This window comes from Dama dama, chromosome 16 (assembly GCF_033118175.1).
Source record: "Dama dama isolate Ldn47 chromosome 16, ASM3311817v1, whole genome shotgun sequence".
Classification (NCBI taxonomy): Eukaryota; Metazoa; Chordata; class Mammalia; order Artiodactyla; family Cervidae; genus Dama; species Dama dama.
The window spans coordinates 28,255,034-28,399,212 of record NC_083696.1 but is presented as its reverse complement, the minus strand read 5'-3'; the positions used below and the strand labels follow the sequence as shown (position 1 = coordinate 28,399,212).

At 41.2% G+C, this 144,179-nt stretch overlaps 1 protein-coding gene, 1 non-coding gene and 1 pseudogene across 2 annotated transcripts; 1 reads left to right on the top strand and 2 right to left on the bottom strand.

The window, feature by feature from the left end:
* Window positions 1-77,906: 77,906 nt before the first annotated feature.
* HSD17B3 (hydroxysteroid 17-beta dehydrogenase 3) lies at window positions 77,907-139,921 on the bottom strand. Its single transcript, XM_061164014.1, has 11 exons — window positions 139,768-139,921; window positions 135,656-135,702; window positions 106,096-106,171; window positions 104,179-104,286; window positions 103,074-103,141; window positions 101,848-101,883; window positions 98,702-98,736; window positions 97,478-97,559; window positions 96,876-96,941; window positions 93,875-94,024; window positions 77,907-78,017 (listed from the first exon to the last, which is right to left on the bottom strand). Exons 1-11 carry the CDS (start codon window positions 139,919-139,921, stop codon window positions 77,907-77,909), a joined length of 933 nt encoding a protein of 310 aa, XP_061019997.1.
* LOC133071522 (U6 spliceosomal RNA) lies at window positions 107,892-107,998 on the bottom strand. The gene has a single exon (XR_009696465.1). It is a non-coding gene; the product is annotated as a U6 spliceosomal RNA (small nuclear RNA).
* Window positions 108,188-129,774, top strand: LOC133071003 (CDK5 and ABL1 enzyme substrate 2-like; annotated as a pseudogene).
* Window positions 139,922-144,179: the final 4,258 nt, after the last annotated feature.

Genomic DNA, 144,179 nt, shown 5'->3' with positions numbered 1-144,179 from the left:
CTTGCTGGCCATTTCCAGGGAAACAAAGATGACCAAGACATAGATCTTCATCTTCAAGGAAGTTACACGCTACCAGAGAAGAAAAATACATGCACAAATAATATCAAACACAGAAGTATTTTCTGTAAAATACTTAAAACACATAAATTTCCCTTAAAGAAAATACTTATGTGTTCAGAACCATCTTTTTAGTGTTCAGAAGATAACTTTTAGATGGAGAGCTCTGGGATAAAACATGGAGAAACTATCATTTAAGCTGGATTTTGAGGGGAGGAGGGCATTTAGAGAAAGAAACAATAACACAAAGCAATGGAGTTTATTGACTGAAACTAGAAATTACAAACTGGCAGCCCATGGCCAAATTTAGCCAGCAGATGTGGGTTTTATAATATTTTTTAGCCTGAGCAATGTCTTAAAAATTTTTTGCATCTGTTGCCAGTGTTTAAAAATTGAGATTTTACATAAAATTCTGGATTTTGCAGCTGCTCTTAAAGAAATCAGAAGATGTTAGCACTGGGTCTGCAGCCCACTAATACGAAGAGCTTGGTGGCAGTTGCTCACTTTAGCAAGGTCGCAAAGCCCACACTATGAGCCCCCTCAGCCAGCCTCATTCTTGGTGTGTCCCATAAGTACCCCGCAGGAGTTACATCATGACTCCCAATTTAAAGTGAGCACAGGTCAGACCAGCGCTAGATATGCTGGTAAATGTTTAACAGACTCTCTAAGGAAAAAAAAAAAAAAAACCAACAGTAGCATTTGGCAATTTCTGTGGTATAAATATTCTTACCATGGTCAATTTCAAACTACTAATTTTATGGCCCTGAAAGTGGAGTTGGGAAGAGATGCACCCAAAGGGTTCTCCCAGGTGGTGCAAACCAGCCCCAGCATGCTGCTGGGTAGAACAGATCTTAGGTGGCCTCCTGAGAAAGTTTCCTAACTCTTCCTGTGTTAACAAGGACAAACAACTGCCTGCCTTGAAGTGTCACTGTAGGTTTAAATGATTTCCCCAGGTCTGCCTCTCATTCATCAGCTCATGTCTAAGGTTAGCCTCCTGTTTAATCCTTATCCTTCTATGAATATTACAGTTTTTAATCTCATAATTTTCATTTGGTCCTTTTTATACATTTTTCTGTTATTTTAAAATGAAATCTCAGTTTTGCCTTATGCACGGTTGTTACTGCTGTCATCTTCCTAAGCAAGGGGCTCACGATGTCCTACTATTTGCAGTTCTAGGGTGTGAAATCTCTGTAAATTATTGCATTGAGAGCTTGTTTTCTACACAACTGGAAGTTTCTTGTGAGGGATCATCTTCAGGAAGAGTTTTGCAGGAGAATAATTGTTTCTGTAACAATATGATATATGATATATTTGTACAGATCTAGCCTACCATTTTACATTAACTTATGGGCTCAGGATTCCCACAGTGCATGCATAATGTGGACACCCAACCGCACATGGGCAGCCTGGGGTTTACATTTTTGCTGAAGGTGTTTTTTTATTCCCCCATGTTGAATGAGCAACACTTCCTTGTCTTAGCCCTGAGCCAAAGAGTGGAATTTTCCTCTAGTGGTGGAGGCACAGTGCTTAGAGATCCCTGGCTTTGTGTAGAGGGCACTTCTAGCTGCCCCACCCTGCGTGGACCTAAGGTCCCCTATGGGACATTCTAAGTTCCAGTCCTCTCATTGACTCTGGATTTAGCTCTTGCTCACCTCTCTGGCGTTGCTTCTAGCATCTGAGATTTCTCTTTCTGACTTTTGTGCTCACTATAAATGTTTTGTGTTACATTTGTTCCATTTTAGGCAGTAGAAAGGGCCTGACTGGTTGTCTGTGAGGAGTAAATGAAATCATGTAGGTGAGGTACCTAGGACAGCTCCCAGCACACACTAGGTGCTCCTTAACTAGGATTATCCTCATGGAGGCAGGACAGGCGGCAGGACAGCATGGTTTGCAGGGACACAGGGCCATAAAGGGAGGCCAAGGATAAGAGTGAAAGGTGGAGTTTCATCCAGATTGTGGGATGTTGGAGGTCGGAGGCCACGTTCAGGACTTCAGATGAGAGCCTCAGACAAGAGAGCTCATTGAAGAGTTTTGGAAAGGAAAAGGATTTGAGTTCTGCCTTTAGAATTTGATTCCACAAGCAGAATCAAAAAGGTTAATTAAGAGGCTCTTGACACAGTAAAAGGAAGAGGCCATGGGAATCTGAGTTGGGTACTCAGTGTGGGGCTGAAACTGAAGGATGGGATGCAGGATCAATACATTCCAAAGCCTGATTAGCTATGTGTTATTAACAGGAGTACATATATATAGGAGGATACATAAGTGAGGACCTTAAAATTGACTTAGACATATTTGGCTGAAGTTGGATCTTCTTTATTCTGGATAGAAGGAAAAAGGAGGGAACTGATGCTGCTGAGGAAGCTAATACCACATTGAGTTCACAGTGGACTTACAGATAGTAGGTGGCAGGGCTAACGGGCACGAGCCCTTCCATGTGGACCTCTAGGTCTGTTCACTACGCTCACCCAACCTGTTCTGTGCCCTGAAGTTGACCTATGGCAACCACAAGATTTCCTCACCTTTAGAGTTCCTGTTGGGTTTGGATAACAGGGAGCCCCAGAGGGACGTGAAGGAGGGGAGGAGAGTGAGCTGTGGCATTTATTCTCACCTTCTCCCCTTCAGTCCCAAGGAGCTTGCTTCAGGCTGTCTGCTCCCCACAAAGCAGTCTCCTGTCAGGAAGGGCCCCTCATGAGCACTCTCTAGTTTGTCATTGTGGATCCTGCCCCCAACCATTCAGGTCTCTGTCACCAGGCTCAGATCCTGCACTGTGCCTTGTGGTTTTCCTACAGCAGGTTCACATCTTTGTAAATAGTCCCCTGTAGGCTTTTCAAATAGAAAAGAGCCACAGACATAATCTGACTAGCTTCTGAGCTTTATCAAAGAGGAAACTTGAGCCAGTACAGTGACTCGCACAAAAAAAGGTTGATGGCACAGGTGTCCTGCATCTCCATTCAGAAGTCTCCATTCTGACCATGATCACTGGACTCCACAGTGGTGGCATCATTCTTCCAAAGCCATAGGTGAGGCCATTGTGTGTATGCACTTACAAACACATACACACACAAGACCATAGCCTTGACCATACGGACCTTTGTTGGAAAAGTGATGTCACTGCTTTTCAACACACTGTTTAGGTTTGTCATAGCTTTCCTGCCAAGAAGCAACTGTCTCCTGATTTCATGGTTGCAGTCTACCATCCTCAGTGATTTCCTACCGAAAGAGGCCTAATCCTTTAACATTCCAATTATTGAAAATCTTTTATTTCCTTTCAGGAATTCATGGCAGTATTCTGAAAAGAAATAAGTGAAATGAAAGAAATACTGTATCTATATATTTCTGACATAGATCTCAGAAAATATTCTCAAGTGAAGTGTCAGATTTTAGACAAAACCCCAATCACGCATAGGCTGTGATAGCTGGGGGATAGGATTGGCAGGAAATGTGCTCTTAGACACAGGTGCAAGTAGCTGGAGGTTCACCAGAATGCACTAAGTGTTTTCAGAACAATGGACATGACAGGGAGAGCATTTAGCACACAGAATACTAGCACATCAGGGGCTTCCCTGGTGGCCCAGACAGTAAAGAGACTGCCTGCAATGCAGGAGACCCGGGTTCAATCCCTGGGTTGGGAAGATCCCCTGGAGAAGGAAATGGCAATCCACTCCAGTGTTCTTGCCTGGAAAAATCCCGGGAAAGGAGGAGCCTGGTGGGCTACAGTCCATGGAGTTGCAAAGAGTCAGACACGACTGAGCAACTAACACACACACCAACCTCAGCACAGACAGCATTTATCTCCAAAGAGATGTCTTTAACTGGAAGTTATAAAAATCGGTTTTCCTGTAGTCTTCCTAATGGACATGAAAAAGGAAGGGACAAAGAGGGGGATAATATTGTTGAGACCAAATGGGAAGCTGGAGAAGACATGGAACAGAGGGGACCCACGGCAGAGCACTCATCCGGCACTCACTGCTCCTGAGGGAGCCCTGGCGCTGAGGGGAACTACTGACAGGAGCCCCCTTTTGTGTGAAAACTATTGTTCAGTGACATTTTCTGGCTTCATGACTTTTTAACAAGGGACATTCTCTTCAAGCTTTCTTTATAAACCAGGGAAGCTAAGTTCACTATTTCTCCCTTAGACTAAGCTCTGTTCTAAGAGGTTTTCTTATCATCTTTCATATTCTTGTGTGTGTGTGACTTATTTATACATATTTTTTATTGGAATGTAGTTGGTTTACAATGTTGTGTTAGCTTCAGTTGTGCAGCAAAGTAAATCAGATATACATATTTCCATCCTTTTTTAGATTCTTTTCCCATATTGGTCATTACAAGAGTATTGAGTAGAGTCTCCTGTACTATATAGTCACCTTTCATAGTCTAAAAAAAAAAGAATAAGAAATAATTGAGTTAATTTACTTGGAGAAAATTTTAGAGAGAGGGGAGAAAGAGAGTGAAATTGCATTTAAGGATTGGTATCTTCTCTGAGGTTGGTCTTCCCAAGACTAGTACCCCAGAAGCAGAGGCAACACAGCTCCCCACAGTGTGAGAGGGGCCTGGTAGCTTTTCCACGTCTCTAGCTGTGGGAGCTACTTATTATTTTTCCTCATTTAAGTTTTTCTGAGGAAATGATTTGAAAAACCAGTAATGTTGTCCTCAGAATTATATCAGGAAATTAAAGTCACTTCAGCAGTACAAAGCAAAAAACCAGGCTCACCAAAGCAATGCCATTTCAGGAGGTGACCATTTTGCAAATGACAGTCACTCTGACTTGGTGCTTCATTGAAATTCTGGACCAGAGACAGTCTATTAGCATTCACCTCCCTTGAGAATCTAGCCTGTCCATTGCATGGTTTGATGATAGAAGTCAAATTTTGTCTTAGATTTTTGGTTTCTATGTGATCAAAAGCAAGCCATGGCCTTTTCTCTGAGCTTCAGGTTCCTCCCTTGTCAATGAAGTCATGGTTCTGAGTCCATCTCAATACACTGTGAAAAGAGATAGGGAAGAAAAATGCGGAGTAAAACTCCTTACCCAGTAAGGAATTGACAGCTACTCATCCAGTGATGGTTTGCAGGCTCACTGGAGAATTACAGAATCACTCCAATGAGAATCCTTCTTTTAAATCTTACTTCTGATCACCACGTCTGTACGGTTATTGTGGGCTCACCAGCAACATGCAGATCATTGTGACAGGACTATAGGAAGTACAAAAAGAATAGAGACACAGTTGTGAAGTGAGGTTCCCACCCCACTTGGGTGGGAAACCTTTCCCACTCCTACCTACTCATTGTTCTCATGGTCCTTACCCTTCCATTTCCCACCTTCTCATACCAAAACCTGCTTTGCACGAGAAGGAAAAAGGAACCCAGTGCTCATTCACAAGATTCACAAGTACTAGGGTGCAGACGACTGACAGCAGCTTAAAACCCACTAGGGAGACTTAAAATTTTGGGGGGCATAATAATGAGGCTGCTAAGTGAGATTTCAGCCATCACAGTGAATGCAATGTGGGTAGGAAGTTCTATTCAACATCCAGGAGCCCTACTACAGAAGGCTCTGCCAAGACCAGCTCTGTCCAGTAGAAATACAATGGGAGTCACAGATATAATTTAACATTTTCTAGTAACTATATTTAAAAAATAAATAGCTGAAATTTATTTTAACAATAGATTTTATAACTTGGCTATAAACATAACCAAAGTATCACTTCAACATGTAATCCATATAAAAAGAAATAGAAATGATATTGTACATTCCTGTTTTCACACTCTTTGAAATCCAGTGTGTTATACAGTTGCACCATTTGCCAGTTGGCACCAGCCACGTTTCAGGGGCTCTGTAGCCACCTGTGGCCAGTGACCACTACACTAGACAGCAGAGTCTACTGAATGACTGTGAATAAGACACTCATAACTCTGAAAAACTTCATAATAAGTAGTTGGTGAAAACCATTTATCTCCCTCTCTTCCCCTGCATTCACCTACCCCGTGTCTTTTCATAACACCTGCCATTCAGTGAGTACCCACAATACATGGGATTTTAAGCCTCATAACTTCCCTGCAAGCCAGGTTCAGGTGAGGAAAGGAGGCAGAGAAAGTAAGAAACTAGCTAGCAGTTCCCTAGCTCAGAAGCGGGGGAGCTGGAAAAAGCGTGAAATGATCACAAAGGAAAGAGAGGAAAAAAGGACAGAAGCAATAGGCTGAGCTGGCTAGATCCATTTGAAGACAAATGTGTGGGTCCCAGGATGGCAGAGATGGACTTAGAAGTCTAGCATCACAAAGCCTGTCTCCCCCAACCACCACTCTGTTCTTCCCCAAAAAGTCAGGTCAAATGGGATCTCCAGCTTCACAGCCTGTATGGCTCTATCCCTGCAGCCCTCTGACTTGCCAGACAACAAGTACAGAATATAGAGAAATATAAGACACAAGCCTGCCTTCCAGGGTCTTATAATCTATTTGGGTAAATAATGAAAATGCCCTATATAACTCTTACAGTCAATATACAGACTCGAATTTAGAGCATTTAAGGAAGCCTTCATGGAGGAGAGAGTATGAGGCTAAGCTTTGGAGAATAGGAAAAAGCCCTGGGAGGCTATTCCAGGCAGAGGGAACTGTTTAAGTGACAGCTTGGAGATGAAGAAGGAGGTAGGCTGCCACTGACAGAAGGTGAACCCCTGGACACCACAGATGCCAACCAGCTGTAGGACTGTCACCAGTGCTAAGACTTCCATCACAGTAGAAAAAGGCCAGAGCTGTTCCTGACATCCAAGCTTCGTTCCCACCCACCCTGAGGAGGAGAGCTGTGTTCCAGGATTCCCAGAAAACATCTGGACATTCCTTCTGCTTTGGTCACATGCCCACCTCTCAGTAACAATTTCCACCCCAGGATCTGGGGCGACATTCAACCTTCGGAATCTCCTGGAGATCCAGATGAAGCTATCCCAAAGAGGGAGGAAAGAATGAATTCAACAATAACAGGAAAGTAACTGTAAATTGTCCCTGACATTGAGTCCCTTAGGTGTGCACACCTTGCCCAAGTTTTAAGGAAAAAGTATTGTGGTTTTGGTGTGGTTTCTGAAGAACTTTGCGCATAAAGGCACAGGCTGACATTGCAATTGGGTAACAATTTATGGGAGCTGTTTTATTTTCACCCCACCGTCTCCTCTCTTTCCAATTATTCACAACATAGTAAACCACATTAAACCTAAATGTCACAAAATAGAAGGAAGCATCTATGGCAGGATTTCTCAGTCTGGACCCTTGATGTTTTCAGTCAGATAATTCTTCATCACGGAGGCTCTCCTTTGAACTATGGATATTGAGTAGCCTCCCTGGCCAGTTGCTAGTTCCAGCCATCACAACTATCTCCAGACATTGCCAGATGTCCCCTGGGAGCAGTATCACTCCTCAGCCAGGATCATTAAGCTCAAGGGCCTTCCTAACCTGGAAGTCATGGATAGGAGCCCCAGGGTCAGCCAGACACCCGCTGGAGTTAGCAGCTGTGTGACCCTGGGCAAGTAGGTCTAGCTCCTTTTCTGTGTAGCATGGGGATATTGCAGTCCTTACCTCACGGAATGGTTGTAAAAACTGCAGAAGATGGTATTACGTAGCCCTCACCCAAAGGTAGTTATCAATACCATTAGAAAATATTCCTGGCAAGACAATGAAACAGGTTTCTTTTTTTTTTTAGATGGCCCATCTTGGCAGGGGCACAGGGAGTATTGGCTGGTTCGTTGCTTCTTTTTTTCTTAAATTGATCTCTGCTTTAGATGAGTAGCAAAGAAAACCTCTCTGGGGATAGTTTTTGTGGCTAGGCCTCCTTGAGTATCCCCTCTTCAAAAAGAGCCACTCCTTGTCACTTACAAAGAAGTGGTCAGTGGGGACAAAAGTCAAACAACCTGCAGGTTAGCTCAAGACTTGGGGAGGCTGTGTGTTGACAAAGCCAGGGGGCCACACGGCAGGGCCTGAGCCTCCCACACACACGCTCTGCGCTCTGGCGCTCCTCTGGGTTCAGAGGGCGGTCACCCCGCTGGCCAAGGGCTCTGCCCATGTGGTCCCGGCTGTGGGTTCTGGGGGCTGTCTGTGGCCTACATGGTCCTTATGCAAGAGAAGGGCCTTCAAGGTGGTGAATGTGCCTTAAATAACTAACGTTTCTTTCACAGAAGGCACAAGTTTGCTCCAAATGTCAACCTTGGCTTTGTTTCCTTGCCCCTATTTTTTTTTCTTAATTATGTTCAGTCACTCTCCACAGCCCCCAACTAAGACAGATGAAAATACCCAGTGGCACTGATCACAAACTTTTGGACTTCCCATATGACATGGAAATTTGGGAAACCGGATGTGGTGACCACCCTCTAATTTTATAACCCTATTTTATTGCCAGCACAGAGGCAATAAAGAGAAATAATAAACGAAACAACATGCGGAGCTCAGGAGACAGCAGGCTTGCCGAATCTACTCAAGACACTTAACCTTTCAGTGCAACAGTTTCCCCTGTCCAGAAAAGGAAATGCAGACCCTTCCTCAAAAGTGAGTTTTAGGTGGCTTCATAAAAAGATACGTCAAATACTGTATTTCTGGTAACTCAGTGTACAGGTCAGCAGCATTATGATGGAGCATCAGGAATGGGAAGACAAAAACAGTATGGATTCTCACAATTGTGAATCACAAGAAGATTAACAATTTAAGGTCTTGGTACATAAGAACAACTAGCATTCTGCCGATTTTTCTGTTTTTCAGTGTCCAGAACTATTCTTTTATTTTAACTCATATGTCCTGCCTACATTAAAACTATTTGTATCTACATGTTGACGATAACCTTGTAATTCTCTAAGGGAGCGTGGTAAGTATGGACTCAAGAAATTGGAAACCTATGTTATTAGTTTAAACTTTTTTAAATTCCATAGAGTCATCATTGTATGGATACTTGCTAACTATTAAATGAGATAATCCCAAGTTGGGATCAGTGAACAACAGAAAATTTAGATAAAACTAATAGGAATACATGCATATGTAGATACATGTGTATAAAATATGTTCCCCAAAGTATTCAACAGTGAGTAATGAAGTGCAAGAGAGATTAAAGGTAAAAAGAGCAAAAGTATAGTTAATGAATTCTGGAAAGTAGAAATCTGCATTCCCATTAGTAGTTTCTACCTGTTGGCACTACCTCATTCTTGACAGAGATCTGATGGAATGACCTGTGGAACTCAGGGTCTGAGACAGGCTGAATTACCTCCCGTGATTCTTAACCAGTTACCAGGGGAAGAACTGTGTGGACACTGTTCACCTCTGACTTTGAGTCAGCCATCGTGCCTTTGTCCTCAGGCTCCTCACCTTTAGAAATGAAGATATGGTTTCATGGCCAATAAGAGCCAGTTATAAAACATAAATTAAATAAAGGGAACCCAGTTTACGTTGTGACTAGAAATAGCCACAGGGAATCCTTATAAGAAGTTTGCCCCAGAGCAAAACAACTCCATTCCCACTATCATTTTGCCAAAGAAATTTTTCTCTTCTGTTTTTGGGATTTTTTCTTAAGCACTCATTTATAAATTCATTTTGTGGCACACAGGTGAAATGGGAGCGAGGTCCAAGAGGGAGGGGATAAATGTATACTTAGAGCTGTTTTAATTCATCATATAGCAGAAACTAATACAACAGTGTAAAGCAATTATACTCCACTTTAAAGAAAAAGAAGCCAACCCAGAGGTCATCCTACTAATCCAGAGACCCGGGACCAACACAGCTTTTTCTTTTCAGAAGCTTTCATTATGAAATAAGACTATGAATCTTGATTTATTTTATTTGGAAACAATGCCCATATTTTGTATCAGAATGGAATCAGTTCTCAAAACCAAGATGACACAGAAGAGAACTAACAGGTCTTGAAGCAGCTCTGGAGTTAATATTCTGCTGTTTTTTATTTCTGGCCAAAGGCATTATCTTCCAAAGGTACTTGAGGGTCTTTTAAACACACTGAACAGTTTTTTCATGGAAATTCTATGAGGAAATGATCCTAAGAAACATATACCTGAGATAACTGAGGTCCTTCTTACTCTGAGTAGCTACTGGCCATCGGGCCTGTTGCTGCCTTCCCCCCAGGGACTGGTAAAACCCTCACGTCAGCCACAGTTGAAGAACCCAGCCTTCTGCCGACAGAATGCCTGGCATCCCAAGGTCTAGAGTACTGGAGTCTACCCTGCAGGCCAATCTGTCCCTGTATGGCCATTCTTTCTTGTCCTCATATCATCCTTACTATTGCTCCTTAACAAAGTATCCCAAGTCTTCAGTTCAACTCAGTCTTCCAGCCCAGCATTTTTCATGATGTACTCTGCATATAAGTTAAATAAGCAGGGTGATAATATAAAACCTTGTTGTACTCCTTTCCCGATTTGGAACCAGTCTGTTCCAACTGGTTCTAACTGTTGCTTGTTGACCTGCATACAGATTTCTCAGGAGGCAGGTCAGGTGGTGTGATATTCCCATCTCTTTAAGAATTTTCCACAGTTTGTTGTGATCCACACAGTCAAACGCTTTGGCATAGTCAATAAAGCAGAAGTAGATGTTTTTCTGGAACTCTCTTGCTCTTTTGATAATCCAGTGGATGTTGGCAATTTGATCTCTGGTTCCTCTAGCTTTTCTAAATCCAGCTTGAATATCTGGAAGTTCAAGTTTCTTGTAGTGTTTAAACCTGGCTTAGAGAATTTTGAGAATTACTTTGCTAATGTGTGAGATGAGTGCAATTGTGCAGTAGTTTGAGCATTCTTTGGCATTGCCTTTCTTTGGGATTGGAATGAAACCTGACCTTTTTCAGTCCTGTGGCCACTGCTGAGTTTTCCAAATTTGCTGACATATTGAATGTAGCACTTTAATAGCATCATCTTTTAAGATTTGAAATAGCTCAACTGGAATTCCATCAGCCTCCATAGTGAGGCTACCTAAGGCCCACTTGACTTCGCATTCCAGGATGTCTGGTTCTAAGTGAGTGATCACACCATCATGGTTATCTAGGTCATGAAGATCTTTTTTGTATAGTTCTGTGTATTCTTCCCAAGTTTTAGTGGCTTGCAACAGCCATCATTTTATTGTATTGTGTGATTTTATGGTTAAGAAATTTTATAGGGTTCAGCATATCAATTCTTCAGTCTCATAAAGCAGCCATGAAGGTCACTCATTGGTATTCAGCTGACAGATGGATACCAAGCCCTTTACTGTCAAGCCCTGTACCCTGGCAGAGATGGTTGGAAGACTGGGCTCATCTGGAATTGTACCCATATGGCCTCTGTGGCCTAGCACTGGACTCCCTACATGGCAGCTCCGGCCTCCAAGAGCAATTTTTACGCATTGGTTTTTTTGATTCAGCCCCAGAAGTCCCCCAGCAGCACTCCACCACATTCTATTGGCCAAAACAGCCACAAATACGCTGAGATTCAAGGGGTGCGGGAACAGACCCCACCCCTCTATGTGAGGCATGCCCCAAACTAACAGGAGGCCTCATCCACTATTCCCAAGAGCTGCTCCCTCTGGTTTCCAGGCACTGAGAAGAATCCAGGACAACCTACCCTCTGCCTCACCTTAGGGGGCTTCTCATGGGAGAGTGCTCACCCACCCAACCATTAGCTGTAACAGCAGGTATATGTCACCAATGACTCTTCCTCAAAGGGCAATTTGACAAAATTTGTTCAAACCTCTCCAGAGACATGTTAATAAAATGAGTCTTCTTTATTAAATCCAATGACTTCTCCTCACACTGAGAACAAAATTTAAACTCCTTACTAAAACTCTAAAGGCCCTAGCTAGCCTGACCCTGCCACCTCTCCAATCCTTTATGTCTCATCGCCCTTCCTGTTCTGTCCTCTCCAGTCACACTGGCCTTTCTTTTTTCCACCTCATCAGACTCACTCTCACTCAGGGTCTTTGTATTTCTGTTGCCTATGCTGAGAATGCAGTACCTCCTATTCTTCACATGGCCTCCCCTTTGAATCTTTTGGGTCCATCATACATGTCATGAATTCAGGCCTCCCACTACCACCTATTTTCCTCCTTATTATATCACTCTATTCTGTTGACCTCACACAAACATCTAAAATTATCTCATTAATTAATGTTAACCTACATGAGACTGGATTGCCCATATTCCATATACCCAGATCAGTTCCTAACGCATAGATGACGCTTTAATATTGGTTGAATGAATGAAGGAAAAAATAAATGAATGTTATTCCCCTGACTGACTTCTCAACTCCAATGGCAGGACACAGGCTCCTTTAGGCTCAATGTGAGATTCTGAACAACTGGATCAGAGCCCAAAAATCACTTGGAGGGAGCTATCCCATCTCAACCCTTCATGCCATGTCTCCATCAGGCATTAGGCACTGAGCGATTTGGTAATGCCTTTCTGTGGTCCCACAGGAACAAGATGCAAATGCAGTTCCAGGAAAAGTCTGAGCTTCCAATAGCACTCCGAGGTGAATATGCAGCATAAGCTAATAGTGAACCTGGCCTTCACTGAGAACCAGGCACCAAATTTGTAAATAGGTCCCTGTTGCCAAGAGGACTGGTTAAACTGCTCAACAGTAACAAGAGGCAGTAAAGCAGAACTGCAGTAAAGCAGTTCCTACCTGCTCCTCAATCTTACTCCAACCAGTTCCCAGTTTTCCAGTTTTCCCAGCTATACATTAGTGTTGACTATAACAATATAATATGAGAATTAAAACATCTGTAAAAGTCTTAGAACATTGCATCACACCTGGGGAGTGATCATTAAGGATCAACTGATTGTCAGCCTGATTTTCAAAGCCTTTCATATCCCAGCCCCTATCATACACTGATGATAATCCTCTCTCATTCATTCAGTTTAGCTGATCCTCTGTCTAAGCTAGACTGGTCTTCTCACTGCCTGAGAAAGCCCCATATGGGTTCCAACATCTATGCTTTAATCCCCTGCTGGGAATATGCCTCATGCATATCTAGACTGCAGTCCATGTTTCCAAATCCCACCTTGATTTTCTCCCTGAATCAGTTCAAACTCCAACCCCTCAGAACTGGAAAAAGTTCTGTCCTTCTTCCAAAGCAAGATATGTACAAGTCATTGATTGATTAATCATGTGGCACCCATTGGTTTCAAGTTATTTGAATCTTTTATCATCCTTCCAATTTTCATATATTGAGGTCCTATCTTCTTGGAGAGACTAAGTCTCCTTGAAAACATTGCTGATGGGCCTTCTCACAGTGGGCACTTAGATTATCATCCTGAAATTGCCGTGATTGTTACCTGGGATGAGCCCAGTAGGTTTTAGACACAACTGGACAAACAGCTTTAGTAAAATTTAAGGTGCATTAAAACTTTCAAGTTCAATCAGAAGAGATTGTCTGTTGTTGAGACAGCTCCTTGTTGAAGCTCCAAAGCTCCTTGTTGAGACAGCTCAACAGCTCCTTGTTGAGCTCCAAAGACCCTCAACATCTATCTTTAAATAGCCAGCCTCCCAGAATTGATCTTCAGGGTACAGAAGGGGGGAATGTATTATATTCACAATCGATTTCTTAACTTGAGGACTTGCACTCAGCTGATTTAAAAATTAAAACGAAAAGGGTTCATCTGATTTGGTGAAGCAAAATGTTTATACCACCCAACAATCTGAGCCTATAAAAAGAAATACTAATGATATGCAAGTGGAAGGTTCAACAACTGGAGAGCCAGCTGCCAACTAAGAAAGAAGTGTCAATTGAGGAATCCCTGGAGGATCACAGTCCTGCTGAGGCTGCTCTGTTAGAGAGTATCCCTCTCTTGAGGACACAGAAGCTTAATAGGTATCAGGAGCGTGGTTAGAACATTCTGAGGCAAAATATGGCTGGTGAAATTGGACAATTGCCTTAGCATATAATTGGTTATGTTTGTTTGGGGTTTTTTTTAAGTGTTTTTAAGATGTTAGAACTGCTGCTAAAGTTAGTGCCCTCTCCCTTTGAGCATCACTTTCCCAGCAGCACAGCAACTTACTTACTCCAAGACAGAAAACTTTTTGAAGGTTGTTTTTGTCTGTGCTCATTAGTACTTTTGGATTGAAGGAAAATGTGTGGGGTGTCTATTTCAACAGAGCCCCCAGCTTGTGATTCACATAGTCGGATTCTGACCATGGATTAATTTTGAGAGGAGCAAGAACTGGGAGGTTCTTGGAGGTTTCCTTTTAAAGTCTTTTACATAACTTTTAGACAATGGCTGTCCTGTATCCAACACCACAGAAAATACAGAGGCCCTGTAAATCTCTGCTAGAAAAGGCTGAATAGCCTAGACTTTCATCCCCACCAACAAGATGCCCAGATGTCCAACATTGTCACCAGGATGGTGTCAGAGAAGGCCAAGAGGCAAGCCCAAACTTTCAACCTACTGAGAGATTGAAAACCCTTCCCCTACATGCTCATACCATCTACCATGTCCGTGGGAAACCATGTAGGGAGCCTGGACTTCCACCTCTGGAACCTGCCTGCAGTAACCCTCCTCACTAGGACAGTATTTTGAGGCCCATTGGAGAGTCAGGGCCTTCACCACCACTCAGCAGTTACAAGATCACAGCCCCAAGGGTCAGTGGAGGCAACATGGGGAACAATATCAAGGCAACACTCCCCATCCCAGCTAGGATGGTATCAGTGGAAGCCTAGCGGGGAGCCTACCTTTTGAAATTTAAATATAGACTCCATGGCCTCTCCGTGAGCACATAGGCCTGATGATGGGAAAGGGTAGATGATATCCTTACCACTAGGCTACTAGAACTATTTTCTCAGTATGAGCCTGTCCCACTGTCTTACAAGACCTCATTCCTGTGGCCAGAACAGCCTTAAACTATACCCACAACTTCAAAAATAATTCCAGTTATAACCTGGGTTTTACGACCTGTCTGCTTTGGGAAGGTGATTATCAGGGTCTTGGCCCCCACACTTCTCCTGCTAAGTTATCAGTTTACCAAATCCAAAATCAATGCCTATCCATGCCCGTGGTGTTGGGATTTTATTTTGTGTGATGGAACTAGAGGGTTTTAAGTGGAGGCTGATAAATATGATTATGATTTTTAAACTTCTCTTTTTTGAGAGCACTGTGAATAATGGATTTGGCGGGGTGGTGAGAGATAAGCAAGAGCAATAATCAGGTGATAATTGAAGGAGGCTTGAACAAGGCCACAAAAACAGTGGGAAGGGATCAGATGTGAGGCACGTTTTTATGATAGAGCTAGAAGGACTTGCTGTTAGATTGAATGAAGGGTGTGAGTGAGTGTAAGGAACCAAATGTTTCTCATCAAAGCAGCTGGGTGGATGGTGAAAAATTAACTAAGGTAGGGAAGGCATTGGAGATGAGGAAGGAGTTGTGTTTATTAGGGCTGAAATGTCTATTAAACATGCATCCTTTCACAGAAGTTAAACAACATGAGTCAGGCGTGCCCTTGTCTTCCCACCATGTAATCTAGAATTCAGAAGCACCTGTGCACATCTCTCTGTTACTTCCCATGACCATGGAGGGAGCTCCAGATGTCAAAGACAAGTCCCTCCATTTCTTCTTTCCCTTATCTCTTTTTACCTACTTGGGACTTGCCTTGAAAAAGTTCTCTGCGTCTCTCTTTGAAACACTACCCTCACCTGGTTTTACTCAACCCCCATAACCATCTTTCTCAATCCATTCTGTTGACCTCTACTGGTCAACCTTCTAAACCTTTGAGATCTTGATCTCATTGATCCCTCCAAACCCTATTCAAACTGTGATACTATCTAGTTTTGTAATTTTAAATGTCACTTATACTTTGATGACTCTCAAATTTTTACCTCTATCCCCAGCTTCTCCCTGGAACTTCAAACTCATATATCCAGCTGCTGGTTTGACATCTCTTCTCTGATGACTTGAGGAAGAAGAAAGTGGAAGAGATTTGAGGCAAAGGGGAAGGTTTGAAAGTGATGACTCTGGGAGGGGCAAGCTCACTGGAGCTTGGGAGAATGGTTAGATGTGGTGTCCCTTGGATGTTCAAAGTGAAACCAGTCATCCCTACTTTGTCATTTTCTCCAGTGGCTCAGGGATAGGAACACAGAAACCATATGACTGGGTTCAACCAAACTTAGGATTTTCAAGTAGAGTATTCCTGCTATGATTACTGGGTGAAAAATTGTCCAGAGTCCTAGTGGCTTAAAAGAACCGTGGTTTTTTTATATTTCACAGTCAGAAATTCAGGCAGAGCTCAGATGGATGACTCTTCTGCTCCTCAGGACATGCCAAACATCACTCAGTGGTACCCAGTTGGCAAATAGACTAGTCTGAGCATCTAAGACCACTTCACTAGCATGTCTGGCACCTTGGTGGGGTTATCTGGAGGCTGGGTTCACAAGGACTAATGATTCAAGACTCTATACATGGTCTTTTTAGCATGGACATTTCAGGGTAATTGGACTCCTTACTTGGTTGGCTGACTTCCTTAGAGTGATTATCCCAAAAGAACCAGGGGGCAGCTGGATGGCCATTTCTAAGCTACTTCTGGAATTTACTCATTGTTTCTACTGCATCCTTTTAGTTACAATAAGATTATGAGCCAGTCTAGATTCAAGGACAGGGAGTCTGACTTCATCTCTCAATTGACAGTGATAAGGTCACATTGCAGGAGAGCATGTGGAAGGGCTACATGGATTGGAAAATACAATCTGCCTTACAGAGCATTCCAAAAGAATGCTCTCACGAGCAAGGGGATGACTACACATATAACCATGGAATCTAAGCAGGTAGTGAGTTAAACAAAGCCTATGAGCAGACGTTAGGTAGAAAGTATAGCGTGTGACAGATTAGAACTCCCATAAAAAGAAGGTATTTTAGCAGTGAGAAGACTAAAACAATAGGGAGTGCTTGTCAGAGAATTGCATGTTTGAAAATGAGATTTGGATAAAACAGCTTCTGCAAAGGACAAGATCCAGGGTGTGACCTTGGGAGCAAATGGTTAAAGTGGAAGTAATGAAAGGCTAATTAGTAGTAAAGTGTCAAGGACAAGTAGCCAAGGTGCCATCTACATGGATATTGAAGTCCCTGAGAAAGAGCATGAGCTGGGGTTGGGGGGAAGATTATAGGCCCCCATCTGTTCCCAGGAGGAACCAGAAGACCAGCACCAGGAATCTCAGCATAACTGTAAGGAGGACTCAGAGGGGGCAGAGATCCATGTCTTGATCTTCAAAGAATCAGGGAACTTGGCAGGAGGAGGAACAGATACATGAGAGGCAGACAAACACGGGGAATAAGGAAGCCACAGACTCCACCTCTCGCCCTGAGGGCCCAGAGTATAGGAGAAAACCTGTACCCACACACAGCAAGCAAGACACACTGCATTCTATGGCAAGCCCCCTCATCCCCACCCCTGCAAAGGCCAGGTACCAAGACAACACTCAGAGGGGACTGGGGGTGCATGGAGCCCAGGTCATCTCAGACCAAGAGCCCCCCCAGAGTATAAGGAGAGAAGTCCTGGAGTCATGAAAGTTGACGATGACTGAGGAGGCCGTGCTGCCCTAGCTAAACAGAATATGAGGCCTGTCCCGGGTCCCAAAAGAGCATGAGAAAATCAAATTTGTGACCCAGAATGCTTTCCTCTAAGGAAGTCTGCTTTGGGGAAGGCTTTTGCCCAAGGCCATACTGGAGCGGTGGGTGCAGCGGGTGTGATGGGGCTGGGGTCACCCTCTTAGGCTTCACTCCTTTCAGGAAGGCAGAACTCCTGAGCTGTTCACATTCTCTGCTTATTCTCTCTTCTTCCCTGACAGCAGTCATCCCTCATTTCAGGGGAGGAAGTCCCAGGCCTTGAAGCCTCTCAGAGATGGCTCTAGGTAGGGGAGCAAGCCCAGGGGAACGACCAGCAGCTTCCACTCAGCTGCAGCTGGTTTGCTCCCAGAACATCCAAAAGCAAGCACGTCATGCTTCACCAAGTATTGATTTCATTCCTAAGATTCTCCTGTCTAATTCTGTGCTAAGAGATTCATGCTCCTTCAATTAATATGATGTTGGCCATATTTCTTACAGAACCATAAGCCTGGCATAATTTTGCTAAGGAAACATCCATGCTCTCCCTGTCCTGGTTATATCACAAAGTGTCCTCATATTAACTGTCTGTTCATTCATTCAATGGGCTTCCTAGGTGGCTCAGTGGTAAAGAATCTGCTTGTCAATGTAGGAGATGCAGGAGATGCTGTTTTGATCCCTGGGTTGGGAAGATCCCTTGAAGAAGGAAATGGCAACATACTCCAATATTCTTGCCTATAAAATTCCTTGAACAGGGGAACCTGGCAGGCCCCAGTCCATAGGGTCGCAAAGAGTTGGACACGCCTACGAAGAGTCGGACATGGGACACACCTGAGCAACTGAACACATAAATACGCATTCATTCAACAAATGCTTAATAAGTGCCTGCTATGTGAGGCCATGTTCTGAGAACTAGGAATGCTGCAGTGAATAAAATGAGAATTAAAAAGAAAAGAAAAGAAAAAAACAGACTAAAACAGTAACAACTTTGCCCTGTAGTTTATATTCTAATGAAGGAAGACGGGAAGTCCTATAAAATAAAACAGCAAGGAAAAGACCATGTTAGCTACCTCCTTAGCACTTTCTCCAAGTGCTAAGGAGAAAAAAAATGCTGAGTGGGTCAGGAATATCAGTGCGGGAAGCAGGGTGGTTGGGGATGGCTTTAATGAGGGGACCTTGGGCAAAGCCTGAAGCATGTGTCCAAACCACTTTTGTGGAACCCCTTTCTCTCCTGTCCACATCACTCTCTATCCGTGGGCCCATGACACAGCACTTGTAACTGATGTTTGAACGCAGGGTCGATTCAAGGACAGAGAAGGGAAATCCTTCCTCCTCAAGACCTAAAGGTGTGGTGCGTTGAGTCATCTCCATTTGCAGTGACCTCTGGCTTGTCGGACTTTCCGGCAGAGCTTCCTTCTATTACTAGCAGCCACTTTCTCATGGTTTTTCAGTGTCTGTCATCTTCCCTTCTTTTTGCTTCTCTGCCTATTTGGTTTTCCCTCCTCCCTGTCTCTCACAGACAACTGCTTGTTGTTGGCATAAGGGGGACAGAATGGTGATGATTACTGATCTCACTTAATCACTAACTTCCCTTCCAACATGCTGGGTAAGTCATCTCGACCTCCTTCCCTTCCACACAGCTGGAAAGCTGAAAGGATGAGCAATACTTCCCTACAGACCAGAAATAACATCAGTTCCAAGCAGAACCCTCTTGGACTAATACATTTTACCAAAAAGAAAGACCTTCCATTGCCAAAAAAAGAGCATCTTGTGTCAATCACTGACATGAAGGGCCTGCCTCATGCAAAGCTGGACTAAATCTTTAGGAAGAAGGAAAATCACCAGAAGGAAATGAGAACGTGTCAGAGGGAGCAAGAACAGCTCTCAGGGGGAGCAAGCTGAAATAAAGAGTATGCAAGAGACAAAAGAGGGAAAAGCAAAATAGCCATGGAAGCAAAAAGAAGGAAAAATGAGAGACATTGAACAAGACAAGAAAATGGAAGGTAATAATAGAAGGAAGCTGAAGAAGAAAAGCTAAAAGAAAATTGGAAAATAGGTGCATAACAGTTCTTTGCCTTCAGCAGCTGAAATACATAACAAGCAGAGCAATCCACCCCCATTACTTGCTGCTACTAGTAACATAGTTCACAGAAGAGAGTTTCCTAGTTGGGCTCATTTATTTAATGGTTTAATTTCAATCCCAAAGAATTCTGTTTAGGTAAATAATGAATGGTGCAGAACAGTGGCTATAATATGCCATCAGCTACATTCTTTAGCACATGTCTGAATATATGTATTCACATGCACACACATATGTCTCTGGAAAGAGATAAAAGTAACTGATAACAAAGGTTGGTTAGGGGACAGGGTTAGGAGGTAATTTACTGTTCATTATATATACTTTTAAATAGTGCATATTTTTTATATTATACATATTATCTATTAAATCACTTATAATTCAATTGAAAAAATAGAGATAGAAGAAAATATAGATAAAACATTTTAAGCCCCTGAAAAAACTCATGGATATTTTCTGAGCTTCATACCAAGATTAAAATGTGTGTGTGTGTATTGTGGGGGATGGTGAAATCTACAAAGTAAGTCTCATTCATCCCCCATGTTATCTCCGAATCTCAAAAGAATGAGCCACAAGATGAGAGAGTATGATACCTCAAATGGATCAGCCCCAGCCTCCTTCCTTTGATCTTCTTGAGGGCAAATCTTGGCTTGTATTATATAAAATAAAGTGATCTGCTCAATTGTGTATTTACTCAGGGTTTACCCGTCCTCTGGAATAATAAATCATTCACTGTCTACAAAAAGGTATCTGTAGGAAGTACCATTGTGCCTATTCCTTTCAAAGTATCTAATTGTGGTTTTTTTTCATGTCTTAAGCATTGGAAAAGACCCTGATGCTGGGAGGGACTGGGGGCAGGAGGAGAAGGGGACAACAGGGGATGAGATAGCTGGATGGCATCACCGACTCAGTGGACATAGGTTTGGGTAGACTCCGGGAGTTGGTGATGGACAGGAAGGCCTGGCGCGCTGCGATTCATGGGGTCGCAAAGAGTCAGACACGACTGAGCGACTGAACTGAACTGAACTGAAGCATCATAAAAGTTAAAATGCCCTAAACCCTCCATTTCTATAACCATTTAAGCACATTATGATCCAGACAGAGGCCAGAGACTCCTTATTTACCCCTATACTTCTGTTTTTTGTTAGAGGCTGCAGGTCTGTTCTTCAAAACTAGCATTTTCTTTTAATTCCACACTAAACATGGCTTTGCACATTCAAGTGTGAATGAAGAATTATAAATTAGTGAAACTCTCTCCTTAGTAGATTAATTCAAGCTATGGGAAAAAATAGGTAAGACTTTTGCCTCTTCACAAACCTGGAATAGCTTGTTACTCATCCAGATGCTAAACAAACCATGGACACAACGGGCAGCTGATGCACTGAGTTGGGACAAACCTTTTCAATGAGGAAAATCACTAAAAAAAAATTCAGTGTCAGTCAACTGTGTGGAAACAGACTTTAAATACATGGTGTGCAAAAGCACATGAAGGAGAGCTGGCTCTTGCTTTAGGTTTTCTTCCCACCATTACTATTTTTGGTAAGTAATGATTCATATCATTTCTGGGAGACTTTTAGTTGGCTGTGATGTAAAACAACTGGTCCCAGGAATATTTCGCCAGGTTGCCCCTGGAGAATAGTCTCCCTGAATTGCCCCGGTGGGTGCCCCCCAAAAGATCTGTGGGAATCTTACAGCTCTTCCTCTGGAGGAAGTTGGCTACTTTCTGCCCTTGAAGATTTCTTCAATTACACGTGCAAGACACCAGAGTTGCTTAACCTAAGTAATGGTGGTGGTGGTTTAGTCACTAAATCGTGTCTGACTCTTGCAATCCCATGGACTGTAGCCTGCCAGGCTCCTCTGTCTATGGGATTCCCAGGCAAGAATACTGGAGTAGGTTGCCATTTCCTTCTCGAGGGACTCTTCCCAACCCAGGGTTCGAATTTGTGTCTCCTGCATTGCAGACAGACTCCTGCATTACAGGCAGATTCTTTACAGCTGAGCCACCAGGGAAGCAATTTAATTTACTCCAAATCCTAGGCAAGACAGGCTGGGCAGCCAACCAGAATCATAGATGCAAAATGATCCCATAGAATCACATAAATTGGAAATACCAGCCACTCCTCCTAACCTTCCTGGGTTGGGCCGGGGGTGGGGGGTGGAGCGGGGAGAAAGGGTAGGATTGAGTGAGGGAATTAAAAAAAAAAAGCAACTGGTGCAAGAGTTTTCCTCTATTTCAGACACAGGTTTTCAGGTAATTTTGTGTCAGCAATCACAGATGGACCAATACCCACAACCTATTCCCTAATAGTCCTCTGTCACCTCCCTAGTCAGGCCCTTTTAAAACTCTTACCTGGATTATTGCATCACCTTCTAACTGGTCCACTGGCCTGAACTATATCTGCATCCAACCATGCCCCAGCAATACATTATAGGGCTGATTTAGACCACCACCCCCAGTATGCAACCTTCCTATAAATTCTTGCCTGACACTTAGCCTCCCATCACCCTTTCCAGAGTCACCTCCACATTTCCTTCAAGCTGCAAACTTTTTTAAAAAGTCGTTTCTGTCTTCTTTGACTTCTGACCATTTATTGTATGTGCCATTGATCTGGTATCTATGGGCTTCCCATGTGGCTCAGTGGGTAAAGAATCCACCTGCAATTCAGGAGATATGGATTCAATCCTGGTTCGGGAAGATCCCCCGGAGAAAGAAATGGTAACCCACTCTAGTATTCTTGCCTGGAGAACTCCATGGACAGAGGAGCCTGGTGGGCTACAGTCCATAGAGACACAAAGAGTTGGACATGACTAAAGTGACTGAGCATGCACTCAATCTAGTATTACCTTGTGCCAGCTTTTATACTTTTTATTAGCTATTTTTTAATTGAAGCATAGTTAATTTGCAATGTGTTGGTTTTAGGTGTTTAATAAAGTGATCCGTTTATACACATGTATGTTTATATCCTTTTTCAAATTATTTTCTATTATAGGTTATGACAAGATATTGAATTTAGTTCCCTATACTATACAGTATGTCCTTGTTGGTTATCTGTTTTGTATATAGTAGTGTGTATATGTTAATCCCAAATTCTTAACTTCTTATCTTCCCTCCCCCAACTATAAGTAGCCATACAGTTTGTTTGGTAACTATAAGTTTGCTTTCTATGTCTCTGAGTCTATTTCTGTTTTGTAAATAACTTCATTTCTCTTTTTTTTAGATTCCACATGTAAATAGTATCATATAGTATTTGTCTTTCTCTGTTGTTGCAAATGGCAATATTCCATTCTTTTTATGAATTATTATTATTCTGCATCACAGACTCGATGGACATGAGTTTGAGTAAACTCTGGGAGTTGGTGATGGACAGGGAGGCCTGGCGTGCTGCGATTCATGGGGTCACAAACTGTCCGACACGACTGAGCGACTGAACTGAACTGAACTGATTATTCTGCTGTAGATGTATATACCATATCTTCTTTATCCATTTGTCTATCAGTCGACATATAGGTTGCTTCCAGGTCTTGGCTACTGTAAATGACACTGCTATAAACATGGGGGTGCATGCATCTTTTTGAATTAGAGTTCTCTCCAGATATATGCCCCCAGGTTCTTTTTAAAGAACCCCCATGCTGTTCTCCATGGTGGTTGTACCAATCTACCCTCCCACCAACAGTGTTGGAGAGTTCCCTTTTCTCTACACCCTCTCCAAAGTCTTCTTTTTATAGACTTTTTACTGATGGCCATTCTGAAGGTGTTTGGTTTGCATTTCTCTAACAGTTAGTGATATTGATTATCTTTTCATTAGCCTGTGGGTCATTTTTATATCTTATTTGGAGAAATGTCTATTTAGGCCTTCTGCCCATTTTTTTAATTGGGTTCCTTGTTATTTTTTTTTTATATATTAAGCTGAAGAGTATATTTTGGAAATTAACCCCTTGTTGGTAGCATCATTTGCAAATATTTTCCCCAGCCTGTATGCTATCTTTTTGTTTTATGGTTTTCTTTGCTGTGTAAAAGTTTTTAAGTGTAATTAGGCCCCATTTCTCTATTTTTATTTCCATTAATCTAGGAGATGAATCCAAAAAAAAGTATTGCTATAATATGTCAAAAGTGTACTGCCTATGTTTTCCTCCAGGAGTTTTACAGTTTTCAATCTTGCACTAAAGTCTTTAATCCATTTTGAGTTTATTTTTGTATATACTGTTAGAAAATTTTTAATTTTATTCTTTTACATGTAGCTATCTACTTTTCCCAGCACCACTTATTGAAGAGACGTTTTTCCACTGTATATTCTTGCCTCCTTCATCATAGATTAATTGACCATAATTGCATGGATTTATTTCTGGGCTTTCTCTCCTATTACATTGATCTATGTGTCTGTTTTTGTGCCTGTACCATACTGCTTTAATCACTGTCGCTTTGTAACAAAGTCTGAAGTCAGCGTGATTTCTGTAGTTCCGTTCTTCTTTCTCAATATTGTTTTGGCTATTTTGGGTCTTTTGTATTTCCATACAAATTTTTAAATGTTTTGTCTAGTTCTGTGAAAATGCCATTTTCATTGAATCTGTAGGTTGTCTTGCATAATATGGTCATTTAAAAGATATTAATTCTTCTAGAATCAATACTGTGAAATCAATATTGTGAAAATGACTGTACTACCAGACACAACCTACAAATTCAATGCAATCCCTATCAAATTACCAATGGCATTTTTCACAGAACTAGAACAAAAAATTTCACAATCCATATGGAAACACAAAAGACCCCAAATAATCAAAGCAATCTTGAGAAAGAAGAATGGAGCTGGAGGAATCAACTTACCTGATTTCAGACTATACTATAAAGCTACAGTCATCAAGACAGTATGGTACTGGCACAAAAACAGAAGTATAGACCAATGGAACAAGATAGAAAACCCAGAGATAAATCCTCACACCTATGGGTACCTTATCTTTGGCAAAGAAGGCAAGAATATACAATGGGAAAAGATAGTCTCTTCAATAAGTGGTGCTGGAAGAACTGGACAGCCACATGCAAAAGAATGAAATTAGAACATTTCCTGACACCATACAAAAAGATAAACTCAAAAGGGATTAAAGATCTAAACGTAAGAACAGAAAATATAAAACTCTTAGAAGAAAACATAGGCAGAATGCTGTATGACATAAATCATAGCAAGACCCTTTATGATCCACATCCTAGGATGATGGAAATAAAAACAAAAATAAATAAATGGGACCTAATTAAACTTTAAAACTTCTACACAGCAAAGGGAACTATAAACAAGGTGAAAAGACAACCCTCAGTATGGGAGAAAATAATAGCAAAGGAAACAATTGAAAAAGATTCATTTCCAAAATACACAAGCAGCTCATACAACTTAATACCAGAAAAACAAACAACCCAATCAAAAAGTGGGGCAAAGACTTAAACAGGCATTTCTCCAAAGAAGATGTATGGATGGGTAATAAACACATGAACAGATGCTCAACATCACTCATTATTAGTGACATGCACATCAAAACTATAATGAGGTATCACCTCACACCAGTCAGAATGCCTGTACTTAAAAAAATCCACCAACAGCAAGTGCTGGAAAGGGTGTGGAGAAAAGGGAACCCTCTTGCACTGCTGGTGGGAACCTAAATTGATGCAGCCATTATGGAAGACAGTATGGCGATTCCTTTAAAAACTAGGAATAAAACAACCATATGACCCATAATACCTCTTCTAGGCATATACCCTAAAGAAATCAAAACTGAAAAAGACACATGTACCACCAATGTTCATTGCAGCACTAGTTACAATAACTAGGAAAAGGAAGCAACCTAGATGTCCATCAATAGATGAGAGGATAAAGAAGCTGTAGTACATACATACGATAGAATACTACTCAACCACAAAAAGGAACACATTTGAGTCAGTTCTGATGAGGTGGGTGAGCCTAGAGCCTGTTACACAGAGTGAAATAAGTCAGGAAGAGAAAAGCAAGTATCGTATATTAACACATATATATGGAATCTAGAAAGACGGCACTGATGAACCTATTCTCAGAGCAGCAGTAGAGATGCAGACATAGAGAACAGACTTATGGACAAGGGTAGGAGAAAAGAGAAACAGGGTGAGATGAATGGAGGGGGTAGAATGGAATCATACACTACTATATGTAAATAGATAGCCAATGGAAATTTGCCGTAAGACTCAGGGAACTCAAACTGGGGCTCTGTAATAACCTTAGAGGGGTGGGAAAGGGCAGGAGGTGGGAGAGAGATTCAAGAGGGAGGGAACATATGTACACCTATGGCTAATTCATGTTGATGTATGATAGAAATCAAACCAGTATTGTAAAGTAATCATCAATCAATTCAAAATAAATAAACATATTTAAAAATGGTAAGGGACTCCAGTCAATTAATGGAATGAAGAATGTGGTGTCAGAAACACATTTTTCAGTACTGAGAATAAAGTAGAAATAGAGAAGCTTCTTAACACTGCTGGACCTACACTTTAGCTATTTATTCAACTTGAGAAAATTTAGTCATCTGTGATGTCACCTTGAATTTATTAAAGTAAAATTTTAGAAATCTAAAAATATTGATTCTTCTAATCCAAGAACACATGTATCTTTCCATCTGTTCTTGTCATCTTCTATTTCTTTCATTAGCGTCTTATAGTTTTCAAAGGATAGGACTTCTGCCTCCTGAGGTAGGTTTAGTTCAAGGTATTTTATTCCTTTTGATGCAATGGTAATTGGGATTGTTTCCTTAATTTCTCTTTATAATATTGTGTTACTAGTGTATAGAAATGCAAGAGATTTCTGTGTATTAATTTTGTAACCAGCAACTTTACTGAATTCATTGATGAGATTTAGTAATTTTCTAGTAGTGTCTTTAGGATTTTCTGTGTATAGCATCATGTCATCTGCAAACAGTGACAATTTTACTTTTTCTTTTTCAGTTTGGGTTCATTTTATTTCTTTTTTTCTCTGATTGCTATGGCTAGGATTTTCAAAGTTATGTTGAATAAAAGTGGTGAGAGTGGGCATCCTTGTCTTATTCCTGATCTCAGAGAAAATGCTTCCACCATTTCTCCATTCAAGTGTTGTTATATATGGGTTTGTCATAATGGCCTTTATTATGTTGTGTTTCCTCTATGCTCACTTTCTGAAGATTTTTTAAATCATAAATGAATGTTGAATTCTATCAAAAACATTTTCTGCATCTGTTGAGATGATGATCATATAGTTTTTATTCTTCAATTTGTTAATGTGGTATATCACATTGATTTGCTGATATTTTTGTGACATCTTTGTCTGGTTTTGGTATCAAGATGATGGTGGGCCCATAGAATGAGTTACTCTGAACTTTTTGGAATAGTTACAAAAGAATAGGTATTAATTTTTTTCTAAATGTTGGTAGAATTCACCTGTGAAGCCATCTGGTTCTGGATGTTTTAAAATTACTGATTCAATTTCAGTACTGGTAATTGATCTGTTTATATTTTCTATTTCTTCCTAGTTCAATCTTGGGAGAGTATACCTTTCTAAGAATTTGTCCATTTCTTCTAGGTTGCTCATTTTATTGGCATATAGTTGCTCATAATAGTCCCTTAAGATCCTTTCTATTTCTTTAGTGTTGGTTGTAACTTCTTTTCATTGTCAAAGATTATTGATTCGGGCCCTCTCTCCTTTTTCTTGATGAGTCTGGTTAAAGGTTTAAGAATGTCATCTTTTCAAAGAGCAAGCTTTTAGTTTCATTGATCTTTTTGATTGTTTTCTTCATTTCTATTTCATTTATTTCTGCTCCGATCTTTATTACTTCTTTCCTTCTACTATGTTTGAGTTTTATTAGATTTTCTTTTTGATTTCCTCTTTGATTTCTTTGTGATCCATTGATTGTTTAGTAGAATGTTGTTTAGTCTCCACATGTCTATGGTTTTTGCAGGTTTGTTTCCTTGTAGTTGATTTCTAGTCTCATAGCACTGTGGTCAATAAAGCTGCTTGATATGGTTTCAGTTTCCTTAAATATCCTGGGGCTTGGTTTGTAGCCCAGCATGTGATCTAAACTGGAGAATGTTCCATGTGCACTTGAAAAGAATGTGTATTCTACTGCTTTCAGATGGAATTCTCTACAAATATCAATTAAGTCCATCTGGTCTAATGTGCTATTTAAAGCCTGTTTCCATATTGATTTTCTGTCTGGGTGATCTGTCCATTAATGTAAACAGGGTGTTAAATTCTCCCAGTATTATTGTGTTACTGTCCATTTCTCCTTTTATGTATATTAACATTTACTTGTATACTGAGGTGCACCGATGTTGGGCACATATACATTTACAATTTTTATATCTTCTTCTTGGATTGATCTTTTGATCATTAGGTAGGGTCCTTCTTTATCTCTTGTAACAGTCTTTATTTTAAAGTCTATTTTGTCTTCTGTAAGTATTGCTACTCTAGCTTTCTTTTGATTCCCATTTGCATGAGATAACTTTTTCCATCCCTTCATTTTCAGTCTGTATGTAAAATCTAAAGTGAGTCTCTTGCAGGCAGCATATATACAGATCCTCTTTTTGCATCCATTCAGCCAGTCCATGTCTTTTGGTTGGAGCATTAATCTATTTACATTTAAGGTAATTTTTAAAGTGTATGTTTCTATTGCCATTTTATTGATTGTTTTGTAGATCTTTCCCCCTCCCCTTCTTCTTTTGTTCCCTTCTGTTTAGTGTTATATTTGGATTCCTTTTTATCTTTTATGTATATATCTATTATAGATTTTTGGTTTACAGTTTCCATGAAGTTTTTGTATAACAATCTCTCTCTCTCTTTATATATATATATGCTGATCTCTTATTTCAAATGCATTTTAGATACCCTGCATTTGTACTCTCCTCCCCTCGTGATTACTGTTTGTCATGTTATATTTTACATGTAATTGTAAAATTTTACATCTAACTGTTTTGTATATCCTTTAACTGCTTATTTTGAATACAAATTATTTTACTACTGTTGTCTTTTAACCACCCTAGCTTAATGTGTGGATGATTTCCTACCTTTATTATATATTTGCCTTTACCGGTGAGCTTTTCCATTTTGTAATTTTCTTGTTTCTAGTAGTGACATTTTCTTTTCCACCTACAGAAATTCTTTAAGCATTTGTAGTAAAGCTGGTTTGGTGATGCTGAATTCTTTTGGCTTTTTTTTTCTTCTTGTCTGTAAAGCTTTTGATATCTCCTTAAAATCTGAATAAGAGCTGCACTGGGTAGAGAATGCTTGGTTGTATGTTTTTCTCTTTCATCACTTTAAATATATCTTTTCACTCCCTTCTGGCCTGCAGAGTTTCTGTTGAAAAATTAGGTGATGAAAAAAAAAAAAGAAAAATTAGGTGATGATCTTATGGGAGTTCTGTTGTATGCTATTTGTTACTTTTCTCTTTTTGCTTTTAATATTCTCTGTTTATCTCTAATTTTTTCAGTTTGATTGCAATGTGTCTTGCTGTGTTCCCTTGTAGGTTAATCTAATGTGGGACTCTGCACTTCCTGAACTTGGGTGACTATTTCCTTTCCCAGGTTAGGGAAATTTTAAGCTATGATCTCTTCAAATATTTTCTCAGGCCATTTCTTCTCTCTCTTCTCCTGTTGGTCCCCCTACAAGGTGAATATTAGTGTGCTTGATGTTGTCCCATAGGTCTCAAACTGTCCTCATTTCTTCTCGTTCTTTTTTCTTTTTTCTGTTCAACAGCCATGATTTCCACGATTTCCACTACTGTTTTCCAGCACACTGGTTTATTCTTCTGCCTCATTGAGGGTACTATTGATTTTGCAGTATAGTTTTCATTTCAGTTATTATATTCTTCAATTCCATTTATTCTTTATATTTGCTAATTCATTGTTAAAATTTTCTATTTTTCTCTCTCTGAGAATTCCTTCTCCTCCTGAGTTCTTTGACCATCTTTATGATCATTACTCTGAATTCTTTCTCAGGTAGATTGCCTATCTCCACATCTCTTAGTTCTTCTTCTAGGGTTTTCTCTTATTCCTTCATCTGAAACATATTCCTCTGTTGCCTCATTTTGTCTAAATTACTATTTGTATTTTTATGTATCTGGTAGTTTAGTTACATTTCTCAACCTTGGAGAAGTGACCTTTTGTAGGAGACATCCTATGTGTTCCAACAGTGCAGTCCCCTCTCATCAGCCAAGAATCAGGGGCCAGCTGTAGTGGGTGGTGTCTGGGTAGTGTCTGGGTCCCCAGAGGAGTGGGTCCCCAGGGGAGTGTCTGGCCTGAGTTTGCGGACTCAGTCTTCAGACTGCAAGGCTGAAGTTTTCTTTCTTCTGGTGTCTGCCTCCTGGAGAGACTGGTCTAGAGGGTGGTGCAAGCCTCCTGGTGAAAGGGGCCAGTGCCCGTCCCTCGGTGGGTGGAGCAGAGTCTTCTCTCTGTGGTGGGCAAGGCCATGTCTAGGGGCATGTCTAGAGGTGGCTGTAAACTCAGGAAATCTTTAGGCAGCCTGTCGGCTGATGGGTAGCTCTGTTTCCCTGCCCAATTTGTTGTTTGGCATCCCAGGACTGAAGCCTACAGGCTGTTGGATGGAGCAGGTCTTGATGTCAAGATGTCAGCCTCCAGGAGGGTTCACACAGATGAATACTTTCTGATATATAAATCACCAGTGGCTACGTCTCTAGGGTGAGCCACAGCAACCCCCTACCTGTCTAGGAAACCCTCCAAAACCAGTAGATACATCTGGCCCAGGCTCCTATAAATTATTGCTTTTGCCCTTGGTCCTGGTACATGTGAGATTTTGGTGTACAACCTTTAAAAGTGGAGTCTCTATTTTCCCCAGTCCTATGGAGCTCCTGTAATCAACTCCACTGGCCCTCAAAGCCAAATGTTATAGAGGCTTCTCCTCCTGATGCTTTACTCCTGACATGGGTCTTAGAACTCTCACTCCTGTGGGTGAATCTCTAATATATTTATCCTCCAATTTGTGGGTCACCCATTTAACTCACAAAGTATAAGATTTCATTATATTGTGAGTCTGCCCCTCCTACCAGTCTTATCATGGTTCCTTCTTCATGTCTTTAGGTATAAAAGATCTTTCCTGGCACAATCTTTTTTAACAATGATTGTTCTGCAGATTGTCCTGAGTTTGGTAGATTCCTTTTACTCTGCAATCTTGGCTGTCTCTCCCAAGCTACAAACTTTTAAGCTGAGACCTAAATGATGAAAGATGCTGATCAAGTGAAGAGCTAACGAGAACATTCTAGGCACTAGAGAAAGTATGTGCAAAGTCCCTGGGGCTAGACAGAGTTTGGGCAAGAGCAACAAACTCCAAGAAGCCAGTATTGTTGGAAAGTTGTAAAAATAAAAAGGGGAGTGCAGCAGCTCAACATGCAGTGAAGATGAGAGCCAGGGACCAGCTTGTGTGTGCCACAGAGAAGGGTTGCCCCTTCAGTCATTCTAAGAGCTCCTAGCCCAATGCTGAAATGACCTAGTTCATGTTGGAAGATCCCAATGGCTGCTGCATGGAAAACAGACCTGGACAGGGTGTGGGTGAGACAGGAGCAGAAGTGAGGGCTATTGTAATGGTCTGAGCAGAAGGAATGGAGGCTCACATGATGGGCAACCATGAAGACAAAGAGAAGTGGGCAGACTTAAGGTATACCTTGGAGGCAAATTGGAAAGGATTTGCTAGTGAAACAGGTGTGTAAAGAGCAAGGTAGGCTGAGGAGAGAGAAGGAAGAAATCAAGATTGACTCCCAGGTTTCTGCCTTGAGCAGATGAAGAAGGTGGCAAGTTTTACTGAGATGATGAAAACAGGTGGAGAAATGAGTTTCAAAATAAAAAAATCGTGACTTTGGTTTTCATGGTGGGAAGTTTGAGATGCTCATGAGACATCCACGTGGAGACACCCTGAAGGCAACTGTCCATGCAGGAGTGAAGCTGGAGTTCTGTGGAAGCGTCTGATGTGGAGATAGTTACTTAGAAGTTGTCAGTGCAGATGGGAATGAGCGGGAACAGCTTAGGGATTCAGACACGAGGACTGTATCAGATGCCCTGCCCACAACTGAGCTTGGCTCCTCTGCTGGCCTGCCAAACAAGCTCACAGAATTTCCCCTCTCCCACCCAGTCACTGAGAAGTTTTATAAGCTGTCTTTTCCAACATGCTCTAAGCTTCTTAAAGGGATGTGAAAAAAGATTGATTTTGAAATCCAAAGTACAAGAAAAGCCTGGTGATAATGGGAAGGGTTCGATCTTACAACCCCAAAATGGTTCCCAGTTGCTGGCATGATTTCCAGGCCCGTCTGCCCACACGGGAGCTGCTACAGTGGCCAACCAGCAGAGGACAAGCCAGATCCGGCCAGGGGAAAATCTGATTATCTATCTAACAGCATTTGATAGCAGCATCCAAACATCCTACCCCTCCTCCAAAAAATCTCTTCACACCCCCAAGCCCTCAGAAGAGACTCTGCATTACTACTTCAAGCTAGCTAGAAAGGAGCTTTGGCTGAAAGGATGTGCTGAAAGCCAGCAGAGAGAGATTGATGTGTGGAGCTGGGCTGCCCGAGGCATGTGTTCGCCATCTGTCAGGCGGAGGGAGCCCCGCCAGCCCTACATGGTAATTCAGTATTAAAAGAATATTCTTGAATTTGACTGACACCCTGGGCAGCCTCAGCCAAGACGGTTGGGCTCTGGGGTCCAGATGGGATGGAGGGGCTCTGCTGTCCTGAGGGAGATGCCTCCGGAGGGCTGGGCCACCCAGGGTATGCAGGCAGGCTCTCCAGGGCTGGGAGGAGAGTGTGGCTTGGCCCAGGCTGGGCAGGCCTAGGCTTGAGCTGGGACTTTTATGTGTGGCTCAGCTTCAAAGACAAGGGTGGAACTGAGAGAAAATGTTCTTCACACATTACCCCTGCTCCAAATGATCCTTCAGGGAACAGTAATGTCAGAGTTTCAGGGTGCCTCCTGCAATGGAATAATCAACTTTAGACTTTTCTTGAAAATGTGTATACATAGTTAAGCTTAGTCCAGTAATTTCAGGCCTGAGACCAAGAATGAACAGAAAGCCCCTTTTTAGTGCCAACTCCTGATGGCTCCATGGAGTATTCTGGTCCCCTTCCCCCGCCCAACACAGAATTCAGTTCAGTTCAGTCGCTCAGTCATGTCTGACTCTTTGCAACCCCATGAACCAACACTTTGTGACCCCAAGAACCGCAGCACAGAGACTCTCCTCCAAAAAGAGTTAGGTGTTCTCTTGGGTTTCCCTGATAGCTCAGTTGGTAAAGAATCTACCTGCAATACAGGAGACCAGAGTTTGATCCCTGGCTTGGGAAGATCCCCTGGAGAAGGGAACAGCTGCCCACTCCAGTATTCTGGCCTGGAAAATACCATGGACTGTATAGTCCATGGGGTAGCAAAGAGTTGGACACGACTGAGTGACTCTCACTCACTCACTCCCAAAGAACACAGGAATGGTTGAGTGATCTGTTTGGTCAATGAAATGCAAGCAGAAATGAAATGTGCCAGCTCCAGGCAGAAGCATTCAAAGCCAAATGTGATCAACTGCATCTTAACTGCATCTTTTCACCCTCTGTCACACCAGTGAGCTCGAGACAGAAGAGTTCCTGAAGCCTGAATCTCAGAACACAGCTAACGTGGAGCCAAGTGGCAGCCAACCCATAATAATATTATGTTGTGGGTGAGAAATAAGTCTTTTTTTAACCACTGAGAGTTGGGGTCTGACTGTGCAGCAAAACCCAGTATATCCTGACTGATACACTCTGCAGTCCACCTCACCACCATGCCCTCATATTCCTGAGAGGTATCAGTAGTTTCACTTGGCAGGAGGCAAAACTCCTTTGCAGCAACAAAATTTAGAGGGAAAATTGGAGGAGGAGATTTAAAGAAAGCCTGTCTCATATTATTGTCCTAAGTCATGTCCAACTCTGTGACCCCATGGACGGGTGACAGTCCATGGCTGGTGACACCAGGCTCCTTTGTCCTTCACCATCTCCCAGAGTTTACTCAAACTCCTGTCCATTGAGTTGGTGATGCCATCCAACCATTGTCCCCGTCTCCTCCTGCCCTCAATCTTTCCCAGCATCAGGGCCTTTTCCAGTGAGTTGGCTCTTTGTACCAGGTGGTTAAAGGATTGGAGCTTCAGCTTCAGCATCAGTCTTTCCAATGAATATTCAGAGTTAATTTCCTTTAGGATGGACTGGTTTGATCTCCTCACAGTCCAAGGGACTCTCAAGAGTCTTCTCCAGTACAACAACTCAAAAGCATCAGTACTCAGACTTCTCTATGGTTCAACTCTCACATTCACACATGACTCCTGGAAAAACCATAGCTTTGACTAGATGGATCTTTGTCAGCAAAGTGATGTCTCTGCTTTTTAATGTGCTGTCTAGGTTTGTCATAGCTTTTTTTCATCACAACTTAGAAAGGCACCAGGCCTGAAACGACAAGAGACTGTTTTAAAAGCATTACATTTTTGACAAAAATAACTAAAAGTAGGAGACCCAGACAAAAAGGTCTCAAGTCTCCTCACCAATGATCCTGTGGTGTGAAGGATACAAGATGGCAATTCGGACGAGAAGATGGGGATGGACAAAATGTACCTGTGGATTATTTATGCATCTTGCTTTACACATGTATGGGCTCTTTTTTTTTTTTTTCATCTGACTATAACTATAATACTTTCATCTTGGTGTGTGATCTAATCTATCTCGTCTAGTAGAAATCAAACTTTAACAGTAGTACCTATTTTGGTTAATGAAGAAAAAGAATTCTGCTCCTTTGAATCAGTTCCAAGTTTATTCAGTGAGTCTTTCTGGTGTGAGGATTACCTGCACATCTCAGAGCCCCAGCTGAGGACACTGACTTGCTTGCAGACAGAATGCTTCCCATTTGGTTACCAGGACATTTCCAGTTCAGCTGCTAAAAACCCAAACGTCTTTCTTGTGAGCTGTTCCGCTGAGATGCCCTAGTTGGTTCTCAGAACTGAACTTCACATTTTCCATTGTGCTGTCAGTTACCAAAAGGGTGGGCTTACCCCCATCTAAAAGAGGCTCTGAAAAACCTGCATCTGATTTAGTGTTCAGCTCACAACTCTGCACTTCCAACAGGTTGCAGTCATATGAATTGAGGGCACTCGTGCTGTTTACACGAACACATATGGTTACATGTGTCAAATGGCAACACTCCCTCTGCCACAAGGACAGGAATCTTCCAATGGGTTACAGATGCAAGCCAGTGTGTTTCAGGATACCTGGGATGTCTCCACCCCCAATGACAGCAATCAGCGGCAGAGGCAAGGACAGCCCCCATGAGTGGCAAGTTACTCTGGAATGGGGAGATGTTTGCCTTGCCACAAAACTGTCATCTGGCTGCACAATTTTTTTAATTTTGCCTTTCTTGTTTTTTTCTTTTCCCTCCTTCCCAGTACTGGTGCCTGAGACCACTGTGTGCCTTACCACTCCCATCCTCACCCCAGACAACCCCACACCCCCTCCAGCCTCCTCAACTTGGAACTGCCCTGTGGTCTTGTTATTTTACCCACGAATAAGCTTCAGTTTTATAGCAGAAAAAAGTATGCACTTTATCAAAATCTAATGCTGTCTTTGAAATGAGTTAACAGGCATTTAAAAAGAAATATATTGTAGAGAGGAAGTGTGTGCTATCACCACGCTGTGAAACACCTTAGACTGAAGCACGGATAAATGAAGGGACTGAGAAGGAAAGAACTCCTGAAAGACTCAGGGCTAGTACCTAAATAGAGGTAGATAGGTTTTAAAAAGTTGAAGCCTCCCACAAGTTTTGCTGTATGCCACCTTAAGATGCCACCGCTGGGGCCTCCTTTGTCTCAGGCCTTAATTTTTTCCTCTGCATTCTTGGTGGTGAAAGCAATGAGGCTTTGTAAGTTTAAAGCAAGAGTTATCATTCTGCCCCTCCCATAGGATCCCTACCCTCCCTCAGGACCCTCCATTGCTTTGCTGAGGGACAGAACCATGAGTGGGGGCCAGCAGAAGGCACCCCCAAGATGGGACCTGGTTTGAGGCATCACTTGGATTACATGCAACATGTGGCTTGTCTTGAAGTGATGCTAGGGAAACCTTTCCTTAAATCATCTAGACTTTTAAGTCTGACATTTCACCATGAAGAAGGGTTATTCTTTTGAGGCTTCTGCTTTTTTATTATGCTCTTAGCACCCTCACTACTAAAACCTGTGATGAGTCAAAGGTTAAATCAAAGATCACCCCCTCCCCCCTCCACCCTAAGACACAGCATAAGGACAGCAGTAGAGTCCAATAGTTAGGGCAGAAGATCCTAGAAACAGAAGGCTTAGCTGTGTGACCTTGGGCAAGTTACTTAATTTTCCCTCTCTTTTAAGGAAAATGAGCACAGAAGAACCAACCTCTTGGGCTTAGAATGACAGAAAAACAACACAAGCTATGTCACATACTCATCTGCAGTGCCTGGCCCCTAGAGAGGGTTGGGTGAGCTCTGAGTTTTATCCTTAGATGAGCAGATATAACTAACTAAGCCAGGAAAGGGAGCTTTCAACATCCTTCCCCATGGCTGGTGAGGTCAGATGGGTTTACCAGTAACCAGGAGGGGCCTTTACCCTCAGAGGGCTTCATATATTATCTCTATCCCTGGAGGTAGAGGAAATTTCACAATCGAATATCAAAGAGTGAGTGTTTTTTTCATTCATTCTACTGGTGCCTAGTGGATGCTTTCAGCCTAGAGCAACTAATTTCATTTAATTTCAATTAATTTTAATTTACTTAGCATTGGTGGTTAACAGCTCCCATGTTGGACAATGCAGCTCTAGAGATTCACGCATAAATTCTAACAAAATGTCTTTTTATTTTTTATTTCCTCTTTTTAAACTTCCATCTTTTCCTTCTTCATTGTTAGCACCCTTGATCGATCCTCTTAAGTTTCTTACATTTAATGTTCTTTTTTTCCACCTCTTATTTTTTTGTGCTTCCTTTTGAGACATTTATTTTCTAGTTTAACTTCTGATAATACTTTTGCTATTTTTTGGTTAAGTTTCAGAAGTTCTTATTTCTTAAGTTCTCATCTGATTGGCTTTTCTATTATTTCTTTTAAAAAGAGTCCTATACTTGTTTATGATACATTGTATTACTTTTTTCTTAGATTCTTTTTGTGTTTTTTTTTTCCCCTTGTTTTCCTGTGTTCTGTGCATTTCCTCCCTTTTTCCTATGTTCTTTTATTCTGCCTCTGTTATGTCAACAATATTCCTTAAATGATAAGGACTATCTCCTTATGTTTAAACTGAGGAGTTAAATTCTGACTGAAAGCTCACGGAGGGCCAGAGCGTCCCAGCTGGTGGAGCACCCTTTGGGTCTTTGGTTTCTGCGGCAATCCTGCATGTCGGTCTTGAGAGCTCTTTCCTCTGAGGTCGTTTGGTTTCCTAAGAGAAGGCTCCTTCAGTCCTTACCCGTGATTGGCCAGGGCCAGAGCCAGTAGTGTGTATCTGTTTTCTGATGTTCCCACAGCAAAAAAGGTTAAGAAATCTGGAGTTCCCACCTCTCCATACGACAACTTTCACCACACCCTCCCATTTTCAGCCCTGCGTCTGCCCCTTCTCTTCTCTGCTGTATCTGGTGTCCTCGACCCCAGAGCTGATCTGCCTCAAAGTCTCAACAAATAAACCTTCACAGTTTACAGGTGAATGGGCACCTTCAGCAAGAATTCTATCAGCCCTTAGCTTTTGGCTTCACCCGCCACGGTGCCTAATGTCTTTGAGAGCTGACAGGTTCTGAGTGACAAGGAGGCTCTCTTCTCACCTGTGTCCCTTCTGATGACAGTTAGGATGGACTTCATGGGTCCTGCCCTGCCCGTTACTACTTCTCTAGCAGGTCTCTGTCTTGCAAAGACTTCCCCAAATCTCTCTTCTACTCTTATGTTGGCGTTTGTAGGTTGTTCACTTGTATTTCCTTTTTTTGTCACCTTGGTTGAGTTTTTGGAGGGATAAGAGATAAAAACATATGACCCACTTTGTCATGTCTAATGAGAAACTTTTTTTTTTTTAATCAAATTCAAGTTCTCTGAGCAGATTTTATCCATCAACTGGCCCCACTTATGTACCCACTCTTGTTTCCCACTATTTATTCATACAGACTTTTAACTCAAAGCAAACGCCACAACCATTCCTAACTTCATTCTTTTGGTCACCCTGCTTTCTTCACTTGGTATCACTTTCATAGTTATTAAATTAATTTGACCTCAAATATCACTGTCCTCATGAAGCATTCATTGACTGATTCAGCTCATAATAGCATTTGTTCTCCAGTTCTTCTAACATCTACAGTTTGTACCATATTGTATTGCTTGTCATCCTGTACATGATACCAGTCTTGCTGTTCACACTCTCCACAGTGTTCGCTGAACCCAGGGTGGGCATGGCACTCACTAGCTAAGAGGCCAGAAGAAAATGCAAGGAGCCTCAGGAACTGCAGACACTTTTATTCTTTTCTGGCAACAGCATAATCTAACACAACACAATCTCTCTCCTGGCGGGCACGGCAGCCATAGCAGCAGACACACTATATTCTCTCCTCTCGTGGCTGACCCAATGGACACAGCCAGGATGCAGCAGTAAAGCATGGAGCCCCCACAGGCATACCACACAAAGTGACCAGGACCAAGCAAGTACCTCGTGACCACGTGAGTACCTCATGGCATGCACGTGCAGTGTTATAAGTGATCTCAGCTGTTATACAAACATTATTTGCAAAATGTGGGGCAAGAGAGCCTGAACACAGCATCTTGGCTAATTTGCTCTCCCCCACACACATATATCCTAACACTATTTATTTCTTTATTTGGGCAGTTATTCTTTAACTGGTTTCTAAAAAGTTTTTTAGGTCATTTATTAAGGGGAATAAAATATAATTAACTATTATTATATAACTAGGGCTTCCCTGGTGGCTCAGATGGTAAAGAATCTGCCTGCAGTGTGGGAGATCCAGGTTCAATTCCTGGATCAGGAAGATCCCCTGGAGAAGGGAATGGCTACCCACTCCAGTATTCTTGCCTGGAGAATCCCATGGACAGAGGAGTCTGGTGGGCTACAGTCTATGGAGTCGCAGAGTCGGACACAACTGAGTGATTAACACTCATATAACAAGTATTCTAACGCACATTACATAAGTATAGGAAAGAAAAGGGAAAGGCCAGAGTAGAGATATAAAGAGGAACCAATATAAAAGTATGTACTATTATGTATTATGTTCTATACTCTTGACAGCTGGACCTTAAATTGGCCTGAGGTTTCTAGTAGGTGATACAAACAGGGAAACCATATCATTTGTTCAAATATGTGCACCCAGCATGACAGAATCCAGCTTGAGAAAGTTAGAATCCAGCCTCGGCCCACCACCAGCAGAATAATGACCAGTCGTGTATTCAGTTTTCATGAAGGAGACCCTGTGTCATATAATGAACAGCACCTTCAACTATACCAACTAAGAAGACCGGAAGACGGACTCTGTGAGACTATGATGAAAGGGTCATTGAGCTTTTATGGCTAACACAGCAGAAGAAAACGATCACCTTCTTTCATGAAAGAATATTTGATGCTCTTGGAAGCAACACTAGACCACCAGGAGAACGTGTTCACTGAAGCATTGGCAGCCTCTCCTGGGCAGTGCTTCCTCTCTCTTAGTTTCCTCTGAATTTCAGTTTCCTTCCTTGTTAAATGGAGATACACATCCCTGCCCATCACACAGGGCTAATATGAGAATCAACTGAGTTAAAATCCAATATTAAAATTTTAAAATATTGAACAAATGCAATATACTACATTATCAATTATACTACAAATGCAATGTACTATATTATCTTCTTGTTGTCTATGATTTTTCCTGACGTCTAAATTACCATTGTAAGAAGCTGTACTATCAAAACCTCAGTAGTTTGAAGATGCTATACTCATGACATGGTACAAGGTCTTTATAGCACATTGGGCTGACCTGTGTTCTAAAATACAGAACCAGCTCTCACTTAGCTCTGAATGCCCTGAACCTAGAACAGAGAACCTAACACAGAAGATGCTCAGTACAGGCAGATAGTCAAAATGGCAACAGCATAGGGCAGAGAAGGTTAGAGTCCTTCTTCATACTCCATCTCGTTGTATCTACGACAGCCCAGAGAGGTGTGCGTTATTCCTCTCAATTTACAGAAAAATTAAATGAATCATTCAAAACTCAGTAAGTAATAGGGCACTTCTGAGTTCTAAATTTTTTTGAGATCTACCACAATCTAAAATATCTGTCCAGCGAGGGATTATGGCAAGAAACAGGAGGGACAGGGGAATTCTAAATCTTCCATTATCTATAACAGACCCACTTGTGCACACACACAGACACACAAAACATAAAGGACCCATCATCACTCAATGACTCCAGGAATAATTGTGATAGGCACAAAACAGTAATTACAAAATAAAACCCTCTTTCTGGAATGAACTGAGTAAATTCTTTAAATCTGGTCTAAAGCAAGATCGAGGGAAAGATGCTTTATGAAATCCATGTTTAAAACCTTGTAGTATAAATTCCTTTGTTTAGAATCTCTCTCATGCCCCAGGAAAAGAACATTTTCTTTCTTGACCTTTGTCTGAAATCCCTAGAGTGGAAGCCCCTTGGCTCTCAAACAAACCACTTGCAACATCTCAGGATTGGAGGTGGAAGGAAAAGAAAGCTGACACAGCCTGACACATTGGTTGCCCCAAAGTACTGAACTCTTAGGAATCACTCTGCTCATAGGTCACCATGAAAGGCAGTAAGATGTGAGGACAGATATCAAAATCCATTTGGGCAACATGATTTCGCTTCATAGCCACCTCCCGCACTGCTGATAGGGTGCAAGACCCGGGGGTAAAAGGTGAATAGTGTGAAGATCTCCAGGTGGAGTTGCTATGATTTCTGGTACTAGGCTGGCTAGTATTTAAACCATCCCTTCTCACAAGCACCCTGAAAGCATCCAAAAATGTTGATGATTGTTCTATCTTTTAAAAGCATCAAAGATTTGATCATTATCAGGCCAAATCTAAATGAAACCAGAAACACAAAGAGAGCTGTGATTTGAAGCTCTTGGCCTTGGGGGCATTTGCTGGCACATTTAAGCTCCAACTTTTACAGCTTCAGGAAGCTTTGGGGAAGAAGATGACACCTAGAGACCACCCAACATGGAAAGTCTAGTATAAAAGTGTGACCCATGAGGCTGCCCCCTTCCTCCCCAGGGGAACAACAAAGAAAGTTGCCTCTGAGATGAGTGAGTGGGGAGGGGTGGGGCAGGTGGGGAGCAGTACAATCATGGAGAAGTTGTACCAACAAGCCCACCCTCAGCAGTATTTGCAGCCAAAAAGAGAAAACATCAAGCTGTGAATTTAGTGGCTTCAGGTGGCAGAGAAAAGTACAGATCCTCTCTGAAGAAACTGCCTCATTCCAAACCTCAAAGAATTCTCACAAGTAACTTTCTTAGGGCAAGAAGTAACACAGTAAAAAAAAAAAAGCAAGCACACCAGAACAAAGGCATCATGAGTGAGAAGTGGCAGAAACAAAGAAAGTCAGGTTCCAGGCGTTCATTTAGAACCTCCAAGGCCTATTGCAGAAGAACCTGATAGACCACATCTCACCACACCAAGACATTTTGCCCCAAAAAAGAACAGACCATTAAAACAGAGAATTAGCTCCAACAACCAGATTCACATTGGTCGATCGACTGGTAACTTGGTTCCCTGAAATTTAAAATTGTTGGAAAATTAAAGGTGTGCTTTGGGTGGTTTTTCTGACCCAATCTTTGTTCCCCTGCCACTTTTCACTCCTACCTAAGTCATGAAAGAAACTTATATTTCCAACTGCCAGGGTCCTCTGCTGCTCCTCAAATGATCAACCCACCTCCTAAATTTCAGGAACCTGCCAGAGAGCCTGCTCTTCATGTCCAAAGACCTGAAGGACTGCCCACACTCAGGAAACCCTCAACATTAATTTGGCTGAAGTTCATTCCGTGGAAACTAATGAGTTTTCTGGTAATTGGAACAAGTTTGGCTAATGGTGATCTAAAATCATTTTTATCTACCTCAAGATCTTGACATTTTTTTCTGAATAACCATTCCTCTTCCGTAACACTGTCCAGGACCCCACGTGATCTGGCTTACAGTCCCCTCCTCTATTTTCTTGGCCCCCGACGACTTTCACAAGCACTCGAGTCAACCCCCCTCAGCACTGCCTTCCCTCTACCTCTCAGAACCAAGCAAGGCTCCCTGCTCTCTTCCAGCCATCCACCTCAGCTCAGCGCCCTCTACCTCGCTGCTGCTGAAGCGACTGTGTACTCCCTTATCCTGCCCCTTCATATCTCTTCATCTTTCTTCATTTCCCTACCCAGCCTGAGCTCCTGACCTGGCAATGCAGCACTTCCCCGCGGGGGGAATCTGTGCTGGGCGTGCTAACCTCCCAGCTGAGACGGGAATACTAAAATCTAAGGCAGGAGGACTCCAGAACAGTAAGCAGGTACAAAGGCCCTGAGGTAGGGATAAGCTTAGCTGGTCCAAGAAACATCAAGAAAGCCAGTGCCCTGGATAGAAGTGAGTGAAGGAGGTGTGGCAGGAGAACAAGATATAATACTAAATAGATGTAAACACGTGAATACACAGCTTGGGGATGGGCACCAGCATATGTTCAGCAAACTTGTATTTCCTTTCTTTCTGTATTCTGTGGTATCCAAGCACTTCCAAGTTTCTAGCATGGAAAACACATTCAAATGTGGCCAGATCATGTAGGGACAAAAGACTAAAGAAGACAAAGCCTTGGACTTCACCCCAATCTCATGGAAAGCTGGTAGAGGGTTCTGAGCAAGGAAATAGCTAGTCTGAAGCATATTTTTAAAAAATTATTTTGGGGGAATTCCCTGGTGGTTAGGATTCCCAGCTTTCACTGCCGGGAGCCTGTGTTCAATCCCTGGTCAGAAAACGAAGATCCTGCAAGCTGCATGGGATGGCCAAAAAATCATTTTGGTTACTGCGTAAAGAAAGATCCATGGGAGTGAGACACATTAAGAAGCTACTGCAGGGACAGAGCCTCAGTCTGGAAAAGTGGCCCTCGTGGCAATTGAAATAGAGAGGAATGAGTGAATAGGGATATACTTTGGACACAGAGCTCACTGGACTTGCTGGTAAACAATTTACAACTCTCTGTTCCGGTCACATCCCTAGGATCTTCAGCTTCCCATTGACAATGTCTACATCTCTGGCCTGAGCCTTTACTCCAGAACCTCAGAAGTCTCTCTGCTAGGTACCCACAGCAGGCAGGAAAGCCTGGGGAGCTAACGTACCCCTGCCACTCCCACTAAGACCCTAAGTCAAATACTCTTCTTTCTTTTTCCATTTTTATTTATATGTTTACTTTTGGCTGCACTCGGTCTTCATTGCTTCATGCAGGCTTTCTTTAGTTATGGAGAGCAGGAGTCACTCTAGTTGCAGTGGCTTCTCACTGTGGTAGCTTGTCCTCTTGCAGAGCACGGGCCTTAGGGCGCACAGGCTTCAGTAGTTGCAGCATGTGGGCTTAGCTGCCCCAAGGCATGTGGAATCCTCCTGTACCAGAGATTGAACCTATGTCTCCTGCATTGCAGGTGGATTCTTAACCACTGGATCACCAGGGAAGTCTATAAGTCAGTTACTCTTAAGTTTGACATGTCAATCCCTCAGCTCTCTTGTGCCTGGAGCTGGCTGATTCCAAGATGTGTTTCCCACATTTCCCCATGAAACTGTGCTCCGGTCTTCCACTGTGCTAGCTGGCTTTGTGCTCACCTGCTACTGGCCATCTTTCTTTCCCTGGCACAAGGCCAACCCCATGCCCTTCTGCAGTCCTCAAGTGATGAGGACCCAGGTTGCCTGAATGGCTGACTTCATTCTTCTCTCTTCTATTTGGACAGATGTGCCTGTCCTGGAGGAATCAAAATGTGTCACCTACTTAAAACATCTCCACCTCCCAACACCAGATCTGAAACAACCACATCTCTATTTCAGGCCGTCTCCAAATGCCCTCGGAGGAATGAGACCATGGTGCAGGGCCGGGGCATATGAACTCATCAGCCACAGGAATCCACCACTTCTGGCTGGATTAGAGGACTGGCAGCAGAGACACAATGAAAGCAAGAAGAGTAATTACTCAACATGAAAACAGTATTGACCTTTGGAGGGCTGTGAGGGATTTTTTTCCCCCTTCTTCTTGACCATATTTTTCAAATTATCTAAAACATACAATGTATATTTAAAATAGGGTATTCCTAAGATACTTGTGAATTATGAAGGGGAAAACTATAACTTTACAATGGAGAAACCTTGCAGACTTCTTCCATGGTAAGGTAACAGCTCTAGTAATGGTGCAAGCAGACCTTTCTGCCTCCTTGGGTAGAGAGCCCTGTGAGATCATGAGAGGATGTCAGGCAACCCAAATTCAGGGACTTCCTACCAAATAACTGGCTTATATTCTTCCAAAATGTCTAGGTCATAAAAGACAAAGCAGATTGAAGAACTACTCCATGATGAGGGGAAATTAGAGAACCAACAGCTAACCCAAGATGTGATCCAGAAAAAGACATCTCTGGGGCAATGGGGGAAATATGAATAAGGTCTGCAGATGAACTATTACTGTGTCAGTGTTAACTGCTGGATTTGATCTTTAGACTGGTCGTAATTTTAGGTAATACAGGCTGAAGGCTTGAGAAGTAAAGGGGCATTGTATCTGCAACTCAGTCTTAAATGCTGTTACTGAGGCAATCTGGGTGAAGGGTATATGGGAATTCATTGTATAATTTTTCCACATTTTTATAAGCTCAAATTTATTTCAAAATAATAAGTTAAAAAATAAAAGTGTACTGAATTAAAAAAAAAAAATTTAAAGAACTTTTCAGAAAGAAAATACGTCCACATTCAGAGCCTGTGCTGTGAACCCACAGGATAGATTTTTGCTCTCAGCAAAGTTCCCAGCAGCCGGGGAACAAAGGCCCCGCCCTGCCCTCCGGAGCTGTCAGAGCGCCAGACACACACAAAGCGGCCTCTGAGGGGCTTTACTGAGAGATAAGTGCAGATAAGGCCTGCAGGTCATCTTCGTCAGCCACTGGCCCCCCAGCTAGCTGAGAGGAGGCCAGCCCTTCCAGAGCTCCTTCCGACATAAGCCAGAGCAGAGCGAATTTCTTTCAAGTCCAAAGCTGCAGCTGGCCTCCCCCCGGGTATGAGCAGCCCCGCGGCGGGGTGCCTGCCAGAGTGGGGGTCCTGCTGGCGCCCCTTCCCAGAGAGGCCAGGAGGTCACAGTCAGAGTCTCCTAATTTACAGGGATGGTGTTCTGTTTGCATCTGTTCGGGAAACTGAACAAAATCCCCACATCACGCTTAGTAAAAAGATAAGCTACAAGAACTACCCGGTGACCTAAACGTGTATCCCTCTCATCAAGTCCAGTGCAGAGTGGACCTGGGAGAACATCTCCTTTGCCCTCCTTTGGGCAACGCCTGCCAGGCCTGGGTGGATGCGGCAGCTTGCTCAGCGGCTGCTGACCTCTGACGGTGCTTGTCATAGGACAAAGGACAGATCGCCTGGGGACCAAATCCTCCATAACAGCCATGAATGGTTTTCCAGGCCAGCCTGACCACACTGCATTTGTCTCAGGGAAGGGTTACGTTAAAGCAGAGTCAAGTCTGTACCTTGTACCCCATTCAGCAGAAGCTGGAACTGGACGTCTGGGTAGGACCTTGGACAGATAGACCCCAGCTAGGTCAGTAAGAGCAAACGGAGGCTGTGCTGACAAGAGATGCAAAACGCTGCCCTGCCCGACTTTCATTGGTGGTGGTGGTGGTGGGGAGCTCATTATCCAGCCCACAGGTTTGGGTTTGTTTTCTTTTTAACTTCTGGAAGATGTACCAATGAATCAAACCCATTCCACCACCTTGCAGTCATCCCGAGAAAGGAGAAATGAAAGAATCCTGAGGCTGAAGAAGTCTCTAGTGCCAGGGAACTGCTTCGGAGAGGAAGCCCCTGGGACGCGATCATGGAGGAACAGTGCCCTCGTGCGGCAGCTCTGGGCATGACCTGCGGGGCCGGCATTCTCTTCCCTTGCCCCTCGCTCCTCGCCTCGGCCTGGTAAAGGTGTGGAAGTTAAACTGTAACCATAGCTTGCATGTATCACAATTAAGAATGGTGTATGGGCGATGGGTTAACCTGAAGCTGGGAAGAACACTCCTAATAGGGAGTTACAGCTGTAGGCTTAGGGCTCTAGAACTCTGGGCAAGGTGCTGAAATTCTCTGTTCTCAGCCAAGGGAGGAAAAGAGTTTAAAGCTGTGTTGTTTGCATCACAGGTTTGTTATAAATATTACATAAGATAATGTGTGTGATACAGGCTTTACCATTCCCTGCAAACGCATACATATACACACACACAGCAAATAGTAACTGAACGGTTTCAAAGGGATTCTCAACAAAACTCTGTCCTTTGAACATCCTCCAACACAGTCCAGTCCAGCTCTCAGGCTCACCCAGAATTTTTTGGTTTTAAGGGACAGAGATCTCTCTGCCCATCCCAGTGAGGCCAAGGGCAGAGTGGCGCTGCGGCAGGGGCTGGTGAAATCCAAGGACAGAACCGGCCCTTTCGCTGTAGTGCAGGTCTAGCCTCAATGGGGTATCCACTTGAGAGGGTAACAGGCAGGAAGGCCAGGGGTCTCCAAACAGAGGAAAGAGGCTGAAAGTGCCAGGCATTGTTCTCTCTCTTAAGCGGCAGGAAGAAAAAACCAGCGATATTTTTTCTTCTCTGTACAAATTTAAAAGGAGGTTTCTCTTAAAATGCTGTGTTGCCATGACACCTGGTCTCACCTGAAGCTAACTACTCTCAAACCTTGAGTTAACCAATACATTTCTTTTTCTTATGGAAATGTTGTCTTAAGCCATGTTAATATACCCCAGACTCTATCTTCAAGTTGGTTCCGCCAAACGGCCTAACTTACTTACTCAGGTTTGTTCCCCTGATCTATGTAAATGAAACTATTTGTTGGTATTCTGCCCTTCTACAAGATTCAAGCCAATCATTTTATGGCCAGGGATGAATTATCTGGTGCCATTCTAAATTTTATGACATTCCTTTCTTTTCATTAACAGACTGTGAGTGACTATATAACATACAGCTAATGACTAGGAGGGGGGTTACTCTTTTGTCCCCTTCTGATGCCTATGTCAGAAGCTTTCTCTATCTCCTTTATACTTTAATAAAACTTTATTACACAAAAGCTCTGAGCGATTCAGCCTCGTCTCTGGCCCCAGATTGAATTCCTCTCCTCCGGAGGCCAAGAACCCCGGTGTCTTATCGTTCAGCAACAACCTTTCATCTTGGGGGTTCGTCCGGGATCCTTCAGAACAAGGTAAGGATGCTTGGCGCTCTAGTTCTTTGTTCTCCTAGCGAACACATTTTCCGCTGTACTTTACTAACTCCACAGTGTGCTTATGTGAATGAATGAAACACCCTGCACGAAGCAAGTGAGGAGCCCTGCTCTGCGGTTTTTTGGTAACCTCATAAGGCTTATGGCAGAAACCTGTCAGGGGTTTATACCGACCTGCCAATGCCAAGAGGCACCCGGTGTCTCCTTCGGGAACCGACCAGAAACGGGCAAAGCGTGTGGACCGAACTCTCCTTTCTCGGTCAAACTTTTCGGTCCCTTTGACCATTTCATAACTCCTTGGGAATTAGAAGTACTAACCTTATCTATTGGATCATAGACTTTCCAGGGACTTATAATCTATGTTGCTACTCTACTGTGGTCTAGGTCTCAAACTGGGATTGGTAGTCAGGAAGCGCCTAGCCTCGAAAGTTCGGAAGCTAGATGGAGCTCTAACTCCAAGAGCATCTCTGAGGTTAAAGGTTACTCGGATTGGAACTGCAATGTTTTTTTTTCCTTTGGCAACACTGGCTCTTAGTAGACCAGAGGAGGCTCTTACGCTGGTGTGGTGACGCTTGGAAGGAACATCTCAGTTTCATGTTTGTATTGGTCTTATTGTGACCAGGAATATATTCAGGGTCGTGCACAGGCACTCAGGTGACGAATGTTTCCCCCCAGAGGTCTTAGCTTGGGAAGCATTCTGGAAGGATTGCACCCCGGGTGGCATCAGAGGCAAGCGAGGTGAAGAGCTAGACGTCAGTCAGGGATGCCATCAGGTCTACCCCTGGTGCATCCCCACCCCGTCTCAGTGGTAGAACCGGGAGGGACCAGTGTGACGCCGGCGTCGGTAAGGGACAGACTAAGTCCGACCAGGAAGGAAAAGCTTTTGGTGTAACATCTGTCTACACCCCCATCTAGAGCAGGGAGGGACGCCTCTGGTAGGAAAAAATGGCGCTGGTCGCTTTTTTTTCTCTCTTACAGATGGGAGCTAACAATTCCAGCCTCACTCCTTTGAACTGTATCCTGAAAAACTGGGATAGATTTGATCCCCAGGGCTTAAAGAAGACCCCTGGCCTTCCTGCCTGTTACCCTCTCACACTGTACTGGAGTCTGTGCCACATCATGGCCTCTGCCAAGTGGCTGTCACCTACAAGCTGGCACTCTCCATCTACCTCTCCAAAGATTAAATTAAGAGCCCCTACAGTTGCTGAACTTCAGCATCTTTTGAAAGGAGTTCAGGGTGGCACTCTGCTCTGGAAGAAACTGGCCCAACAGGTCTTCAAATAGTTAGATATTTTCAGGAGATGATTTTATGAGCCCAATTCTTGCATCTCCTCATATTTAGAAAAGTGCTAAAAATCTGTCATGGTGACATCTGCTCCCCACAGTAAACTTCACAAGACTAGCAGAAACCTTCTGCCAAAAAAATATGTGTTTGTGTGTGTGTGTGTGTGCGCGCGTCTGCACACGCTTGGGAATTTGCCTGGTGGTCCAGTGATTAAGAATCCACCTTGCAATGTAGGGGATGCAAGGTTGCTTGTCCCTGGTCAAAGAACTAGGATACCACATGAGTCCGTGTGCTCTGGAGCCCATGCACAACAACAAAAGATACAATAAAGATCCGACATGCTGCAACTACCACCCGATGCAGCCAAATAAATAAATACATGCTTCTTAAAAATATGTGCTTGATTGCATGCACTCCCCCTTCACCAAAATCACATGTATACTGACCTCTTTGAAGCAGTTTCTCAGAACTATCTGAGAGCACTCTGAAAGGCTATCTCCTGGATAGGACTCTGGACAGTGTCCTATCCAGTTCACATTCACATCACAAAATACTGCCACTAACCTCAGCCTCTCTGTATCCAGTTCCCTTGCCTGCGAAAGTAGAATGTGTTTAGTCCCACTTTCTTTTAGAGTGGGGTCACTGACCAGCCTGCAGATGGACCACACCTAGTACTAGAGAAATAGCGTGACTTTGCATAAATATGCTTGTGCCTTTCTGCAGGGCCATGAGCCAAACGGTGCGTGATTTGGGCCAAAGATTCAAGTAGAAGGTGGGGAGGGTGAAGGCTGCACCCCTTTCTTGGATGCTAAAGCTGTAAGCTTTTTTCTTTGATATTCATTGAGTCCCAGGGGCTACAAAGGCACCCTAAGAGCAAAGCTTTGTAACTGTGGAAGACGAGGCTCCGCTGCACTTTGCAAAAGTTCCGTGAGCCTTGGGGAGACAGACACCTTCCTCACAGCAGAAGCAAGAGGTCTGATAGGGGGAGTGGGGTGGGCTTGCTTTCTGGTACCCTCTAGGTGAGCAGCACCTCTGAGAGCTTAGCCAGGTGCATTCTCCAAACTATCAGGGTGGTGAGAGGACAGACCCAGTTTCTCAGTCCCCCAGAACTAGACCTGAACCCTCAGCCCCTTGCAGTTTGCACGTATTAACTCTGGATAAAAGATTCCACTTCATCAGGAACTATTGATGACCTTGCTAAATCCCATTCTTTCTATGTTTTGGCACATGTGCGTGCACACACACACACACACACGTAGAGATCAGCAAACTGTCTGTGCCCAAACAGTGGCTGATCTTTACTTCCAAACTAGATGTAAAAGAGGCACTGCAGTGGAGGCTGGCAGGGCCATGACTGAGAGTGGGGACGCTTTACACTCTGCATCCTGAACGCCTCCCTTGCCTCACACTAGTCCCAGCACTGCTTCTCGACCTCCTTGACTAGTGGAAATCTCCAGATGTTCACAGCACTGGGTCCTCTTCTCCAGGTACTTGTCATAACTGTAATTCTACCCTCGTTTCTAGGGTGATTTGGCTATCTCCCCTGTTGGACCATCAGCTCCAGGACAGCTTCGGAGCCTTCCTATGGCCAGGTATATATCAGATACAATACATACTTGTTGATTAAATGAAAAAAAGAAAAACTTACCAAGATGACAAGACGTCTGGAGTAGGCCAGAGTCACCACACTAGGAATCCCCAGAAGGCAGAGCTCCATTCAGTGATTCTAATGGCCCCCAAATGAATGTTACCCAAAATGTCCTCACCATTTTTATAGAGTAATGCTGTGAGAACACAGTCTTGTGTATATAATAAAATTGAGTGTATATAATAAAATCTGCTCTTGAAAGGAAAAAAAGGCCAAATGCATAAATGTCTAGAGTAGAAAGACAAGAGGCGATGGCATTTGTTGGGTACCCGTGATGAGCCAGGTACTGGAGGCTTCACCTGCCTCGTGCTTAGTCACTCAGTCATGTCCAACTCTTTGTGACCCCATGGACTATAACCCACCAGGCTCCTCTGTCCATGGGGATGCTCCCAGCAAGAATACTGGAGTGGGTTGCCTTCCCCTCCTCCAGGGGATCTTCCCAACACAGGGATTGAACCCAACTGTCCCACATTGCAGGCGGATTCTTGTACCAGCTCGGAGGCTTCACCTGGCTGTGTTATTTCACAACAACCCAACCTCCACATCCTCTTATCTTCATTTTCCAGGCAGATAAGTATGAGAAATTAAATAATATTTAAAATTTACATGTACCCACCTCTAAACCTTATATTCTTTCTGCAGCATCAATATAGAAGAGGTGTCAAGTGATAAGAAGATTCTGAGTGAGAAGAGAGATAGAATTTGAGATAGACTTTAATGTTAGAATTTTAACTGGCATAAACAATAAGAATGTCTGAAAAAAAAAAAATCAAGGTCTTAGAATAGTTCACAGCTTTCGTGGGTGTGTTGTTTCATCGTGTCTCAGCCTGAGGCACTTCACTTTGCCCAACCCTCTGCACCTCCTCCCAGCTGATAAGTCCCTGGAAGAATTGCCTGGATCTGTAGTGGCCAACGAACAGTCTCAGATGGTAGAGGGCCTGCTGCTTCACTATAGCTGCAGGGATAGTGATTCACTTAAAAACTCAGATTCTGTAATAATGTGAAGTAGTTGGACAGTCACACATTGTTGGTGGGAATTTAAGATGGTGTAGTCACTTTGGAAAATAGTTTGACAGTTTCTTTAAAAATTAAGCGTATGCCTAGCATACAGTCCAACTCTTTCACGGCCACAATCACCATCTGCAGTGATTTTGGAGCCCAAAAAAATAATGTCTGTCACTGTTTCCACTTTTTTCCCATCTAATTGCCATGAAGTGATGGGTCTGGATGCCATGATCTTTGCTTTTGGAATAATAAGATTGACTTACAATGATAAATTTTTTCATTTACCTGTTGATGGGCGTTTGGATTGTTTCTAGTTTGAGATTCTTACAGATGTAGCTGTTATGAACATTTATGTTCAATCTGTATGGATATATTTTCATTTCTCTTGGGTTAAAGTCTAAAGAAGGATGAGTGCTGAAGAATTGATGCCTTTGAACTGTGATGCTGGAAAAGACTCTTGAGAGTTCCTTGGACAGCAAGGAGATCAAACCAGTCAATGCTAAAGGAAATTAGTCCTCAATATTCATTGAAAGGACTGATGCTGAATTTCCAATACTTTGGCCACCTTATATGAAGAGCTGACTCATTGGAAAGGATTTTGATGTTGAAAAGACTGAGGGGATAAGGAGAAGGGGGCAACAGAGGATGAGATGCTTGGATGGCTCAGCCTTCTTTATGGTCCAACTCTCACATCTATACATGATTACTATCTAGATGATACATGATACTATACCGACTAGGTTTGCGCCTATAGCTTTTCTTTCAAGGAGCAAGTGTCTTTTAATTTCATGACTGCAATCACTATCCACAGTGATTTTGGAGCCCAAGAAAATAAAGTCTGTCACTGTTTCCAGTGTTTCCCCATCTATTTGCCATGAAGTGATGGGATCGGAAAAAAGATTTACTGAGCATGGTCACACCCATCAGAACAAGACCCAGTTTCCCCCTCAGTCAGTCTCTCCCATCAGGAAGCTTCCATAAGTCTCTTATCCTTCTCCATTAGAGGGCAGAGAGACTGAAAACCACAATCACAGAAAACTAACCTATCTGATCACATGGACCACAGCCTTGTCTAACTCAATGAAACTATGAGCCATGCCACGTAAGGCCACCAAAGATGGACAGGTCATGGTGGAGAGTGCTGGCAAAACTTGGCCCACTGGAGAAGGGAATGGCAAACCACTTCAGTATTCTTGCCTTGAGAAGCCCATGAACAGTATAAAAAGGCAAAAAGATAGGACACTGAAAGATGAACTCCCCAGGTTGGTAGGTGCCCAATATGCTACTGGAGATCAGTGGAGAAATAACTTCAGAAAGAATGATGGGATGGAGCCAAAGCAAAAACAACACCCAGTTGTGGATGTGACTGGTGATAGGAGCAAAGCCCGATGCTGTAAAGAGCAATATTGCATAGGAACCTGGAATGTTAGGTCCATGAATTAAGGCAAATTGGAAGTGGTCAAGCAGGAGATGGCAAGAGTGAGCATCAATATTTTAGGAATCAGTGAACTAAAATGGACTGGAATGGGTGAATTTAACTCAGATGACCATTATATTTACCACTGTGGGCAAGAATCCCTTAGGAGATATGCTGTAGCCATCACAGTCAACAAGACTCCAAAATGCAGTACTTGGGTGCAATCTCAAAAATGAAAGAATAATCTCTGTTCATTTCCAAGGCAAACCATTCAATATCACAGTAATCCAAGTCTATGCCCCAACCAGTAATGCTGAAGAAGCTGAAGTTGAACGGTTCTATGAAGACCCACAAGATCTTCTAGAACTAACACCCCAAAAAGATGTCCTTTTCATCATAGGGGACTGGAATGCAAAAGTAAGAAGTCAAGAAATACCTGGAGTAACAGGCAACTTTGGCCTTGGAGTATAGAATGAAGCAGGGTAAAGGCTAATAGAGTTTTGCCAAGAGAACGCACTGGTCAGAGCAAACACCCTCTTCCAACAACACAAGAGACGACTCTACACATGGACACCACCAGATGGTCAATAACGAAATCGGATTGATTATATCCTTTGCAGCCAAAGCTGGAGAGGCTTAATACAGTCAGCAAAAACAAGACCAGGGGCTGACTGTGGCTCAGATAATGAACTCCTTATTGCCAAATTCAGGCTTAAATTGAAGAAAGTAGGGAAAACCACTACACCATTCAGATAAGACCTAAATCAAATCCCTTTACAGTGGAAGTGAGAAATAGATTCAGGGGATTAGACCTGATACACAGAGTGCCTGAAGAACTATGGATGGAGTTGCGTGATATTGTACAGGAGGCAGGGATAAAGACCATCCCCAAGGAAAAGAAATCCAAAAAGGCAAAATGGTTGTCTGAGGAGGTCTTACAAATAGCTGCAAAAAGAAGAGACACTAAAGGCAAAGGAGAAAAGGAAAGGTAAACCCATTCAAATGCAGGGTTCCAAAGAATAGCAAGGAGAGATAAGAAAGACTTCCTAACTGATCAGTGCAAAAATAGAGGAAAACAATAGAATGGGGAAGACTAGAGATTTCTTCAAGAAAATTAGAGATACCAAGAGAACATTTCATGCAAAGATGGGCACAGTAAAGGACAGAAATGGTATGGACCTAACAGAAGCAGAAGATACTAAGAAAAGGAGGCAAGAATACACAGAAGAACTTCCAGATGTACAAGCTGGATTTAGAAAAAGCAGAGGACCCAGATATCAAATTGCCAACATCCAATGAATCATAGGAAAAGCAAGAGAGTTCCAGAAATACATCTACTTCTGCTTTATTGACTATGCCAAAGCCTTTGACTGTGTGGATCACAACGAACTGGAAAATTCTTCAAGAGATGGGAATACCAGACCACCTGACCTGCCTCTTGAGAATTCTGTATGCAGGTCAGGAAGCAACAGTTAGAACTGGACATGGAACAACAGACTGGTTCCAAATAGGGAAAGGAGTACATCAAGGCTGTTTATTGTCACCCTGCTTATTTAACTTATATGCAGAGTACATCATGAGAAACACTGGGCTGGATGAAGCAGAAGCTGGAATCAAGATTGCTGGGAGAAATATCAATAACCTCAGATATGCAGATGATACCACCCTTATGGCAGAAAGTGAAAAAGAACTAAAGAGCCTCTGGATGAAAGTGAAAGAGAAGAGTGAAAAAGTTGGCTTAAAACTCAACATTCAGAAGACTAAGATCATGGTATCCAGTCTCATCACTTCAGCAAATAGATGGGGAAACGGTGAAAACAGTGACAGACTTTATCTTTTTGGGCTCCAAAATCACTGTGGATAGTGACTGCAGCCATGAAATTAAAAGATGCTTGCTTCTTGGAAGGAAAGTTATTACCAATCTAGACAGCATATTAAAAAGCAGAGACATTGCTTTGCCAACAAAGGTCCATCTAGTCAAGGCTATGGTTTTTCCAGTGGTCATGTATGGATGTGAGAGTTGGACCATAAAGAAAGCTGAGCACTGAAGAATTGATGCTTTTGAACTGTGGTGTTGGAGAAGACTTTTGAGAGTCCCTTGGACTGCAAGGAGATCCAACCAGTCCATACTAAAGGAAATCAGTCCTGAATATTCATTGGAAGGACTGATGTTGAAGCTGAAACTCCAATACTTTGACCACCTGATGCAAAGAACTGACTCACTGGAAAAGACCCTGATGCTAGGAAAGATTGAAGGCTGGAGGAGAAGGGGGTGACAGAGGATGAGATGATTGGATGGCATCACCAACTCGATGGATAAGAGTTTGAGCAGGCTCCAGGCGTTGGTGATGGACAGGAAGGCCTGGCATGCTGCAGTCCATGGGGTCACAGAGTTGGACATGACTGAGTGACTGAACTGAATGAACTAATGGGATCAGATGCCATGATCTTTGTTTTTTTAACACTGACTTTTAAGCCATCTTTTTCACTCTCCTCTTTCAACCTTCATCAAGAGGCTCTTTAGTTCCTCTTTGCTTAATGCCATAAGGGTGATGTCATCTGCATATTTAAGATTATTGATATTTCTTCCAACAATCTTGATTCCAGCTTGTGCTTCATCCACTCCATCATTTCTCATGATGTACTCTGCATATAAGTTAAATAAGCAGGATGACAATATACAGCCTTGACATACTCTTTTCCCGATTTGGAAGTAGTCTGTTGTTCCTTGTCTGGTTCTACCTGTTGCTTCTTGACCTGCATACAGGTTTCTCAAGAGGCAGATAAAGTGGTCTGGTATTCCCATCTCTTGAAGAATTTTCCACATTTGTTGTAATCCACATAGTCAAAGGCTTTAGCATAATCAAAGAAGCAAAAGTAGATGATTTTCTGGAATTCTCTTGCTTTTCCTATGATCTAACAGATGTTAGAAAATTTGATCTCTGGTTCCTCTGCCTTTTCTAAATCCAGCTTGAACATCTAGAAGTTCTCAGTTCATGTACTGTTGAAGCCTAGCCTGGAGAATTTTGAGACTTACTTTGCTAGCATGTGAGATGAGTGCAATTGTGCGGTAGCTTGAACATTTCTTGGCATTGTCCTTCTTTGGGATTGGAAGAAAACACTTTTTCCAGTCCTGTGGCTACTGCTGTTTTCCAAATTTGCTGGCATATTGAGTGCAGCACTTCTACAGCATCATTTTTGGATTTTAAATAGCTCAGCTGGAGTTTTATCACCTCCACCAGCTTTATTCTTAGTGATGCTTCCTAAAGCCCACTTGGCTTTACAGTCTAGGATGTCTGGTTCTAGGTGAGTGATCACACCATCATGGATATCTGGGTCATGAAGATCTTTTTTGTATAGTTATTCTGTGTATTGTTGCCACCTCTTCTTAATATCTTCTGCTTCTGTTAGGTCCATACCATTTCTGTCCTTTATCAAACCCATCTTTGGATGAAATGTTCCCTTGGTATCTCTAATTTTCTTGAAGAGATTCCTAGTCTTTCCCATTCTATTGTTTTCCTCTATTTCTTTGCATTGATCACTTGGGAAGGCTTTCTTATCACTCCTTGCTATTATTTGGAAACATATTAATTAAACTAACAAAAACTAAACAAGTGAAAAACGTATTAAAAGCAAAAAAGAAAAAGTAACAAGTAACATCCAAGAGAATCTCCATAGGGTTAACAGAAGATATTTCAGAAGAAACTCTGTAAACCAGAAGGAAGTAGCAAGATATATTTAAAGTGATGAAAGGGAAAACCTACAACCAAGATTACCCAAAAAGGATCTCATTCAGATTTGATGGAGAAATGAAAAGCTTTACAGACAAACAAAAGTTAAAAGAATTCGCACTACCAAATCAGCTTTACAACAAATGCTAAAGGAACTTCTCTAGGCAGGAAACACAAAAGAAGGAAATGACTGACAAAAACAAGTCCAAAACAATTAGGAAAATGGTAATATTCTGAGCACCAAAGAATTGATGATTTTGAATTGTGGTGCTGGAGAAGACTCTTGAGAGCCCCTTGGACTGCAAGGAGATCAAACCAGTTAACCCTAAAGGAATTCAGCCCTGAATATTCATCGGAAGAACTAATGCTGAAGCTGAAGCTCCAATAATTGGCCATCTAATGCAAAGAGATGACTCATTTGAAAAGACCATGATGCTGGGAAAGATTAAAGGCAAAAGGAGAAGGGGGAAGCAGAGGATGAGATGGTTAGATAGCATCATTGACTCTGGACATGAATCTGAGCAAACTCTGGGAGACAGTGAAGGACGGGGGAGCCTGGCATGCTGGAGTTCATGGGGTAGAAAAGTGTCAAATGACTTAGTGACTCAACACAACAAATACGACATTCCATCCAAAAGCTGCAGAATATACTTTTTAACACTTTTTTCTCAAGTTCACATGGAACAATTCTCCAAGATAGATAAAATCTTGATTCATAAAACCAGCCTTGATAAACTTAAGAGAACTGAAATCATACCAACCTTTTTTTGAACCACAACACTGTAAGATTAGATATCAATTACAAGGGGAAAAACTGTAAAAAATACAAATAGATGGAGGCAAAACAATATGCTATTAAATAACCAAGAGATCATTGAAGAATCAAAGAGGAAATAAAAAATACCTAGAAACAAAGACAGTGACCCAAAACCTATGCAATGTAGCAGAAGTAGTTCTTAAAGGGAAGTTTATAGCAATACAGTCCCCCCTTAACAAACAAGAAAGTCTCAAATAAAAATCCTAACCTTGAACCTAAAACAATTAGAGAAAGAAAAACAACAAGCCAAAGTTAGTAGAAAGAAATCATAAAGATCAGAGCAGAAAAAAAATGAAAAAGAAATGAAGAAAACAGTAACAAAGATCACTAAAACTGACAGATTATTTTAGAAGATAAACAAAATTGACAAACAATTAGCCAGATCCATCAAGGAAAAAAAAAGGTGGGGGGAGGAATCAAATCAGTAAAATTAGAAATGAAAGAAGAGAAGTTACAACTCATACTCCAGAAATACAAAGAATCATAAGAGAGCACTGCAAACTATATGCCAATAAAATGAACAACCTGGAAGAAATGGACAAATTCTTAGAACAGTATAACTTTCCTAGACTGAATCAGGAAGAAATAAAATATATGAAGAGACCAATCACAAGCATGGAATTTGAAACTGTGATTAAAAATCTTTCAACAAATGAAAACTCAAGGCCAGATGGCTTCACAGGTGAATTCTATCAAACATTTCAGTTCAGTTCAGTTCAGTCGCTCAGTCGTGTCTGACTCTTTGCAACCCCATGAATCGCAGCACACCAGGCCTCCCTGTCCATCACCAACTCCCAGAGTTTACTCAAACCCATGTCCATCGAGTTGGTGATGCCATCCAGCCATCTCATCCTCTGTCGTCCCCTTCTCCTCCTGCCCCCAATCCCTCCCAGCATCAGGGTCTTTTCCAATGAGTCAACTCGTCGCATGAGGTGGCCAAAGTACTGGAGTTTCAGCTTCAACATCAGTCCTTCCAAGGAACACCCAGGACTGATCTCCCTTAGGAGGGACTGGTTGGATCTCCTTGCAGTCCAAGGGACTCTCAAGAGTCTTCTCCAACACCACAGTTCAAAAGCATCAATTTTTTGGTGCTCAGCTTTCTTCACAGTCCAACTCTCACATCCATACATGACCACTGGAAAAACCATAGCCTTGACCAGATGGACCTTTGTTGGCAAAGTAATGTCTCTGCTTTTTAATATGCTATCTAGGTTGATCATTACTTTCCTTCCAAGGAGTAAGCATCTATTAATTTCATGGCTGCAATCACTATTCGCAGTGATTTTGGAGCCCAAAAAATTAAAGTCTGACACTGCTTCCACTGTCTCCCCATCTATTTCCCATGAGGTGATGGGACCAGATGCCATGACTTAGTTTTCTGAATGTTAAGCTTTAAGCCAACTTTTTCACTCTCCTCTTTCACTTTCATCAAGAGGCTTTTCAGTTTTCTGCCATAAGGGTGGTGTCATCTGCATATCTGAGGTTATTGATATTTCTCCCGGCAATCTTGATTCCAGCTTATGCTTCTTCCAGCCCAGCATTTTTCATGATAAACTCTGCATATACGTTAAATAAGCAGGGTGACAATATACAGCCTTGACGTACTCCTTTTCCTATTGGGAACCAGTCTGTTGTTCCATGTCCAGTTCTAACTGTTGCTTCCTGACCGGCATATAGGTTTCTCAAGAGGCAGGTCGGGTGGTCTGGTATTCCCATCTCTTTCAAAATTTCCCACAGTTTATTGTGATCCACACACTCGAAGGGTTTGGTGTAGTCAATAAAGCAGAAATAGATGTTTTTCTGGAACTCTCTTGCTTTTTCGATGATCCAGCAGATGTTGGCAATTTGATCTCTGGTTCATCTGCCTTTTCTAAAACTAGCTTGAACATCTGGAAGTTCATGGTTCACGTATTGCTGAAGCCTAGCTTGGAGAATTTTGAGCATTACTTTACTAGCGTGTGAGATGAGTGCAATTGTGCGGTAGTTTGAACATTCTTTGGGATTGCCTTTCTCGGGGATTGGAATGAAAACTGACCTTTTCCAGTCCTGTGGTCACTGCTGAGTTTTCCAAATTTGCTGGCATATTGAGTGCAGCACTTTCACAGCATCATCTTTCAGGATTTGAAATAGCTCAACTGGAATTCCATCACCTCCACTAGCTTTGTTTGTAGTGACGCTTCCTAAGGCCCACCTGACTTCAAATTCCAGGATGTCTGGCTCTAGGTGAGTGATCACAACATTGTGATTATCTGGGTCATGAAGATCTTTTTTATACAGTTCTTCTGTGTATTCTTGCCACCTCTTCTTAATATTTCTGCTTCTGTTAGGTCCATACCATTTCTGTCCTTTATTGAGCCCATCTTTGCATGAAATGTTCCCTTGGTATCTCTTATTTTCTTGAAGAGATCTCCAGTCTTTCCCATTCTATTGTTTTCCTCTATTTCTTTGCATTGATCACTGAGGAAGGCTTTCTTATCTCTCCTGGCTATTCTTTGGAACTCTGCATTCAAATGGGAATATCTTTCCTTTTCTCCTTTGCTTTTTGCTTCTCTTCTTTTCACAGCTATTTATAAGGACTCCTCAGACAACCATCTTGCCTTTTGCATTTCTTTTCCTTGGGGATGGTCTTGATCCCTGTCTCCTGTACAATGTCATGAACCTCTGTCCATAGTTCATCAGGCTCTCTGTCTATCAGATCTAGCCCCTTAAACCTATTTCTCACTTCCACTGTATAGTCATAAGGGATTTTATTTAGGTCATACTTGAATGGTCTAGTGGTTTTCCCTACTTTCTTCAGTTTAAGTCTGGATTTGGCAATAAGGAGTTCATGATCTAAGCCACAGTCAGCTCCCGGTCTTGTTTTTGCTGACCGTATAGAGTTTCTCCATCTTTGGCTGAAAGAATATAATCAATCTGATTTTGGTGTTGACCATCTGGTGATGTTCATGTGTAGAGTCTTCTCTTGTGTTGTTGGAAGAGGGTTTTTGCTATGACCAGTACATTCTCTTGGCAAAACTCTATTAGCCTTTGCCCTGCTTCATTCTATACTCCAAGGCCAAATTTGCCTGTTACTCCAGGTATTTCTTGACTTCCTACTTTTGCATTCTGGTCCCCTATAATGAAAAGGACATCTTTTTTGGGTGTTAGTTCTAAAAGGTCTTGTAGGTCTTCATAGAACCGTTCAACTTTAGCTTCTTCAGCATTACTGCTTGGGGCATAGGCTTGGATTACCGTGATATTGAATGGTTTGCCTTGGAAACTAACAGAGATTATTCTTTCATTTTTGAGATTGCATCCAAATACTGCATTTTGTACTCTCTTGTTGACCATGATGGCTACTCCATTTCTTCTAAGGGATTCCTGCCCACAGTAGTAGATATAATGGTCATCTGAGTTAAATTCACCCATTCCAGTCCATTTTAGTTCGCTGATTCCTAGAATGTCAACATTCACTCTTGCCATCTCCTGCTTGACCACTTACAATTTGCCTTGATTCATGGACCTAACAATCCAGGTTCCTATGCAATATTGCTCTTTACAGCATCGGACCTTGTTTCTATCACCAGTCACATCCACAACTGGGTATTGTTTTTGCTTTGGCTCCATCCCTTCATTCTTTCTGGAGTTATTTCTCCACTGATCTCCAGTAGCATATTGGGCATCTACTGACTTGGGGAGTTCATCTTTCAGTATCCTATCTTTTTGCCTTTTCATACTGTTCATGGGCTTCTCAAGGCAAGAATACTGAAGTGGTTTGCCATTCCCTTCTCCAGTGGACCACAATCTGTCAGACCTCTACCATGACCCGGCCATCTTGGGTGGCCCCACACAGCATGGCTTAGTTTCACTGACTTAGACAAGCTGTGGTCCTGTGATCAAGTTGGCTAGTTTTCTGTGATTATGGTTTCAGTGTGCCTGCCCTCTGATGCCCTCTCGCAACACTTACCATCTTACTTGGGTTTCTCTCACCTTGGACGTGGGGTATCTTTTCACGGCTTCTCCAGCAAAGCGCAGGCACTGCTCCTTACCTTGGACCAGGGGTATCTTCTCACGGCCGCCCCTCCTGACCTTGAACGTGGAGTAGCTCCTCTCGGCCCTCCTGCGCCCTCGCAGCAGCCACTCCTTGGAGGTGGGGTAGCTCCTCTCGGCCCTCCTTTAGAGAAGAACTAACACCTATCCTTCTCAAACTCTTCCGAAAAATTGAAGAGGGAGGAACACTCCCAAACACATTTTCCAAGGCCACCATCACTCTGTTACTAAACAGAAAAAGATATCACACAAAAAAATTACAGGTCAAATCACTGGTAAATATAGATGCAAAAATCCTCAACAAAATAGAACAAACAGAATTAAAAGAATAGTATGTCATGATCAAGTGGGGTTTATCTCAGGGATGCAAGATTTCTTCAATATACACAAATGAATCAGTGTGATATGCCATACTAACAAACAGAAGAATAAATACCATATGATCATCTCAATAGATATATTTAATAGAAAAAGCTTTTGACAAAATTTAACACACACTTATTAAAAAATCTCTCCAATAAGTGGGCATAGAGGGAACATAACTCAACATAATAAAGACTGTATCTAGCAAACCCACAGTAAACATTATTCTCAAAGGTGAAAAATTGAATTTCCTCTAAAATCAGGAACAATACAGAAGTGCCCACTCTCACCACTGTTATTCAGCATAGTTCTGGGAATCCTAGCCATAGCAGTCAGAGAAGAAAATGAAATGAAAGAATTCGAATAGGAAAAGAAGTAAAATTGTCACTGTTTGCAGATGACATGATACTACACATAGAAAGCCCTAAAAATACCACCAGAAAACTAGCTGAGCTAATCAATGAATTAGTAAATTTGCAGGATACAAAATTAATACACAGAAATCTCTTGCATTCCTATATATTAACAATGAAATATCAAAAAGAGAAATCAAGAAAACAATTGCATTTACCACTGCAACAAAAAGAATAAAATACCTAGGAATAAACCTACTTCAGTTCAGTTCAGTCAGTTCAGTCGCTCAGTCATGTCCGACTCTTTGCGACCCCATGAATCGCAGCACACCAGGCCTCCCTGTCCATTACCAACTCCCGGAGTTTACTCAAACTCATGCCCATTGAGTCGGTGATGCCATCCAGCCATCTCATCCTCTGTCATCCCCTTCTCCTCCTGCCCGCAATCCCTCCCAGCATCACGATCTTTTCCAACAAGTCAACTCTTTGCATGAGGTGGACAAAGTATTGGGGTTTCAGCTTCAGCATCAGTCCTTCCAATGAACACCCAGGACCTATCTCCTTTAGGATGGACCGGTTGGATCCTACTTAAAGAGACAGAAGTCCTGTATGCAGAAAACTATAAGACACTAATAAAAGAAATCAATGATGCCGTAAACAGATTGAGAGACATATATTCTTGAATTGGAAGAATCAATACTGTGAAAGTGACTATACTAACTCAAAGCAGTCTACAGATCAAATGCAATCCCTATCAAATTACCAGTGGCAATTTTCACAGAACTAGCACAAAAAAATTCACAATCTGTATGGAAAAAGAAAAGACCCCAAATAGCCAAAGCAATCTTGAGAAAGAAAAACAGCTCCAAGTATCGACATTTCTGGCTTCAAACTATACTACAAAGCTACAGTCATCAAGACAGTATGATACTGACACAAAAACAGAAATACAGACAATGGAACAGGATAGAAAGCCCAGAGATAAACCCACGCAACTACGGTCACCCCATCTTTGATGAAGGAGGCAAGGATATACAATGGAGAAAAGACAGCCTCTTCAGTAAGTGGTTCTGGGAAAACCAGACAGTTACATGTAAAAGAATGAAATTAGAACACTTTCTTACCATACACACAAATAAATTCAAAATGGATTAAAGACCTGAATGTAAGGCCAAATACTACAAAATGTTAAGAGGAAAACATGGGCAGGACAACTTTGACATAAATTGCAGCAAGATCCTTTTTGACCCACCTTCTAGAGTAATGAAAATAAAAACAAACAAATGGGACCTAATTAAACTTAGAAGCTTTTGCACAGCAAAGGAAACCACAAACAAAATGAAAAGACAACCCTCAGAATGGAAGAAAATATTTGCAAATGAAGCAAGTGACAAAGGATTAATCTCCAAAATACACAAGCAGCTCATGCAGCTCAATATTAAAAAGACAAACAACCCAATCAAAAAATGGGAAAAGACCTTAATAAAATGTTTTTCCAAAAAAGACACATACAAATGGCTAATAAACACATGAAAGGATGCTCAACATCTCTCATTATTACAGAAATACATATCAAGACTACAATGAGATATCACCTCACATTAGTCAGAATGGCGATCTTCAAAAAATCTACAAACAAGGAATGCTGGTGAGGATGTGGAGAAAAGGGAACTCTCTCTTGCACTGTTGGTGGGAACATAAATGGATACAGACACTATGGAGAACAATATGGAGGTTCCTTAAAATACTAACAATAGAATTACCATATGCTCACCTCCTGGGCATATGCCCTGAGAAAACCATAATTCCAAAGGACACATTTACCCCAGTGTTCACTGCAGCACTATTTACTATAGCCAGGACATGGAAGCAACCTAGATGTCCATTGACAGATGAATGGATGAAGAAGATACGGTACTTATACAATGGACCATTAATCAGACATGAAAAGGAACATAATTAGGTCATTTGTAGGGATGCAGATGAACCTAGAATCTGTTATACAAAGTGAAAATGAGAAAAGCAAATATTGTATAGTAATGCATATATATATATATATATATATATATATATATATGGAATCTAGAAAAAATGGTACAGATGAACCTATTTGTAGGGCAGGAATAGGGACATAGACATAGAGAATGAACATGTGATTACAAGAGGAGGGGGAGAGTGGTACAAATTGAGAGTAGTATCGACATGTGTATACTTCCATGTGTAAAATAGATGACTAGTTGTAAGCTGATGTATATCTCAGGGAGCTCAACTTGGTGCTCTGTGATGATCTATAGGGGTAGGATGGGAGGTGGGTGGGAGGGAGATTCAAGAGGGAGGGGATATATGTATACAAATAGCTAATTCACTTTGTCATACTGCAGAAACAAACACACATTGTAAAGCAATTATACTCCTGTAAAGAAAAATTCCATGGGATGCATTTTAAAAAAATAATTATTATTTAAAAAAATAATCGGCAAAATTATGATGAGAAGTAACTGGCTATTTGCATAGTCTCAAAGTATTTTTCTACAAGATAATTATTAACTACAATGAGAAAAATAGTGCCTTTATGGTTACCAACTTAAACAATGTTCAAACTTAACATCACCTATCATGAGATATTGTGGGTCTTCTGAATGCTGTCCCAAAAGCAAATATTTCTGTGGTTATTGATATTCAGTTGCTAAGTCATGTCCGAGTCTGCAACCCCATGGACTGCAGCACGCCAGGCTTCTCTGTCCTTCACTATCTCCCAGGAGTTTGCTAAAATTCATGTCCATTGAGTTGGTGATGTAAACCAACCATCTCATCCTCTGATGCCCTCTTCTCCTTTTGTCTTCAATCTTTCCCAGCATCTGTACATGACTACTGGAAAAACCATAGCTTTGACTATACAGACCTTGGTTGGCAAAGTGATATCTTTGCTTTTTAACATGCTGTCTAGGTTTCTCATAGCTTTTCTTCCAAGGAGTAAGTGTCTTTTAATTTCATGGCTGCAGTCATTTTGGAACCCAAGAAAAGAAAATCTGTCACTTCTTCCACTTTTTACCCTTGTATTTGCCATGAAGTGATGGGACCAGAGGACATGATCTTTGTTCTTTGAATGTTGAGTTTTAAGCCAGCTTTTTCACTCTCCTCTTTCACCCTCCTCAAGAGGCTCTCATCACTTTCTGCCATCAGAGTGATATCATCTGCATATCTGAGGTTGTTCATATTTCTCCCAGCATCCTTGATTCCAGCTTGTGATTCATCCAGCCTGGCATTTCGTACGATGTACTCTTCATGTAAGTTAAATAAATAGGGTGAAAATATACAGCCTTGTTGTACTCCTTTCCCAATTTTGAACCAGTCAGTTGTTGCACACCCAGTTATAACTGTTCCTTCTCGACCTGCATACTGGTTTCTCAGGAGATAGGTAAGGTGGTCTGATATCCACATCTCTTTAAGGATTTTCCAGTTTGCTGTGATCCACACAATCAAACACTTTAGTGTAGTCAAAGAAGCAGTAGATGATTTTTCTGGAGTTCCCTTGCTTTCTCTATGATTCAACAAATGCTGGCGATTTGGCCTCTGGTCCTTTGTCTTTTCTAAACCCAGCTTGGACTGGATGTTCTCAGTTCACATACTGCTGAAGCCTAGCTTGAATCATTTTGAGCATAACCTTACTAGCGTGAGAAATGTGCACAATCATCAGGTAGTTTGAACATTCTTTGGCACTTCCTCTCTTTGAGATTGGAATGAAAACTGACCTTTAGAGTCCTAGGTCTGCTGCTGAGTTTTCCAAATTTGCTGATATATTGAATGCAGCATTTTAACATAGCAAGGAGAGATAAGAAGGCCTTTTTCCATGAACAATGCAAAGAAGTAGAGGAAAACAGTAGAATGGGGAAGACTAGAGACCTTGCCAAGAAAACTGGAGATATTAAGGGAACATTTCATGCAAGGATCAGCATGATAAAGGACAGAAACAGTAAGGACCTAACAGAAGCAGAAGAGATTAAGGAAAAATGGCAAGACTACACAGAAAAACTATCTAAAAATGTCTTAATGACCAGGATAACAAAGATGGTGTGGCCACTCATCTAGAGCCAGACATCCTGGAGTTTGAAGTCAAGTGGGCCTTAGGAAGCATTACGACCAACAAAGCTAGTGGAAGTGATGGAATTCCAGTTGAGATTTTTAAAATTCTAGTAGATGATGAACCACTAGGAAAGCCCACAAAATGGATGGCCAAAAAAGTCCATAAAAATATATTCATTATCAGCTATTTGTAAAGAACAGAATAACTCTTAACTAGGTCAAAAACAGTGCATTTTCTACAAATTCACTGGAACACTCTCTTTTGAAACCCTAAGTTGCCAAGCAAGATCTCTGTGCTGTGATGAGGCCCAAGCCACATGGACAGTCTTCAACTGACAGCCCTAGCTGAGGGCCCAGCCAATAGCTCACATCAATTGTCAGATACTGTCACTTCCATCCAGCAAACCTTCCAGTGAAGATGAGGCTTCATGTGTCTTGAAGCAGGTACAAGTCTTTCCCACTATTTTGTTGTTGTTCAGTTACCAAGTCATGTCCAACTCTTTGTGACCCCATGGATTGCAGCATGCCAGGCCTCCCTGTCCCCCCACACCATCTCCCAGGGTTTGCCAAAGTTCATGTCCTTTGCATCGGTGATGCCGTCCAACCATTTCATCCTTTGTCTTTCCAACTATATCCTATCTGAATTCAAAACCTGCAAAAGCCACAAGCATAATAGAATAATTTCTTTCAGCTGTTAAATTTGGGTGTATTCATTACACAATAACAGTGACCAGAACAAACAGGTACTTTTAATTCTCTCTGAAAAACAATGACAACAAATCAGGGACTATGCTAATTAAACATTTATTACCAAGTATAATGCTCCTCTCTGTTATCTACACTTTCATTTCTTCCTACCAAAAGAATTTAGTGCTTATGAAGAGAATTGTGTTATTCCTATTTTTGTCTGTTGCATTTACCATTAGAATTATTTAATGAATCAAAAATTATATAAACCAACAAAATCTTGTTATGAAAAGAAAGATGATTATTATTATTAATATTATGAAAACTAAAGTTAGTGCTTTGGCAAGACTCAATAATGGGAAATCAATAAAAAATTATCACAGTAGAATCAGATGTGGACAAAACAACTGTGAAATATTGTTGGGGGGGTTTTGAAACTCCAAAATGATTCTGCATTCAAATTGATTCTAAATGTCAAGTTCTCATTCCTCTTTAAAGAAATAAAGTCTATATGCTGTAACTGATGCATTATATGAGTGTGATTTATGTAAGAAAGACAAGTTGCAATTCCAATCAGTGGGACCATATTTAAAAGAAAGGACTTGGCCCTGTGTCAAAAGATTGCCAAAGAAATACAGTTTTACGAGTGTATTGGAAAACCAAATGTCCATCAGGAGAAGAATGGATAAACAAAATGTGATATGTTCTTACATGAAATAATATCCAAATTGAAAAGGAATGGTTGAAAAAACATAGGTGAAACTCACAGACATGATACTGAGTAGTCAGCCACAGAAGAACCAAGACTATATGATTCATTTATATAAAATTCTAGCACAGGCAAAACTAATCTAAACTGATGGAATTCAGAAAATGTTCTGGGGTAATGAAAATGTTTGATAACTAGATAAGATCATGGATCACACCTGTCATTTTCAAAATTGTGTAGTTAAGATTTGTATATTTTAATGTATGTAAATTTAACCTAAAGAAAATGGAATTTAAAAATTGAAGTGGAGGATTGGAAAAAAATGAAGTTATAGATGAAGCAAGAAGAGCAAAATGTTGATCATTGTTGAAAAGTAAAATGAGGGTGGCTTAAACTACTGTGATTGCTTTGTTTATGTTTGGAATTTTCCATAATAATTTTTTAAGTTAAAATGTTTAACGTATGCGTTATCCTTCTTGATTCCCAGGTTTAACCAACATGTCTGATGAGCTTCCCAACTCACTGTCCCACTCGGCGGCCTCTGTCACAGATTCGTGTGAGCTCTCTTCAAAGGGTGAGTCACAGCTCTGGCATGAGGTTGGCACACGGGAGCTTATAAGACCCCAGCTAGAACTGGGGACCTACTGCTGTCTGACACATATCCTAACACTTTAAAAATATCTGCCTTGTTTTATAATTGATTCATGTCTTGGTATCTCATTAAAACTTTAAATGAAATGTGATGTGATATAGTAGAAATAACACGAATTTTGTTATCAGAGAGAGCTAGGGTCAAATCTCAGGTCTGGCACTTATATGTGTCCCTGAGGTTCCAGGTCCTTATCTCTAAAAGGAGAGCAAAAACTATGCACAGACTGCTGTCCTCTCCCCATTTCTGTTATCCTTTTTTCACATAATAGAAGTCTTGAGATTTGCATGTGTTGTCACAGAATGTCATTCTCTTGCAGCTAGTTTCTACCTGTGGGAAAGAAAAGAATATAGCTTTTACTATGTAATAGGAATACAACTTCTATCATATAATAGAAATGTTTCTTAAAACTGGCATACACTCTTTGTTCCATTTTTGTCACCCCTTTCTTCCATTTTGCTACTGAAATGCAGATGGCATTTAAATGTGTGAGATTCAGCCACCAACTCGGACACCTTAGGAATAAAGCAGTAATAAGCTGGCAGGAACCTGGGTACACTGAGATAGACACTGCGGGGAAATTAACAAGATGGAGCCGGTCAGGCTGTCTCGCCCCACACTCTCGTGCCCTCTTGCCCCACGTTCCGTAAACAATGACTGTGATTGGCTGTGTAACAGCTGAGATCACTTACAGCATTGCGCATGCACATCGTGAGGCGCTGACTCGGTCACGAGCTACCCTGTGCATTAGGCCCGTCTGAGCGCCACCGTGAAAGCCCTGGCTGCTGCTGCATTGGAGCGACACTGGAGCGACACCATGGTTGTGCTCTGTGAAGTCACGTTGTGGCGGCTGCGACAGCTGCTGCGTCAGCCAGGAAAGAGGCTGCGTTATGGCTGCCATGCCCGCCAGGAAAGAAGAAACATATCTGCAGTTCCTGTGGCTCCTCGCGTCTTCTTTCAGCCTCTTAGCTCGAGCCTTGCCTAACCTGGAATCAATGAACGGTGCAGACAGTGTGAACAGCAAGACAGTTGGCTGTAACTGCATTGTAGGATGCTTAGAAGCACACTTGGCTTCTATTCATAAGAAATGCCAATGTTATCCTCCCTCCCTGAGTTCAGATAACCAAAATATCTCCAAACATTGAAAAATGTCCCCCAGGAGAGAAAAATCACACCCATGATTGAGGACCACTGCTAAAGATAGAGGTATAAATTTATGCAACTTTTCTGGAAACAATTGGTAATAAGCATTAGGAGTTTGTTTTTTTGTTGTTGTTGTTTGTGTGTGTGTGTGTGTGTTTAATGTTTAGACCTTTCCCTCCAGAAATCCTACTTCAAAAAATAACCAGTAATGTAAATTCATACACACATGAGATGCAAAGAGATGACTCACCGGAAAAGACTCTGATGCTGGTAAAGGTTGAAGGCAGAAGGAGAAGGGGATGACAGAGGACAAGATGGTTGGATGGCATCACTGACTCAATGGACACGAGTTTGAGCAAGCTCTGGGAGATAGTGAAGAACAGAGAAGCCTGGCGTGCTGCAGTCCATGGGGTCGCAAAAAGTCAGACATGACTGAGCAACTGAACAACACCAACATTTAAAAATGAGCAAACAACCTGAGTGAGCATTTCTCCAAAGAAAATAAAGCAATGGCCAATAAACACTTAAAAACTGCTTGACATCATTAGCCAAGGAAATGAAAATCAAAACCACAGTGAGATATCATTTTAAATCCACTAGATGGTTATAGTTAAAAAGATAGATGATAATAAGCACTGGTGAGGATGTGGAGGACCCTTAATACTTAAACCCTTAAACCCTACTGGCGGTAATGTAAAAATGGTATCATCATGTGGGAAAACAGTCTGGCAGTTCTTCAAAAGGTCAAACATAGAGTTACCATATCACCCAGCAATTCCACTCCCAGGTATATACATACCCAAGAGAAATGAAAACACATGTCCACACAAAAATTTGTACAAAATGATCATACTAGCATTATTTATAACAGCTAAAAAGTAGGACTAACCTAAATGTCCATCAAACGAGCTGACAAATAAAAGGTGATATTACTCATAAAATAGAATATTATTCAGCAATAAAAAGGAATGAGATACTGATATCTGCCACAAGATGGATAAACTTTGAAAACATTATGCTAAGTGAAAGAAGCCAATGAAAAAAACCTATGTTTTATATGACTCCAGTTATACCAAAAGTCTAAAGTAGGTAAATCCACAGAGACAAAAAGTAGATTAGTGGTTGCCTAGGGCTGGGGAGGGGGCATGTGGATTAGAGAGTGACTGCTAATGGGTATAGGCTTCCTATGTGGGGTGATGAAATGTTCTAAAATTAATTGTCAGTTGCTGCTCAGCTTTGTGAATGATTTACAGTCTAATAAATACCATCTTATGGAAAATCCGAGATGAACCTTTTGGCCAATCTAATATATTTTTATAAGTTATTTATAAAATTTTAAAAATCAGAAAATATCTAAATGCAAAGCAAAAAAAGATAAATATGTTCAGTCATATTAAGTAACCATTGTAAATCATCTTTTGAATACTGATTAACACAAGGAAATTCCATGCTATAATCTTAAAGGGAGATGCAGAATGTGAAGTCTGTGTCTCAGGCACCCACAGAGAGAAAATATAGAAAAGAAAATCCTTAACCAGTGAAGAATGGTTAATACTGGGTGATGGGATAAATGGTGGTCTTTATTTTCTTCTCTTTCTTCTATAGTTCCTATATTTCCTACACTGCATGTATTTTACAGGAAGGAAAATTATCTTTTAAAGATTGAGAAAAAAGTTTATTTTCAAAACTTACTTGAGATGTATAGACTATAAGAGCTGAATAGAAAATTTTAGATTATGTAATAAGATCTTTCTAATTTTACTTTTGAAGTAATTTTACTGAAAAGGCTAAGTGCCTTAGCCCAGCGGTCTCCAGTCCCTGGGCGGGTAGACTGCTACCAATCCCAGACCTCTTAGGAACCTGAGCCCACAGCAGGAGATGAGCAGCGGGCAAGCAAATGAAGCTTCATCTACCACTCTCCATCACTGACATTACAGCCTGAACCACCCCCTTCTCTCTCCTTCTCTCCCCTCTACCTGCTCTTTCTCTTGATGACACCCTACACAGATACACAAGCACACGCACTCACATATCAGCTCAGAAAATAAATTGAGGGCTAGACCTTGAGGGCAATACGCTAAGACAAATGTCAGACAGAAAAGACAAATACAACATGATCTCATCTATATGTGGAATTTTTTTTTGAAAACCCACTTTCATAGATACAAAGAGCAGATTGATGGTTAGCAGAGGCAGGGTGCAGTGGGGGAATGGGTGGGGGAGGGTGGTCAAAAGGTAAAAACATCCAGTTATGACTTATCACACCACCAGACAAGCAGGTCCTGGGGATATAATGTGAAGCATGGCAACTAAAGGTAAATGTGTGCCCGCAAGGTCCGTTGCTTCAGTCATGTCCGACTCTCTGCGACCATACGGACTGCAGCTCCCCAGGCTCCTCTGTCCATGGGATTCTTCAGGCAAGAATACTGGAGTGGGTTGCCATGCCCTCCTCCAGGGGATCTTCCCCACCCGTCTCTTATGTCTCCTGCACTGGCAGGCAGGTTCTTTACCACTAGCACCACCTTGGAAGCCCCATGGGTCACTTATACCTCCATTGTTTAAAAAAGAACTAAAAATAATCTGAGAGATTCCTTTCCCCAAATTGGATTCTGTTCTAAAACTCCTATAGGATTATTGAGAAAAACCCAACAGTGCCTGTCCTAGACCATTAGAGGGCAGTCACAAATTAAAACAGACTGAGTCCTAAGCGCAGTGGACAAACTACAATGAGAATCATCGTCCTTTTTTTTGGCATCGGAAGCAGACAAACATGATTAAAATCATGCTGACCTTGGGATGACCGTCTTAAGCTTTCTTTGGCAAGCACTGGCTAAAAAATCTTTTTGAAGTAGGGCATTCTGGTTCCCATCCCACAAGAACAAGAAATGGATGATGCCTGAGGGAACTGCCCCAGCAACAGCTCCCAACTTTTTCAGAGCAGCAGCCCATAATCACCTCATTTTCCTGCTCCAAGTGTTGTCAGAGAGATTCTTCCGCCTTTGGCATCTAGGGAGGTAATACAGATGGAAGGCTGGAAGGACGACCAGCTGCTAATGCTGTTCCTTGGGGTCCTAAGCCCTCCAAACAAAAAGAAACAAGAGTCCAGTACTACTCAGCGGAAACAAAAGTTCCATGAAATTTGGCAAGCCTCCCTGTTCCCAAATGATTCCCAGATGATGGTAAATTTGGAAAATGGTCAGTGTTGAAATCAAGACACGTGGGCCTGGTTGCAAAGCCGGATTCCACCTCTGTCTCCACGACATGTGTAAGTGAAAAATACAGAGTTGGGGGCAATAGTGTTCACCCCTTGCTATTAATTCCAGTTAAAGAATCTTATCCAGACAGGTAAGGCTATACTGTAGTGCTTTAGCCTACAGACACTGGAAGAGGACCCATTTCAAATCCCAGCTCTGTCACTCACTGGTCAGGTGAATCTGTACAACTTACTCTACTTTTCTGTGGCTCAATTCACTGTGGCTCACAATTAACTTTCCTCATCTATAAAATGAAGGTAATGATAATGTGATTTCTTACCTATTTCCTAAGTTATTACATAAGAAGGGTTTACATAGTCCTGACACATTATGGCATCTGGTCCCATCACTTCATGGCAAATAGATGGGGAAACAATGGAAACAGTGACAGACTATATCTTTGGGGGCCCCAAAATCACTGCAGATGGTGACTACAGCCATGAAATTAAAAGATGCTTGCTCATTGGAAGAAACGTTATGACAAACCTAGACAGCATATTAAAATGCAGAGACATTACTTTGCCAACAAAAGTCTCTCTAGTCAAGGCCATCGTTTTTCCAGTAGTCATGTATGGATGTGAGAGTTGGACCATAAAGAAAGCTGAGTGCCGAAGAACTGATGCTTTTGAACTGTGGTGTTGGAGAAGACTCTTGAGAGCCCCTTGGACTGCAAAGAGATCTAACCAGTCCATCCTAAAGGAAATCAGTCCTGAATGTTCATTGGAGGGACTGATGCTGACATTGAAACTCCAGTACTTTGGCCACCTGATTCAAAGAACTGACTCATTGGAAAGGACCATGTTGCTGGGAAAGATTGAAGGCTGGAGGAAAAGGTGACGACAGAGGATGAGATGGTTGGATGGCATCATCGACTCATTTGACATGAGTATGAGTAAACTCTGGGAGTTGGTGATAGACAGGGAGGCCTGGCATGCTGCAGTCCATGGGGTCACAAAGAGTCAGACATGACTGAGTGACTGAACTGAACTGACACATTATTAGTACTCAACAAGTTATTATCTAGTGCTAGTGGTGATGGGAATAAAGATCTTAAAATACAGAATTTTTCTACCTTCATTTCATCCAGTCCAACATCTTAAGACTTTCCTATGAGGAAATTCTCTCTTAAAAACCCTCAAAAATCTCATTAGATAATCAGTCCTTCAAATCAATCCAGGATTAACACACCAGGAAAAACCCTATTTCACCCAGCTAAAAATTACATCTAAAATCTGGCCCTGGTTTTATTAGCTGAACTGCATTCCTTTTTTCACCTAAGCTACTGGATGTATAAGTTCTTCCCCAAAGGCAAATTTACCAGGGATTGAAATAAAGGTTTAGAAACACAATGTCTACACTTCTATAAGTTGTTCCATTGATAGTTGAAATGCCAAGTTATTTTCCATAATTGATACAGGCCAGGACAAACCTATAGTAAGATTAATTAGTGTGGCTCATTTTCCAATGATGGTTCACAACAATATTTCCTATTACGTGTGATACTTCTCCCATCAAGAGGTGGAGTTTGTGTTCCCTCCCATTGAATCTGAGAGGGCTTTCAAATAATGCCATGTAACTTCCAAGGTTAAGTCATATAAGACACTGTGGCTCCCTCCTAGTTTTCTTTGGGATGCTCATTCATAGAACCCAGCCACCATGCTGTGAGGAAGACCAAGTAGCATTTAGAGAAGTCATGCATGCATTTCCATCCCACAGTCCCATCTAGGGCCCCAGGTAACAACTCCCATCAGTTGTCAGACATGTAACCAAGCAATACTTCCAATGATGCCATCTCCAGAAACTGAACCATTTCCAGTCATTGAGTCTTTCTAGCTGAGCTCCCAGATATCATGGAGCAAAATGAACCTTCTCATTGTGCCCTTTCTGACCCCCAAAATCCATAAGCACAAGAAAATGGTTGTCAGTTTATGCCATTAAGTTGGGAAGTCACTTATTACATAGCAGTATTAACTGGTACAGCTAGCAAGAGTAATTGTCTCACATTTAAGTAGATGAGCATTTAATGTCTATTAAATACCTCCCACTTTGCTGATATCATAAATTTCACAATGAGATACATATTTTTTTGGCTTAAAGTTTTACCCCCTTTGAAGCATAGAGTGAAGTATAGTAAGAAAAGAAGTTTAATGTCCCAATCCAGGTGCTACCAACTATTAATGGTACCACTTTGGGAAATCTCTTAATATGTGGAATGTATATTGCAACCCTTTCCTCCAGATCCAGTCTCGACCCTTCTCCCTCCCCCACCCACACCTTGGTATCTAAGGAGACTGATCTTATGAAATACATCAATGAGTTTCCAGTTGGATATGTCCAGTGGGAGGCACCAGCTGGAGATTCAGAAGACAAGAGAATAATGTTTGGATATCATTCCAGTAAAGGAAAAACACCCCTGTTTTTTTTCCATTCATCCTTCTCGCTACTCTCAAGTAATTCTGATCATCAGCTGTGTGGGGAGATTTTCCCACACCAGGCAATTCTTGGACACCTGCTGGATGTCCTACAATTCAACTCAATTCTGACGCTATCTTCCTGAAGATAGCGTTAGATCCCACAGGTTCAGGACTCAGTCCCTCAAGACTGCTCCCACTTCATATGGGAATTGAAGTTCAGGCTGTTACCTGAATCAGGAGTTCCTACCACCCCCTCCTCAGGTGTGATCATTTGCTAGAATAGGTCATAGTTCTAAGGAAAATAGCTTACTTACTAAATTACCAGTTTATACACAAAGGAACACAACTCAGGATCAGCCAGATGAAAGAGATGCTTTGACATAGGTCAAAGTATGTGGGAATGCATGGGGAGCTTCCACACCCATTGTGGGCATGATACCACCCCCCCCCCAGCACCTGCACATGTTCAAAAACGTGGAAGTTCTCAAAACCCCATAATTGTAGTTCATATTTTGTGGAGGCTTCATCACATAGTCATAATTGATTAAATCTTTGGTCACTGGTGATTGAACTCAATCTCCACCACTCATCTCTCCCCAAAATTTGAGGAGCGGGGCTAAAAGTTCCAACGCTAGTCACATGGTTGGTCCCTTGGCAACCAATATCATCTTCAGGGGCTTTCTAAAAGCGACCTCATTAACTTAAACTCAGTGCAGCTGAAAGGGGCTAACTATGACTAACAACTGACATATTTATAGATCTTTACATTTAGGAAGTTTCAAAGAATGGGAATGAAAGTGAAATATATGTTTCTTACTGTAAATCACAATGTCTCAATTCGCCTCTCCCTCTCTATCGTGTGGCCACAGCCTAGTAGCATCTTTCAGTCAAAGGTCACAGCTCCTCGGAGGCAGTGCTTCTTATACAATGCCCCTCTCTCTCTGCCTCTCTCCTTCCGAATATTCCTAATATTTCCTCCTTTCCTAGCCCTTTCAGACCCTGGGGTAGTAAAAGCACCCGTCGATCACTAGCTCAGGTGACCTACGTAACACTCTCCCCACATGTTTGCAATTAATTCCTCACATTTCTCAATCATGCCTTCTGTATCCTCTTGGGATACTGGCTGATAAGGAGATTTGATGCTTCATCATAAAAAAGAGATTGCACACAACCAGCCTGCCTCATAGATAGAGCAAGATAATCAATGTGACAAATTAGGTCAGGTCCAGTCACTGGCTTCCCTGATAGCTCAGTTGGTAAAGAATCCACCTGCAATGCAGGAGACCCTGGTTCAATTCCTGGGTCAGGAAGATCTCCTGGAGAAGGGATAGGTTACCCACTCCCAGTATTTTTGGGTTTCCCTCTTGGCTCAGCTGGTAAAGAATCCGCCTGCAATGTGGGAGACCTGGGTTCAATCCCTGGGTTGGGAAGATCCCTTGGAAAAGGAAACAGCTGCCCACTCCAGTATTCTGGCCTGGAGAATTCCATGGAGTGTATAGTCCATGGGGTCGCAAAGAGTCTGACACAGTTATGTCTAGTCACACACACACAGAAAAAAAACCACATTGAACAAAGAATTCAAGAGGGAATTGGTAATACCAAAGCTGAAAGAGCCAAAAGAGGATACAAAGTAACTCAAATACCAGTAATTGCAGAGCTGGTGGAACCAAAAGGAAGAGGTGATGTTTCTGGGAACTGGATGTTCAGAGGGGGACCCCTGTAGGGTTAATGCTCAGATTCCTCAAGAGGGCTTCCTGGGGCTAGTGCTCAGATCCTTACAGGCTGCCCCATGGTTGAGGCCGAATCGCTAAAGCTGTTCTCCTGACAGAGTGATGGAAACAGAAGTGCAAACAGGAAGAAGTTTCCTTAGCCCCTTCTATCTTTTCACTCTTCCAAATTTGCTTCCCCTAGGCAGAATCTAACACAAAGCCAGCTGGTGTGAGCATCTTAAGACTCAAGTGTGAGGCTTTCCCAGACCATCGTTGTTAATCAGAGTATAGAAGGTAGAGCTTAGGACTGAAAGACCCCAGGTTAATCATCAGTACATTAAAATGTTGTGTTTATAATTATTAGTTACCCCTAACTGAGAAAATATAGGTAGCTAGCTATACTTTCAAATGAATAAACTTCCCCAGTCTTTTCCTCAGACCAGATTCATAGTTCCCTTTCTAAGTTTACCAAGGTTTTAAATGTTCTATCCTCTGCTTTCCTCCAAAACACCTAAATGTACCCTAAACTCCAACCAAATCTCCAAGACTCTTTTTATAACCAGAGAAGCAGCACATAACCTTTGCTCACACCACAAATGCAAATGACTGTCTCAGAACAGATAGATGCCACAAACACCGCCAGTGCTTGGAGCATGATGGTGTCTAAGGGAGACACCCTTCATTAACGCCAGACAACACCAGCTCACCAGCTGGCATGCTCCTCCCTCAACTCCCTCAAGACGTGAATGAGTAACTCCCCAAAATGCCACCCCATATATGTTGACAGCTGAAACCCTCAGTCCAGCACCCCAAGAAGTGGAGACCTGTAAAAACCTCATTTCTGCAGAAATCAACTCCTGCACTAGAACAGTCGTTTCTTTTAACTACTTTTATTTAGCAATGTATCATTTTTTGTTTTTATTTTTATAAACACAGTCTTACATAGAACTCCAAGTAAAATTGAAATAGATAAATCTGGTGCAGCATTAGTTGAAACAAGGGGTTGCCAGAAACTGTCCTGGAGTAACCTTTGCCCCCACCTATTCTCCTAGACAGTTTCCTGGGCCTCTGAGGAAGACAGTTTGAGAACCAGTGACTACTCAAGGACTACTGCAATCTTGATAAAGTTTAGTGACTTCAGACATTCTATAATATAGCTATAAAAGTAGATTACTAGGTATAATTGTTGTCAATATTCAAAGAATCAGAGGCTTTCTTCTCACATTATATAATCCCATACAGAAATTTTCCAGTATTACATACACTCTTACCTTCTCTAACTATGAAAACCCCATTGCACAACACATGTTTTTACATCACAGCTCTCCCAAAGATCTCCAGACTTGACTAAAATTGCAAAAAAAAAAAAGTTGAGTTTTCTGTGCTGTATCTGTGACATAGGCCCTCCAGTTTCAGGGAGGTAAAATGTACTGATCTGTTCCTGGGTCCTCTGTGGCCAGTGCAGAATCTGGTGAAGAAAGCAATGCTGGATGGCACACGAGTTCATCAACACTATTTGATGTTGGCATTCTTCTTGAGGTAGTCCACGTAACGAGTCAGGAGCATCTTCTGAAACGCGCTGCTGTAGAAGGCCCATGATGGGATCAGGTTCAGAATGCCAGCCTTGAATAGACAAAAACATGAGTGTCTGGGAGAGAAGAGGGGCAAGGAAGATGCAATATAACATCTCAGTTTATATGCATCACCTTTAAAAATATATATCTGATGAATGAGTTTAAGTACCAAACCTTTCAAGTAGTTGTTAAAGTTTCAATGTCCTATGACACTTTCTTAGCAAATGAGGTTTTCTCAGGAACCAAAGTGGTCACTTGTCAGATCAGTTGTGATATATTTCTAAATTAAGAGAACTCTGTCCATAGTAACACCCTCCCTATCTTACTTCTCTTGGTGAGCACCCTTCTCTTGGTCCTTGATCTCCCAGTATCTTCATATTTATTCTACCAAGGTTCTACTAAAATGAGATTCCAGAAAAGAATCAGAAATGCTTTCCATCACCTGACACAATGCGAGACACAGTGGTGTACCTGAATGCATGAAAGAGTTAATGCAGGAAAATGGCCAAGATGGTGGAGTAGGAAGATGCTGAGCCCCTCTCTTCTCACAGGCACACCAAAATTACAGCTATTTGCAGAACAACTATTAATGACAGAGACCTGAAATCTAGCAGAAAAAAATCTCCTACAACTAAAGATAGAAAGAGGGAACCACAAAGAGATGAGTAAAAGTGGTAGAACGTGGTATAGTCAAGGCCATTTCCCCTGGGTAGGAGACCCACAAATGGGAAGATAATTATAAGAGTAGAGGTTTTTCCTAAGGAGTAGGTGTCTGAGCCCCACACTGGGCTCTCTAGCCCAGGGGTCCTGTGTCAGGAAGATGAGGCCACAGAATGTTTAGTTTTGAAGGTCAGCAGGCTTACTTTCAGTAAAGCCAGAGGGGGTTAGGGAATAGAGACTCCACTTTTAAAGTGCTGTGTGCTTAATCGCGCAGTCATGTCTGACTCTTTGTGACCCCATGGACTATAGCCTGCCAGGCTCCTCTATTCATGGGGATTCTCCAGGCAAGAATACTGGAATGGGTTGCCATGCCTTTCTCAGGGATTGAACCCAGGTCTCCCACATTGCAGGCGGATTCTTTACTGACTGAGCCACCAGGAAAGCCCCACTTTTAAAGGGTGCACACAAAATCTCACACACTCTGGGAACCAGGGCAGAAGCAGTAATTTGAAAAGAGCCTGGGTCAGACCCACCTGTTGATCGTAGAGAGCCTCCCAAAAAGGTAGGAGACAACTAGAGCTCACTCTGGAGACATAGACCCTTGGGCAGCCACTTGGAGAGCTCATTCTACCACAAGGACACTGATGCTGGTAAGCACCATTTTGGAATCCTCCGACTAGCTTGTTAGTGTCAGAACGTGGCCCCACCCACCAGCCTGTCAGCACCAGCACTGGGACTCCTCAGGCCAAGCAACTAGCCAGAGAGGGACACAGTTCCACCCACCAGTAGGCTGGCTATCTTAGGACACCTTCCTGAACACCTAGCTTCCCAAGGATCCAGCCCCAACCACCAGTGTATTGGCGCTGGCCCCAAGACCCTCAGGGCCCTATGGTCAGCTGTCAGGCCCAAACCTGCCCATTAGCAAGCCAATACCAACTCCAGGACTCCCAGGGCCTGCAGCCAGAGACCCTGGGACTCAGTTCCACTCACTAGTGGGCTGTCACTAGCTCCAGGACACTCTGGGTCCTAGTCTTGAACACCAGCAGGCAAACACCGGTTCCAAGACCCACAGGCCCTTCAGCCAGAGAACCCAAGACCTGGTTCTGCCCACCAATGGGCTGTCACTAGCCTCTGAACCCAGTCTCACCTACCAGCAGATGGACACTAGTTCCAAGAATGCAACATTCCCACAACCTAACATGTCAAGACCGGGTCCACCCGCCAGCAGGCTAACATCAGCTCTGAGACACCATGGGACTCACAGCTGCCCTGGAATCAGACCCCACTTACAGCTTTGGAACACCAGACTCAGCAGCCAGCCATGTGAAGAACCAGCCCCATCCTCTAGTAGACCTACACTAGATCCAGGATGCCAAGCCCTGCAACCAGCCACCCTGAAGTCTGACTGCAACACACCAGTGAGCCAGCATTAGCCCTAGGGCCCCCCTGGAGTTCCCACCTGACTCCTAAGAACCTAGACCCACCCACCAGCAGCCTCTGAAAAAGACAGAACTGGAAGCCAGCCAAGCTTATCAGACCACCCACAGTAATCAGCCCACCAGAACAGAAGAGCTTGCACAGTCCACATGGGGGCACCCCTAGAATATATAGCTCTGTTGAGCAGAGGAGCGTATACTTCTAGGATATACAGGATATTTCCTGCAAAAGGCCCCTTCTTCAAGATAGGGAAATTTAACCAACCCACCAGATACACAGAAATGAAAACAGTAAATTAGGCAAAATAAGGCAACAGAGGAATATGTTCCAAATGAAGGAACCAGATAAAACTCCAGAAAAAAGAATCAAGTGAAGTGGAGTTAAGCAATCTATCTGATAAAGTTCAAGGTAATGATTAGAAAGATGCTCAAAGAATTCAGGAGCAGAATGGTGAAAGATGAACAGAGTGAGAAGTTAATGGCTTTTTTTTTTTTTTTTAAGAAAAAACATAAAAAGAAGATATTTGAAGACATCACAGCTAAAAACTTCTCTAATCTGGGAAAGGAAACAAATATCCAGGTCCAGAAAGCACAGAGAATCCCAACCATGATCAACACAAAGAGGACCACATCAAGACACATTGTATTAAAAATAGTAAAAATTAAAGACAACAAGAGAATATTAAAAGCAGAAAAAGAAAAGCAACAAGTTACATAGAGGGTAATTCCCAACTGGCTATCAGCTAGCTTCTCATCAGAAACTGCAGGCCAGAAGAGAGTGGCATGTGTATTGAAAATGATGAAAGTGAAAAGCCTACAATGAAAAATGCTCTACCTGGCAAGATTTTCATTCAGATTTGAAGGTGAGAGCAAAGGTTTTACAAACAAGCAAAAGCTTAAAGAGTTCAGTGCCATGAAATCAGCTTTACAAGAAATATTAAAGGAACTTCTTCCCTAGGCAGAAAAAAGACCACAAGTAGAAATACAAAAAGTACTAAATAAAAACATCTCATCAGTATAGCCAAAGATTCAGTAAAGGTAGTAAATTAACCGCATGTAAAGCTAGGAGGAAAGTTAAAAGGAAAAAGTAATAGTAAAATCATCTGTATCCACAATAAGTAGTCAAGGTATAAACAAAACAAAAAGATACAAATTATAATGTCAAAAAAGTAAATATGGAGGGGCAGGGCGTAAAAATGCAGAGTTGTTAAAATGTGTTTAAACTTAAGAAATCGTTAACTTAAAACAATCATGTGTATATGTTGTTCAGTCGCCTGGTTGTGTCCAACTCTTTGTGACACCATGGACTGCTCCACGCCAGGCCTTGACAGCTACGTATAAACCTCATGGTAACCACAAACCAAAAACCTGTAATAGATATATACACACACAAAAGAAAAAGGAACCTAAATACAACATTAACAGTTGTCATCAAATTAAAGGAAAGCAAGGAAAAAACTTAGAAAGGAACTACAAAAACAACCCAGTTCAAATGGCAGAACATAGATATCAATAATTACTTTAAATGTAAATGAATTAAATGCTACAATCAAAGGACACAGAGTGGTGGAATGGATATAAAAACAAGACAAGTATATATGCTGCCTACAAGAGACTCACTCCAAATCTAAAGACACACACAGGGAATGCTCTGCTGGTCCAATTGTGAGGACTCAGCACTTTTGTTGCCGTGATCCCAGGTCTGATCCCTGGTCAGGGAACTAAGGTCCCACAAGCTGTGGCACTGTGACCAAATTAATTAATTAATTTGGACACATACGGATTGAAAATGAGGGGATGGAAAAAGGTATTCCACGCAAATGGAAATAAAAAGAAAGTCGGGTTACAGCACATATATCAGAAAAATACAGTTTAAAACAAAGACTGTAATAAGAGAAAAAGTAGGACATTATATATTAATCAAGGGATCAATTCAAGAGGCTATGACTATTGTAAATATATGTGCAACCTACATAAGAGCACACAAATACATAAAGCAAATATTAACAGGCATAAAGGGAGAAACTCACAGGAGCACAGTAATAGTGGGGGAACTTAAACACCCACTTACATCAATGGGCAGGCCATCCAGACAGAAAATCAATAAGGAAACACAGGCCTTAAATTACACCTTAGGACAGATGAACTTAATACATATATATATATATATGGAACATTCCTTCCCAAAGCAGCAGAATACACATTCTTTTCAAGTGCACATGGAACATTCTTCAGGATAGATTATCTGGTAGGCCACAAAAGAAGTCTCAGGAAATTTAAGAAGATTGAAGTCATACCAGGCATATTTTCTAACCACAACACTATGAGACTAGAAATCAAACAACAACAACAAAACTGAAAAAACACAAGCATGTGGAACATTGTTTAGTGGCATAAACTATACGCCACTAAACAACTAGTGGATCACTGAAGAAATAAAAAACTGCCTGGAGACAAATGAAAGCAAAAATAATGATGTAAAAGCCATGGGGAACAACAAACGCAGTTCTAAGAGGGAAGTTTATAACGATACAAGCCTACCTTAGGAAACATGGAAAATCTCAGAAAAACTATCTCACCATACACCAAAAGGAACTGAAAAAAGAGAATGCTCAAAACCCAAAGTTAGGATAAGTAAAGAAATAATAAAGATCAAATCAGAAATAAATGAAATAGAGACTAAAACAAAATAGAAAAATCAATGAAACTAATATCTGCTTCTTGCAAAAGATAAACAAGATTGATAAACTTTTCGCCAGACTCATCAGGAAAGAAGAAAGAGAATCCAAATCAGTAAAATCAGAAATGGAGTTACAACCAACATCTCAGAAATAAAAAGGATCATAAAATATTACTATGAATAATGACATGCCTATAAAATGAACAGCCAAGAAGAACTGGACAAATCACTAGAAATGTACAATCTTTCAAGATTAAACCAAGAAGGAACAGACCAATTACCAGTAATGAAGTTGAATCAGTAATTAAAAAGACTCCCATTCTGAAGGCTTTCTTTTCCCATTCTGAAAAGAAAGCCTTCAGAATGGGAGAAAATAATAGCAAATGAAGAAACAGACAAAGGATTAATCTCAAAAATAAATAAGCAACTCCTGCAGCTCAATTCCAGAAAAATAAATGACCCAATCAAAAAAATGGGCCAAAGATCTAAACAGACATTTCTCCAAAGAAGACATACAAATGGGTAACAAACACATGAAAAGATGCTCAACATCACTCATTATCAGAGAAATGCAAATCAAAACCTCAATGAGGTACCATTACACGCCAGTCAGAATGGCTGCTATCCAAAAGTCTACAAGCAATAAATGCTGGAGAGGGTGTGGAGAAAAGGGAACCCTCTTACACTGTTGGTGGGAATGCAAACTAGTACAGCCGTTATGGAGAACAGTGTGGAGATTCCTTAAAAAACTGGAAATAGAACTGCCATATGACCCAGCAATCCCACTTCTGGGCATACACACCAAGGAAACCAGATCTGAAAGAGACACATGTACCCCAATGTTCATCGCAGCACTGTTTATAATAGCTAGGACATGGAAGCAACCTAGATGCCCATCAGCAGACGAATGGATAAGAAAGCTGTGGTACATATACACCATGGACTATTACTCAGCCATTAAAAAGAATTCATTTGAATCAGTTCTAATCAGGTGGATGAAACTGGAGCCCATTATACAGAGTGAAGTAAGCCAGAAAGATAAAGACCAATACAGCATACTAACGCATATATATGGAATTTAAAAAGATGGTAACAATAACCCTATATGCAAAACAAAAAAGAGACACAGATGTACAGAACAGACTTTTGGACTCTGTGGGAGAAGGCGAGGGTGGGATGTTCTGAGAGAATAGCACTGAAACAAGTATACTATCAAGGATGAAACAGATCACCAGCCCAGGTTGGATGCATGAGACAAGTGCTCAGGGCTGGTGCACTGGGATGACCCAGAGGGATGGGATGGAGAGGGAGGCAGGAGGGGGGATCGGGAAGGGGAACAGAATTCTTTTTTTCTTGTTTTATAAAGAAAAAAGAAAAACAAAAAAGATAACATAAAGAAATATTGCTGAATTTTTAAGGTGTGTGTATGTACAATATTTGTTTATTTTATTATTTTGTAAATTTAAAACAGCTTAGAGTTTTGATCTTAATATTAGAATTTTTTTTATAAATTAGTTATGCCAGATACCTTTTTCAACTTCATTATATCAATTCTATAGAATAAAGTATACTAAAAGGAAAAAAAAAACTCCCCAAATCTCCTAAGGCGATAAAAATAAAAACAAAAATAAACAAATGGAACCTAATCAAATTTATAAGCTTTTGCACAGCAAATGAAACCATAAACAAAATGACAACCTATGAACTGGGAAAAAATATTTGCAAACAATGCAACCAATAAGGGCTTAATTTCCAAAATAAACAAACAGCTCCTATAACTCAAAAAACTCCAAACAACCCAACTGAAAAATGGGCAGAAGACATGCTGTTCAGTCACTAAGTCATGTCTTACTCTTTGTGACCCGATGGACTGCAGCATTCCAGGCTTCTCTGTCTTTCACTATCTTCCTAAGTTTGCTCAGATTCATGTCCATTGAGTCAGTGATGCTATCTACCCATCCATCCTCTGCCACCCCCTTCTCCTTTTGCCTTCAATCTTTCCCAGAATCAGAGTCTTTTCCAATGAGTCAGCTCTTTGTATCAGGTGGCCAAAGCATTGGAGCTTCAGCTTCAGCATCAGTTCTTCCAGTGAATACTCAAGGTTCAGATGGCCAATGGGTACATGAAAAGATGCTCAACATCTTATTTATGACAGAAATGCAAATCAAACCTATAATGCATTATCACCTCACATGAGTCAGAATGGCCATCGTTAGAAAGTCCACAAATAATAAATGCTGGAGATGGTGTGGAGAAAAGGAAATCCTCCTACACTATTGATAGGAATGCAATTTAGAGCAGCCACTATGGAAAACAGTATGGATGGTCTCTAAAAAACTAAAAATAGAGTTGCCATATGATCCAGCATTTCCACTCATGGGCATACATCTGGAGAAACTTGAATTTGAAAAAATATACGCACCCTAATGTTCATAGCATCACTATTTATAATAACCAAGACATGGAAGCAACCTAAATATTCACTGACAGATGAATGAATAAAGAGGATGTGGTGTGTGTGTATATATATATGCATATATATATACACACATATAGATATGAATGAAATGATTTCATTTGAAGCAACATGGATGGACCTAGAGATTATCATAATAAGTGAAGTAAGTAAGTCAAAGATAAATATCATATGATATCACTTAGCTGTGGAATCTTAAAAAAAATAAACATATGGACTTATTTAAAAAATAAAAATAGACTCACAGACATAGAAAACAAATTTATAGCTACCAAAAGGGATAGCAGGGGGGAGGGAGGTAAATTAGGAGTTTGGGATTAGCAGATACAAACTACTATATATAAAGTAGATAAATAACAAGATCCTATATCTTGTTATAAACCATAATAGAAAAGACTGAAAAAGAATATATATATGTAAATGTGTGTATACATATATACACACATATATATAAACTCATTTGTATAATATAAATATATATATAAACTCATTTATATAATATAAATATATTTATATTTATACAATATTTTAAATATTTAATACAATATATATATAATATTTATTATATAAAAATATATATATATATATATATAAACTGATATATATATAAATATATATATAAAAAACTCATTTATATATATAGACACATTCTATGATACCAAAACCACACAAAGATATCACACACCAAAAAAGAAAATTACAGGCTCATACAACTGATGAATATAGATACAAAAAGTCTCAACAAAATATTAGTAAATTCAACAATAATTAGAACGATTATACACCATGATCAAGTGAGATTTATGTCAGGGGTGCTAGGGTTGTTCAATATCCACAAATCAATCAATGTGATACACCATATTAACAAATTCAAGAATAAAAATCATATAATTATCTCAATGGATGTAGAAAAGGCTTTTGACAAAATTTAACATCCATTTATGATAAAAACTCTCAACAAAGTGTGTATAGAGGGAACGTCCTCAACATAAAAAAGACCATATATGGCAAGCCCACCACTAACATCACACTAAATGAGGAAAAACTTAAAGCATTCCTTCTAAGATCAGAACATTCTCATCACTCTTATTCAACATATTAGTGGAAGTCCTAGCAAAGAAATCAGACAAGAGGAATTCAAGTTGAAAAGGACAAAGTAAAACTATCAGTTTGCAGATGAGTTAACACTATACATAGCAAATTTTAAAGAGACCCAAGAAAACCATTAGAACTCATCAATGAATTCAGTAAAGTCTTGGGATACAAAATTAATACACAAAAATTTGCTGTGTTTCTATACAACAGCAACAAACTATCAGAAAGATAAATTAGGAAAACAATCTCATTTACCACTACATCAAAAAAAAAAAGACCTTTTACCTAAGGAGTTAAAAGACTTATACTCAGAAAACTATAGGTCACTGATGAAAGAAACTGAAGGTGACACAAAAGTGGAAAGATACAACATGTTCGTGAATTGGAAGGATTAATATTGTTAAAATGATCACAGTACCCAAGGTAATCTACAGATTTAATTCAATCCCTATAAAAATGCCAATGACATTTTTTCAAAGAAGTAGAACAATAATTCTAAAATTTTCATGGGAACACAAAAGACACAAAAGAATAAACAAAACAACTTCGAAAAAGAACAGTTATGTATCATGCTACCTAATTTCAAGCTGTACTATACAAACTATACAACTATAATCAAAACTGTATGATCCTGTGACAAAAACAGACAGACCAATGGAACAGAATAGAGAACCGAGAATTGAACTGACATTGACATGGGCAATAAATCTATAACAAAGGAGACAATAATATACAAGAGTGGAAAGACACCCTCTTCAATAAAAGGAATTGGGAAAACTGGACAGCTACATGCAAAAGAATCATACTGGACCACTTTCTCACACCATGCACAAAATTAAATTCAATGTGGATTAAAGACTTAAATATAAGACCTGAAACTATAAAATTTCTAGGAGAAAACATATGTAATATGCTCTTTGACCTCAGTCTTAATAATATCTTTGCATGTATCTCCTCAGGTAAGGAAACAAAAACAAAAATAAACAAAGGAAACTATATCAAACTAAAAAGCTTTTGCACAGCTAAGGATATATCAATAAAACAAAAAGGTCACCTACTGAATGGGAGAAGATATTTGCAAGAGATTTGTCCAATAAGGGTTGAGATCCAAAGTACACAAAAATCACATAAAACTCAACATCAAAAAAAAAAAAACCTGTGGGAGGGAGATTCAAGAGGGAGCGGACATATGTCCACCTATGGTTAATTCATGCTGATGTATGACAGAAATCAAACCAATATTGTAAACCAATCAATCAATTAAAAATAGATAAATATTATTTTTTTAAAATGGGCAGAAGCCAGGACATGGAAGCAACCTAAACATTCATCAACAGAGGAATGGATAAGGAAGATGTGGTGCATATATACAATGGGATGTTACTTGGCCATAAAAAAAGAATGAAATAATGCCATTTGCAGTGATATGGATGGACCTAGAGATTATAATACTGAGTGAAGTTAAAGAAAGATAAATACCATATAATATTGCTTGTATGTGTACTCCAAAGAAATGGTACAGATGAACCTATTTACAAAACAGAAGTTGAGTCACAGATGATGTAGAAAACAAATTTGTGGTTACCGGGGGGAAAGCAGGGGCAGGGAAGGATAAACTAGGAAACTGGGATTGACATATATACACTGCTATGTACAGAATATGTGACTAATAAGAACCTGCTGAATAGCACAGGGAATTCTATTCAATACTCTGTAATGACCTATATGGGAAAAGAATCGAAAAAAGAGTGGATATATGCACGTATAACTGATTTACTTTGTTGTACAGGAGAAACTAACACACTGTAAATCAACTATACTCCAATTTAAAAATTAATTAAAAAAGAAAAAATGGGCAGAGGATTTGAATAGACATTTTCCCAAAGAAGACATATAGATATCCAACAAGCACACGAAAAGATGCTCAACATCACCAACCGTCAGAGAAATGCAAATCAAAGTCATAATAAGACAGAACTTCACACCTGTCAGAACAGCTATTGTCAAAAAGACAACAAATAACAAGTACTGATGAGGATATGAGAAAAGGGAACCCTCAGCTAGTATGGAAAACAGTATGAAGAGTTCTTAAAATATAAACAATAGACTGAGAGCATCCAGCCATTTCATTCTTAGATATTTATCTGAAGAAAATGAAAACACTAATTTGAAAAATACATGCACCTTTATGTTCATTGCAATATCATTTACAGTAGCCAAAATATGGTAGCAACCTAAGTGCCCATTAGTAGATATATGGATAAAGAATATGTGATATATATGTATAATATATATGATGTAATAATTTATATATTAATAATTAGTGTATGTAATAATTTATATATTATATATAATTTACTCAGCCATAAAAGTAATAACATTTTACCATTTGTGGCAACATAGGTGCACCTAAAGGGTATTACACTAAGTAAAATAAGTCAGACAGGAAGACAAATACTCTATGATTTCTTTTATATGTGGAATCTAAAAAATGAAACAAATAAACAAACCTAACAAAACAGAAACATAGATCCAAAGAACAAACAAGTGGTTGCCAGAAGGGAGGTTGGTGGGAGGAGAAAAATAGATGAGGGAGATTAAGAGGCACAGACTTATAGTTGCAAAACAAATGTGTCACAGGCATGAAATGGACAGTGTGGGAAATATGGTCTTTCTGTAGTGAGAGACTTTATGGTGATAACTTTAAAATTTATAGAAGTATCTAATCACTATGTTGTGTAACAAGAACTAACATAAAATTGTAAGTCAATTATTCTTTAAAAACAAACAAGCACATAGAAAAAGAGATCAGATTTGCAGTTATCAGAGATGAGGATATGATATGTGAATGAAAGTACTCAAAAGGTACATACTTCCACTTAAAAGATAAGAAACAGAGGGTGTGGAGAAAAGGGAACCCATTGTTGGTGGGAATGCAAACTAGTACAGCCACTATGGAGAACAGTGTGGAGATTCCTTAAAAAACTGGAAATAGAACTGCCATATGACCCAGCAATCCCATTCCTGGGCATACACACTGAGGAAACCAGATCTGAAAGAGACACGTGTACCCCAATGTTCATCGCAGCACTGTTTATAATAGCCAGGACATGGAAGCAACCTAGATGCCCATCAGCAGACGAATGGATAAGGAAGCTTTGGTACATATACACCATGGAATATTACTCAGCCATTAAAAAGAATACATCTGAATCAGTTCTAATGAGATGGATGAAACTGGAGCCCATTATACAGAGTGAAGTAAGCCAGAAAGATAAAGACCAATACAGTATACTAACGCATATATATGGAATTTAGAAAGATGGTAACGATAACCCTATATGCGAGACAGCAAAAGAGACACAGATGTACAGAACAGACATTTGGACTCTATGGGAGAAGTCGAGGGTGGGATGATCTGAGAGAACAGCATCGAAACATGTATATTATCAAGTGTGAAACAGATTGCCAGTCCAGGTTGGATGCATAAGACAGGTGCTCAGGGCTGGTGCACTGGGATGACCCAGAGGGATGGGATGGGGAGGGAGGTGGGAGGGGGGATCAGGATGGGGAACACATGTAAACCCATGGCTGATTCATGTCAGTGTATGGCAAAAACCACTACAATATTGTAAAGTAATTAGCCTCCAAATAATAAAAATAAATGAAAAAGAAAGAAATTTAATGGTTACATTATAAGTCTATGTTGGGTTTTCTAAGTATTCAATATTATCATCTACTAATAAAAAAAGTTAATTTTGTCTCTTCCAATAAAAAATAAATAAATAAAAGATAAGAAAATACCAGGGATTTTCTCATGTACAACATGAGAAATGTTGTATTATATACATGAAAGTTGTTAAGAGAGTAAATTCTAAGAGCTCTCATTAAACAAAAAAAATTATTTCTTTAATTTTGTATCTGTATGAGATGATGAATGGTCACTAAACTTATTGTGCTAATCATTTCATGTAAGTCAAATCATTATGATGTACACTGTAAATCTATAGAATGCTATATATCAATTAAATCCCAATAAAAATGGAAGAAAAATATTCATTTAAAGAGTTAATGAATCAGTCATGCTACTAAGGCACTTCAGTCGTGTCTGACTCTGTGCGACCCCATAGACAGCAGCCTACCAGGCTCCTCTGTAAGGCATAGATTATTATCGTGGAGTATTTACTTTGAAAAAGAGGGGACGCCGCAAGTTGAGGCACAGATGCCTATTTACATACATATGAGGCAAGAGGCACAGGTCTTGGAAAGTTCTTGACCTCAAATTACATTTGTGTCCTATAAGACAGGTCTAGGTAAAAGCAATTGTTTCATACACAGTGTCATCCTGTTAATCCAACATTCCTCAGTCGACCTACAAAACATCCCAGAAACCATCTTTAGTTTCCTGCTTTGGGATACCCCAAAGGAGTGCGAAACTCAGAAGGCTCAAGCTGCCTGAAGAAATAGGGTTACTCCCTACAAGGTTCAAGTTTTCCTCTAGTTGAACTTCTGTTGTTGAACCAGAAGAAGAACTCTTCTTCTGCTGGCCAATTCTATGAATCAAAGCAACTTCTTCAAAAACTTCATTTTTCTCCCAGCCAGAACCTTTTTATTTCACAACAAAACCATTAACTTTGGGTTTTTTTATTAATTAATTTAACCAGAGATAACTGATTTACAATATCGTGTTGGTTTCTGTCATACATGAATCATCCATAGATATACATCGTTAGCCTTGTCTTGAACCAAATGTTCTGGATTACTGAAGTCAGCCATAGGTAAAATAAATGGAAATCTCCGGCTCCAAAAAAATGTTCTAAAAAGCCCCCTCTCCCATCCCCATCTTTATCTACCTTCTTCCAACCTGGAGGCACCATGTAGAAGGGATCAGGAAAAGTTTGGCATCAGGCCAAAGTGGGCTTAAACCCTTGCTTCACCATTACAAGCCCGGTGCTCTTAGGCCACTGGATCCATCTGAGCTTCGGTTTCTTCAGCAGTAAAAGGGGAACCAAATGTCCTGTCTCACAAGATGTTTAGGAGGATTAAATGAGATAACTATGAAGCCCCAAGTTCCACATGGATTCTTAGGTTAGAGGCCCCAGTCCCACCTCAGTTGTTGCCCCCAAAATTCCTTGGGGGTAGATAGCATCCTGTGTTGACCTCAACTCTTTGAAATGGAAGACTTGCTTGTCTGCTGGTTGATTTCATTTGATTACCCATAACTTTAGATTCAATGATCTTTCTACACCCTGGCATATTCAAAATTGGTTTCAATGGTTTTAATGATTTATGTGTTTTCCTTGTTTTCTCTTTTGCTTCACCAGCCACAGACTTTTTTCTTCTGTTTTTGTGATCTGTTTGCCAGTAGAGATTTGAATTTGTTACATCAGAAATCAAAGAGAAATTTTGTTTTAATTCAACTTTTGACATCTAGAATTGTATCATGGTATGTAGCAAGACAATAGTCTTGCAAGCCATGCTATTGTCTCAAGAAAACATTTTCTAAATGCTAATGAATTCCATTTAAAACATCAATATCCTGGATGACTGCAAGTACAGAGTTCTCCTAAGGGATGGAGAGGATGTCTTACCCACTGGAGCTAGCTAAATCCCTCTGAGATGGACAGGATGTGACAGTGGGAAAGCATTCAAAAAGCCCTGGAGATGGTGGGAAGTAAGAGAAAGAGTGAGACATAGCCAGATGTGTGTTCCCTGATATGTTTGTCCTCTGGGCTCAGGTTGGAGGGCTGGGGGCCTGGGGTGAATGATAGGAAAGTGTGATAAATAAGTAAGGATGGCCAAGGAGGGTTTATTGTCTCCACTCTTCTGGAGTGCAGCCGCAGAATATTATCTCAGCTTAGCAAGGTAAATGCTGAGATTTGATTTTCCAGAACCTCTCACTTCACATTGGTGCTGATGCAGAGTAGAGAGGCAGACAGCCTCTGTTAACCAAAGCTGCAGATGGACAGCTGGCCTCTGGCGGGATGAAGGAGATAGCAGAGATTCAGGGATCTGCAGCCATCAGTAGCTAAGCCAAAGGACAGAAAGAGTCACCCTCTCACTCCCACGAATATAAACCAGCAAGGAGAGCAATCATCAGGTAGACGAGGGGACACCAGCCACACACACACTTAAGGACCAGTAGGAGATCATAGGTACTCTTTCCCCAGTGTCATCTTAGAGAGGCAGGAAGAAGGGACACTCCAGTGAGACTGAACATTTTTCTCTAAATAATGGGCAGCATATTTCCTAAATGCACAGTTTAGATTATCAGATCAAACTAAATTAAAATTCACTAGATATTCCACTAATTTGTTTTCATGCCATGCAGAAAGCAGTGGTCTGAAGAAAAACCAGATCAGCAATTGGCAACAAAGATCTTATATTCTTTCTGGTTGTCTACTTTGCAATGTGAGTTCAAACGGTGATTCTACACCTTGTCGACATTCTATAGTAAAAGTAGCAAGTAATCAGCTGAGACATTCAGTATCTCTTGCCACAGCCTCAGTACTGAGGCCCAGGAGATAGCCGAATGCTTTGGGAGGATTCAGTGCACTGCCCTATGAATCCCTCCAGCATCAGAGAGAGAAAGAAAGAGATAATTCCCACAGGAGGCGGATAAGGGAACGACAGAAGATAACATGGTTGGATGGCATCACCGACTCGATGGACATGAGTTTGAGCAAGCTCTGGGAGTTGGTGATGGACAGGGAGGCCTGGCGTGCTGCAGTCCATGGGGTCGCAAAGAGTCAGACACAACTGAGCCAGTGAACTGAACTGAATTCCCACAGTAGGAAAGCATATGAGGTAGAGGAGAGAGTTGATATACGAAGGAAAAGTAAATATCTGACTAAAATTCTTTGGTGATGCTGGAAACAGAACTATCCTGGAACTGTTTGTTTTCAGTATTAGCGTGCACCTCCTCTACCTTTGTTTCATGTGTTGTTTTTTTTTTTTCCTAAAAACAGCCCAGGGATGGCCAGAACTCCTCATGCCACATACTTCAGACTTTATTTGTGTATTTGATGGAGTCCACAGTGTACAAGAACCATCTTGTACTTGCTCACGAGAGCCAGTTGTGAGCTTCCTCCTGAATTCATGTGCAGTGACAACACACTGGTAGCTTCACATCAATCATGGTAATCAGTAAATGCTACAAGTCAAGGTGTTTTGTTTTTTTGTTTTTTTCCTGGAAAGTTAAACATTTACTGGCACAGAAGGCCAGAAACATAGACAGCCCCTACAGGGAAGCACGTTGTGTTTTGGCCTAACCTTCACAAAGCTCTGGGAATTACTTCACTTTCTGAGGGGATAGGTGAGGCAGCCAAGGATGAGATATGCCAACTTCGGAGTCATCTAGAGCTGAGCATCCAGCCCTCCATCTTCTCCTAGCCCTTGCTAAATATACCTTTCATGGGCTGGGTTACCCTCAGCAGCATACCTCTAGCATCACTACCCTACCGAAAGCTCCGACAGCAAGGAAAAGCCGACTAATCCCTCCTGGGGCCACCTGCATGTCTGTCCTCCCTTGCTTCGAGAAAGGAGATGTTATCAATTACCAAGATTTCATGGGTGAGGCAGCCACAGGTTTCATCTCCAATCGTGACATAATTCAGTGATTCTTTAACAAACTCATCAGCAGTCTTGGTTATCATGTTGGTTTTTAGATACTTTGTCATCGGAGTTGAAATAGCATACGGTGTCAACACCTGCAACGGGAAATGGAAACCATGACACAGGAAAATCTGCTCAGCCCTGAGAAATTAACACCCACGTTATCATCCCTTCATGTTCAAATTCTGTTCTTCCCTTAAAAAGTCTCAGGACAATATGTGATAATAGAATAGTGAAAGGTGTAGAACCAGCACAGAGCTGGTATCAGAAAGGTTGGTTTCTGGCTTAATTTAGCAACCAACTCCAGATGATGCCTTGGTCACACTACATCAGGTGGTTCAAATACACACAGTGTGAGTGAGAACATGAGCTCTTAGAACCCAGGTCCCCCACTTGGAAAGTGAAAATGCAGGACATCCAGTTATACTTGAAGTTCAGACAAACAATGGAAAATTTTTTTAGTTTAATTATATATCAAGTGTTGATGGGATATACTTACTCTCAAAATATCATCTGTTATCTGAAATTCAAATTTAACTGGATGGCCTATGTTTTATCTGGCAGAGATATCACAGAAGTTTATTTCTAACACATGTGACCAAAGTTGGAGCACTTTCAAGTACTTTAGATTCCCACTTTCACACTTCAGTTAGGAGCCAGGAATGGCACATACCTCATAATCTTTCCTATTCTGGTAAGAAAAAACAACAGCAGCACACTGGCCTCTGAAAACCCCACCATCTTTCCACCGGTGGTCTCACCACATGTGGCCTGGCATGAGGTTTAATGATGGGGTTTCTTACTTTAGTCCCTGACATAGAGACCTTGGCATCTTTAGGGGGGGAAAAAAACCCATGTTTGTTTTCTTTTTCTTCACATTACTTTTGAAATTTCTGTCACATCACTTTTTTTTCTAATCACACTTGAAATTACATTGTTTCACAGTTGAATCCAATGTGTGTCAGTCAATTCAATTCAATTTGTTCTCACGGAAATTGACACAGTTATTAATTTGTATAATACTTTTCTTCCAAAGATCTCTAAGTGTACCCTTAGAGAAATATAAGAAGCATGCATTTTCAAACCCAGTTTTCAGATAGGGAAATAATAAAAGTGTTTCCATTCCCACAGTGAGTTTTGGTTGACAAAACACCTTTCTGTACCAAACAAGGGCTCAATAAATATTGGTAAAAATTTGCATAATTACTTATTCACTAGATCTTCACAGTAACCCAGAGAAGTAAGCAGCTATTTTAAACCCCTTTTTACAGATGGGGAGACAAGCTCAGAAAGTTTAAACAGGCTGTTCAAAATCACTCCGAGGATAAATGGCAGCACTGGGATTTGAAAATCAAACCCAAGTGTACAGTGCACACTCCCTCAGGAATTTTACAAATATTCATCGGGTACCAATTACATGCGTGTTTGGAGAGACCAGTTAGTTTTCACAACATCATAGAGTCTTTTCCAGGACTGGTAGCAGCTCCAAGGCTTCTGCCTGAGAGAAGGAGCTCCCTTCTTCTACCCCACTTCTCCCACATCTTCTGCTCCACAGAACTCACTGACTTAGCAGCTACAGTATCTCTGGCCCACAGCTATCAAGCTCAAGATGATGCTGAGACTGTCACATGGCCAGGAAGCAAGTGGCTCTGGTAATCATTAGCACTGTTCACCAAATATTTCTAGTTCTTCTTTCTTCCAAACACATGATAGAATTGCACTTCCTAGGTTCCTATAGTTGGGGGGGGTGGGGGGACCATGCAGAAGGGAAAAATATTTGATAAGTAAGACTTCAGTTCAACTAGGCTGAGAATGGGATTGTACTCACTATAACTGGGAAGATGCTTTTATTTACACAGTTCCTCCTATTAACTCACACCTACCTATTGAATAAGCTTTATCCTATAGCTGGTTAATTCATAAGAATGGCCACCTGAGTGTTTTAGTTGAAAATCGGTATGTACAGCACTAATTTTAAAAATATAACTATGAGTGTGCCTTTTTCATATATAATGGTGGTGGTTTAGTTGCTAAGTGGTGTCCAACTCTTGTGACCCCATGGACTATATATAGCCTGCCAGGCTCCTCTGTCCATGGGATTCTCCAGGCAAGAATACTAGAGTGGGTTGCCATTTCCTTCTCCAGGGGATCTTCCCGACCCAGGAATTGAACTCAGGTCTCCTGCACTGGAGGCAGATTCTTTACCAACTGAGCTACATGGGAAGCCCTATTCATATATAATAGTATGTCATCAAACTTCTCTGCAAACAATTAAAAAAAACCTCTCTAAACTGTTTATTCAAGGTTCCAGAACCACTTAAGAGTTAACTGTGTTGCCAGAGAAAGCACATGGCATATTGTTCAGGCTAACGAACAGTGATGATCCAACTCTGTTTACATTTCAAACAAGGTCAACTCCATGTCTGTGCTGTCAGTGTGGGAGAAAGAGAAAGCAGAGAGCCTCTCCCCCAGCTGCTCAAGAACCAGAGTGTGGGAATCTCTGGGGCCCATCACAGGTGAACGGCAAGCAAACACAGCACTCTCTCCCCCTTCCAACATAGACCAATATCCGGTTTTCTTTTGTTTGTTCCCCACACATAGTTCCTCCCACATGAGCCTATCTTCTGGATCTAGGTCAGAGAGTAAAGGATGGTTAGACAAGATCCTAATTTCTGTCCTGATGGCAGCATCGGGCAGCAAGCGTTTCTGAGCACTCACTCACCCCACCCCCATTTCTTCTCCGGCACTCAGGGCACGGATGAGGGCAGCAACAGGCAGAACCATGGTGGCCCCGCTGCCACCTCAAGGATCACAGGAACCCACGTGGTGTCATACAGACCCTCTCTCCCAGTCACACATGCTCAGCCCGTCCTGCCGGAAGGAATGGCCCAGGCTCCATGGGGTCCAGAGTTCCCATTCCCAAGGACTCAGAACTGTTGACCTCACCTGGATGATGATTCCCTTCTCCTTATATTCTGCTTGCAGTGCCTTGGAAAATGTGCACATAAAAGCCTGGAACAAGAAGGAGAAACACCTAAGGAATTGATTCTCTCTCAGAGGCAACGTGCTCAGATTTCAAAGGACACCAAGGGAGCTCGCCTTGATGGGAGTTATTTAGAACTCCATTTCCTGGTCTGGGAAGAGCTTCCTCGAAGAGCAGGAATATACACTTTGTAATAAATACCTACTTAGGGCCACCTCCTGTCCATGTTATACCCAGAGAGGTCTCTGGGATGGAAAGAAACTATCAATACAATGTTACTTGCTGGCATGAAGAGTGCACCAGCTCCCAGGCAAGGAAGTGAAAGGGGGCTGGAATTCGAAGGGGGCTGAACTGCCTGGCTGGGCTACTGCAAGTCTTCATCAGCCCAGGGGCACATCTTTTTCAGATTTGCACCCAGATACTGGTGGACTAGCTCCCTGTACCTAGAAGAGTGCCTCTAGGCAAATCTGCCTATCAGCTTGCCAGATGATCTGAAGGAAAAGTACTAAATGGGAAAACCAAGGGGAAGAAGGAGAAGGAAACTTGGACTCCATCTGTCACTCACCTTGGAAGCTGAATACGTGGAATACAGAGGCCAGGGAAAGAGGGCCACCCCAGAAGATATGTTCAAGATGAGACCTTTCTGCCTAACAGGCAATGAAACAAAGTTTCAGTTACTTTGATACTTGATTACACCTTGAGAAGGGAGAATATAAAGGGACTCATGTGAACATTAGGAAACTTCCATCCTCTCTAGGTTTCTGTGTGTGTGCTAAGCATTTGGCTTCCAAGAACTGTGAGTCCAACTTCACCTCCATCATGAACAATACTACCATACGGTGATGTCAGTTGGTAGCCAGTTGACTTCAAGGGCTGGTGACAGGAAACAGGGGCTCAGATACAGCAAAGATCCCCCACGAAAATGCAGAGAACCAACTCAGCTCAGACAAGACTCAGGGGGAAGGGAGCCTTCTCTCTCAAGTGTGACTACATGAGCTCAAAGTCCCTTCTGACTCATAAAAATGACCCACAACAGGACAGATGTCATATGTAGAATCCTGTCCTGGGTGGAATTTGACAGTCCATCATCAGCTTACACAGGCACTCCTACACAAGTCTCTGAGGTTCTTACCCTTTGGAAATTCAGTATCCTTAACCCTTCCCTAGTAGATGGATTCTATCCAGAAAAACCAAGAAACTTCAAATTTGAATACCAGGGCCAAGCCCCTTCTTTCTCTAGGGAAGATAAAACTATCAACCATTTGCTTTAATGAATACCACCTGAGAAAAACCAGTTCCCAAATGGGCATTGTACTAGGGTAATTTAAAATGTGGAATATAAATAAATAAAAATAAATAAAAAAAATAAAATGTGGAATAAATAGACACTGATGGGATAGTGATTTTTACCCCTAAATTGGAATATTCATTCTGACAAGAGTTGAAATGCATAATAACAAAGAAATGATCTCAGGCCAACTTCTGAAGTTTCTTTTAAGCTCATTGTGAGTTAGTTTTTTTTTTTTAATACAAGGTCTGCTGGAATTGCTGTTTTCTTCCTCCCTCCAGTATATGCTACATTTGACCTTCAAATATGCTTATCTGTTGGCAAAGCTGGCCTGGTCTAGAATGTTAGGCTTTCAACCCATAATCTCCATGTCCTTTCACCACAGTTTTATCATTTGTTAAAGCAGCAGCAGATGAACCCTGTCCCCCTGACCCCTAAGTCAGCTGACTGCCAGGCCAGGCAGCACAGGCTGCTCCAAGTTTTTTCAAGGAAAGAACTTACCTTGATTGCATGTGTTTCAGAATCAGCTGTGTCATCTATAAGAGAAGGCCAAAGTTAAGCCCTGACCTTTAAAGAAACAAAGTAGCAATGGGCAGTGGGAATTTGGGAAACAGGCACTGAAAGAAACTGGAGAAAGAACTTCAGCTTCTCAAATGGCCTTGAAAATCTGCTGACACTCACTGGAGGTAATTTTGGCAACATTAGAGCCTGCTGGAACCTACAGTAGGCATCATAAACAAATGGCAAACAGGTCACAGGCCTCTAGTTTCTTCTTCATAAAACTGAAGTCTTTGTGGAAAATGGAGTGAAAAGCTATAGAATTGACTTATGGCTATGGGACCAACACTGAGGCTCCCAGATACCCTTCATTCTGGCAGAGAGGTAAAAGTAGGTTGGCCATTGTTAAACTCACACAGGAGTTAGAATTAGGGGACCGTCAGGAAACCTAACACGTGTCCATCTCACATACAAGGTACGAGATAAAGAAGAATATCTCTTCAATTCAACAGCATTGTTGTTAGCCTGCATGTGGTCTATGAAATAGCTCCCTAGATACATGTCTGCTGGTCTGCTGGAGTTACAACAGGATTGAAAAATCCCTTCCCCACTCCAATTTACTGCCCCTGGAAGAGGTCTTCCCTGCCAGTTCTGGAGCAACACCCTTGCCTTGATTCTCCTAACTTCATTAAGGTGGAGCACTATTAGACAACATTTCTCAAAGTCTCCCAAAAACCTGATTGGGTGAATGATCCCAATTAGAGAGACAACACTGGACTTTGTGGGTCCCTGTCTCAAAGATTCCAGTATTTAGTCTCTTATCCTACCTTCCGTTTGCCCTCAAATTCATTCTCCAGTTTTGCCCTTGATAGAGAACTCTAGTGTTTCCAGATGGTTCCTTTGGAATAATTAAATGATACTAGTCAACATTCAGAAAACTAAGATCATGGATCTGGTCTCATCACTCCATGGAAAATAGATGGGGAAACAATGGAAACAGTGACAGACTTTATCTTTTTGGGCTCCAAAATCCCTGCAGATAGTGACTGCAGCCATGAAATTAAAAGATGCTTGCTCCTTGAAAGGAAAGTTACAACCAACCTAGATAGCATATTAAAAAGCAGAGATATTACTTGCCAACAAAGGTCTGTCTAGTCAAAGCTATGGTTTTTCCAGTAGTCATGCATGGATGTGAGAGCTGGACCATAAAGAAAGCTGAGCACTGAAGAATTGATGCTTTTGAACTGTGGTGTTGGAGAAGACTTTTGAGAGTCCCTTGGACTGCTAGGAGATCCAACCAGTCCATCCTTAAGGAAATCAGTCCTGAATATTCATTGGAAGGACTGATGCTGAAGCTGAAACTCCAATACTTGGGCCACCTGATGTGAAGAACTGACTCATTGGAAAAGATCCTGATGCTGGGAAAGACTGAAGGTGGGAGGAGAAGGGGACAACTGTAGATGAAATGGTTGGATGGCATCACCAACTTGATGGACATGAGTTTGAGCAAGCTCCAGGAGTTGGTGATGGACAGGGAGGCCTGGCATGCTGCAGTCCATGGGGTCACGAAGAGTTGGACACAACTGAGCAACTGAACTGAACTGAACTGAGTCATGTTTCCAACTAGCATGGCCATCTTGGGCATGATATACTTAGAAGTTAACCTTCAATTTGTTTTCTTTGCCACTTAAGAAAGTTAGCATCTACCAATGTATAAAATATATTTTTTTAGAAAATCAAAGCATTTTTCTGCTAAAAGAGTCAGAAAGTTGTCAAATACATTTGGGAAACCCTGTGATCAAATGGACCAAGACTAAAAGATCAGTGTATACATTAATGGAAAGGTTTTAGTGGTAAGGCTGCAGACAACAGTGGGACATATAAAACTTTCAGTTATATGGGCTGGGGATTTTAAAAAGCCATTGATTGCTCAGCATAAAAAGAATGTATATTTACCAAAACAAACAAAGAAACAAACCAATGGTGAAAATAATTTTTGTCAGCTCAACCTTATCTACCTGAAAAAAAAAAATATATATATATATATATATATATATATATTTTTTTTTTTTTGTCTGCTCAGCATCTATCCCCCTTTCCTCTGGAAAGCAGTCTTCTGCTGCCAGTGCATGTAGTGAAGATGAGACTGTGCTTCCCATTGCTTTCCAACAAGGGTTCCGGTCTCATGAAATCAGTCATGCCTGATTCATTGCTGACGTTCCACTGAACCATCCAGAGCAGTTATGAGAGCTTCCATGCACAGTTGGGAATTTTGTGTACCAAACAAGATGCCCAGCTGTGGGAGTGAGTGTGGGCTAAAAGTCCAGGGTTCACTCAAGCCAGTTAGATGGCTTTCATCATTCAGAGGTAAAGGAAACATTGTTTTCACACAAAAGCATCATCTACACATCAAGCATAGGGCTATGTCCACTCTCAGGCAGCATCTTTCTCCAAACTGTCTGCCCAGACAATTTGTCTACCTTTTTTTTTATTCACAGAAAGGTACAGCATAAGATAGCTTTGTGGTAGTCATGGCTATATATGCTTATGCAGTAAATTCTAACAAAAGGACCTGAGTGCTGAATGGCACTTGACATATAATTTAGTTCAATCCTCAATACATTAATAGCAGATGAAGAATATGAAGTTCAAGGGAGCTAAATAGCATTCCCAGTGCTGTCTACTTAACTAGTAACTGATCTGGAATCAGAATACGTATGCACTTGAACTTCAATTCAACAAATATTTTTTTTAACAACAAGAGTTTATAAAATTCAAACCACAGTCTCTGTCCTTTTTCCAAACAGAGTGAGCTTTCCTCTATTTACAAAGACTAAATTCAGAGGAAGGTACTAATTTTTATTAGTTGCTTTGGAATCCTGAATTCATCATCATCAGGCCTCATATGTTCTGACATATGACAAAACTGAATGCAGAAATAAGATTCAGATGCTAGGGAGAGTGAATCCACTGTATTTTCTTGATAAAAAAAATAAGACAATTAAAAGGCTACTACATAGTCTTTCAATCAAGTACAGTTCAGTTTTAAAGAATTCGACATTTACGGGGAAGGGGCCAGTTCTCCTGAGTTGCCAAATTCCAACAGCTACTACATTTTAATGCCTTGAGCATATACATTGATTACATACCTTCACAACTGAGGTGATGTTACAGTGGATGAGGCTCTGTAATACATAATCACAATCATGATTTAGCTGGATCATTTGAGAAATTCTCTTGAGAAATATTCAGTGCTAAAGAACCACAAAGTGGGCAAAAATGTGTGCCTCAATTAAGAGTTTCCTTGAAAATTTAGGGAGGAATATGGACACTGTTTCTCAAAGGGAGATGGTTAATTTCCAGCTGAAGGAAAGGAGGTTAGTATATGTGGGTCTAGAAGACACTAACATAAAGATTATAAAGATGAATGGTTGAAAAAAAAAAAAAGATGAATGGTCATATAATACAAGTTAGAGGTTCTGGGCTACAGAAGCCATATAAAGAAACTACTAGAATTACCCAAGACAAACAAAGAGGGAAAGAGGGACAGACACATAGACAAGTACAAATGCAGACATAAATAAAGAGAAGCAGGAATGGAATGAGCTTAATGAAAAGACACAGACTTATGCCAGAAACAGGAAACATGGAGTTAGATATGTGGCCAGAAGAGGTTTGGTGAGAGGTTCAGCAGTGTCCAAGCAATCTGGCATTATTCATCCACGCAGTATACTTGGGGCTTACATAGAACCTTAGGACTACTTGCAGGATTGGGGAGTAGAAGCATCATAGCCTGTTAAAAATTAGTACAACCCTTTGATTTCAAAGGTCAAAGCCTAGAGAAGAGTCAAAATACAGTGCCTGCAAAGACTGTTAATGCATACTAAATTTACTTAAGACCAACAATGACAGTCATGGGTCTGAGTTAAGCTTGTTGAACTTACAACACCCTCAGCCACAAAGTCTGTATTATGGACTTCCCTCACACTGAAAGTTGAACAAACCTTATGACCTGGAAAGGCAAAGAAAGCCAAAGACCTGGCTTTCTCCCACTGAATCCAGAGCTATGAATTTGTTAGCAGCATTACCTCCCTTATAAAGCACAGTGTGGAGCCCCCAAAAGACTGGGACAAGTGAATTTTGATGTGTGGAGAAGAAGGAAGGTGTTCTTTTCCTAGAGATAGTCCGGAACAGTGATACCCTTCACTGTGTATCAAGTACTCAGGTGAGTACTTGAAGGCGACACCTCCAGTCATCCACCTGGATTGCAGAATTTTGGCCACACTCCCATCACCCCTTCCCAGCCCTGGTATTACCCAGCTGGGGGCTCAGGACTGGGGGAGAGGAAAACATCCACAGAACAGTACAAGCCTACCTGGATGTCATCTGGCGTGTTAAGAAAATGGCTTGGGAGAAGGTTTGGAAGCATTCCAACATTGTTGACTGACCAAGAAAGGCAAAACAAAAAGATATCAGAAGACTCCATGGCAAATGTCTATTGAAAGCCTTAAAAATTGTCATATTCAACCCAGAAATTCTTCTCTTGGGAAGTTTTCCAAGAAAGAGTGTACAGAAAAAATGTATATAAAAGGCTGTTCACTGCAACATAATTCAATAAAAGTGAGGAAATTGGAAGAGAAAAAACTGTGGTCCAATAATACAATGCAGATAAAATGAATCATGGTACAGCCATGTGGTGGGATGCAATGCGGTCATTCAGAACTATGACTGCTCAGAGTCTTAAAAACCTGGGAGAATATTTTTGATGTATAATTTTTTTAAATGTTGCAAAACAGTATGTAAGTTTAATCCTCATTTTGAAAATATGCATGTGTCGGGAAAGATATGTATCAAGATGCTATCTCAGGCTGTTAAAGATTTTAAGGAACTCATAATTCTTTTACGTGTTTATCTGCTCTTTTTAGTTTTCCTAGAGTACATTTTACATTATTATTAGTAAACATGTAATTATTTTGAAAATCAAAATCCTCCTTCTCTCTACAATACACTGTACTGTGTATGTGATCACAAAACAGATCATCTACAAACTATCACAGAAAAAAAATTGTATCTTATTTCCCAAATGAGAAACTCTATCCTCAAATAACCATACTTACTCACTACTTCGTGAATCAATCACAGCAATGTTTGTTTATTAAACTAATTCCATTAGACCTATTTGGGAAATAAAATTTCCCTATTCCTGTCAAATGTCATCATTCAGTGAAAGAAAAATATTTTAATACTAGGAAATATGGTTGGGAAGATTGAAATTATGTAGGTTTGCTACATTCCAAAACCATATACAGATTTGTTAATCCAGTAATGCCTTTTGCAGAACTGAACTTTAATATTTGGTTTAATGCTACAGCTTACAGTCATGGGTTAAATTTAAGCTACTACTGAATAATCAAATCTCACTAAGATCATTATTTCAGTGACTTATTTTGACAAGCTTTGCATTATTGCAATTTACTTACCTAAAATTCCAATTTCTAAGCCTTTAAGTTTTTCTTTAATATACTCATAGATGTCATCTTTGGCAAAATCTGCTTGTATTATCTTCACAGTACTTCCTATCGTCCACTCTGCATTAGAGACAACAGTTATTTTCCGATGAACAGGTGTCCAAATCCCCCTCTTGTCTCTGTTCCCCTATTACTCCCTGAGTATTATCTGAACAGAACAGACACTTTAAGAGCACAAGCCCATCATCTTAATTAGAAACAAGAAATGGCCTCAGATAAACGCTGGGATATGCTAAAAGATTTGTGAATGATGGTTTCTGTGTGATTCTAAGATTCGCTGCAGTGACAAGTAAAGGCATTATAACAGATTTAATACAATAGTTCTCAAAGCAAGGTCCACAGACCACAGCATCAACATCACTGGTAACTTGTTAGAAATAAAATCTCAGGCTCCACCCAGAGCTACTGAACCAGGAAACCCTGGGAGTGGGCCTGGTGATCTGTTTTCACACACACTGGGGGTGACTGTGGTTCATGCTCAAGTTTCAGACCTGCGGACTAAGGGCTGTCAGAGCAAAGTGTGATCCTTGTGCTCGGTGAGTATCAGGTCCTCTCCACGTACACTCAGAAACCCTTTGCATTTGTCCAACACTTTGGCATTTATAAAAACATTTACACGCAGAGTATATTTTTTTTAATATTCTCAAGAACGAAGTAGGTATTGTCTCCACTCTCTGGAGGAGAAAATTAAGGCTCTAAGAAGCTTACTAGCTTGACCAAGGGCACCCGCCCGCTGCTCCCTCCAAGTTCAATCCTCTTTCCACTAGTCTATGTGGAAAAAGTCTATGTGAACTATGTCACTAGTCCATGTGAACTTTCCTTCTGTGGGAGCTTTTTCTTAGATATAAAAACTGCAGGCAGATTTTACTAGCTGCTGCCCAGTCAGCTTTGGAGTTAGATCCAATATTTCTGGGGCAAGTGATCTTTAGGCATAGTCTGGGGACACTTCAACGACACTACTTGCTTTTCAAAAAGACAATGAAAAGTGCACAGTAAGGAAAATACTGAAGAACGTCATAGTCCTGCTCAAAGTTATTTCAGATCCAGTCAGAAAACAAAAGCAGAATTCACTGGTTCAAGGGCATTGAGCCTCCTCATTGTGATTGTTCAGCCACATACTCCCCCACGGTCTTCTCTTATCCCGAATTTCTTCCAGGGAAATAAGACTGTCCCCAGACAGCCTGCTATGGTCTTCATGAGTCTTCATAGTTGAAAACTCATTCCTTTGCGTTGAGTTTATTAATCACTAAGTTAGTAATTAATTATTAAAATTCAAATGCTCAGAAGGGGATATGACGATCATTACTATTAACTAAAAACACTTCAGAGTGGATCATCAAAATGAAATATTATAATATAAATCCTATCTCTTAGGGTTGTATAGTGTACATCCTTCACACCATACATGGCAGCCCTGAATCAAATCTTTTTTTTTTTTTTTCTTTAAATCTAACAACAAGCAGTGAGCATTGTCTCTCAACCCTCTGCAAGGAGCAAAGCACAGACATAGGGAAGGGAAGTCCCTGCTTTTGAAGGAAGTAACTGAAGCAATCGGAGAGCTGAGGCCTCTGGGGAGGGGCTCTGATTCTAGAGACAGAGACACTAGACCCAAGAAAGGAATGGATCTATTTGTAGGGTGAATGTGTTTCTGCTTCATGAAGCCCAAAGAATCACTGATGAACTGAAGTGAGCTAAAGCCACTTATGTCCTGCCCTTAACTTTGTAAACTGGGCTCCCCGAAGGAGGCTGGTACCCCAGGCACCAGAGAGCAAATGTAGGGAGGCTGACAGATGCCTCTATAGGAAGGATGTGAGCAAACCTGGCAAGTGGGCTCCACAAACATCTCCCTTATTTCTTGGAGTTACTCACCAATCTCCGCAGCAATGGCCTGTAGTTTTTCCAGTGTCCGGCTGATAAGCACAACATTGAATCCCTGTCTTGCTAACTGAAGGTAGGGATGGGAAAACCAAAAAAGAGATGATAAGCAGAAAGGAAGGCTTGTTATACTAAAGTGAGTTGGGGCATCACCCATTTGGTCATAGGGTGATATGCTTGATCTTCCTAAGTGTAAATGTGCACAATGTGACAAAGGTTTCTAGGTTAAGTAAAACAGCCACACTGGGCCAGGCTAAAGGTGACATAATACCAGTAGTTTATTTGCGTATGTTTATTATATGCCAGGGCTTCCCTCGTGGTCAGCAGTAAGAATCCACCTACAATGCAGGAGACGCAGGTTCAGTCCCTGAGGTGGGAGGATGCCCTGGAGCAGGGCATGACAACCTACTCGAGTATTCTTGCCTGGAGAATCCCATGGACAGAGGGGCCTGGAGGGCTATAGACCACAGGGTCTCAAAGAGTCGGACAAGACGGAAGCAACTGAGCTCATATTACATGCCAGGAACTATTATTCTAAGTGCTTTTTTGTACAGATCCATGATCTGAATGCCCTCTACCTGAAGCATTAAAGGTCAGATGTGTGTTGGAATTCAGAATTTGGGGGATTTTATACTATAATCTATGTAACAAGGTCTAGGGCCGCAACCTATAATTAAAAAAAAAAATTCTGCAGCAACTTTTGAGCTGCCTCCTATTCACAAGGATGTTCTTCTTGTGGTTCTGTTCACTCAGGCACAGTCATGGACCCAAGCCCTCTCTTTCTGTTCTCTGGCTCTCAACAGGATAGAAAATGAAATAGGGAACTGGAGAGTAAAGGGATGTTTTCCTGAGATCAGAAGGAACTCTCTTCAGAATGGACAATGCCTCGACTCACAGAGGCAGAACAACAATGTGCAGAAATGGCGTGCGTTAATATGGCCCAGAGGACACGTGTGCTGGGAGGTCACAGACTGGCCCAGACTCCTCACACCTAAAAATGCTACAGGTAAGAAAAGACAGAGCTTTGCCTGAAGGAAAATGGGAAAACCAAAGTTCATCTGGAGAGAAACAGACAATATTTGAATTAGTGACAAAGGACCCATGGAGTCCTATCCCAAGCCCACAGGTGCAAGGCCGTGCGCCAAGGCCACAGAGGCGGAGCCCAGAGCCAAGGTCATCTCCAGAAATGACTGGGCCCCTTTGTAACCTCTGCCGAAAGCCCTCAATCCTTATTGGCCAGTTCTTGACCCTATATTAGGCAAAAATGCCCACCCCACTCCCCACCCTACAGTGCCCTAACCAATCACTTAAGGCTACCCTTCCAGCAAGAATTTTCTTTGTCTTGAGGCTCCAAAAATTGGCTACTAACCCAGGAAGAGTCATCTTTCCCTGGTCTGTCAGGAAGTCAGCTTGTTATATTTGCAGTGTCCCTCACTATCTATTCAGAAGTATCAATTCATTCAGAACTATCTGTTCAGAAGTATCTATTACTTCCCTGGGCTCTCCCTTGAGCCAATCCACGTTCTAATAGCTTCCTGGGGACTCTCCCCTGGTCTGTTAGGAGGTCAGCCCACTGTGCTTGCAGCACCTTCATTATCTCTGCTTTTTGTTCTTAATAAAGTCACTCCATTCTGAAATACTCTGTCTTCAAATTCTTTTCCAACCCGAGCTCAGACTGTGGCGACATGGCTCAATTAACTGAAATCCTTCTTAATGTTTTTAATTAAATGAAACTGTTACAATTTTAAACCATGGTAAAATACACATGATGTAAAATTTGCCATCCTAACAACTATATGGAATGTTTCACAAATTTGCATGTCATCCTTGCACAGGGCCCACGCTAATCTTCTCTGGATTGCTTCAGCGTTAGCGTGTGTGCTGCCAAAGCAAACACTTTGCCAAATTTTAACAAGTTATATTGTAAAAACACTTCAGCTGAACTGAGGACTTTACCATATAGTCTCCAATAGCCAATATTCAAGCCTGTGGTCTCAGAATCACCCAGGAAGACATCAAACAAACAAACAAAACAATTCCCACCAAAACCATCCAGTTAACAATCTCTGAGGGCAGTGGCCATAGCATGTGCAGCACCCCGCTCGTTCCCACGCCCGTCCCCGGCCAGGCTGCCAGGGCCACCCGACCCAGCAGGTGCTGCAGAGGCAAGGGGACTCGACATGCAACCAGGCTGCAATATTCTCCCTCAACGGCAGCCCCAGAGTCTGGGCCTGTGAGCTAAGAAGCACCTGTGGCGCCTGGCGCAGCCATCTGTTGCTGGAACCAAGGGCAGGGCCTTGATGCCCAGGGCCTGCTCAGCCCTCAGACTGGGCCAGAGCCTAGACAGACAGTGCCAGAGAAGGCTTGTGGCCTGCCCTCGAAAGACACAGTGGGATGTGCCTCATTCAAAGAACTGAACATATCTGGATCCCCAGACCCAAAGACATGGAGGAGACTCACTTCATCAAGGACACAGGCAGTATGACTCCAGGAAGAGCAGGACTGCGCTGATCTGAGCCTAGGGGTCCCTGTGTGCAGCCTTCTCAGGCCCACCCTACAGAGGAGGCTGCGGGTCAGTGACCTGAGGGTGGACAGCCAGAAGCAGACGCATCCTTCCAGCGGCTCTTCTGAGACAGTCTTCCAGTTGGGGGCAAATGGAAAGGTTGTGTCTTACGTCCAGTTCCTGTACTCCACCAACACCCTGGTCACACTCAAGACAGACAGCCCCGGTCCAGCGTCCCCACACTCTGCCGGCTCAGAACTAGGGGACAATGCGGGGATGCCCTGGAGTACAACCCCTACCTTCTGGATGACTCTTAGGGGCCCTGTGGCAAGCACAAGCACTGCCCTCGTGTTCATCTGCTACATCTCCACCGTGATAGGGTGCGTGAAGCCCTCCAACCTCAAGAAGGACTTGAACGAAACCGTCCCAGAAAAGTCCCTGCATATCGAGCTAACACTAAGCAACATTAGAACTTTAAAACCAGAAATGCCGAATCTGTCCAGGAAGTGTGGTTTGGAGCCCTGACGGTGTCCATGTCTACCCGTACTTGGAGAAGTTGGTCTTGCAGGGTGAGCTCAACAAGGAGAGCTGCAGGCTCTGCCCCAAGACCAGCAGCGACCTCCGCAAGTGTGACATGGAGCAGCTCATCGACAAGTTAAAAGAAAGGTTTCAATTCAACAGATGTGATCTAACTGGGTTTGAGTTCATGGTGCTCGTGGTCTTGGAACTCGTTCTCACCTTCCCAAGAACCAAGTGTTCCCTCATTACAGATGCTTCACTGGAGCTTCCCTGGTAGCTCAGCTGGTAAAGAATCCACCTGCAATGCAGGAGACCCTGGTTTGAGTCCTGGGTCGGGAAGATCCACTGGAGAAGGGATAGGCTACTCACTCTAGTATTCTTGGGCTTCCCTGATGGCTCAGTTGGTAAAGAATCTGCCTGCAATGTGGGAGACCTGGGTTCAATCCCTGGGTTGGGAAGATCCCCTGGAGAATGGAACAGCTACCCACTCCAGTATTCTGGCCTGGAGAATCCCATGGACTGTATACTCCATGAGGTCACAAAGAGTCAGACACAACTGAACGACTTTCACTTTCTTTCATGCAGCAGTTCTAGCCCTGCTGGCCTCCGTGGTGCTCCTGGCACTTCACGAGTCCGTCCGAAGGTGGGCTTCCAGCGCTGGAGCATGGATGGCGGCCTTCCCTGGCTGGTACTGCTGCTTTGCCACACCCTTACTTCCTTGGAGAGACATTGCTTCCATTCCAAAGCACAGCACACTGCCACAGTATTTCTAGGACCCCACTCCTATTTTCTTCTGTGAACAAAATGTGGAATTTTGTTGTGGTTTCTTTTTATCCTGTGCCTGGGACTGGTCTGGCATCAGGACTTTGATTTACAATGTGAAGTGGTGAATCCTGACAGCATCTCTCATCTCTGAATCACCCAGCCTTCTGCTACCATCATTGCCACTGTGCTAGCATCTGGTAGAGACCTTGGTCTCCAGATCTCACTGCAAATGATGGATTTCTAGAGTTGACCTGTTAGAGCATTAATCTAGGCTACTTGGGGTTTTCTGACATGGAAATCACACTATGGAACCCTCCGCCCCTCTGCCAGTTTCCCTCCCAGCCCAGGATAGCCCCTTGGGAGTGTCTGCCCACCTCCCCATATCCATTAGCAGAGCTCTGGCATCAGCCTAAAGCAAATAAGAGCAGGCCCCTGGTTGGTTTGAGTCTCATTCTTTCACTTTGGGATTTCTGTTCTTCCGAGGATCGCATCCCCTGGGTGTCATGTAGCCCAACAGGCCTCTCAGCACAGGACCAGCCCACCCCAGGCAGGGATCTGCCTCACCAGGAAAACCCCATTTGCCCGTGACTCTTAGGACCTTCAGGATGACTGGATTGCTGGCTCTTGATTTTCCTAAGCAATATTGTGGAGAAAAAAGGTATTTATTGTCATTTAAAATTTGGTTCTCTGCATTTTTTTTTTTTTTGCAAGGAAACAAAAACTGGCTAAATGAGGTCTGTCAAAGTTGTGATTTCAACCACATTTGACTCTCCAGCAGTGAGGAGAGAGACCACTTCAAGCCATGCCTCCCCACATGGGTGGGGGTCCAGGCCTCCTTCTTCCCTTGAGAGAAGTGGAAGTCACCTTGTCTGGAGCAGACACCTACCAAGCAGACCCCAAGCACTGGTCGTTGCCCTCATAGGCAGTTCTGTGCCCAGCACGCCAGCCTGTCCACACTACATGTAGCCCAGATTTTCCACTTGCTGCTCCACCAGAAACACTAAAGACCAAGGGCTAGAGCTTCTCCTTCACAGGTCAGCAGCTCTCAGAAAGAACGGTGTTAGCCAGACCATTAAGCTGCTTCCCTACCACTGTCTCATGAACCTGTCACTGGGGGGGGCTCTAGGACAGTCCCACCTGCATCCTACCTATGTGGACTGGTGCTTTTGCAGAAAGGAGATACCAGCCCTCATCAGAGCACTCAGCCACCAGCCACTAAACCGAGACCCCAGCAGGAGTGCAGACGACCGCTCAGACCCTGCTGGCTGCTATTCCTTCTTCCTAAGTCGCTTACACGGGCTAAGGGGGACTGCAGGGTGGAGTGCGAAGCCCAAGTCTGTATTCTCACCTAATTTACTGAGAGTCTCTTCCCTGTCTACCCCAGGAAGTGAAGTGAAGTGAAGTCGCTCAGTTGTGTCCAACTCTTCACAACCCCATGGACTGTAGCCTATCAGACTCCTCCATCCATGGGATTTTCCAGGCAAGAGTATGTCCCCCAAACTGGATGTGCACCAAGGAAGGCATGAAGGATGAAGCTGCTGGGTCCCAGGCAACTCTTCTAGAAAGTGACCTATCCTGCCACCACAGCATCTCAAGGACACTCCTGTTACAGACACTTCAAGGGACCAACTTCCAAAATGTATGTCCTGGTCTACAACTAGCCTTGAAGGAGGCTAACATCTTCCTGGGTATTTCTATACCGATTTCAGAATGGCTGATACAGTAACTGAAGTTTGCGTGTTAATGTGGTGAGAATCAGTCATTTACCAAACCTCTCTGTAACCTTCCCTTTAGTGCACTGCTCCCTTTTTAATAATATCAAGAGCTGCCATTGTGTTGTACTCACGTGAAGCCAATATTTAAGGCATTAAATTTTAGCCTGAACTGTCACCTAGAACCACCCCAGACACCTGTGTCCAAGGGCATGGGGCCACTCTTTTAGCACTTGAGAGGTGCTGTAGACTTAAATGAGTGCTAAGTGGCTATTTAACCTCACTATCTAGATATGTGTCGTGGATTTGTTTGCAAAAAGTAACATATTTGTGTTTTAAGTAAAATTTGGTTTTGCAAAAAAAAAAAAAGGAATCTCTGGACTCAAAACCTCAGCATTATGTCTTTTTCTATTTTGATTTATTAAATTACAGTATTAAATACACAAGTATTGTAAAAGTTGTCCCCACTGCCCTCACAGTCCCATTTCCCCATCACTGCTAGGCTCCTGCTATCTTTAGTTTGGTGTTGATCTTCTTTTCTAACTTTCTCCATCTACATGCTTCCATAAGTACATACAGAAATAGAAGTTTGTTTTGTGGGGTTTCTTTTTTTCACGCTTTATAAGTGGCATTCTGTGTGTGTCACTTCAGTCGTGTCCGACTCTTTGCGACCTTATGGACTGTTGCCCACCAGGCTTCTCTGTCCATGGGATTTTCCAGGCAAGAATAATGGAGTAGGTTGCCATGCCCTCCTCCAGGGGATCTTCCTGACTCAGGGACTGAACCCGCATCTCTTACAAGTCCTGCATTGGCAGGCAGATTCTTTACCACTAGTACCACCTGGGAAGCCCCAAGGGGCATTCTGAGCTTGTCTTTTTTAACTTAATGATTTGTCTTACCTCTAAGTAATGCATCTATTTCTACTATAGTCCATGCTGAGCCACTTGACTTTTTTTTTATTACTTCATAGTGCTCTTTAGTTCACTTTTGGGTGAGCATTCAAGCTGTTTTGAAGTTTTCCTGTTATCAATGTCACTACAGTGAAAACCCTTCAATATTCTTCTTTGTACATACAAGTGAATTAATTCCTAAAGTGGATAGCCAAGAAGAAGTGGAATTGCTGGGTTAAAAGGTACATTATTTCTAAATTTTCACTATACTGCTAAAATGCCCTACTTTAAAACTGTACCATCAAAAATAGTTATAGCTACTTCTCCACACTCTGGCCTATATCCTACATTAGAAACTTTTTCTATCTTTTTCAACCTAAAAGTCAAAAAATCATATCCCTTTACTGTTTTGCTTTGCACTTTTCCAACTATCAGTGGGACTGAATATTTTTGTATGTTTATATGTGAATTACCAGCATGTAGGGCTTCCCAGGTGGCTCAGTAGTAAAGAATCCACCTGCCAATGCAGGAGATGCAGGTTTTGAACCTGGATCAGGAAGATCCCCTGGAGGAGAAAATGGCAACCCACTCCAGTATTCTTGTCTGGGAAATCCCATTAACAGAGGAGCCTGGGGGCTCCTACAGTCCATAGATGGTCACAAAGAGTCAAACGTGTGACTGAGCAATTGAACACCCAAACACATGTACCAGCATATATTCCCTTTTTATCATTTTGCATTGAAGTATAATTGATTTTAAATGTACTGTTAATTTCTGCTGTTGTTTGTCGTAGTTCAGTTGCTAAGTTGTGTCCGACTCTTTTGTGACCCCATGGACTGTAGCCCCCCAGGTTCCTATGTCCATGGGATTTCCCAGGGCAGAATACTGGAGTGGGTTGCCATGTCCTTCTCCAGGGAATTTCTCCTGTACAATGAAGTTATTCAGTTATACATATATATATATATATATATATATATATATATATATATATATACATTCCTTTTTTAATATTATTTTCCATTATGGTTTATCATAGAATATTTTATTTGTTTTTCTCTTTTTGTGACTGGTTTATTTTACTAAGTATGTCATCAAGATTCATCCACATTGTAGGATATGTCAGAATTTTCTTCCTTTTCAAGGTTGAAAAATACTGTGTTATATGCCTATGTCACATTTTATTTATTCACCCATCATCAATGAACCTTTACGTGCACCTTTTTTGAAAAATTTTCCCACTGTGTCTATATTTTTCATTTTTATTGGGGTATAGTTGATTTACAATGTTGTGATAGTTTCTAATGTACAGCGGAGTGAATGAGTTATCCATTCCTTTTTTAGATTCTTCTCCCATAGAGGTCATGACAGAATATTGAGTAGAGTTCCCTGTGCAATATAGCAGGTTCTTATTAGTTATATATTTTATATATATGATTGTGTATGTGTCAATCCCAATCTCCCCTGGTAACCATAAGTTTATTTTCTACAACTGTGATGCTCTTTCTGTTTTATAAATAAGTTCATTTGTACCATTTCTTTTAGATTCCACATATAAGCGATATCATATTATATTTGTCTTTCTATCTGACTTCCCTCAGTATGACAATTTCTAGGTTCATCCATGTTGCTGCAAATGGCATTATTTCATTCTTTTTTATGGTTGAGTAATATTCTGTTGTATATAATCAACAGAGGAATGGATAAAGAAGACATGGTACCTATCATAGAATATTGAATGTAGTTCTTTGTACTATACAGTAGGACCTTGTTGTTTATCCATTCTCTGTATAAAAGCTAATATCTGATAACCCCAACCTCCTAATACCTCCCTTGCCTAATTCTCTCCCCCCTGGCAACTTCCAGCCTGTTCTGTTTCATAGATAGTTTCATTTATGTCATATTTTAGATTGTATGATATTTGTGTTTTTCTGACTTACTTCAGTTAGTATGATCATCTCTAGTTTCATCCATGCTGTGGCAAATGGCATTATTTAGTCCTTTTTATGGCTGAGTAGTATTCCACTGTACGTGTGTACATCTTTATCCATTCATCTGTCAATGGACATTTAGGTTGCTTCCATGCCTTGGCTATTGTAAATAGCACTGCTATGAACATAGGTATACATTTATCTTTTTGAATTACAGGTTTGCCTAGATAAAACCAGAATATACCCTTTGCCCATTCTACTCTTTGGTATTTCATTTTCTCATCAATTTGTAGGAGTCTGATTTTTATATATTCTTGGTATTAATTATTTGCCTACTATATATATATATATACATATATATACATATATATATGTAACTATTTTCTCCTTTGCTTATGGTGCCATTTCTATACATTATATTAATATAATATTAATTTAATGTTATCAAGTTTGTTAATATTTTCCTTATTTTTTGGAATTTCCTTTATGATTTTCCCTAACCTCAAGGATATAAATACATTTTCTTGTAACCCTTTGTAGTTTGTTGATTTTTGTTGCTGTTGTTTATTTTTTGAGAATAGTGTGAGGTTGAAATCATCCAGTATTATTTTTTTCAAAACGGGTGGCTAATTGTCTTGGCAACATTTTTCTATTTATCTGTTTTCTTCCTGATTTGAAATACTAGTTGTATGCCCAGTTCTCATATGTATGTGGGTCTGTCTTTGACCTATTTGTTCCGTTGGTCTGGACTGTTTATTAATTTCTGTGTCAGTGCCATTTCTGATCATCTTATAATAGGCTTTGATATCTGGTGTCTTAGGAAGTCTCTACTATTTGTTATTTTCCTCCAAAATGTTTTTGTGTTTTCTTCTTTGTTTAATTTCCCAAGTAAATGACAAAATTGTATTTTAATGTATTATATTGAAATCAGAGATATTTAAGGAGAAAGTTATATCTTTGTAGCAATCAGTTATCTCCTCCATAACATGCTGTTTATTCAGATCTTCTGCATTCTTCTAAAACTTTCAGAAGTTTCTTCATAAAAATCTTGGACATTTCTTGTTAGTTTGCATTAGTTAGAATAACTTAAGCTTCTATAACAAATAACTCCAAAATTTCAGTGGCTTCACACCATGAAGTTTGGTTTTTATCTTTTATAACAGATTATATTACACATAATTCTTTAGGATCCACAACTGAGAAAGGCATTGCCACCTTCAACTTTAGGTTTCTAAGTTTGTCCTGGCTGTTGACATCCAGCCGGTGAGAGAATTGAAAGAGGGTGGAGAAGATACAACCCTTCCCTTACCCCCTTGACCAAGTGACACACATCATTTAGATGTAAGGGAGTCTGGGAAATTCCCTGGCTGGATAGCTGCCTACAAGCTACAACTTTACACAATGGAAGAATAGAGATTTGGGGGACACTTAGCTGCTCTAGCCACCAGTATCTTAGGTTTATCTGTGGCCATTGTGAATTAAATTATTATGAATAACTAAATCAGGTCAATTTATATAATGGAATACCATACAATACTGAAAATGAATGAACCAAGTTCTACACACACCAGCATGAATGAATTTCAAAAAGCACAGTATTGATCAGAAGAAGAAACAGATTCCAAAAGACATATGAATCAATTTATATTAAGTTCAAATCAAGAATTGCAACCAAATGTATTGGGAGACACACACATGCTACAGAACTCTTCTAAAGTAAGGAAATTATTAACACAATGTTCATGATAGTGTTTACATCTACCGGGGTGAGGGAGGGGAAAGACAAAGGCAAGACACATGTGCTTGTATGACAAGCTTCAAGGGAACTGGTGAGGCTGTATTTCTTAAGCTTGGTGATAAGGGATACTGCACTCATTTTAATTTTTATTTTTGTAATCACATTCAGACATTATACGAAGAAGGAAATGGCAACCCACTTCAGTATTCTTGCCTGGAGAATTCCATAGACTGAGGAGCCTGGCAAGCTACAGTCCATGGGGTCGCAAAATTCAGAAACAACTGAGCGACTTTCACTTAGACATTATATACATTCTTGTCTGGTACATCTCCCTCCCTCCACACACATGCACATGCACACAGCCACAACATACCACAGTGGATTTAGGATATTCAAAGCCTGAATCAGAAATTATAGGGCTGAAGTCAAGCCACACAGGAACAAAGCAATGAATCCAAGAAAATATAATTAAAAGCTGCTGCTTTCATTTAAGGCAAGATGAAAGCAAATAAGCTTACAGTGCAGCTGGAGTAATTTAGACTGGAATAATTTAGACATTAGGAAGAAGAAATTCCTTGCTGAAACAGCATAAGACACCATCATATATTGCCAGTATATGTAAGATAATATTCAAGAATAGAGTAAAGCAGTTGTTTTTCTTGGGTTGGGCTGAGTCAAGGGATTTTAATTGAAGAGGCAACTCTGTGCCATTACCTGTATCTGCCAGGATCAGATACAGATACAGATCTGTCTTGAGAAGAATTCTAACAGCTTGTCTGACACACTGGAGCTTGTAGCATTTTTACCATCCCAGATGTTGGGGGATGGCACTAGAGTTGCCCAGGTATGAAGAAATTAAACCAGACAATCTTTAGTCATATATTTTGCTTCTAGCACTTTGCACGCATTAATAGCCAAGAATGTATGTTTACATATATTAGAGTGATGAAAAGTAAATCTTATAATGTTTAAATATATATTAAACATATTATATGTGTATAAATATTAACATTCATAGTAGTAGAGGATCAGTTAAAATTGGTTCAATAGTATAGAGGACAATCTGGCAATGGTACCCAGTACTTGAGTGCACACACCCATTGATCCAGCAGTCTTTCAGATAGGGATGTATTCTTGGATATATGTAGGTTTATCTTCAAAGATGTGTCTTGAAACATTATTGTAAATACAAAAATAAAAGGCAAGCCCATCCAAATAAAAGAAACATAGTACATTGCTGGGATAGGATAACCTGAAATCATTAAAAGGAATGAAGGCTATCTGTTTGCCTTTGCTATGGCAAGATCTCCCTGTTACATTATTAAATGAACAAGCAAAGTTTAAACAAGAGTTTATGGTTGTGGGACGCAGGATCCCATTTGTGCTCATGTGGGCAAAAGGTAAACAGAAGGTAATTTCTGCTCAGAGACTGCTAATGGGCCAGTAAAACTTGTCTCCTTCTTCTTCCCAGGCATGTGACCAGATGACACTCCTGGTCTTTCTTCTGGTTGCAGGACTGAGTACTGTCAATGGGCTGCAGGACACAGATATGCTTATGACCCAGCTCCAATCTTGAAGAGCAGCACAAAGGCTTACAGGATAGATGAAGAAGCAAGACAGAAGGAACTAGACAGAGCCACTCACCAGTCAGGAAAGTCTCTGGATTGTTATGCTGAAATTACTCTGTACTATCAACCTCCATATCAACATGTAAGTATGGATATAGCCATGGTTTTCCTTTACCTTTTCTGAAAGGAATCTCAAGACATTGTGAATGCTGGTGACCTTTACAGAGAAGGGCCAGGTAAGGGCAGGAGTGAGGAGAGTCCTTTATTTCTCTTTCTATGCCTTTCTGTACTACTTGAGTTTTCTAATTTTATACCTGTATTATTTTATCTTTAATAGGAATTATCTGGGCAAAGAGATAATGACCTTTTTTTCTCTTTTCTTCCTTACACTTCTTTGAATTAAAAACATATACATTCTATGAAGACCTACAAGACCTTCTAGAACTAACACCCCAAAAAGATGTCCTTTTCATCATAGGGGACTGGAATGCAAAAATAGGAAGTCAACAATGTATGACAAAACCCACTGAAATGTTGTGAAGTAATTAGCCTCCAATTAATAAAAAATTTTTTAAAAATTAAAAAAAAAATAGGAAGTCAAGAAATACCTAGAGTAACAGACAAATTTGGCCTTGGAGTACAGAATGAGGCAGGGCAAAGGCTAATAAAGTTTTGCCAAGAGAACAGACTGGTTATAGAAAACACCCTCTTCCAACAACATAAGAGAAGACTCTACAGATGGACATCACCAGATAGTCAATACCAAAATCAGATTGATTATATTCCTTGCAGCCAAAGATGAAGAGGCTCCATACAGTCAGCAAAAACAAGACTGGGAGCTGACTGTGGCACAGACCATGAACTCCTTATTGCCAAATTCAGACTTAAATTGAAGAAACTGGGGAAAACCACTGGACCATTCAGGTATGACCTAAATCAAATCCCTTATGATTATACAGTAGAAGTGAGAAATAGATTGGAGGGATTAGATCTGATAGAAAGAGTACCTGAAGAACTATGGATGGAGGTTTGTGACATTGTACAGGAGGCAGGGATCAAAACCCTCCCCAAGGAAAAGAAATGCAAAAAGGCAAAATGGTTGTCTGAGGAGGACTTACAAATAGCTGTGAATAGAAGAGAAGCAAAAGGCAAAGGAGAAAAGGAAAGATATACCCATTTGAATGCAGAGTTCCAAAGAACAACAAGAGAGATAAGGAAGCCTTCCTTATCAGTGCAAAGAAATAGAGAAAAACAATAGAATGGGAAAGACTAGAGATATCTTCAAGAAAATGAGAGATGCCAAGGGAACATTTCATGCAAAGATGGGCACAATAAAGGACAGAAATGGTATGACCTAATAGAAGCAGAAGATATTTAGAAGAGGTGGCAAGAATACACAGAAGAACTACACGAAAAAGAAGATCGTCATGACCCAGATAATCACGATGGTTTGATCACCAACCTAGAGCCAGACATCCTGGAATGTGATGTCAAGTGAACCTTAGGAAGCAACACTACAAACAAAGCTAGTGGAAGAGATGGAATTCCAGTTGAGCTATTTCAAATCTTAAAAGATGATGCTATGAAAGTGCTGCACTCAATACGCCAGCAAATTTGGAAAACTGCAGTGGCCACAGAAAAAAACTGGAAAATGTCAGTTTTCATTCCAATCCCAAAGAAAGGCAATGGCAAAGAATGCTCAAACTACCACACAATTGTACTCATCTCAAACGCTAGTAAAGTAATGCTCAAAATTCTCCAAGCTAGGCTTCAACAGTACATGAACCATGAACTTCCAATGTTCAAGCTAGATTTAGAAAAGCCAGAGGAATCAGAGATCAAATTGCCAACACCTGTTGGATCATCAAAAAAGCAAGAGAGATCCAGAAAAACATCTACTTCTATTTATTGACTATGCCAAAGCCTATGACTGTGTGGACAACAACAAACTCTGGAAAATTCTTCAAGAGATGGCAATACCAGACCACCTGATCTGCCTCTTGAGAAATCTGTATGCAGGTCAGGCAGCAAGAGTGAGAACTGGACATGGAACAACAGACTGGTTCCAAATAGGAAAAGGAGTACATCAAGGCTGTATATTGTCACCCTGCTTATTTAACTTATATGCAGAGTACATCATGAGAAACGCTGGGCTGGAGGAAGCCCAAGCTGGAATCAAGATTGTCAGGAGAAATATCAGTAACCTCAGATATGCAGATGACACAATCCTTATGGCAGAAAACAAAGAAAAACTAAAGAGCCTCTTGATGAAAGTGAAAGAAGAGAGTGAGAAAGTTGGCTTAAAACTCAACATTCAGAAAACTAAGATCATGGCATCTGGTCCCATCACTTCATGGCAAATATATGGGGAAACAGTAGAAACAGTGACAGACTTTTTCTTGAGCTCCAAAATCACTGCAAATGGTGACTGCAGTCATGAAATTTAAAGATGCTTGCTCCTTGGAAGAAAAGCTATGACAAACCTAGACAGCATATTAAAAAGCAGAGACATTACTCTGCCAACAAAGGTCCATCTAGTCAAAGCTATGGTTTTTTAGTAGTCATGTATGGATGTGAGAGTTGGACTATAAAGAAAGCTGAGTACAGAAGAATTGATGCTTTCGAACTGTGGTTTTGGAGAAGACTCTTGAGAGTCCCTTGGACTGCAAGGAGATCCAACCAGTCCATCCTAAAGGAGATCAGTCCTGAATGTTCATTGGAAGGATTGATGCTGAAGCTGAAACTCCAATACTTTAGCCACCTGATGTGAAGAACTGACTCATTTGAAAAGACCCTGATGCTGGGAAAGATTGAAGGCAGGAGGAGAAGGGGATGACAGAGGATGAGATGGCTGGATGGCATCACTGACTCAATGGCCATGAATTTGAGTAAACTCTGGGAGCTGGCGATAGACAGGGAAGCCTAGTGTGCTGCAGTCCATGGGGTCTCAAAGAGTCGGACATGACTGAGCGACTGAACTGAGCTGACATAAACATGACTGGCCATCAGGGAAGTGCAAATCTAAACCACAATGATATGTTACTGCACAGCTCCAGAATGGCTAAGAAAGAAAAAAAAAAACACAGTAGCAACACCAAATGCCGGTGAGAATGTGGAGAAAATGGAGCACTCACACAGTGTTGAGAATGGTACAATAAATCTGAGAAATATTTTGGCAATTTCTTAAAAAACTAAACATGTAGCTACCACGCTGTGCTGTCCTTAATCGCTCAGTAGTGTAGTACTCTTTGTGACCCTACAGACTGTAGCCTGCCAGGCTCCTCTGTCCATGGGGATTCTACCACACCAGCTGGAAATTGCACTCCTGAGCATTTATTTCAGAAAAAAAAAATAGCCCTTATAATCACACAAAACTTATATATAAATGTTTATAGAAGCTTTATTTGTGTTGCCGAAGTACAGAAACAACTTAAATATCCTTCAATGGATGAATGGTGAAACAGACTGTGGAACCTCCATACCATGGAATTCTCTTTAGTACTGAAAAGGAACACAATATTGGGACACCCTGGATGAATCTGCAGAGAATTATACTGGGCAGAAAAAAACCAATTCGAAAAGACTACAAAGTATATGATTCCATTTATATAGCATTCTTAAAATGACCATGTTATAGAATTGGAGACCAGATAAGCATTTGCCACAGGTTAAGAAAGAAGTGAGAGACGTAAAGAAGACATTCGTGATTACCGGGGTGGGTGGAGAGGTGGGGGAGGAAAGGATTTGGAGTTGGGGTTAGCAGATACAAACTATTTTGTATAGGGTGGATAAACAACAAGGTCCTATTGTAGCACAGGGAACTATATTCAATATCCTATAATAAGCTATAATGAAAAGAATATGAAAAAGAATATATATATATAACTGATCATTTTGCTGTGCAACAGAAATTAACACATTATAAATCAACTATACTTCAAGAAAGAAATAATGAAAGAAAGAAAGAAGGAAGGAGAAAGAAAGAAAGAAAGAGGGGAGGGAGGATACAAGTGGAGGTGGGGGTGTTTATAAAACAGCCACACAAGGGTTCCTTATGGTGATGGAAATGTTCTGTATCTTGACTGTATGGATGTTGATACCCTGAGTTATATGATAACTTTGCAAGATTGGGGAAAGGGTACATAGGATCTCTTTGTATTGTTTCTTACAGCTACTTATGAATCTATAATTATCTCAAAATTAAAAGGTTAGTTTTTTAAAAGAAAAAAAGTTAAAGGAGAACTAAATAAATACAGGAAAATTAGGTAACAGTGCATATGCTCCCTAAGGGCTGGGCAGAGCTGATTAGAACTCTGAATGACTGGAACCCTGGGAGGCATTAAATATGCTCATGGGCCTAACCTATTTGATAGTTCACAATCACTGGGTTTTCTTGTGGTCTTCAGTGATTAGAGGTAGATTTTGGCTACGGATCTCCCCTCCCCCAACAACTAGCCAGCAGATGGTGTTTGCAAAATGCAAACAAGTCTCAGACCAAATCCTACCAACAAAAACATCTGTCAGTAAGCAGGCATCAAAGCAATTATGAACCTGATATCATAGCTTAGTGGAGTCCCAGCCATCTGTCCCTTAGGCACTCTGTGAAGGCTCATCCCAGGTACATATGATCATGTTCTGGGGGCAGGGTGCAGTCAAACTTCTGGCAGGGTTAGGTGACAGAATCCTCCACTCTCGGCAGGACACAGGGCCAAATCCATTCAAGGTCAAGAACACCACTCTGCTGTGCTCACGGATACCACATCCTTGTTCACAGGAGGGCAAAAGTGCCTGTGCAATACTTCTAGCAAATCCACACATCTTGGAAGACACTTCCTCAGGAAAATTCTTTATAACATTTCTTAGGCTAAGGGGCAAACTCTCTAATGCAAGTCAAGTTAGCTGAAGCACAGATGTTGATGAACTCTGACTGAGCATCTTTAAAAATTAGCTGAAACCTGGATTGAGCCAAAGTCTTGGCAAAAACAGCACACTCTCTGGGTAACTTGCAGCGAGTTTAATAAAAGGCTGATCTACAAAGCATGAGTAGTGTGTGGAAAACCCATGATATTCTGGAGCTATTAACAACAGCAGTTGTGAACCTGAAAGCGTTGGGAGATGAATAGGTACCAGAACCAGAAGGTGGAGAGGGCTGCTCAACTGAGCTCTGGCCTTTAGCAGAGGGACACAGCCCTCCCTGACCCACAGAAAGAGCAGAGAGAAAGCCAGCTTCATGTTCCTGTCCCCTCTTACCTGTTGCCACTGTCTCCCAACCCCCACAAACCCTGCTGAAACCAGAGGCCAGCTGAGGTCCTTGGTGCAGGTCAGCCTCCTGGGGCACAGAGGATGGTGAAGAAGAGCAGAGAGTGAATCCTGAGGGGGCAAGTAGAGGAATCTCAACACACACCACCTCTGGACATTATCTTCAACTGTTAACCCATGGCAGAAACGGGGACTCACTAATCTTAAAGACAAATTTACCGTACAACCCAGTGATTCCATTCCTAGGTAATCTACTCAAGAGAAATGGAAATTTACATCCATGCAAAACAGCACATTAGAATATTCACAGCAGCATATTATATAGCTCCCAAGTGGGAACAACCCACATATTCATCAGCTAATAAATGAATAAACAAACTGGCATATCCATATGATAGAATATTATTCTGTAATAAAAACCAAAGAACCACTGACATATGCTACAACATGGATGAACCTCAAAAATACTCTGAAGGAAATGAGGCACAAAAGACTGCATATTGTGTGGTGGCATTTGTATGAAATGTTCAGAAAAGATGAGCAGCAGCCTAGGACTAGGGGTAGGAATGGGGGATTAACCATGACCAGTTGTCAGTGATCTCATTAGGGTCATTCAGTTCAGTTTAGTTCAGTCACTCAGTCGTGTCTGACTCTTTGCGACCCCATGAATCGCAGCACGCAAGGCCTCCCTGTCCATCACCAACTCTCGGAGTTCACTCAAACTCATGCCCATCAAGTGGGTGATGTCATTCAGCCATCTCATCCTCTGTCGTCCCCTTCTCCTCCTGCCCCCAATCCCTCCCAGCATCAGGGTCTTTTCCAATGAGTCAAATCTTCGCATGAGGTGGCTAAAGTACTGGATTTACAGCTTCATTAGGATCATTAGGATGATGAAAATATGCTAAAACTGGAGAGTGATGATGGTGAAATCTTTGGTCAATTTACTAAAAATCATTGTACACTTAGGTGAATTTTATGGTATGTGAATTATACCTCAAGAAACTGTTCAAAATAACTGACTCACATATATATCATATTATGCATGCTGAAGTATTTTAAAGCAAATTATACTCACTCAGTCTAACAGCTGATCTTCAGTAATAAAGTATTATTACAAGTCCCACCCCTGGCCTGGAATCTGTAAAGGTTCCACTTTGTAAAAAGACATCTATATATATGTATAATATGATATAATTAGGAGTGATATTCTGGGTTCGATCCCTGGGCCAGAAGAAACCCTGGAGAAGGGAAAGGCTATCACTCCAGTATTCTTGCCAGGATAATTCCATGGACAGAGGAGACTGGCAGGCTACAGTCCATGGGGTAGAAAAGAGTCAAGACATGACTGAGTGACTAACACCTTCCCTTTTTTTTCATTCTGCATTTGTTGTTTCTTTAAATAGTTGATTTCCTAGTATATTTTTAAATGACATGCAAAGAAATTTACTCACAGACAGTTTGGCTGCAACATAGCTAAGGAAAGGAAATAAGCCATGGAAAATCTCTCAAAGACTTTTGTGTCAATTTTGGCTGACCTGAGAGAGAGAAAGCTTCATTCAGACCAGACTGAACAAAGGAGAGGGTGGGCAGAGGGTCCCTAAGAGAAACACATTTTCAGCGGTGCCCATACCACACTTCCCTCTGGAAAAAAAACACCATGGAAAAACTAAACCAAGAAGAGTGAACCCCAAGGTAAACTATGGACTCTGGGTGATAATGACGTGTCAGTGTATGTTCACCGATCGTAGCAAACTTGACACTCTGGAATGTCTATGGGGACAGGGGGTATATGTGAACTCGCTGCACCTTCTGCAAGATTCTGTGGTCAGTCTAGAACTGCTTGAAAACCTTAAGTCTATTTTAAAACTTTCAAAATAAATAGAAAATTAAAAGTAAGAACTGTCCAATTTTAAGGCTAGTGATATCATGAGGTCTTCTCTTTCTCTCTTGGAAAATCCCCCACCTCCCACCCCCCACAAGCCCTCATTTTCAGTCTGGGCATCTAGCAAAACATGGCTAAAAATTAAGCACCTTTGTCTCACAATTCACTTCATCAGCCTGCTGAAAAGGAAACTGTCCATTAAATGGAAAACAATTTGCATTTTCAGCACAAAGGACTCTCTGCCTATGGGCTTCCAGCCTGTCCTGAATCGTGCCTTTTGTTTTAAGAGCCATAGACTTTTTAAAGGTTCCATGTGAAGTGGTCAGAGCCAGGAGGGGGGCATGGTGAACACTTGATTGTCTGGGCCAGCATTGTTCCCTTTGTGCATTTGAGCAGGGCTCAATCTTGTTTCTAGAATGTCCAGGCTGACAGGCTCCATACATGGGTTTTACCACACCCCTGCTTCAGGGAGTTAAGCCCCAGAATCCCTCACTCTCCCAGAATTCCCTGCTGGGCACTGTGCTAAAGAAGAATGGCTGCTGCTATGATGAACAGGCCATTTTCCTTCTGCTGTGTGTTAGGGCCTGGGTCAAGGAAGGTGCCAGTCACCGCTAATCTATAAAAGGTGGTGGGAACGCCAAGGAAGACAGCGCTTCTTCTGGGAGGCAGTAAATAGAAAAGCTTGAATTCAGGTGCCAAAGGAACAGAAATGGTGTGAAATACAGAGTGAAGCAGAGGCTTCAGAGGTGTGAAGAGCAGGCTCATTCTTGTCCTCCTTCCTCCATGCCATCCCTCTCAAACACTTTTTTCACCTGCTTCCAGTAATGGTTGACATTCCTTTAAAAGGAGACAAAGTCCCTCTTGCTTCTCTAATTATAAATACAGACTAGGTTAAAATGCAATATAGAATAGGCTTCCAGAAAGATGGAGTGAAAATACTTTTCCCTATTTCTACCATGAAATGCAACTAAAACAGGCAACGTGGACATAATACATAAACTAAATATAAGAAGACTCCAAAAGAGAGTAAGAGTAGCTATGGGCCTTGAGACCTGATGGAAACCAGCCATGGTTTCCTGGGTTTTATTTTTGTCTCATATATCCCAGACTTATTGCTGGAGAAGCTGGATATTCAGAAACACCAAGAGATACAGACATAAAAAGTCCCAACAAGAGTCTGCTGTCTCTAACAAAAGGACTAGAAAAGGGGCACCCTAGCAAGGCTCGGTTTAGAAAATAACTGCTTTACTGCAGGCAAACAACTCAAACATATATATACACATATAAGCTTTTACTGCTACCCTCGCCTCCAAAGGTTGAGGGGGCAGCTGACACTTCCACCCTGGGGAGACCGCTTTAACAAGGATTCTAACCCCTGCCAGGTTGGCATCAGATAAGGCTGAGCAGGATACCAAGACTTTCATCCCAGCCATCCCACCCCTCATGTCATCTGAGACTTGAGCTTCCACTTCTATCTGACAGTGCCAGAGCACCCCTCAGCTCTCTCCCCTCTTCCTTGATGATGACCAAGGAAGCCTAATGGAGATTCAGGTCTTATACCATCACTGCAGTAACAGTGAGACCACTGCCTCCAAGTACCACTTGTGGAGAGCAGTAAGGATGCACTCTTTCCCTCCAAAATCCATAGTGGCCTGTGAGGAGCCAGAACTCCTACCCATATCCAGCAACCCCCAGTGGAGGCCAAGTGGAAAACCTGGGTTCCTACCTCACCTGATAGAAAAATGCCAGCACCCTCCCTTCCACCTGCTGAAGCAATGTCCATATACACCTAAATAGGAAAATTTAAATATGATCCAGAGTCTCACAACTTAAAACCAAAAATATCCAAGATTCAATTAAAACAAAACAAAACAAAACAAAACTCAACCTGCCAAGAACCAAGAAGATCTCAGTTTGAGTAAGATAAAAGCCATCAACAAATACCAACATTGAGATGACATAGATATTAGAATTATCTGATTAGAATTTTTAAAAAGCTACCATAACAACACTTCAGAGAGCAATCACAAATCCAAGTAAAACAAAAAAAAAAATAGAATGGTTTAGCAAATAAATAGAAGATATAAAAAAAAATCAAATGGAAATTTTAGAACTGAAAAGTACAGAAAGTGACATTAAAATCTCAAACGATGGGCTCAATAGCAGAATGGAGAGACCAAGGAAAGGATCCATGAACTTAAAGATAAAACAGTAGGGATTATCCAATCTAAACAGTGGAGAAGGAAATGGCAACCCACTCCAGTATTCTTGCCTAGAGAATCCCATGGACAGAGGAGACTGGCAGGCTATAGTACGTGGGGTCACAAGACTCAGACATGACTGAGCAACTAAACTGCAATCTAAACAGAGAAAAAATACACTGAAAAAAATGCACAGCATCTCAGAGACCTACAAGGAAGTACTACAAGAAAAGTCTCACATTTGTGTCACCAGAGTCCCAGAAGAGAAGAAGGCAGAAGGAATATTTGCAGAAAGTATGAATGAAAAATTCTCAAATCTGTGAAAATGTATAAACTTACAGATTCAAGAGGCTAAGTGAATCTCAAAGAAGATAAACTCAAATAAATCCACACCAAGAAACATAACTAAACTCCTGAAAACTGAACACACAAAAAAATGAAGGCAATGAAAGAGAAACAACACTTTACCTATGAGAAAAATTATTTGAATGACATGAGACTCGCCAGAAACCATAGAGGCCAGAAGGAAGTGGCACAACATTTTCCAAGTGCTGAAAGGAAAGGATTGTCAACTATATATCCTATATTCAGTAAAATTATCCTTCTGGAATGAAGGGGAAATTGAGACATTCTCTGATGAAGAAAAACAATGAGAATGTGCCACCAGCAGAACTACTATAAAAGAACAGCTACAGGAACTTCTCTAAACAGATAGGAAATTAGAAAAGAAAAAATCTTGGAAATCAGGGAAGAAGAAAGAACAAAAAAAAAAAAAAGAAGAAGAAAGAACAATAGAGTAAAAATTTGGGTAAGTACCACACATATTCTTCCCCCCCAAAAAAGCAATATATGGGAGAGAAAAGGCAGCTTATACATCCAATAATAATAGTGGCTAAACTTGGAGAGCTTACTCTATGCAAAGCATTTTGCCCACTTCATCCATTTAACTTTTACAAAAGCCTAGATGGAATTATCATCTCCTCCAGTTTATTGATGTGGAAATTCTGCAGTAAGCATGTTGGAGGCAGAGTTTGAACAGACAGGGATCTAATTGTGAGGCTGCCAGGGCTAACACTATGACAGGCAGCCCGGACCTAAGTTTCCGTTTCCCGAAAATGTAAGATGAAATGTAAGATTCCCTACCCCCATCAGGCCGCCTGGAGCCAGCCAATCAACAGGCGCCCAAAACGGAACAAAGGGAACATAGCGAGGGAAAACTGAAAAGCCTGCGAATGCCTAAGTTTAAACAAAAGCCTGCGAAAGTTTGTACCAATAAAATTGCTTTGCAAACATGTAACCAATCTGCTTAAGCCAGTTACCAACCGCTTATGCATACCCTATAAATTTGGTGTAACAGCTGGGGCTCGGGGCTCTCTGACCCTACCTACACCACCGCGTTGGATGCGGCAGGAGCCCTGGCTCGAGTCAGTAATAAACTTCCCTTTTTGTGAGTTGCATTGTCTTAGAAGCCTTCTCTCTTCCCGCTCGGGGATTTGGACATCTGGCAAAACATTTGGGGGTTCGTCCAGGATCCCTTGACTGGGGGAAGAGAACACTTCCAAGACAGAGGGGAAAGATAAATAATAGCACCGATGCTCAGGCAGGACAGGAAAGTCCAGTGTAAATCCAAGGCCCTGTTGTGAAGCAGGAAGGTATCTGGCTCAGAAGAAAGCTTTCTATAAAGGGGGAAACGGATTGGGCGTTCCAGCCGGCGTAAGGCCGAGGCCAGCGGACGCGCTGGAAGGCAGCCGGCTCTGCGGGAAGGAAAGTTCCTCTCCCGACCCCAAGTCTGGTGAACAGTGGACACCATTCGGTAAGGTGAATCTGCTACCAGGAGGCAAGAAAATTCAGGGGGCCCGAAAACCCAGCGCTGTGTTGTCGGCCGATGTTTGTCTGTCCCTGTGTTTGTCTTCGGCTCTCCGTGTTTGTGTGTGTGCCGGCATTGTCTCTGGTCCTCCTCCTCCTCCTTCTTTCAACCTGGCTTCCTTTCCTCCTTTTGAAATCTTTGAAGACATCTGAAGTTTTGTGTCTCTATAGAAGGTTTTCTGAGAGACTGTATTCTTGTATTTAAGAGAGTGTCTGATGAGGACTGCCAGGTTTATATGTGTTTTAACTCTGTTCTGTGTTGTGATTTGTGACGGCTATTTTGCTTTGTCTGGCCACCATTTAGACCTGCCACCATTTTGTTAAAACTTGATTTTCTTTCCCTGTGCCTTGAGACCAGGGCTCTCAAGAACACTCATCTAGACCATCTTTAACTCCTGAGACTGAGAAGAAAAGGAAAAAAAGAAGCCTTTAAAAATGTTATTTATTTAAATTTTACATTGTAATATCTAATTCATGACCAAACTTAGAAAATGAAGATAGATCTTGCACTGTGTCTGTCTAAATATGTTTTGGTATGTCTTTATCTCTGGAAAATATTTTTAGGTTAATCTGTAAATGAGCTCTATTTAATTGGCTTAAGAAGGGGTAAGTGCTTAAAAATCAAATAATTCTAAATTAAACAATAAATTCCAAGTTTAGGTGAACTGGGAAATATTCAGTATTAATTACCTGATATTAATGTTTGTTTGTTGACCTATCTAATATAGACATGTCTTAGAGTAATTAACATCAAGTGAAATGTTTTCATTGTGCCTAGGTTTAATATAAGTTAAATATTATGCCTGTTACAGGTTTGTCGACAAGGAAATTACCTCAAGTAAAAAAAAAAAAAAACTTCTAAAAAATGTAAATGAGGTATGAGTTTGTATATAAACTCTATTAAGAATAATTATTCTTTAAGAATATCTGTTTAAAATGGTCTCTCCAGATTGGTGTAACTTGAATTTCTAAGGGTTGTGCTAAACTAAGTATTGGAAGTCTATTAAATAATTAGGTCATTTCCAAATGAAATAAGATTTTGAAACATTTACTACTAAACACTGATTTCCTTTTACAGAAAAACTAAAGAGATTTGGGACTATAAATGAATAATGTTTGATGCCATCCTAAAATGTTTTAAGAAAACAAGGGTTTTAAAAATTATCACTGGTATTTATGCTCACCAATCTATAAAATGCTAATATAAAAGTTAGCTCTTGGTTGCTGAAGAAAAGCAAGTGTGCTTTCAGTAAAAAAAAAGTGTAAAAAATACTAAAAAGAGTTATGCATGATCAGGAGTTTCTAAAATTAGATTACAATTAGTTAAATAAATGGATTTTGTTAAGAATGACACGGTCATAAGAAAACTGGCTAGAGCCAATTAGGTCCAAGATGGCTGGGCTGACTTTCACTAGACCTTGAGCCTTGGTATTTGCGCCCATTGTGACATATCAACAAGTTAAATGATACATCCATCAACATTGACTGAATCTGACCAAATGTTCTAAAGCTTTTAATTGATCTTTTCAATAAACCTTCCTGAATCGAATTCTTTTGAAGTTCCTTTGACATCTAGCTAATTTTGGGGTGTTTCAGAGGGCCCCTGAAACATCCCAAAGAGATATTAAACTGTTTATTTGGTTGGTTAAATTACATGAAAAAGGTTATCAAATGAGTAATAAATCCACTCATGTTATAATGTATGAAAAATTACTAATACAGATATCCTAGAAATTATATGGAGTTCTTAACATTTTGATATGTCTTGGTATTCTGATGAAAAACCTGATGACTTCACAAAAGTTAACAAAGGACTGAATGAACCAGCGAATATGCTTATAACTTTTATGGTTTCTATCTGAGAAATTATAGGTTTAAATCATGTGTTTTCCGGGAGTAGAGAAAACCTTCCTCTCAAACTAATTATAAAAATAATTTGGTAAAATTACACGTTATAAACAAAACAATTATATTTTCTCTCTATCTGACTCCTCCAGAAATTTGAAACTCTTAAGTTTCCAGTAAGTTTATCAAATGAGCTAAAAAGGTTATCTCACTAACAGGTACAAAAATCTCAAGGAATTTTTGAGACCTTAAAAGAAAAGAGTTCACCTAGATTTGTTAGGCAAAATCTGTGATAAGCCTTTGGTGTGAGTTTCCCAGCCCTGTTTTGTAGTAAAAGTTCAGTCTGAGATCCTATAAGTGTTTCAGCAAAATAAAAAGTCTATGATCAATTCTGTTATGTGATTTTAATGTGAAAGTTTGTTTCTGAAGCTTATCTCAGTAATCTATCTTTGGATGAAGATCAGATGCCTCATGACCTGCAACCAGGACTGGAAAAAGACATAATTTAAGAGACTGTCTCCAACCTGGATGGAAGGACTTTTTATCAGGTACTCTTAACTAGCTCATGCACAATGAAACTGAAGGGAAATTAACTCTTAGATTAATTCCCACTTCCAAAGGCCCCTACACTGGATTGGTCTATAGAGAAGACAGCTGACTTGATCTCACCTTAAAATGATGCTCAAACAAGAGAAACTACAGTACACTAGGATGAGAAGACAACGACATCAGAGGTAGACAGCTTGTTCAAGATGCTGGACCTGATTCGTATGATCGTTTATAGTGTTCTCTTGACTTCTTAGACCTTTGTATATAAATCAAATGCTTTTCTATCATAGGCCTGATTCTATGCCAGTTTTAGAAATCAATCCAATTGTTGGGTTTGTGGCCAATTACCTGTATCTAGTTCTGGGTTACCTTGGTAAATTTCTCTACTACAAGACTCTAACTGGTTGGCCCTGAGGAAATTTACTTAAAAAAATTATAATCATATTCAGGTCACTGTGATACTACCAGACGGGATCCCCTCACTGGGCCAATTAATAATGCCTATTCTGACTCTGGCTATAAATTTGAGCCTTTTTCTATTCCTCAAGCTCAATCAGAGCAACAAGAAAAGTTTTAGCAAAAGAAAAAGAAATCTCCCACAATTATGAGATAGATTTATATAGATAACACCAGGCTATGGTGATTTAGGTTTAAAGTCTCCTCTGTGTTAAAAACAATTAAATCATACTAAAGATAATCAGTCTAGTAACTCTAGAAAACTGGGCTATGTGCCTTATAGATGGTGGTGCCAATGTATAATTTCCCTGAAAGATAAAGATTCATACAAAGTAGACTAAGTCAGACTACCTGGGATATACTGGGCTACATCTAATGGAAGCTCTTAGGTCTTACTTGTGACTTTACTAGTACTGCTGGCTATGTTCTTTGTATTTCACCTGTTGTACAAAATTGCTGTTTCTTACAGTGCCAAATGTGTGACTGAGGCCTCTGATAAAATAATATATAGTTCCCTATGAGGTCGATGATTATGACAGTGTAACTCTAGATATGAGAAAAAGCAACAAAAGGGAATGTTTTCCTGGACCAAGCAGCTAGTAAGACAGGTGGTCCAGAGAATTTTAGATACTGTTTTATGGCCTAGTCCAGTAACAGCACATTGAGTGGCCGGTCGACAAAATCTTTGCCAAACCTGAGAATGGACATTCTCAGCACCATAAGATAAAATGGTCCTGAAATGCCCCCGCTAAGATTGACACTTGCCATCTACATCTACAGCGATTATATCATGGCCACTGCAACTGCTTTCAACGGCCCTGAAAGGAGTTCAGGGTGAAGATCAAGAATGAGGCATTCCGTGCTCTGGGAAAAACTGGCAGAACAGGCCTTCAGATAGTTAGATCTTTTCAGGAGATTTTATGAGTCCCAATTCTTGCATCTTCTCATACCTAGAGAAACACTGACATCATGAATGGTGCCATCTGCTTTGGCTATTAAAGAAAAATTTTACAATTAAAAGTCAAAATAGAGTACTCAGCTATGGTTCAGACATCCTGGGAAATAACCAGGTGGTACTATGGGTGCTGAGTCGTGTCAGGCTTAGATGCCACCATTCTCAAAACAATGTCTGCTGGAAGCTAGTAACATCTACCTTACTTTTTATAAAACTAGGCAACTGGCCACCTGGCTACAAGTCTCCCTGAAGTGCCAGGTCTAGACTGGGTTTCAGGCCTATTCTTCTAAAAGAAAGAGATTTACTTTGTCTATTAAAACTCCAGTTATCCCTTCTCCAGCTACTACTAACTGGGTATGTTACAACAAAATGGCAGACCAAGGGATTGAGATTTTAATCATACAAGGCTCAGATCTAAGACTTGGAACTCAGGAATACTTCCAATTCAGTGTCTCTTCTCCAAGCTGAGGCAGTCCTATGCCCCATTTTGACAAAAAGTTATCACAGTCATAGTTGCCCTGTTCCCTAAATTAAAACTGAACAGGACTCTGTGGGGTGGCGACTCTGGAGTACAGATCTGCTGTACTGTAAAACATAGGCTTTATTCAGCCTCCTTGACCTTCCCTGAGTTCCAAAGGGTAGATTCAAACAATTGCCAATCAGAGAAGGGAGGAAATACAGAAACAGAGGGGAAACAATCCAATGGTGGTACAGCCTTGAGACGGGTCCTGGTTCCTACTCAAAGAAATATGCATAACAATGTCTTTTGAGTTCTTCTACAGAACTGGAGCCCCCACCCAGGTGGAAGATGGTAACTTCAGACTAAACATAAGATTCCTAGAACACAGCTCTGTTGCTTGACCACCAGCCAATCACCCCAAATGTTGCCTCCTGTTTCTGGGGACCAGTGATGACCATCGTATTAGGTCTCCTGTTTGGCCCCTGTCTATTTTACCTCTGAGAGGCGCCAACAGTTTCAAACTAAGTTGCTGTTATTACAAGAGTAAAAGCTGGTTTCAGATATAAAACACCCCAACTTACGTCAGGTATAGAGAGACTTCTGCTCTGCTAGGCAGGCCTACGCCCAGGCACAGCAGGAAGAAGTTACAGAAGAAAGAGACCTCTGCCCCAATTCCCAAAAAGCATCTTGAGTATGAAGTCTCTCAAGGGGGAGTTGTTAGGGAAAACACACTGCCTGTCCGTCCACCTAATGTTACTCAGATCTCAATATTCGACTGTCCCCACAGATGATATAGAAGACCCATGACTGGGCCTTCTATAGAAACAAAGACAGAGGGGAATGTGAGGCTGCCAGGGCTAACACTATGACAGGTGGCCCGGACCTAAGTTTCGGTTTCCCCTGAAATGGTAAGATTCCCTACCCCCATCAGGCCGCCTGGAGCCAGCCAATCAACAGGCGCCCAAAACGGAACAAAGGGAACATATCGAGGGAAAGCTGAAAAGCCCGCGAATGCCTAAGTTTGAACAAAAGCCTGTGAAAGTTTGTACCAATAAAATTGCTTTGCAAACATGCAACCAATCCGCTTAAGCCAGCTACCAACCACTTATGCATACCCTATAAATTTGGTGTAACAGCTGGGGCTCGGGGCTCTCTGACCCTGCACCACTGCGTTGGATGCGGCAGGAGCCCTGGCTCGAGTCAGTAATAAACTTCCCTTTTTGCGAGTTGCATTGTCTTAGAAGCCTTCTCTCTTCCCGCTCGGGGATTTGGACATCAGGCAAAACACTAATTAATTTTCAACCTCAAATTCTTAACTATTACAGTCCATAGTATTCCAGACTGAACTGCTTTCCTTGAAGCAGCAATTAGCATGGAGACAAGAACAGATTCTCTGGAAGAGAGAAAATCTTGCATGAAAGAAAGATCCCAGAAAATTGTTTAACACAGCCTTAGAAAAGAATGAAAGGAAATGAAGAATAAGATTCTACAAGAGCAAAGCTAGAATTCGTCTAGAACAGAAACAGAATTTGAAAGTTCTTAAATGGTATCTTTTGGGCTAGTAAAGACCTGGAAGCCCAGAAAAGATATATAATTTGTCCAAAATCTGCAGACTGAGTGAGGACTAGAATACATAGCTCCTGACCCCTAGACCACTGCCTAGTCGCTAAGTCGTGTCTGACTTTTTGTGATCCCCATTGACTGTAGCGTGTCGGACTCCTCTGTCCAAGGAATTTTCCAGGCAAGAATACTGGAGTAGGTTGCTATTTCCTACTCCAGAGTATTGTCCCTGGGATCAAACCCACTCTGCTGTGTCTCCTGAATTGGCAGGCAGATTCTTTACCACTGCACCACATGGGAAACCTTATAATAGCTTACCAAACTACATATCCTATAAACGCATTCTTAGAAAAGCTTAACTACCTGCTACCTATCTACAGAGAAACAAAAAGCCTAGAAGGAAACACTCAAAGACATCACATACCAGTGACCCTCAACTCTATCAGCTTCTCTCTTTATATTATTTTTTAATGCTCATTAATCTTCTTGAAATGAAAGTTTTATATATATATGCTACCCACACAAATGATTTTTAAATTAACATGTGCCCTGGCTATGATGTAAAGGATAAACACAAGGAAAGTAGTTTATCATTTTTTATTGTTTTAAGTATAATAAATGCTTATGGTACAATTACCCTAGAAAATAACAGTGCCCCCATAAATTCCTAAAACAACTCCTAAGGAGAGATACTGCCACCTTTGAATATCATTGTATTTTTTTAAGGTAGCCAGAGGGTGAGATTATGATTTTTAAATTTCCTTTTCAATAGAAAATAGTTTTCTTTGTAAAAGAATGTCTATTGCTTTTATAATCAGAACAGTAGTGTTTGTGGTGACACACGACCATGGTGTATTTAATACAAGGAGAGGAGAAAGTCTTCAAGAAAACAACCTACCTCGAATGAGTAAGCTTTCCCAATCCCATCTCCTGCTCCAGTGATCACTGAAAAAAAGCATAAATGGTTTTAAAGGATAGAATTAATTAATCTTTAAGATCTTCTTTCTGGCTGGCTACATTTGACTGCAGGCCTATTCTCTAAGATACAATATAATATTCCAAAGCAATGCCCTCCTACTCTCTAACCCAACTCTGCTCAACTGTGACCAACTTTGCTTAACTGTGAATGTTCCAGCCTTGACTTCCTTCACTAAACTTCAAAATGAAGCTTTTTTTTTTTTTTGGATGGGGTTGAGGTGAAGAGTTGCTGAGGCTATGGAAAACATGGTCCAAAATGAAACAAAGTGTCTCAGCCAGAGAACATTTTATTCAGACCCCATAAGGGCTTACAGTTCTAAGCCTTAATTCATCAAGGACAAGCAGTGTACTCCATTATCTCCCTACCCACACACCCAGTTGTCACTGTAAGGATGTTTCAAGGTTCCTAGTGAAAGTCAAGTTCTCCCCATTTCCTATCTTCACCCTCATAGGACAGCAGAAATCAAAACCCATGGAAGATAGAGAACTTTTAACGAGGAAAATACAGAAATGCAAAAAGAGGATGGAGTTGACATGAAGGAACCTAAAGAATTTGTGCTCACTAGATCAACTGATTAATAGATGATCATGAGATGTGCCATCTAGTCCTTTTATAGTCCATAACACATAGATTTAAAAATTTTTTTAATTGGAAGAATATTGTTTTACAGTGTTGTGTTGGTTTCTGCTATATAACAATGGAAATTGGTCATAATTATATATTCTCTGCACCCCATCCCACCCCTCTAGGTCATCACAGAGCACCAGGCTCGGCTCCATGTGTTATATAGCAGCTCCCCTCTAGCTATCCATTTTACACATAATAGTGTATATACGTGAATTCTACTTTTTGCAATTCTTGCCACCCTCTCCTTCCTTCACTGTGTCCACAAGTCCATTGTGTACATATGCATCTCCATTCCTTCCCTGCAAATAGGTTCATCAGTACCATTTTTCTAGATGCGATATATATGTGTTAATATATAGTATTTTTCTCTTTCTGTCTTACTTTACTCTGTGTAACAGGCTCTGGGTTCATCTACCTCACTGCAACTGACTCAGATTTTTTCCTTTTATAACTGGGTAATTTTCCACTGTATAACAGCAGATACATATTTAATGACTGAGCTCTAGAGTAAAACTCAATTGTGTGAATGTCATCATTTCAAAATAAACTACAATTCAGTATATACCTATCTGCAATTTACCTTTGCAGCAACAATCGAAGGATATGCTTTCCAAAAGTGTGTACGAAAGCTGTGTGTGCATTTAGTTTACTTGCGAGGGAGAGCGGACCAAGCTAAACAAACTTCAAGCAGCACGCTGGCAGAAGCACCCTCATTTTAATCATTACCAATTATTTTACGTGTTTATTTGGATACTTTTAAGTGACTCCATGCATATGACCTGTTTTACTTGGTAGAGGTACTATGCTCAGGGTTCCGTTGTCTTCTGCTCCATCTTCCCCTTCCTTACAGGCATCCTCCAAATCACCATGTACCAGGCCTGAACTATATAGTCAAGATACGGTCACTAAGTGGCTGGCATCTTCTGAGTGCTTACTTTCTGCCATGCACTTTATTTGGGGGGTTCATTTGTTATTCACTTAGGCCTAATTATTTACCAGCTAAATTGCACAGCAGCTTTACGCAGCATGAGATGGACAGGAGGCAGAAGAGAGGAGGCGGCTGGCTTCTGAGGTTCCTGGCTGCTTCCGCTCCCGCTCCTGTGTGTAGCAGTCCCAGATCGGCCCTGGGACACAGGTTAAATTAGGTCCAGGCTCTGACACTCCACAGCCACCTGGGCTCCCACTAGCAGCTTCTTCATGGGAGTTGGGAGTGAGGGTGACAGATGAGGCTGTTCGAATTTAGGGAGAAGGTACAACAGGCATCGTAGGTCCAATAAAGCTCTTCCTTGTCAGGCTCACAGAAACACAGAAAGCGCGTGTGGCTGGGCAGCCCCACAGCCACCATCTCATCTAACATTCAAAACGAGCTTGTAATGCGGGGACCATCTTTTCCCTTATAAATGAGGAAGCTAAGGGAAAGTTCTTAACCCAATCAAGGCCGCAGTGCTAAAGATGATGGCAGCAGGATCTGAACCCAGGCTCTGATCTTGGCCCCACACCTCTATAGAGGATACCAGTGACAAAATTAGGAAATCGGCCACATATGGCTGCATATGAACTTCTTTTGGAATGCTTGTTCCTAGAAGGGCTGAGTTCTAACCCCTCAGAGAATGGCATTTAAATCTGTGTGGAGCAGGACTTTTGGATCCAGAACACTCAAGTTCAGACTGCTCAGCAAGTACATTGGAAACTTCCTACTGACCTGAGAGGAAGGAGTTCTCACACATACATATTCTCTCTCTCTCTCTCCAGATATAACAAGCAACAGTTAAAAACACATTTTTTCATGCCAAACAATTTTCATATGATAATTTTTTCATTTCCAGTGCTGAGGGTATAAGGTTGCCAGCTTTTGCAAATAAGGACACAGGATGCCCAGTTAAATTTGAACTTCAGATAAACAGCAAATATTTTTTTAATTTTGTTAATTTTGTAATTCTGCCACCCCCTTCTCCTCTTGCCCTCAGTCTTTCCCAGAATCAGGGTCTTTTCCAATGAGTCAGCTTTTTGCATCAGGTCCCCAAAGTATTGGAGCTTCAGTGTCAGTCTTTCCAATGAAAATTCAGGGTTGCTTTCTTTAGGATTGACTGATTTGATCTCCTTGTTGTCCAAGGGACTCTCAAGAGTCTTCTCCAGCACCACAATTCAAAAGTATCAATTTTCAGCACTCAGCCTTCTTTATAGTCCAACTCTCACATCTGTACCTGACTACTAGAAAAACCATAGCTTTGACTATACAGACCTTTGTAAAAAAAAAAAAAAAAGTGATGTCTCTGCTTTTTAATGCGCTGTCTAGGTTTGTCATAGCTTTTTTTCCAAGGAACAAGCATCTATCTTTTAAAAACCTTGGTTGGTTTCAATAACTGACCATTTTGACCACTTGTTTTTTCTCTTCCTGCACTTTAAATTCCCTCTCTTATGTTTTAAATTCACCATTAAAGAAAAAGTTCTTAAAACCCTAGGCCCCCACCCCAGAATAAAATAAAAGCAGAACCCCAGGCCCGTTCACTCTCTCCCTCTCTTTCTACACACGACCTTGTTGTGGAACCAGGTGTGCTATATAATTTACAGGCCCTGTAAGTAATAAACCTTTATTTTTCCTTAAGTTTCCTGATGGTGCCGAAAGGCATTTTGCAATCATAGTAAGACCCACAAGGGCTGGCCAGGTCACAGCATTGGTTATTGATAGACTGACACCAGCACATAATACCAACTTTGAAATGCAAACCTAGCACTTCATTCAAGGAGATGCTGAAACTATAGCTTCATGTTCTTCACCTTAAACTCAGTATAGAGCTGAAATTCTGCATGGCAGTTTCAGGAGCTAAATTCTATTGAGAGACAGTGATTAATCAATCTACTTGGGACATAAAACAGACCCAGATTCTGAATATAACCATTTAAAAACATGTCTCCACAGAGATCTTTATTGCCTTGATTTTGCATTACCCTCACTTTGTGAAAGGTCTCTGAGAAATTATTATAATAAAATGGATTTAAATTATTATTGGATTTCAGAATTTTGAAGTTCCGTTTAAGAAAATGAAAGCACTCTGTGTTTTTGAAAATCTGGGGAAGAGGATACATAATTTTCTGCCTCATCCATGATTTGTATCATCAGAAACCCCAAAAATAAGAAAGCCCAACTAGTGAGGATGAGAGGAAAAGCACACAGGGAAGAACTGAGTCACATTCTTCCTGAATGACTCTCCTGATGCTGCACATCACGTTTTTCAGTCAATTTCATTTGTCCTTTCCAACCCCGCAAATTAACCCAAAGGAATTACATCTTTGCTCTCAAAAGGAAAAGAAGCAATATATCTTTTTGAGATATATATCTTTTGAGATCTAAGTAATAATAAGAACAACAACAAAAAAAACAAAAGATGGAAAGCTTTCTTTACCTGCCCACTCTCCCATTGACTTCAAGAAAGATCTTGGCAAAACTTTCCAGAAGTGCAGGAAAATACATTTAGAGAATCTCACGCATTTCATCAGGTAGAACAGGCAAACCAGCAACCCTACGAAAATGAAGAACTGCTCCAGAACCTCCCCCATGATGGCACCACGGCAGATGCTGTTTCAGATCTGGTCCGGTCCCTCACAGCCTTCGAGGTGAGCGTGGCTGCTCTGCGGGAGCGTCAGTCCCCTTCTGGAGTCACTGGGAACATTCCAGTGAGTCACTGTGTCAAGGCGTTCAGATTAGAGTAACTTCTTTACACAATCCTCTGATTCATAGGCTTTGGAATAAAATATTCTTTCTAATATCCTTATAGCACTGTTGGGCTTTTGTGAGGCAGGGGAGTGTTAAAGAAGTCAAAGGTGAATATAAAGATAAAGCCTGGACAAAGAAAAATGGCAGCCCAGCATTTCCTCCCTAAATCTGGAAGCTAAAATAGATACTAAAAACTATGCAAAATTCTAAAAGTCATTCATTCACTTAATCAACAACTATCTATTGACTGCCTACCAGGTGGGAATCGCTGTTTGAGGCCTTGGGAATAGAGAATAGTAAACACGGCCAATCACTGCCAGGGGGAGCTGAGATTCAGAGTCAATATGCAAATAAGTAAGATAATGTCACATATCAGTGCCATAAAAAAGTGCTGTGGAGTGACAGAAAAAAATTCTGTGAAGAGGTGGTATTTTGAGCTGAAATTTGAGTGGAAAGGAGAAAACCCTACAAAGATAAGTTTCCCCCTTCAGGCTGAGGGAACAGCTAGTACAAGTGACCTGAAATGAGAAAGATGCATGTATTTGAGGAATAAATAGCACTACATAGTGGATCTGGTGTGTACAGAACAAAAGGAAAGAATAAAGTAAGATGGAGGCATGTGGAGGAGCCAGATACTCCTGGTGAGGAGTTTGGACTTTGCTCAAGTGAGAGGAAGCCACCAAAGACACTCAGATAATTGTTGTTGTTGTTCAGTCATTCAGTCCTGTCTGACTCTTTGTGACCCCATGGACTGCAGCACGCCAGGCTTCCCTGTCCCTCACTATCTCCTGGAGTTTGCTCAGACTCATGTCCATTGAGTCAATGATGCCATCCAACCATCTCGTTCTCTGTCGTCCCCTTCGCCTCCTGCCCTCAGTCTTTCCCAGCATCAGGGTCTTTTCCAGTGAATCAGCTCTTCTCATCAGATAACCAAAGTAATGGAGCTTCAGCTTCAGCATCAGCCCTTTCAGTGAATATTCAGGGTTGATTTTCTTTAGAATTGACTGGTTTGATCTCCTTGCAGTCCCAGGGACTCTCAAGAGTCTTCTCCAACCCCACCATTCAAAAGCACCAGTTCTTCAGCTCTCAGCCTTCTTTATGGTCCAACTCTCACATCTATACATGACTACTGAAAAAACCATAGCTTTGACAATATGGACCTTTGTTGGCAAAGTCATGTCTCTGCCTTTTAATATGCTGTCTAGGTTTGTAATAGCTTTTCTTCCAAGACAATAACATTACATAATCTGATGCTGAGAAAAGGTGACCTTTTGGAAGTAGGGATGGAGAGTGGTCACACACTGAAACAGGGGAGTGGAGAGACTCTGACATCATCCAAGAAGAGTGTCCTCATATTCAGCTCTTGGCCCTCTTCTCTTTGGTGTCCACACTTACTCATTTGATGACATTACCTAATCTCTTGACTTTAAGGACTTTGTGCACTGAGAACCCCTAAATGTATAACTTCAGTGGTAACCAGGCTGCTCATCCATACTTGTATTTCCGTTTGAAAGCAAGTAACATTAACACCTGGAGAAGGCAATGGCACCTCACTCCAGTACTCTTGCCTGGAAAATCCCATGGACGGAGGAGCCTGGTAGGCTGCAGTCCATGGGGTCGAGGAGAGTCAGACATGACTGAGCGACTTCAGTTTCACTTTTCACTTTCATGCATTGGAGAAGGAAATGGCAACCCACTCCAGCATTGTCGCCTGGAGAATCCCAGAGATGGGGGAGCCTGGTGGGCTGCCGTCTATGGGGTCGCACAGAGTCGGACACGACGGAAGCGACAGCAGCAGCAACATTAACACCTCCATTTGAATGCTTAATAGTCATCTCAAGCTTAAGTCTAGCAATGGCTTCTGATATTACCTTCGAATGTCAAAACTTATTTCCCTTGCAGATTTCCCTATACCAGAACATGGCAACTCTTATGTGCCAGCTGTTCAGATTAAAAACCTTGGAGATAGGTTTCCTTGTATGTCAGGTGATGAGCAAGATCCTTCAGTGAGAAGGAGACCCGGGAAGGAAAGTGAGAGGTACAAGTTACTGTCAAGTTCAGCCTGCATTCCTCTCTAAACCATGCCATGTATTTACCCTAGCACTTTCAACTAAGGTCCTTATCTGGAGCAGCTTCTCAGTTCCAATTGTCACTTGTTCATAAAGCTATGGGCTACCTGAAGAAAGTACAAGTAATATGGAGATTAAACTAAAATTAGAGCAAATGAGATGGCCTTTGCCAATGGCAGTTCCCCACTCCTTCCCATTTTTTCCAACTGCCCCTTATTTATTATGTCTTGTGTACCCAAATCTGCACTAAGCACATTACAGGGATTACCTATCTTGGTTAATTATTACTCTTTCCACTGATGGTTAGTTGGCAGAAGCAGATAGTATAGATCAACCATCTCAGCTCATCCACAAATGTTCCCAAAGGAGTGAGAGGCTGAGGTGTTTGACAAACATGAAAACAAATATTGTTTTTACTAAGGTCTGGGAAAGGCCTGGCCAATGCCCAGCAGGGTGTCCTGTGACTCTGGTTTAGTTTTCTTCTGAGCATATTTTTTATTGGCTTACCTTATTTATTGCTTGTGGTTGGGTCTCCTGCCATGACAAATAAATTCCTTTGGATTGGGACTTTGCCTTGTAGAGCAAAAGTACTCTGACCCACAGCTCCTCAACATAACAACTGGAGACCAGTAGAAGAATATTCAAAAGAGCATTGTTCCAAGAGGAAAAACGGGGAACTATCCCAATGAGTTTATTCTCACAGTGAAATATTATACAGTAGTGCAAATGAATGAATTACAGTCAAACAGAACGACATGTGACATTCAGAAACATAATGTTGAGTGGAAAAAAGCAAATGCCAGAATATTACAAGTCTGATATTTTATAAACTCAAAAAAGCAATATAAAGCAATATATTGCTTATGTTAAAATGTGATAAAATTGTTGTTACAAACAATGGAATGATAAACACAAAATTCAAGAAAGTGGTTTCATCTGGGGAGAAATGATATGATGGAGAATTCCTATAGGCAGGTATAAGCTACTGGTATCATGTGATTCTTGAACTGAGTAGCATGTACATGAGTGTTCAGACAATATAATACAGTGCTTTATAACTTATATGCATTTCACACATAATCTTTTGCCATAATAATTACACTATACTAAAATGTACAGTGAAAAACCTGAATATTCATGATGATTTCCAACTTGAAAATTAAATAAAATATAATTATATGGTTAAAAAAAAAGCAGTCGAGGATGTATATTGTCACCCTGCTTATTTAACTTATATGCAGAGTACATCATGAGAAACGCTGGGCTGGAGGAAGCACAAGCTGGAACCAAGATTGCTGGGAGAAATATCAATAACCTCAGATATGCAGATGACACCACCCTTATGGCAGAAAGTGAAGAAGAACTAAAGAGCCTCTTGATGAAAGTGAAAGAGGAGAGTGAAAAAGTTGGCTTAAAGCTCAACATTAAGAAAACTAAGATCATGGCATCCGGTCCTGTCACTTCATGGCAAATAGATGGGGAAACAGTGGAAACAGTGGCTGACTTTATTTCAGGGGGCTCCAAAATCACTGCAGATGGTGATTGCAGCCATGAAATGAAAAGACGATTACTCCTTGGAAGGAAAGTTATGACCAACCTAGACAGCATATTAAAAAGCAGAGACATTACTTTGCCAACAATGGTCCATCTAGTCAAGGCTATGGTTTTTCCAGTGGTCATGTATGGATGTGAGAGTTGGACTACAAAGAATGCTGAGTGCCAAAGAATTGATGCTTTTGAAGTGTGGTGTTGGAGAAGACTCTTGAGAGTCCCTTGGACTGCAAAGAGATCCAACCAGTCCATCCTAAAGGAGATCAGTCCTGGGTATTCATTGGGAGGACTGATGTTGAAGCTGAAACTCTAATACTTTGGCCACCTGATGCAAAGAGCTGACTCATTTGAAAAGACCCTGATGTTGGGAAAGATTGAAAGCAGGAGGAGAAGGGGACAACAGAGGATAAGATGGTTGGGTGGCATTACCGACTCAATGGACGTGAGTTTGGGTGGACTCCGGGAGTTGGGTGGAGGCCTG

Coding starts and splice junctions, on each gene's coding strand:
- HSD17B3 (XM_061164014.1), bottom strand. CDS start 139,921: ATGGGGGAGGTTCTGGAGCAGTTCTTCATTTTCGTAGGGTTGCTGGTT. Junction 101,884..103,073: donor ACACGCCAGATGACATCCAG/GTAGGCTTGTAC, acceptor TATGTATTACAG/AGCCTCATCCACTGTAACAT. Junction 94,025..96,875: donor AGAAGGGAATCATCATCCAG/GTGAGGTCAACA, acceptor TTCCCGTTGCAG/GTGTTGACACCGTATGCTAT.